Source organism: Folsomia candida, unplaced genomic scaffold (assembly GCF_002217175.1).
Source record: "Folsomia candida strain VU population unplaced genomic scaffold, ASM221717v1 Fcan01_Sc005, whole genome shotgun sequence".
In the NCBI taxonomy this organism is placed as follows: Eukaryota; Metazoa; Arthropoda; class Collembola; order Entomobryomorpha; family Isotomidae; genus Folsomia; species Folsomia candida.
The window spans coordinates 6981126-7124047 of record NW_019091197.1 but is presented as its reverse complement, the minus strand read 5'-3'; the positions used below and the strand labels follow the sequence as shown (position 1 = coordinate 7124047).

Below are 142922 nucleotides of genomic sequence, written 5' to 3'. Positions count from 1 at the left end.
CAGCGTCTTGTCGATCCCTAAGTGACCACTGGTGGGGGCGTCGTGGAGCTCCTTCAGCACCAGCGGAACAAGAGATTGCGGAATGACGGGAACCACGGCGTCCTCTTTCACCTTGTAAAGGATATTGTTGATGGTGGTGAAAGTGGGCCCCGTGCAAATTTTGTCCATCTCCTCCTTGGAGCGCGTTTGGTGGTCCAGGATGGTCTGGCGGTCCAATTGACAGGCCAGTTATAGATGGAGAGCCTGATGAGGTGGGAACATGTATTCCTCGTCCTCGTCTAAAAATGTGTCATCAGGAGTGGGATTTCTAGAAAGAAAATCTGCAACAACATTGTTACGACCCATAATATGCTGTATAAAGGGCGACCACTCTTGGATCTTCCATGCCCATCGCATAAGGCGTGAATTGGTGTTTTTCATGGTTTGTAGGTAAGTTAGAGAGCCTTGGTCCGTTTGCAATATAAATTCTGAACTTTTCCAGCGCAAAAACGATAGCATAACACTCCTGTTCGGGAGTGGAGTAATTTTGCTGGGCGTGAGAAAGTGATTTGCTCGCGAAACAAATGACTTTCTCCTCACCGTCATCATTAATTTGCGAAAGAGTCGCACCAACGCCAACTTTTGCAGCGTCAGTTCTGACAATAAATGGCTTGTCAAAGATGGGATGAGCGAGAACTAAGTCCTCGATCATCGCATCTTTCATGTTTTGAAAGGCTTTGGCGGCTTTGGGGGACCAAGAAAAGCGTCGTTTTGGGGACGTGAGCGCATAAAGCGGCTCTGCAAGGTCCGCAAAACGGCGAACAAAATTATGATACCAACCTACCATGCCCAAAAATGCTCTGAGCTCTTTGCGAGTTTTGGGTTCTGCAAAATCACGAATGGCTTGCACCTTTTCCGGATCCATAGAAATACCCGTCTCAGAAACAATGTGACCCAAAAATTTGACGGTTTTCCTCCCAAATTGACATTTTGAGCCTTTGAGAGTCAAATTAACACGTCGATAACGCTCCAGAACCTGGCGCAAATGTGACATATGGTCACGAAAGGTCTGTGAAAAAAATCAGGACATCATCCTGGTAAATAAGGGTGAAAGTTTCCAACCCCTTCAAAACGTCCTGCATCATGCGCTGGTATGTCGCAGCAGCATTCCGGAGGCCAAAACACATCACGTTATATTCGAACAGCCCCCTGTCCGTACAAAATGCCGTGTATTTTCGGGATTTGTCGTCGAGAGGAATTTGCCAATAGCCCTTCTCCGCCTCCATGGTACTAATAAATTTAGCATTTGCCAATTTTCGGAGGAGATCTTGGACTTTTGGTATCGGAAAACTGTCCGGAGTGGTGATGGAATTAATGTGGCGCATGTCAACAATGAAGCGCCAAGATTTGTCCGTTTTCTCACGAATGATACACGGACTAGCATACTCAGAGTCAGAAGGAGAAGCGAGTTTCTTCTCAAGGAGAAAATCAACCGCTTTGTTGATCTCTTCTTTAATAATTCAATAATTCAATAATTCAACGTTCTTCAATAATTTTTATTGTATGCTGGTAACCCTTAATCTTACCCAAAGGAGCATCAATCACGTCCGGAAACTCTTTCAATAATTTGCATACTTCGTCAGATTCGAAATCTTGCAGTAATTGCAAATTATTGCAGGAAGCATTGAAAGGAACTGAATTTGTGAGAGGAAAAACACATTTTGGCCAAAGGTCAGTGAATCCCCACAATAAATCTTTCATGTCAATCATGAGTCCGGCACCGTGGAGAAAGTCCATACCCAGAAGTAAAGATTGATGTAGAGGAACCACCGCAAATTCATGGTGGAAATCACGACCCCCGATGGTAACTTTTAAAGTTAATGAACCAAGAGGAGAAGTTTCAGAACCGTCCAGCATCACAATAGGACCATAAACCCATGGATTTGGAGTCACATGGGGCAAAATGAGATTTGAAGAAATGATGGAAATTGTGGACCCCGTATCCACAAGTGAAAGGTAAGTACCTGAAGAAAGAGTAACGGGGATTTGGGGAATGAGTCGGTCAGGATTGGAGATGAGTGGATGAGTGACGACTAATCCTCGGATCGTCACTTCTCCGAGTTTCCCGACTTTGGAGGCACGACTTGAGCAACTTTTCCTTGTTGCTTTGGTGGAGGATGCAATTTGTAGCAGTGTGCATCGTCATGGTTGGACTTGCCGGGACATTGTGAACAAATGCGAACAACTTTCTTCCCTTCAGCAGCTTTGCCCTTATTTTCACTCGAGGGTGGAGAAGGATGCTTGCTGTAGTTGGGTTTGGAGGTGGAGGCAGGTGGAGAAGAAGAATGAGAAGTCGTTGCATGGTTGGATGAATACGACTTGACTTTCTCCGATTCAAAAAGTTTCCCAAAATTGACCATTTCTACCAAATTTGCAGAACGGCAGGAAAGAAGATGTGATTTCAGATGAGGAAGGGCCCGTTCAGCAATAAACTGAAGAATCGGAAGAACATCCGCATCAGGAGAAAGTTCAAAAATTTTCCGATAGGCCATGTTCATTTCAAATGCAAAAGTGGAGAACGACTCACCAACCCGTTGTCTACGATTGAGAAGACGCTCCAATGATTGATGCTTAGTCATGGTGGAACCATACATAAGCATGAATGCATTCCGAAAATCAGACCAATTTGAGACTGATAATTTAGTGGACTGCCACCACAAGTTTTGATCCTTATCCTGATTGAAGATGGACGGAAGCATCAAAACCCAATCATCCGACATGACCCGTTTCCGTTTCATGTAGAGTTCCAACTCTCGCATGAAATTCTCAGGGGAATCAAGAGCAGCGACGAATTTAGGAACCGGCAAATTACCACCAGAATGGAAGACGACTGTGTTCCCATGTGTAGAAGTTTCTGGCTGGTATGGATGAGAGGAGTCAGACGAGAAAGTTTCATCCAAAACCTTCGGTGGTTCGGGATGAATGATGAGAGGAGGCATCACAGTGGTGGACAGTTGAGAAGAAACCAAAATTTTAGGAATGGATGCACTTTGAACCGTGACTGCAGAAGAAGATGCATGATTTGCAGGAGGAACAAGAGAAGAAGGGGCAGATTGAGAAATTTTGATTTTCTCTAATTCTGCTTTTAATTCCCTAATTTGTGATTGCAGAGAAGTTTCCATACGATCAAAAGATGTAGACCAATATTCCACTGCCGTGTCTAATTCCGTTTTGGGTGCAAAATGTTCGAGTTGACCGCGTACATAATTTGGAAGTTCATGCAATGATGAGTTTATGTAATCGCGTGCATAAGTACAAAGACCATACTGAATTTCATCCCTATTAAAACTCTCTATTTCTTGAAGCCGAGTGGATAATCCCTCAATCTCACGATGCCCCCTAACTAAATTGTCATGGACCTCATGTTCTAAATCAGAAAGTTTAGGTGCGAGATGCAGAATTTGTGCAAAATTAGTTCCAACACAATCGTGATTTTTATCTACTTTGGCATGCAATTCCAGCAAAAGTCTAGCAGTGTCAGATGAAATGTACTCTACCTCAAAATTTAAACTTTCCAAGTTCTCATCGACATGCTGATTAAAGTCTGTCAAAATTGTTGCAATTTCACCCAGTCGGCTAATCTTTCTTAAAATTTTGGAAATGACTGGGTGAGTATGAAGACGACTAAAAATGAATGAAACAAAAATGTGGATACAGTACCCGATTACACTCATGATGAGGGAGAAGACCAGAATCCACAAGAATGCAGATAAGGCGCTGTGCCACATGACGGCCTCTTCGGTGGGAGTGGTCGTCGTGGTGTTGAGCACGTTGGAACCCTTCATGGCGGCGGTGGGAGGCGGTGTGGCGAAGAAGTCCACGAAATAGTTGGTAAAGACACCAACTCGATTCATCCTCTCGTTCCACTGCAGCAGGAAATTGTGGGTTGAGGAAGACGCCCACTTCTCGCGGCCTTCGGGGTAATGTGCACTTTTTCACAAATGCAAAGTTTTTCCCAAATTGTGGAAGAAATTGTCACTTTTTGCAGATTTGGCGAGTGGTGGTGGGCACTGGTGAGGTTGAAGGTTCGCCCCCACAGAAATAATGTCACTGGGGTGATGTGAGAAGTGCTCTCTCACAACCCCACACAAGTTTTCCACAAAAAAAAATTGCACGAATTCTCACCGTTTGGCAAGGAATCGTCGTCTTGTTTAAAGTTGGGTTGTGAGTTGACATGAAGGTAGCGGTGGAAATACTGGATGATTTCCAGGGATGAGAAGAGAAGAAGAGTTGCACTAGATCACTCCTCCCCCAAAAATTTCTGTCTTTTTCGCTGTCTTTTGCACTGTCTTTTTCACTCAAAAATAGCACTTTTGTCCTATAACTTGGTTTCGGCACCACTTGTGACCTGATGGTTCTACTCAAATTGTGGGTGTGCCGGAAATATGCTCATTTAGTTGTGGGAGAGCGGACATGAGGACTGAAACTCATAAATTTTTACAAAAATATTTATTGTATAGGTAAGTGCGAAGTGAATTTTGTACAGTGAATTGGAAGTAGAGACAGAAAAAGAATGCGACTTGAAGAGTCGGCTGGGAAAAATCAACTGAAGGTTGAAATGTATGAGTTGGAGGAGATCAACTCCTCCAGCCTAATTGATTAAATTAAAGTCTGGCTCCTGCACATCCTGTGCAGGATTACCTTATCTCTAAGTTTACCAAACTCCGTCCTATACCAATCCCATGTTGGACGGATTTTCTGGTGGCCACCAGAAGATCCGTCCAATTAAATATTCATAAATTAATATTTTTCCAAGGACACACCGTCACGGGGTCAAATGATCAGTTTGACTCCGTGGTGGTGTGTTACAATGCAAAGCTGAATAATCCAGCGGATGCAATAGTACCCAATTTAAAAAGGGAACTAGGAACCACTGAACTCAAGAGCGTAGCCTCATGATACTTGCAATACCTTGGAATGAAGATTTCGGTGCCAGAATCATCCCTTTCAAGTCGTCCGCAACTTGAAGAGCTGCAAATCATCCACTCATACTTATTATCAGTGACTTTCCTGTATATTTTCTTTTTCATTACAAAAGCTCCTTGCAGTGAGGCACCCTCCTCCAAGTCTTTAATTATACTATCTTTTTGTTTGGAAATGTCTGCCTGGGCTATCAAAATCTTTCCTGTAGTCTCAGCCAACGGAGTACCTAAAGTTAAACAAACCTTCCTAGTGTGATTCAAACTATACGTTTTTGTCGTGTCGTGTGGAGTAAGCAGCCTAAAGTTGGAGAACAAGCGATTAATTTCGGGGTACGTCTCCTCCCAACCTACAGTAGCCGCGGATGTACTTAGGCGCTCCTTTAAAAAGGCAACGCCAGCCGTTTTTTGTGCTAAAAATTTTACAGCCACGTTATCCACGCAGTACACCGTGCTCTCATTCAATGGGATATCCACTTCTTCTAGGTCGCGGGCCAGCATTGTTTTTAGAGACTCAATGGATACGGCCGGATCGAAGTCTGACGCTACCCCATGCGTGACGACAAACGCGATATTATTTATTGCATCCTGATGAAGATGAGAAAGTAACTGCATGATGCAGCTTTTAAAGAAAGGGGTGATTCTATTTTGATCGGATTTTAATAAGATGCAGATGCCATGGATGTAATTATAATGCTTGATGTGCTCCAGGATTCTAGCAAAATTAATTTTATCCTGTTCCACGCCTCTAGTGTCGCCATTTCCTAGAGTATCAAGGACACGAATTACGTTCGAATTCCAACCAAGAATATAGGTCCGAGGTTTCTGAGTAGCCGAGGTTCCTGGCTTATTGTCCTCGTTGGAGTCAGCTCCTAATTTGACGGTATTATTGGCAACTTTAAAGTTTACCGGGATTATTGGTTCGAATGGATTTTTCAGAGCTTCAGTTAGCGAGGGGTACGTGAAGTAAGTGGCGAGTCCGTTGATGAAGGTAGATTTGCCCACGCCGGTCTCTCCAAGGAGCAAGATATTCATGGCCGCTATTTTTGTCGATAATGGTCCGGCTGCACGGAAAGCAAAACAGTTTGCTATTTTAATTTTTGTATTTAGAATTTGTGGTTCTTTCGTAATTTTTAAAAGATGAAAATTTAATCATTACATATGTTTTTCTAAATATGTATAAAGGATTGTAGTCCTTAATTTATTTTTACTTTATCCAGCTAAAACGAACAAATAATGAATAAACGATTTTTCAAACGTTTAGATTAAATGAATTTTGAGTGAATACAATTTTTTCACAGGTATTCAATTGTTTACTTATAATCAGCCTTGAGTAATTTATAAATTTCATTCAGCACTAGATATACGCGGATACATTATAGCTTACTTTTCCTAAAATAAGGTATGTAGAATATACACTCGGTTAGTATTGCGGATTGGGATCTCAATTTACGAGCTGATGGGCTTTAAGTTCCCCTGTTTGCCTGGAATGGATAAAATACTGCGATTAACGGAGGTTGGACTTCAACTGGAGAAAATAACTGTGGACCAACTCTTTTTATGTATATTGTGTGGAAAACCCAGGAGTTTGGAGGTGAGATAAGAAACGTTGAATTTTATTAACTGAGTTAATCTATTCTTGCGAAATAATATGTGGAGTTTTCCGCCTATTCTCATATGATGTACATACAAGTTTGTTTTATAACACACATAGCTTAAGCTATATTGAGCATAATTAAACAGCAACCAACGCACATAAAGAAGTAGCTTCGGTGAGTTACTTCTATTTCCCAATAAACATTTAATTTCACTAAAAATCTCATTTCACCCCAAACATCGATTTTATTTGTTTCATTTTAATCCGCCACATCCACGATAAAGTCTAATCACTTTATTTCTTTATATAGTTTCAGTCTGTAGTTTTAGTTTCAATGACAATCCCATCTCACCCCAGCTATCGATTATTTTGTATAATTTTACCCCGACCACACGGTGTGGTCCACACCCATGACAGAGCAAGAACAATGAATTTCTATTTGTTGCTTCTGTATCTTCAATTTCAGTAAAAATCTCATTTTGCCCCGGCCACAACCGCTACCTCCGGAGGGGTGGCCCCATCTTCGAACTCATTCGTCCCTCAAAAATTAGATCCCGATAACAGATATCGAAAATATTAACCCATTCTAAAGTTATCCTGCTGACAGACAGATGGACAGAAAAAGCCTTCGCATAAAGTAGTTGAAGCTACTTAATTATTGCTGATGATTTGTGCCGAAAATCAGCTATCACGGCCAGTGGCCGTGGAAGCGTGAGGACAGAGGAACAATGGTCCCAGGGGTTTTCAATATTCCAATCATCTACCCATCTGTATGTTGAAATCGGCTCCTTTCCTTTCCTACAATGTTAATGTCCCCGAGTGTCCCATGACCTCCGCGGGAACTTGTCACAGTAAAGCGTTTGTTTATCAGTAAAACTCAAGTACTCGCGTGATTTTTATCCATCAGAAGGAGAAACTATGCACCGTGCAGTCCTAGATATTGGTGCCATCTCGATGAATCACTGCGGGCGAATGTACTGAACTCCTAAAGGGGTTTTCTTCCGTGCCCCCATTTACATCAGCCACACCCCTCAAACAGCCCATGAAACATAGAATATCATTCTGATATCTTCCACATGTCATTTTAAGACGTCGACTGATATCTAGTTAAGGATATCACATTGATGTCCATAGGATATCTATAGCAGACATGTGTGACGTCATGATATCCTAAATGTGTCACTTAACTGACTTGCTGATGATATCATTAAAAAGACAAACTAATGATATCAGAATCACATCTTCAGCTGATATCAGATTTATGACGTGTTTCTGACATCAAAACAACCCAACTTTGTAATCGGGTGCGGGGTATTGCACCATTCCAATTAATTTTTCTGTAGTAGATAATATTCTATATTTCCAGTCTCATTAATAATGCGAAAAACCGTTGTAGGAAAGAGACGTATATTACAACGTGCTAAACAAGAATTTAAAAAAGTATCCATTAATACATTTCGCCAACCGCCACCCCCCACTTTAATACAACCCGCCATAGTTTTAGAATATCATGGAGGTCAGGAAACATATAATATTTCTGGTTCAAGTGCTTCTGAAAGTTTCGACGACATTACTCCTGAATTTAGTAGTGATGATAGTGATCAAGCGGAAGTAATTCAACCACCCCCAGATGCGAGTGCTACATCAATTTTGGAGAATTTGAAATCGTGGGCATTCGAACACTCTGTGAATCACACTCAACTAACAGCGCTTTTGAAAATTTTAAAGGTTCACGATTGTTTTTCTATATTCCCAGCTGATAGCAGAACACTTATTAAACAATTAGATATTTGTGTACCTACCGAAATAGTTCCACCGGGTGAATATGTGCATTTTGGGTTAACTCCTTATGTCAGACAAATACTTCAACTTCGCCCAAATTTAACCAGTTTACAACTACAAGTAAATATTGATGGACTCCAAATTTATAAAAGTTGCCAATTAGCATTTTGGCCAATTCTAGGATATTTTTGTGGATTAGAATGTAAGCCATCTGTAATCGGAGCGTACTGTGGTAGCAAGAAACCTGAAAGTGTTGACAATTACCTTCAAAAGTTTATTCGTGAGCTAATTGAACTGATTCATACAAGTTGTAAATTAGAAGTACAGTGTTTTGTGTGCGATGCTGATTTTGTCTGACGAAGGAAAACATTCTCTTTCGAGTAGTAAATATATTACAAATAGTTAGCAGTGAAGTGATTATTTTAATTGGCTACAAATATCAAAACCTTCGATCGCTTTTTACTGAACCGTGCTCGTCAAAACTTATTCAGATTTTTGTTGCTGGTGAACCAGACTACGAACTCAGCAAAATTTCCACAACGGATATTTTGTACAAGTGCCAGGTGTTTCCCACTTCCGGTGGATCGGCCGTTTTCCCATTGATTCATCAATTTTGAAGGGTAGATATGTACATGTTTGAATGTACATATGTACACATGTTTGAATGTTTTAATTTACTTAATTATTTTTATTCTGTCTCGTCTTTAGTTACCCAGAATGTTCTATATTGTGGAGATGACGGATGCCGGAACTGCCTGGGTGGCGATTGTACCAAGGTCTTACTTCCATGAAGGGAAGTCGGCTTGGCCAAAAGGAAAAGATGCAGCCACAATTGTCAAGTCACGGAAGCCTCCTAAACAAACTTATCCAAGATATGATGCAAGAATCCTGCATGCTTATGGTTGGTTTCATTTACTAAAGACTGATTGGATAGGCTGATTTATTTTTATTTATTTATTTAATTGGATTTCAATTTAGAAACTTATGATGAGGCTCGTAAAAAAATAGTTGCTGCTGAACAAACGTCGGATTTATCAGGCGCTGAAAATAATGACCTACCAAATAAGAGAGCGAGAATCCGACAACCACCAATGCCAGCTGGAAGTGACGGAGATAGTGACGATTCTCAGAACGAGAGAGTTGTTAAAAAAGGTGACATTAAATATAATTATATTTTTATTTACAATAGTCAACTTTTATAACCATTTATATTGCTGTAGCTAAAGTTGTTCGGCCAATTGGATCCTCAAATGTAAATTCAGCCGACATGTCCACTCTCCCTCCGATGCCATTACTAAATCTACCAGGTAATTAATAATTATTAATGGTTATTTAACTAATAAGCTTGGTCCCGTGATAACTTTTTATTTAGAAGCTGAACATATCGGTCCTGACGCCGATCTACCGGCAGGAGGACAAACGAGTTCTTTTGGAGATGGGGGTGGCACCTCGTCACTTTTAAATGAAGGTGCGAATATTTACAACTTTGTATTCAGAGGTATTTATGAGTTAATAAACAATTGTTTATTGCAGATACGCCACCAGCCATCAATACAGTTGTTCCTGCACCTTTGCGAGTGGACGTAGAATATAATCAAGTTTCCCATAATGCAATTGGAGGACTGGAGTGGACGATTTCTGACACGTCAACACCCATTTTCGTTACAAATATTCAGGCTGGTAATATTTAGGAATTTCTAAAATGTTCTAGTATTAATATTTTACCGATTTATTAATTATGCATTGATATTCACTACAGAACAATGGAATAAGTTGCTTCAAGATGTCTCCAACATCAAAATCACGTTAAATAACATCGATAAGAAGCTGGACAATATCCTAACCAAAGATTCTGCTCCAAAGGGCCCACCAATAATTAAGAATCCTTTTGAGAAATTGGATGAGTTTACTACCTTTGACGAGTCCTTACTTAATAATGATGAGTTGCAGTTAAAATTGGTAAGTTCATTTATATTTGTAAAATTAAATATATACATTTAATCTGAGTGTTTCTATTCCTTTGCAGAAATGCCATTTAGTACGTGGAGTAGGGGGTAAGGTTCCTGAAGTCGTCAGTGGAATGCTGAAAAAGTTATTTACCGATAAACTGGCCCTTGACATTAGTCTCAAAGGATACAAGGGAAATTACAATTTCTCAGCCACGGTTAGCTTCAAAGTGATGTCGGGTAAGTTGTTGAAGAATTAATCTATCTATCTAATCAAAATAAGTCATTCTACTCACTAATCGATTACACTTATTAATTTGTTAATAGATTCAGCGATGGATAAAATTCCTGACGTGACCGAGAAGGAAATTTCTAAAGCTATGATTTCGTGGTTCCAGCACGCCAGTGATCGACTCAAAACAAAAAAGAATAGTTCAGCGTAAATTTGTTTACTAATGTTGTTGATTTTGTTTATTGTAATTATTAATTAGTTAATAATTAATTGATATTTAAAAGCTGAATAAAAGGTATGTGATAAAAGCTATTACATAATTAGATATCATTACGACATCAATATGACATCATTAACTGATATCAATGAGATATATCAAGGATATCCAATGGAGCTCGAATCCGTGTCATTAAATGACATCGCTACGATGTCTACAAGAGCATCCAGGCGATATCAAAAGTCGCGAAATAGCGATCCGCAGAGGACATACACTGACATGTTACGGACATGAATTGATATCCTCAGGATATACAGAGGTCATCATTTTTTTATCATTATGATATCAGCAAGATATAAAATTGTTCCATGGGAGGCGCCCAAAGCTGGACTTGTGTGACTATTTAGATTTTAAAAGCGTCACCAAAAATCTAATATTGTTCGGATTTTGGTATTGTTTGTACATTTATGATTTGCATGTCTGGCACCAATCTCCACTTGTCGGAAATTTTCGATATTTTCTAACATTCCCTGTGCAAAGTTTGACTTGAAAAAAATCCTAAGTTAATGTCGGATATGATAAAGCCGGATATTTCTGTACAGAGTGTGCAAAAAGGCGCCTTTTTCAGAAAAAATTCACGCCTTCTTGCCTTTTTGCCGTTTTCAATGCCTAATAGCCTGTTATACCCAGTTCAATATAAACTTTAGTTTATATGCATATTTTGCGACGTAGTCACAAGAAAATTGCAGTACAATTGTAATTAATGGTTCTAATTCAGTTTTTTGCAAGTTTTAAATGTATCATATTATTTTTCACTGGTCATAGTAATGGATTAAAAATCCAGTAATTAGTTTGAATCTTTGTTAAATATTTATATTCATGACAAGATGTTTACATGGACGCCCTGATTATTATGAACTTACTGGCTGCGGTTTAGTCGTATATTTGTGCACAACATAAGGCTCAATTATGCATGATTTTGTTACACACAAGTGGGTCTTCCTTATACGCATAGGCCATGAATTTATAGATTTAAAATTTGACTGATAATAATCGGAAACTGATTTACTTGTGGACAGAAATAAATTTAGTGAATTGTGCAGCCGTAAATACAACTTTTAACTATAACGTGAATGTATTTATCGTATTGCCCCGAAAAAGGCAAAACGGCAAAAAAGGCAATCGGGCATGCCTAAAATTCACGTGCCTAATAGGCAAAAAGGCAAAACGGCACGGGCATACCTTTTTGCCTTGGCACACTCTGTTTCTGTACTGTTTAAACCAACTTTATTAGATAACATCTCAGATTTACCCGTTTGTTTTTTTTAACAAACAGAAGTACCACATATGTACGTACCAAAAAGGGCAACATAATCTGGGTTTGGATGGTGCATAGTCTCTCCATGGGTTTTTATGTTTATTTGACCAGTACAATTAGTCATTTTGTTAACATGCAGCAAACCAATGTTCAGCCTCAATGGAATTAATGTTACTTGATAGTTGACGGTCGGTCGGCAACATGAAATCCATTGAAGCTTAACCTTCTGAGCGTGTTTTTTCACCCCGTTCCAAGCCTGTTTTTGATGAAATTCGTACACATTTTATTTCATAGCCAAATGAATTTAAAATGCGTTGAATCGTATACATCTAAACGTGTGCTTTGGTAGCACGATTGGGTTATTTTTTAAATGTGCATAAAATAAGAGCAATATTTTCCTCCTATGCGTTATCCAATTATGACAATATGTTTGAATTTTGTAAACCACGGGAGTGCGCATGCGTATGTTAAAAATTTGTACTTCGTAATTCACTTATTTGCGTCCATGTGGACAGTAAAAGTGAGATTTCTTTAATTAATACACTCTAAATAAAATCGTGATAAAATTTTCACCATTTTTATTACCGTCGCATAGTTAACGAACAAAAATTAGTTGTTTGTAAATATATCTGTTTAACAAAGTAAAAGTCACAAATTTTGCTTCAGGGCCGTATTGAGACATCTGCATTACAAAATTTTAGACCCGAGGCAAAAGTAAGATCAGGCGAATTAAGACACTTTTACAGGATGATTTACGATAATGCTAGGGTCCATTAAGTTCACCCTATGAAAGTGCTATTTACAGTTTTATCTTCTGATTTTTATAAAATTTCAAGATGTCATAGAAACTAGGCAAATTTAAGATCATCAATATTTTAATTTCCAAAACTGAATAAAAGTTTGCGAAAATGTAGGAATTGAGAGTCGATACAAAATTCTGGATAAAATTGCAATCGTTAATACATAGGTAATACGAATCAGAGGGATTTTGTGAGTTAGGTTAGGAAATTATAACCCATCGAAATGTTCATTACCTTTTTAAGAGGTAGTTTGCCAGTCAAATCTAGCGGAAAAGAAGGCTTAGAGGGGACTTCGTAATCACTAAGAGGGTAAACTTTAAGTATTGGTTTACGATGTATGGCTTACATAATTATTAAGCAAAAATTTCAAATCTATTGAGTAGCCCAGAGTCACCCGGATTTATTGAGTGTTGAATAATTTGCTACTTTCAGAATGTGGCATACAACCGTTCAAAGTGACTACATGTCTAACAAGGGACACTATTGACGTGGGTGGAGCGTCCAGGGTACCCACTATGTTCTTTAGTGTCTACTAGGACCCGAGCTGAAGCATCCATTCGTATTTCCGTGTGAAACTCATACTTGGCGCCGTGGCGTGGCGCCAAACTTAAAAATTTGCATTTTCGACCAATTTCAAACCTCAATAACTTTTGAAATTTCCATGGGATTTTCAAAATTTTGGGCTTAAAATGATCACAAAGGTAAAAATTTTAAGAAAAATTAAAAAATTAACAATTTTTATTTTTCGAGATATTTAGAAGATTTTGTCGACGAATCACATGCCTCAAAATTTTTGAAAAAATGAAACAATTAATTTTTTGAAAAATTTCATAGCATTCGAAAGTCCGACTAATTGTCATGATCTTGGCCAAAAATTTTGAAGATCCCTTCAGGATTTCAAAAGTTATGGCGGTTTTAAAATTAAAAACATTCAAATTTGGCGAATGTGTCGCCACGCCACGGCGCCAAATATGAGTTTTACATGGAAATACGAATGGATCCTTCATCTTGGGTCCTAGTAGATTCTAAAAAACATAGTGGGTACTGGACGCTCCACCCATGTTAATAGTGTCCCTCGTAAGGTGTTTATGTACTCGGTGCTAATTAACTACTTGCGAAAGCATTTCAACAATAGAGCGAGATTCCCATGAAGAAGATGGACAGACCGAATGCCAAGCTGTACTTCTCCTTTCCCATGTATTGATAAACAACGACGGAGCGGAGGGAGGCCAGCACGCCTGCGCAGTTTAAATAAATAGTAATAATTTTGGAGAACATTTATTTTAGAACAATATCTTCGGACTAATTCTAAAACAAACTAAGTGCACAATATAAAAAAGCTCTAGTTTATGGTGCACTTACGTCGTTTTCGAATTAAAGAATCGACCGCACTTAGGTTGATTTCGAAATAAGAATCGAATCATCATTCATCGCAACTAAACGCATAGTGGTAGCGTGTGCAGAGTTCCAGCCAGCCTGGAAATTTCTGTGGTCCATACTTTTCTACGGTATTAAATAATAGATTTGATGTCCAAATGCTAATTGTGCTGGACGCCGGACGACTTTTGAATACATTTAGGACAAAATCGTCAATTCTTAAAGAGTTTTCTATTTCATGATAAACCTTGGTAAATATGACCATGGCGGGTGAGTGGGAATCGGAAAGGAAGGTAAAGTATTCTGAGGACATGACATCTCTCAAAATTTGAATATCTCAATTGCCAACACCTTTAAGAAAATTTTTTGGGACATAAATGTCATAATTGCTATTGATTTTTGCACAAGTGGGCATCCTTTGGGAAAAAATAGTTAAAACTGACACGACGGAATGAATCCCCGACATACTAATTTGACTCAAATAATATAATATTTTCGTAATAAATAATCGTGTGGGTCAGATTTCGATCTAAGCAGAAACCTAACATATTGGCATGCATTTAATAGTTACGAAATTAAATACATGGACAAATGTACTCTTTGCTGTTTCCATTCCATTATTTATTTATCCCTTGCGTGTTCGTGTTCAAGGCAATGCTTAACTTCCCCGCTGAATATGCAAGTAGATGCAGTGTCGTAGCCAACGAATTGCACCCGGCCGGAGTAATTTTTACAGATGGCCCTACAATGCGACGAGATTTGAGTTTCTTGAAATCCATTGTAGTGATTACGGAAGCCGATCCAAATTTGAATTATGAATTATACAACGGAAATGAATAATTTATGTCAATTTTGTAAACGCTGACGTGAAAAGTAGAAGAGTACTGTAGTCTTGAATGGAATGATCGGATGTCATTTTTAAATAAATTGTTTTTTATTTCCCAAGGTTTAAGAATCTAACTGGTTCGTTCTTAACGGGATAATATCCATGTGCATGTTTATGTTAAACATTCTACAACTGTGAAATTTATTTTACGTATTTGAGTTGGATTCTTTTTGAGGTGTTGTAATAGTTATCATTTTCTGTTGTTAATAAATAGTAAATAATCTTATAGAAGTTGCAGTCATATAATATGACTCATATTACTGATAATCCATAATGCATTTGCAATAAATTGTTTAGAAAAATAATTGCCAATAAAAACGATATCGAATTTATCTTGATAACAAGAGAAATTTATTGAGCCCGTAAGTAATTCGTAATTTTTTTCGTGAAACCCGAGTTTTTTTAGAACCCTAGAAAATTGAGTAAACCTCACTCAAAACAAAAAATCATACCCAAATCAATTCCGGGCGGTGTCACTATGGTGTCACAATAATCCACCGATGTAATTATGTAACTTTGTTGACAATATTATTTCCATCCTCGTTATGATCATTATCACTGGAGGACGGTTATGATTTTTTTAGGTTTTTAAACCGCTTTGCTAAAAGTGTAGACACGCACAGTGGTTACTACACCATTTATGTCAAGGCCACTACGCAACCCGATTATATACTTCCTAAATACCAAGCATGCAAAATTGTGTCTGCGTTAAAAACAAGGAAGCAGATACATAAGCCATGACATGCTTTATTCATGTATTTGCATAGCAATTAGCTGCGTTGCTGTTTAGCATTTAGGTTTTTGCAAATAAGTATGTACGATCAGGTCTCATCCTATTTTTTTGGGGTCAAGTCCGTCTATGAGAATCATGTAAACTTGTGAAACGCTAACTTAATGCGCACATGATATAACTGTATATTTACCAATAACGTGGATAATTCGACCTCTATTTAATATGCAAATTTAGTATCCGGCAACATTTTTTGTTTTATTCAAAACAATTCTTTGAGTACTTCAATTGAAGGATAAATTTATGCACTCACAGCAAACCCATTATACGGCATCAAGCTTTATCAGCGTTATTGTGGAATTTTATCTACAACGAGGTCCCGGTTTAACGTATTTAGCACAATTAATCCTTTACAACTACTGCGCATATAGAAGTGATTCCACGCCGGGGAGATTGGAGTCATCAGAAGGTTAATCATATGTATGAGTCATACAGTATGACTGGGCTGGTGGTGAAATGCCGATGCGATGGATTAGTGGCATTGACCGTCAGACGGTTTTATTTTGATGTACCAAGTTTATTACAGGGTGAAACCTTATTATGGAAATGCCTTGTCCGTCTGTGTGTCTGTCCAATCGTGCTCTAACTATCGAATGGATTCGAATTTAGACATGCGGTTTTCATCATTTTGTTTTTAGTCTTAAAGTACGGACAAGTTCGAAGTTGGGCTTTATAGGTCGTAAGGTCATGGCCCCACGGCGATGACGTCAACGGTCACAGATGTCGATTTTTTATTTCGACCGTTTTAGACGTATTTTGGGATTTCGAAAATTGACATGGTTTTGACGTACCATGATCGTGTGACCGTGTAGACGACGCCACATGTTGAGAGTGTTGAAATTTGTCGTTTCTATCGTTTTAGACGTATCGTACGATGACCGTGTGACCGTGTAGACGATGCCACATGTCGACAAATTGAATTATGTGATGTGGGGTGTGAAACGTATCATTACGTTCAAAGTACGCGGGAATTATGTCAAAACGGGGCGAAATCAGACGTGGGGTAATGTGAGACAATTTGGGAAAATGACAGCAAATTATTGGAAGCCGATGTGGGTTTGTCGCAAGGACATTTACGTGCGTTTTCACCCTTTTGCTACATTTCATTTGCAACGGTTTATTAGGGTATGGAATTACACAGGAAGTATGTCGAGAATAGATTTGGTTTGGTATTAAAGGGTTAAGAACTTTTTACTGTGTTGAACCTGCCCGCACTCTTCCAAGTTTGTCTGGAATTTATAATGGAAACGCACAAGGTGTACGGATGTCGGAATTTTTAAGGGGCTTTGGGGAAGGTAACCCGATATGCCATCACTTTCGATACGAATTCGGTACGAGGTCAGCATAGTCAGATTTGATTCGTGCGAATTCGCCGACAATATAACGAGCCCAGAACGAGTTCTGTTTTACACGGTCAATCGGAAACGGAAACTCAACATCGTCCCGAAGTCCGACTTAAGTCTGTAAAACCGCTTTCGTAAAAACGACTCAAACCCGTAGTCAGAGTCAAGTCGTATTACCACATTCTGATCGAATTAGGATACTCGCATCATTTCTGATTCCGATTTAATGCAGGTTCCCATAATTCGCACTGAATTCGTGATGAGAAATTGTAACGAAGGTGTAAATCAGAACTCGCATCCCTGATTTTAATACACCTTCACTCCGACTTCCCCAACACAGCTTGACTAAATACGGGTGGGTGTTTTGAGTCAGACTCAAACATCGACATGTGCAAGTGCCAGCTCCCTTCATCCTTACAAAAATGAGAAATAAAAACGTGAAAACAAAAAAGTAAGCAATCGCTAATTTCCATCGAGAAAAGAAAATTCCAATTGTTTGCTGTTGGTGGTTGACTGATGCAAAGACGTTGTGTTCTTCCCCTACTGGTCCCACTTCTGACGAATTTTTAGGAAAAAACACCTCTCCAAAATATAATTGGCCAACATATCCGTGCACCGTTGCACAGGAATTTAGTGAGTCTTAATTTATACTCCCCACTATACGTCATAAATTTACAGTCTTTCGGTTTAATTTCTAAAATTGATATTTCATAATTCTTTTGGCTCCTTAGAATCTGCAGATATAGGATGTTCAGGCAAAATAAATGGACCAGGTCCTTCTTCTGGACGGAATCTGATCAGATTCCGTCCAGAACTAATTCCGAGTAGGAATTAGTTCGGGAAGCGAATCGGAACAGAATCCGATCGTGGCAGGAATCCGAATTCTGATTGGGTTCGAATTCCGAAGCAGATGCGAATGCGTTTGGAGAATTCGTTACGAACACAACTGGTGCGACAAATCCGTAGTTCGATCAGAACGTGTTATACGAAGTCATTCAGAACTCGTTCCGGAGGCGGGTGGCATGTCGGGAAGACAGTACTTTATAAGATTTTATTACTTACAGCATCGTTTCCCCTTCCCCCAAACCGCTTACAAATTAAAACGTCTGCGACATATGCCTTGTGCGGTTCCCTTATAATATCCAGACAAACTTGGAAGAGTGCGGGCAGATCCAGCAATAACTGTATAATAATTTGGTCAAGAAATATAATTCGTCGTTCACTCTCCCTTCTTAATTTTGAGTGATGTGTCCATTATACACGAAATGTTGTTGACCTCAGTCCTTACAGTAACTTGTAAAGAATTTCTGAACAGCTTACATTGATTCCTTCCCCGGCCTTGCTATATCACGATTAAAGCTACTCTTGAAAATATAAGCATTATAACAGTACAGCAAATCTTAATTATCCTATTACATTCAGAGAAAATTTATAAAAATGTGTACTAATTACTATATTAATCATTCACTACACCCCACGTATGCAGAATTATGCAGCAGTAGACACATTGGTATGTATTAAATATTAATATCAAACAATTAATATCAAACAATAACTAAATCCTGTCCGTACTTATTTGATATGTGCCCGTGTGGAAAATACGCTTCCAAACAACCTTACATATCTCCAGGGGTAAACCAGATAACACACTAATCCTATTAAAATAAATCTTACCACGACAAACCAAATTTGACATTCAATCCGTCTTTGATGTGACGTCAATGCTTATCAATCTCGGCTCTTTTAGTGTCAATTTCATTCTTGTATGGCACCAGATACCGCACTTATCATAAAATGATTGTTATTGTGTTATGTTCCTGCCTGAATTGTTCGCCGGCTCCAGGTTTAGGTTGGAATGTTTGTGAGCTAATCTTCAACAGCCCTGGAAGATAAATATTTATATTAATTTATTAAAATATTTATATTAATTTATTAAAGATTTTTTTGTCAGTGCAAAATCGTTCCGCTTGCCGACAAGCCATTCTTTTGGCAAGATTTTAGCCTTACTCATTTCCAATGTCTCGACTAGATTTACTCTTCGTCGTAGAATTATTATTAATTATCTCTTCGTGTACTTGCCAACTTGTGTGTGTTGAAGTGAAGGCCCACCTCCCAACTGCAAGAGGTCACACCGCCGCGGAATGGGATGGTTCTGACGCTATTTATATTATGGGTGGATTAGACGTATCAGATAGACCTCAGATCAGATTCCCCGACATTTTAAAGTACACGATTTCCACGGACAGAATTGAGCTGGTTCAAAACTTTACGAGCGTCATTTCCGGGGCAACGACATCCTTGGGCAGTAATGGGGATATCTATATTTACGGAGGGACCTCTGATAATGACAACCTGTTGGATCAAGTTTACCGCTACAATCCCACAACTAATGACGTTAGCATAGTGTCCAACCTGGAATACCCGGACATCTACATGAGTGCAGTTAAGCGTAATCACACATCTGATGATGTCTTCCTTTTCGGCGGTTTTAATAATTTTGTGAGAGCGAGTACTGTCACCCAATTCGACATGGCAAACCTAACCTCCAAAGTGGTGGCAACTTTCAACGGTTCGTTTCATTCCCACACTGTAACGGTGGTAGATGGTGAAGGGTATGCTTTCATTTTTGGAAACTCTACGGAAACTGGTCCTCCTAAAAATCAGGGATTTCATTCCGTGTCAAAGGTCAACTTAAATAATTTCCAAGTTAGTATACTTGGTGAAGAAAATTTTCCAAATTTTTATAAACAACCGGCAGCCATCTGGAATGGAGAGTACGTTTACATAATTGGAGGCTATCAAGCAAATTCGAGGTTTTCAACGGATTCAGTTATTAAATTCGACCCGAGGACAATGAACTATGAGGTTATGAACGTGACGGGATTTCCATTCATACGAGGCGATATTTTATCAGGAATTAGTGCTGTTTTTGTGGCTTCACGCAATAGAATCTACATTTTTGGAGGATGGTCTTCGCATCCTAATGATGATCATCAAATCGACCTAACTGGAATTTGGTACATTGATGTGTCCGAGAAGAGTGAAATTCAAAGTGTTATTCTTGCCGTAGCAGGAGGGGCCAGTGGGCTTCTTGTTCTGGTAGGATTGGTTTTCTTCATAAAACGAAAATATTTTCCCACGCTTATGAATTGCTTAAGAATTGAAGGGGCAATTCAAAACTCTGAAAGCGGATTAGCCCACAGTGAAGAAGTGCAATACAATACATTAACTAGTGTACTTCAAGGATCTTCTACATCATACAACAAATTGTTGGAAATTGACCGGGAGGATTTAGTTTTCGGTAAGCGACACGAATTTAAATCTATAAAATACGTAGGTATTGCTATGCAAAAATATTTTGCTTTGTAGACGAGACAAATGTTCCAATTTTGGGTGAAGGAATGTTCGGCATTGTGTTTCAATGCTCATTGAAAACTGTAAACCCTGACGGATCTCTGACATTCGAAAAGGTCGCGGTTAAGACCCTTAAACCTGGCAGGGAGTCGAACCATATTAAATCTATATTCAACGAAATTAAAATGCTTTCTTGTCTGGGAAATCACCCCAATATTGTCCAACTGATCGGAGCATGTACCAAATTAGAAGACGGTATTACAATATATTTCGAAATATAGGAATCAAAATAAAATTTATCAAGATTTTCTATTCCATACTTATAAGATCAAGTCCTCATGGTGCTCGAATTCTGCGAAAATGGGAGCTTAGACAAGTTGCTAAGAAAATTTAACGGAATTTTGTCCCTTTCCGGAACCCGTTTCAGGCCGGCTTCCAACTTAGCCGGATATTTGGAAATCGATTCCGAGGCAAGTACAAGGTAAGCGTGTGACAAGGAAATATTAAGAAGATAATAACTCATTATTCTGTACTACGCTAAAGTTATTGTTCACAGACCTCTCAATTTGCGTCATGCATTATTAAATCAGATGTATAAATGGGGCCAAGATATTGCAGCCGGGATGGTTTTTCTTGAAGAAAAAAAGGTACGTTCAAGACAAATACTTTGGAACTTGAATCCGTTCAAACTTGAGAACACGACAATTCAGAACTCTCCGAAAACCACTTCTTGATTTTCAGGTCTTACATATAGACCTTGCCGCTCGGAACATTTTGTTGACTGATACCCTTGTAGCGAAAATATCTGACTTTGGCCTCTCAAGGAAAATATACTTGGAAAAAGATTACATTAAACATTCCAGTGTACGGAAGCTCACAGAGAAAGAGTTTGATTAAAACATAGACAAACACTATTACAGGATAGGGGTGTATGTATCAACATATAGGACTGCAGATTGCCTGGGGCATTAAAATACATGGTCGAAATTTTTGCCGTTTGCCGAGGGCATTAATGCCCAAAGCATCTAATATAATAGATATTAGGGTTATGGCGACATTAATTTAAATGCGGGAATAACTGGGCAAATAGGGCATGCATAAATGCCTGAATTCACAGGGCGCGGGAAACCCTATGAACACCCTATCACGCAATGCTTTGGCGCTATGTTGAGAAAAAACTCTTTCGTTGTCAATACATCGGGCTCCTCAAAAATTTTTAATTAAACTAATACACGGATTTATAACATACTCAGATACCAATTCCAGTATCCACCACAGCCCCAGAAAGTTGGTGTAGCAAAATATACTCGGTAAAATCCGATATTTGGGGGTATGGGGTGCTGCTATGGGAAATTTTCAGTCTTGGAGAAATCCCTTACCAGGATATCCATCTGGATGGCATTCCAAATTTTATCAATAGCGGAGAAAGATTGGACCGTCCAATTCATGCGAGTCAAGAAATGTATGTATGTCATACTTATATTTTTGTAAATTTAATTTATTTTAATATTTAATCAACTCATTTATTGTAATAGTTACGAAGACGTTATCCTCAAGTGCTGGGCGGTAAAGGCGAATGATAGGCCTTCCTTTTCAGAGTTGAATTTATATTTTAAAGAGTATACTTGTAATTTTCATTCCGAGAGGGTACAACGTTTTGGAGAAACCGATCTAATCTCCGCGCTTCGTGAAATAATAAAAAATGCTTAAATCACTGGATGAGTTTAACCATATCTCAGACAAGCATTTCGAAGTAAATAGAAGCATAATGTAATTCATGTACGAGGTAATATTAGTGGACAGTTAAAAATTTGTTAGTGTAATTCAACCGAGTCGAGGATGTTGGGGAATAAAGGAATTTCCTACTGACGGTGTCCATTCCAAATAGGAAAGCTTTGGCAGCTGAATTTTTGATGTTTGAATTTCTATGAAAAATAGGACATAGGGCATGAAATTGGTGTAATGGAAGAAAAATTTGGAAAAAAAGTTGCCTCAGTTGGATCACCACTCAGGGGTGATCCAAGACCCCACAAAGTATATATATTCTTAATCCTCTCATCAAGACCTTCTCAACGATACCCCACGTATGGGGTTATGTGAGACTTTATCTTCCGATTTATCCCGCTGACCTCTGAAACAAGGTCACGCAGGTCGATTTCGACCTACCGGTAATTTAACTATATTCGCTTACTAAGAGTCAATAACATACCAAAATTTGAAGCAAATTGAACCAGCGGTCATTAAGAAAGTTAGCATTAAGGGCACTTTGTCGCAATTTCGACCCAAGTCGGTCTTCCTACAAAGTACCCTTCGTTTTTGAGCTAGGAGGTCCGGACCACCGGCATTGGACGCAGAATATATGGTTTCTGTACGGTTTTGAAGTGGAATAGATAACATTTCATAAACACGAAAAATATATTGAAAAAACGAAAAAAAATGACCGAAATTTTCAGGTCAAGGGCATTATAGATTTTGACCTAGGGGGTTCATACTTCATGTCAGTAAGAACGACCTCAAATGAGAGGCCCATGCCAAGCTTGGTGAGGTTATCTGCTTTGGGGGCCGAGAAAAAGCTGACCCAGCGCTGGGGTCGTCTGGGGGCGAGTGGGTGGGGCAATTTGACTAAAAATTATTTTCACGCTTAGTTTTGGCGGGATGTGAGTCCATTTCGGGTACTTATTTTTAAATTAAAAAATAGAGTTGCAGTCAATGTATACCATTAGCGAGAGTCCGTCAGCTGCTCGCCAAAACTTTAATTTTCCGAATAAAATTAAAAGTTGAATTTGTTTGTAGCAATATTCATTCATAACGCTACTTGGATTCAATTAATACATAATATTATTAAACAGTATTTTATCTCTTCAAAAGTATTTCGTATTATGAGAACGATTATGTTGTCGATAATTATTAGGCAGATAGTGCAACCATGGACATATACTTTATATCTTAAAATTATGACGTATGAATTAAGGCCATAATGAATCCAAAAATTGTTAAAAAAGTTAATTCTAGAATTACACGTACAAACTTTTACAGCAAATTCTACAATTTTCATTTTAACCGTTTCCCGTTTCGTTTCCGTTTCGTTTCCGTTTCTAATCCGAAACGGTCCGAGCACTAATGTATAGAGCAGAGCTCAGAGCATCCGATGTTACGCCGGCGTGCCGCTGGCGCCTATAAATATCTTTTCTATAAGCCTATAAACAAATTGACGCCGAGAAAAATTGTCGGCCAGATTTTTTAGGCGCTGACAAAAATTTCATGATTTTTTTATAAATATTTTCAACAAATTTGTTTTTTACAAATTCCATCTTTTTCAATTCAGTCAATTTTTTTCAAAAACAATAATTAAAATTATAAAATCTTTCAGTTGTCGATCATTTTTCTACAAATACTGTCGGATTAGATTTCTTGAAAAAAATTATGAATTTAAGAAAATTTGTAGAAAATATAAAAAAAATAAGATTAAAAAACATCTTCTCATACAACAGAGAAGGCATTCAAATGTCCAATATGTGTATGAGTTTAGCATGTCAGTATTTCCGGAAAATACATCAGGCAACTAATCGAATACATTCATCGGCAATTACTTAAATAAGCCGATCCGATTTATTTTATTGTTTCAGGACACGTACCATAAGAATCGAGAAATCTCTCCGTCTCAATTTTGTCCTATGACTTTCTTCAGCAATCAATCTCCATTCCGTGGCGAAAAGTAATCGTTTGCGTGCAGATTTTAAGGATGTGGGAAGGCGTATAAAAGTAAGTTAAATAAATTTTGGTAATCTAAAATAAATCAAATTACTTGTCTAGTTGGTCCATAAGGAGAAGTCTTACCAGGTATACTATTAGCATGGGTGGAGAGTCCAGGGAACCCACTATGTTTTATAGAATCTACTAGGACCCTAGATGAAGGATCCATTCTTATTTCCGTGTAAAACTCATATTTGACGCCATGGCGTGGCGCCAAACTTCAAAATCTGCGTTTTCGACCAATTTCAAACCTCCATAACTTTTGCAATTTCCGTGGGATTTTCAAAATGTTGGGCTTAAAATGATCACAAAGGTCAAAATTTGAAGAAAAAATGAAACATTAAAAAATTTTATTTTTCGAGTTATTTTGACGATCTTGTCGACGAATCCAATCCCTAAAAAAATCTCAAAATTTTCGAAAAAATTGAAACAATTAATCTTTTCAAAAATTTCATAGAATTCGAAAGTTCGACTCATGGCCATGATTTTGTCCAAAAATTTTGAAAATCCCTCCAGGATTTCAAAATTTAAGGCGGTTTTAAAATTAAAAACATTCAAATTTGGCGAATGTGGCGCCACGCCACGGCGTCAAATATGAGTTTTACACGGAAATATGAATGGATCCTTCATCTAGGGTCCTAGTAGATTCTAAAAAACATTGTGGGTTCCCTGGACTCTCCACCCATGCTAATAGTGTCCCATGTTAGCTAAATCGGTTTACCTGTCCTTTACTGCCTGCAAACTTTAAATACCGGAAATTCCAGATACTGCCAGCATATTGTCAAATCAAACAAATTTTGCACACGGCAAGCAAACTAGATGAAACATATCCGACGGCATGACATTTACGGAATGGAACACGATTGTTATTTCTGTGGGAAAAGCATCCTGTATCACTCTGATTTAAATAGTTCGTCATTGCGGGAATATTCACAACTTTAAAAAGTAAAAACTCATTCTTTCGTAATCTATGTAAAATCTAGAATTAACATTACCCATTGCTAAATTTCATAATCTTGTTAGATTCTAATTTCCATGTTCCAAGCGTATAACCATTATGTAGCGATGAGGGCTGAGGCCATATCGTAACAACCTGTGCGGCAAAACCGCGAAAAACTCTATTTTTTAACATCAAATATCATTATACACATGATTATGTGCATCAATACTCGAATTTGAGATATACCGCCATAACTAAAAAAGCAGGTAAATTTCAAAAAAGTAATACACGGATGAAATTTAAGTTAGACATTCACGAATAAAAGTCAGCCTTGATTTAGTCAAAAAATATAATGGTTTGGCTGTAGCTGCGGTTAGAAGTTAGGAGATCAAATTCCAATCTTTTCAAAGATTCGATTTTGCCGCCTCAAGGAAGCCTTATTTCAAAAACATGGTTCTGAAGAGGGCACTCCGCACAACCCTCAGGATTATGATTCAAATGAGATTATCTCAAAAAAATGAATTTCTGAATATAATTGTTCAGTGCAGGTTGGGCGACCCGAAAATCAACTAACCTAACTTATTTTGAAGTTTCCCGCGTTAAGATAGTCTTAATTCGAAAAATTGACTATTTAGATTGTAGATAAATCAATTGTGAACATAATTGCAATTTAACTTAATACTCTAAAATACCACCAATTCGTTCACGGTCACATTTAGTGTTTTTGTCCTAAAAACACGTTTTCGTTGATATTCCAAAAACGTTATGAAATTTCTGAAAACGGTATACGTAACCCTATCCTAGACTTTGAAGACAATTCGAACGCTTTTTTCGACATCTTCATAGCTATTAAGGGTTTCCCACACGAGAAAAAAAATTAACGTTGAATCTGAGTGACAACATACTATCTGTTCCACATATAGCACAAAATGCCTCACGTTGCCCAGACATTTGTGCTTTAAGTAGAAAAAATAGAATGAATAAACGATTGATTTAGATTCTAATTTCTAGAGAAACGTATGTAAATTATTTAGACATTCATGCATTCACAAAACTGGTCATGAATTAGTAATTCGGAATTACAGTATATATCCATATAGATTGCATTTCAGAAAATAGCATGCAAATATTTTAGGTCACAGCAGAATTATTATGGTGAATGGAGTTCCCCAAATCCAAATCTATAGTTTGTTCAATTTTATTCGATATTATACTCGACGCCTCATTTTCTCGTAATCAAACCAGCCCATTAAGTGACCAGAAACACCATTTAAATATTAAATGCATTCGCATATTATAGCAAGTTGGCAAAACAATGGTATCATAAATGCTGTCCATAATTGATTAAGAAGATGTTAATATGATAATTGGTGAAAGTTCGAATAATTAATGTGCAACTATTTAATAACTGTATAAATGCTCACCAGACTTTGATCTGGTTCTCTCCCCATTGCAACTCGGTTGATTTAGAAATAAAAACTAATTCATCTTTACCTTTTCCATAGTGAAACTGAAACCTCTAGTTTAAAGGACTGGGGTAGCTGTACATAGTTTATTTCATTTAGTAAACAATTTTCTAATCAACCCAATTAATTCACAGATTTTATCACGATGAAGTTAACTTCTTTCTCGTTCCTGTTGATCCTGAATTTTCATCATTCTGTCGTCGCAGAAACTGTGCTGACCCTAACAACCGGAGAAAAGCAACACTGCCTCTTCTTGCCCCCAAGTCCAAATGCCCATCCGTTGATTAGAATTAACACATGCGGGACTGGGCCAAGGAGAGAAGTATGGTCATTACAAAAAGTAGATAAGCAGTACATCAGAATCCAAGCCTACCATAGCGAACGGCAATTATGCATTCAAACCACAGAAGATCCAGATACACCTGTCGTAATGGATGATTGTTCCTCTGAGGTCGGGCAACAGTGGAGACTAAAATGTGACAAGAGTAAAAACAACTGTCAAATTATGAGCCACGGGGAGAAATGTTTACAAAAATTGGCAGATGGGTTTGGAAGTTGGTTAAAGGTTGACCAATGTTCGGAGAGGAGTATGTGGACCCTGAAGGAGGTTACCGTTTGAAATTGAGTTAAAAATTTAAATCGCCGCTGAGTTGCAAAGCTTACAATTACAAATTAGAAATATCTATAATCTTAAAATTTAATAAATTCTTGCATTAATAAAATTACTCATAATGCTTAGCAAATCATCAAATACGGAACGACCTTATCAAAAGTGAAGCAAGCTTTTTCAGATGTACGAAAAAATAAAGTGCGGCAAAGCACGATGCATAAGTAGCGCAATAATGCTGAGAATGCTGAGAATTAATTTGCGTTATAAAGCTCGAATTAATTTAATTAATTTGCGCTATAAAGCTCAAATTAATTTAATTAATTAATTAAATTAATTCATCAATTAAATTTAATTGACCACATGCTCTATACTGCGACATGTCGACAACACAGAAAAACATGTTTTGCCTAAATTTCATGCATATTGACCGCAAAATGCCGAGATTAGGGCATGCCGACAAAATTTGTCGTCGAAACCTTAATCGCCATATTACGACATGTCGCCAACACCAAAAAACATGTTTTCCCAAATTTAATGCAAATCGCCCAAAAAATGGCCAAATTAGGCCATGGCGACAAAGCATGTCGAAAAAGTTTCGAAACCTTAATCGCCATATTGCGACATGTCGACAACACCAAAAAACATGTTTTGCCCAAATTTCATGCAAATCGCCCAAAAAATGGCTAAATTAGGCCATGGCGACAAAGCATGTCAAAAAAGTTTCGAAACCTTAATCGCCATGTTGCGACATGTCGACAACACCAAAAAACATGTTTTGCCCAAGTTTCATGCAAATCGACCGAAAAATGGCTAAATTAGGCCATGGCGACGTTTTTCGACATGATGTCGACAAAGTGGCCACACCCCCTTAATAGGGTGTCACTCCACCCCCGTTAAAAACATGTGTTAAAAATTTCAGGTCGCTGCGACTAACCGTTCTCGAGTTTTAGTGTTGACGGACAGACGGACAGACTAACTAACCGATCGCATAAAGTAGCTTGCGCTACTTAATAAAAATATATAAAGTCTAAGCTAATCGAAACGAAGCCAAAGTTAAAATCCAAATGTATTTTACTCTGGTGAGGCAAGGTACCATAGGTAATTAATTCTACTAAATAAATCATCATGGTTTTGGAGATGGCAAAATATGTATTTTCTTGTACCCCCTCCGGAAAGTAATTCAATATCAAAATCAAGCAGCTCGGTTTTGATATTATGATACAAAATATCGTACATAATCCCACTGAAGCAGTCTTTAGTTGTAACAAATTTCACCACCAAGAGTCCCAGACTAATGCATCTCACCCACATATTGCTTATTCCAGTCATTGTAGATACGTACCAAACGAATAAAAACTTGTCTACCTTATTCCAATCGAGACATGCATTATGTTAATCCTCATGAGATCATCACCACCACCGCAATAAGTAGAAATCTGTGATTCCAAGCAGGATTATGATGTAATTCTCAAGACAGATTTACGAAGTCAATTCTAATCCTGCATTGCATAAAATATACGGATGTTTATTAGGTGCGTATGTATGTGGTCGTATAACCTTCAACTCTTTACTGAACTTGGCTGGTGCATTTTGTGGAGTAAAAACAAACACCTGTTCTCCACTCCACTAAATCTCTGTTTACAAAGCAAATATTTTGTATCGATTCAGGCATAAATTGGAAATAATAATCTCAAGATGACAGTGTCTTATACTGTCGATAGTAAATTTGGGGCCGCCATCCGACCCCTCCTCCTGCGATGGAAGGGTTCAATTTTTAAGCTAGTTTGGCCAGATTTACTCGTATTTCTAACTCTTTACTACGGAATAAGTGGGATTTACCGGTTTCTACTGAATTCTGAACAAAAGAGGACTTTTGAGAAAGTTTCGACATACTGTGAAAAATACGGGACCCTGATTCCGGTTAGTTTTGTGTTGGGATTCTACGTTTCGCTCGTGATTGGGAGGTGGTGGGCACAGTACAAGTTGATCCCGTGGATTGACACCGTCGCTATGTGGGTGAATACCTCGATTAAAGGGATAGAGGAGGAGGAGCGGTTGCTTAGGAGGACAATAGTGAGATATGTTTGTCTCTCGATTACACAGTGTTTTACGTTGATAAGCAGACAGGCGAAGAGAAGGTAAGTCCTTTATTTGGTGCATGCTATAAATTGGACGTGGTTAGTAATGCCTTATCTTTGAAAAAATTAAAGATAATTTTATTTTCACCGTTGTTTTGGTCGAATGTTCTTTTCTTCATATTTACGGAACCCTACTTAAAATTCATAAGTTATGAATATTAAAATTGCAAAATTAACTTATTCCGGTATGTGATATCAGTTTTGAAGTGACTGAATTCTAACACACTGTCTCAACAATTAGTAATAATTTTGAGCATGACTGTGTATTGCAATCTGGTTTACGGACCCTAAATTAGGGTTGCCAATAAATTGAGATGAGATAGGCAGAGTCCCATTATTTGCCACGGTTTAAATATAATGTACTAATTAAGTAGCGCAAGCTACTTTATGCGATCGGTTAGTTAGTCTGTCTGTCTGTCTGTCTGTCCGTCCGTCAACACTAAAACTCGAGAACGGTTTGCCGTAGCGACCTGAAATTTTGAACACATGTTCATCACGGGGGTGGGGTGACACCCTATCAAGGGGGTGTGGTTACCTTGTAGACATCATGTCGAAAAACGTCTCCATGGCCTAATTTAGCCATTTTTCGGTCGATTTGCATGAAATTTGGGCAAAACATGTTTTTTGGTGTTGTCGACATGTCGCAATATGGCGACTAGGGTTTCGACGACAAATTTTGTCGCCATGCCCTAATTTCGGCATTCTGCGGTCGATATGCATGAAATTTGGGGAAAACATGTTTTTCGGTGTTGTCGTCATGTCGCAATATGGAGACTAAGGTTTCGACGACAAATTTTGTCGCCATGCCCTAATTTCGGCATTCTACGGTCAATATGCATGAAATTTAGGCAAAACATGTTTTTCTGTGTTGTCGACATGTCGCAGTATAGAGCATGTGGTCAATTAATTAATTAATCAATCATTACTCAATTAATTAATCAATCAGTCAATTAATTAATTAATTAATTAATCATTAATCAATTAATTAATCAATCAGTCAATCAATTAATTAATTACTTTAATTGATTAATTAAATTAATTTGAGCTTTATAGCGCAAATTAATTCTCAGTATTCTCAGCATTTTCAGCATTATTGCGCTACTTATGTATCGTGCTTTGCCGCACTTTATTAAGATAGGATCTCATCTCGGCTTTCCCATACATTTTATGAGTTATTAATCTCATCTTACATTATCCCATTCGACTTACCGTCTCAAATATTTAAAATCTCATATCAAGTTATGAAAAGTCATTCGCATCTCGGGCCATTACATCATCTGATGATCTAATCTCATGTGCAACGTTTATATTGAAGTTAATGGATCATGACTGTTTAGCAGGCTGGTGGTAATGAACACACGTAATTTTTTCACAGATTTCCGACCTTAGACCACCTCGTTGCCGCCGGTCTCCTCCTTGAGGCTGAGAAGCACGATCTGGAGGACATTATTGCCGGAATTCCTAAATATCAAACGCACTGGATCCCCCTCGTGTGGGCGACAAGTTTAGTCGCGCAGGCACGTGCGGACGGAAAGATTGTTAGCGACACCTTCGTGAAAAGTCTGACTGACGAGATACACAAGATAAAGGACAACTGCAATCTCCTACTTTCGTTCGATAGAATAAGGGTGCCCCTAGTTTATGCCCAAGTGGTCACACTGGCAGTCTACTCGTACTTTTTGTCTTGCCTGATGGGAAGACAGTGGATGCAGGTGAAGCCGGGGAGTGATTCGGATGGGAGGACAGGTCAGTGTGTATTGTAGCATAAATTATTGAAAAGGAACAAAGTGCACTCCTAGGGTTTAGAAGTTGTGGATTGACTCGTATGTATTTTAGTTCCCAAAACTGCTGGGAAATACGGAGTGGAAGAATTGGACTTGATCCTACCAATCTTTACAATTCTGCAATTTCTATTTTACATCGGATGGTTGAAAGTGGCTGAGAGTTTGGTCAACCCCTTTGGAGATGGGGATTATGATTTCGAACTGAACTGGATGGTCGATCGTCATTTGCAGGTAAGAACGGATACAAAAAATGTATACCTAAGATATTTAGGAATTTTTTAGAATGCGCCAAATTCAATACACTTGTGAAAATTTAAATCCACATTCCAGGTTGCGTACACAATTGTGGATAAGATTCACTATAAATCTCCCATTTTACGGAAGGATCCCTACTGGGAGGAGATAATTCCGCCAGAAATGCCGCACACGGTCGCCTCCATGAAGTCCCACACGGATCCACCGGCGACATCCACAGCGGAGATTAAAGTCTCGCCGAAAGGGAAGGAAATCGTGGTGGCGCCATCTCTAATTAATATTGCGACGATTGCAAAAACTAACATCAAATTTAAACGGGGCGGTGCCAAAGCGGCCGAGAAAAGCTTGTTGGCGGACAAATCTGACGCAATGAAGGAATATGATGAGGCCACGGCAGGTTTGGAAGATAGCGAGGATGAGGTAAAGATTGTGAATGAAAAGGCTTAATTTTCTTATTGTATTAACTGTTAAATAAATATGGGAGATGACGGTCTTTGAATACATGATAATGACTTTAATAAATAATATGTAACCGGTGCATTCATTTTGGATAAAAAAGTTTTTGTAGATTTTTATAAAATATCGTAAGTTTTTACCAGTGTAAATTTTTCTTGTATCTGTTAATTTAATTTTGGGCAAACTACTTATGTATCAGCCTAATCTAGTGGGGTAGTGCTCGGACCGTTTCGGATTAGAAACGGAAACGAAACGCGTTTCCGTTTCGTTTCCGGTAGTGGTTCTCACGGGTCGGGTTCTTGCAAATCCGAAACCCGAACCCAAACCCGGTACTTCTGATCCGAAACCCAAAGCCAACCCGAACCCGGAGAACCCGAAACCCGTTTGCACGGACCCGAACCCGAACCCCTTCTGGCAGATCAAATCCGAAACCCGAACCCGAAAAACCCGAAATTATTTTGATTTTAAGTGCTGTGCTACTTTTTTTGGCTACAAATTATAGTTACTGTAAATGATCTACAAGTTAAATATGCAAAATTAAGAGATAAGTTTGATGCTGAGCAAATTATATATTTAAAAATATACTATTCTTCCCAGAAATATTATAAAGCCAATATTTTTATTTAAAGCTTTAAATTCTCAATGAAATATATGTCGGTTTAGTCACTCCCGCCCCCCATTTTTCCTTTAATAGCAACAGATGCGTATTCCTTAAATTTATTGTTTCGGCTACGCATCCATCCCTTTATGCACATTGTTTTGCGGATTGTTTCCGCATTCAGTCTTTGCCGTTTTGGAGTCACCAAATCTGTCCCGCCTGAAAAGAATCGTTCCACTGGTACTCCCGTTCCTGAAGCACTCAAGAAGTCCTTCGCCATTTTGCTTAAATTTGGGTACACGTTTTCGTGTGCTTTCCGCCAGCCAAGCGGACCGCTTTTCATGGACGGTGACCCGGGACTAATAACGCTTGCTGATAAATATATTTGCAGCTCATCTCGGGCGTCAAACCTTGCCCGTTTCATTTGAGAGGTAAAAAGATCATCTTCAGAAGTTTGGTCAGCTTCGTTTTGCTCCGGAGTGGAATTAGCTGGTTTATATCGGTCGTTCCAATATTTTGTGATGACACTAAAGAAATAAGTAGATATATTTATATACAAGTAAGTATATGACACTCTTAAAAAATATTGGAAACAGTAGTAATATTACAACCACTATTTAGTACGTGGTTTACCCTCTGTATTCTTTGACAAGTTCAATTGAAAAATATGTCGGATTGCAGGAGTACCACGTGAGTTTACTTCTTGGATCCAATACTTAGTATGAGTAAACACAAAAATAAATTATTCCAAATTTGTAATTTTTTTTTCTAAAGTCGGATTATTTCTTTACTAAATTTTCTTACTTAAACCAACGACATATACCAGTCCATCAGACGTTGGGTAGTACTTGTTAAGCTTATCACACGCATTTATGGCCGCTTTCACAACAATTTCAGAATGACCTTTCTCAATCTAAATATGTAAATCAAAATTATAGTATTTAGGCAATTTAGGATATATGAATTGAATTGTAAAGGACGTTATACAAATTTTAAATTACCGAATAGCTTTCCAGATGAGTGTACAATTCCATGTATACCATTGCGGAGAGTGACATAAAGAACGTCCGGGAATGAATGGGAATGCGCGCTCTAGCGAGTATATTGACAAATCAATAAACCCGCGAACTATAATAATTTAAATTTCTGAAAGCCCACTTCATTAGGGTCAATTTGGTATATCACTCTTAAATTTCAAAAATGGATAAGGGTAGAAGAAGCTTGTTTGAAAGGGAGCTGTTAGCAAAACGAGTGATGGAGTTCTACAACACGACAGCCAACCGAGACTCCAAGGTGACCTGGAACTTTTTTAAGCAGGAAGGAATTCCAAGTTCAAATGTGTATTCCTACATAAAAAAGTTCAAGGATTCCGAAAATGTGCAATTCAAGAAGCCAGCTGGTCGTCCGGCGAAGCTAGCGATCACTCGAGTGAAAAATAGAATTGAAAAAATTTTCAAAACCAAGCCATCAACGTCAGTAGCTGTAGCTGCCAGGAAAGTCAAAATTTCCAAAAGCTACTTGGGGGAAATTAAGGTCCATAAATTAGGAATCAAAGCAAGGACCAAAAAACCTGCACCAAATTACAAGCCCGTACAAGAAAGTCGGATCAAGGATTGCTGTCAAAAATTGTTGAAGAAAATGCGTGGAAAAGTAGTGATCCTGGATGACGAAACGTATGTTCCGGTTGACCCTTCAAATCTTCCAGGGCGTCATTTTTTTCATAGCTCGGATCCCTCTGAAGTGGCTTATGAAGAAAAAGTACGAAAAAAAGACAAATTTCCAAAGAAATATTGCATTTGGCAATGCATCTCCAGTCACGGACATGTATCAGACCCGGTAGTTCTCGAAGGGAATATCAATCAAGATATTTATCTGAAAAATTGCGTCAAGGCTGGATTGGAAGCATTTATTAATAGGTTTCACAAAAATGATAAAGTTTTGTTTTGGCCTGACCTCGCCACTTGTCACTATGCAAAGAAAGTGACCGAGTACCTCAGAAAGAAAAATATTGATTTCGTACCAAAAGATATCAACCCACCTAATGTACCCCAACTCCGCCCAATCGAAAAATTCTGGGCACGTTCTAAGTCAGTATACTCCCGGCTTCAAGATGTGCCTGACACCTTTCGAAAATTCAAAGGACGATGGAAGAAAATCACCTCGGAAGTGGCAAAAACTTCGGGAAAAAATTTAATGAAAAATCTTCGCAAGAAAATCGAACTAGTCGCCAACGGGGGTGTGGCGGCCTTAGCTATTAATTAAATTATGTAGGTACGTATTTGGTATTATACATATGCAAAAAGTTTAAAATTCCGATAACTCATTGTGATTTTATGACCACATTTTCAGACCATTCCCATTCATTCCCGGACGTTCTTTACTTGGTAAACTCCCACGAGAGATAGACACTGTCATTTTCTGGAACGGCTAAATTTTAACAGTGTATAAAATTTTACAATTTAAACAAGATTTGGCATAAATAAAGTTACCTTCAAGAATTCCACAACCTCTTCAACATGCATCCACTCGGCATCAGTTAGTATGAACTGTTTAAGTTTCCCCTCATTCCTAAGTGTGTTCTCCAAAGGCTATTAAACAAATAAATATTCTAATTGCTTATTACATAGCTGGGGAATTTTGACAAACAGGGTGGAGATTAAGATTGACATTAACTAATTATAATCTTTAACCCCAGCAATTTGATCTTATTAATCTAATTTTACTCCTAATCTCGGCGTCAACTCCATTTACTCGAATTTGTAATTCCTAAGCTTCAAATATTCCACTGATTTTCAATTAGAATTAATATTATTCTCAAAATGGCCCTGATTTTTATTTTTGTCCTCATAGTTTGGATTTTGAAGCACTTTTCCCTGCCAGCAATGTATTCATATTCCATAAAAACCCTTCGAACAAATTAAAAACAAACTTAGTTTAAAATTCTTGAGGATTTGTCCATTATTTTGAAAGTCGTGTTATTTAAAAAAACTAACATATCCAACTAGTTGCAAATGACCGGACTACCCACCAATTGAGATGGCAAGGTCAGAATTGAGAATTATGGAGGCAGTTTTTTTAACGCACTTTTCTAATGCGGCGTAGATCACAGTTTGTGTTCCCAATTTTATTATAAATGCCGAGTATTTAAAAGAAATTATCGGCAAAACATGAAAATTTATTTCTACCCGGAATGATCAAAATACATGCATTTTAAGTACAATCGTATTTTGAGAACACCAAATGCTTATTTTTTATTTTGTATTGAATTACAAACTAATTGAGTCTGACGCTTGTATTTTTTATTTTATAACAATGTATTTCACTTAAATACTTTCCAAACACAAGGTACTCACGCTCTAGATTTTTATCTTGCCAATTTTCATAACATTCAATTTGTATGTTTAAAATTAGAACACTTTTTGAATGTGATAAAAAGACGTCCGAAATTATAACACCACTGAAGGCTAAAAGTGATTTTCGCTTGACGTGATTTAGATTAGTATATTCCGAAACCAACTTATTAATTCAAAATTACAAATTGTGGTTTGTAATTCAATTATAGAATACATTGTACATTGATCCCCAAAATGCGATTTGTAATTATAATTTGTTGCAAAGCTGTCAAAGCAATTGAGGAGTCGTCAAATTATCAAGATAAATTGCAATTACAAGATTTGTCATTGACATACATGCACTTACAAAAAACGTACTACAACTACATATATGTAATTGTAGTAAGGTTTTTTGAGTAATTTGCCCAGATCTGGTAAATCCATATTAGTATTTCTAAAATACAACGGAGTGTATTTGTATTTTTTATCTTCAAAAATGTATCTGAATTTCCATCTGAATTTTACAAATTCACCGACCTACAATGGCGAGCTAAAAATGTAAAAAAGGGATGCAAACATTTGACAATTTTTTTCCAAATTGTAAAAATCTACAACTTTATAAAAATTATAAACAAATTTAAAGTGAAAAAATAAAAATGTTTCTATTGCAAAAAAAATTGTGACATTTTTGAAACAATGAAATTTGTAATGAAATTTTCATGAAAACAGATCAAATTGAGAAATTTTTCATAACTGTTTGATACATTGCAGATTTTTTCCAACAACATGAATTTCTAGTTTTACGAAACGTTTCTACAGTGCATAAAAGTGTTAAACTTTATAAGTTCGTCGGACTTTGCCAAATTTTATTCTAAATCTTTCCAAATTTCAATTTGGAAAATTTTGCAGATTTTTTAAATTGGCAAAAAACTGGCAAATGTTTGCATCCCTTTTTTGCATGACATATTCAAATCGGTGATTTATTGAAGATTTTCTTATCGTATGTGAGATATTTAGAGAAACAACAAAAGTGTGACGAGTTTTGCAAATGTTGTTTCTAAAGAGTCCGTCTCACAAATTTGAGGTGGTCAAAAAATAATCTGGGTTGAACATGCTTTGCTAAATTTTAAAAACGAGTTGATTTTTAGTACACCTAACTAATATTTACTCCCGTTATTTTAAAGCCTAAATCTATGTGGTAAAATTTTCGATTTTCAAAATTTTTACCAACACTTTTGAGCAGCTTAAACATCGTACCCACATTCATGATCTTACATATTGAAATCTACGATCTAATATCAAAATGATCTATAAAAAAACGGAAATCTATTAAACCAATGCAATTTAATAATAATAATATTGGCTACTTGATCCTATTATTTAATTTACGTCCATAATTTCCAAATAAAATTAGGTCAAACTCACTAATTTCATGATCAGGGCTCGTTTCAACATATAATATGTTGAATTCCACCTGGTGGGAACATCTCTTACAAGTTCGTTGAATGGTATTTCACTAAATTCGCATTTCCTATTGAACAATTCTCGTCGCTGTGAGGAAGCCCGAATTTTCATAATTCCTTTGCGTAACTGTGGGGTAAAGATTGCCTTTAATTTTGATTCCATGCAATTATTAATAATTCTGAATTACCTTTTCACATATTCCTCCATTCGGCCCACTCATTTCTTCGCTATCCATCTCCTCACGGTCCATGTCGTCGAACTCTACGACGTCATTTGAATCATCGCCAACTAATTTTAAAGCGGTCAAGGCATCCTGACACGCCAGATTCACAATATGAGCAAGACATCGCACGCGCTGATCCTGGGGGCGAAATTCAATGGCCTAAGTGCAGGTGTTTTTAGTAAATTTTGTTGCTTAAAATCAGTTACACATGAAGAATATATTTTACCTGTGAACACAGTGAAGAAGTCAGCTCTTTAAAAAATGTGTCACAATTTGATGCATTATCTGTGGTAATTGCCATAATTTTATCGGCCAAGTTAAATTCATTAACGCATTTAAGAAATGACTGAGCAAGATTCTTTCCAGTATGCTTTCCCTTGAGAATATCGAGATCAATGACACGTTCTTGAAACTCCCAGTCTTCATCAATCCAGTGGGCGATCACTCCTTGAAATGCAATTTGATTCTGTGACGTCCAGCAGTCAATAATAAAGGATATCTTTCCTTTAACCCCCTGTTTGACAACATATGTATAGTTATTTTCATATCGTTGAATCAATAAAAATAAACGTTTTAAAACTTTATAACCTGGAGTGTCGATTTTAGGATTTCCTTTTCCTGATCATACGTCGAAAATATCCGCCTCTTTACCGTACTGTCGCTCATCATTTTAGGCCGTTCGGAAAATAATTCGAAAATATTTCCAAACGACTCCTCTTCAGCTGTGGTAAAGGGTTGATTCTTTAATACAATGAATGACATGACGCGCTTCTCGAACTCTTCCTGAGTGAATTGCTGTGAAATTTTAAAAAGGCTGAAATTTCTTGCCGCTTAATAAGAATTAATAAACATTAAGTAATAAGTTCATACCACTTTTAAAGACTTTGAAGAACTGAATTCAATTTTGGCCTGTCCAGGAAGAACCGAATGCTTCTTGAAATGCTTGTGCAAATTACCCGTCGATCCCGTTTTGACGTCCACCGAGATTTTTGTGCTTTCGGATAATTGGAGACAAATTTAATTCAGAAACGTCATTGTAATTCGTTAAGTTAAGTCCAATACAATAATTTAACTACCTGCAGATATTGCACATGTACTTATTTTCTTTTTGAATTAAAGTAAAATGTTCACGAATACTTGATCTGGCCGACTTTGAATTACTTTCCGGATCGCTGTCATCGATTACAATAGCGGGTGGCTCCTGTGAATCGTTTTGGGTTGACGAAGCCATCGTAATTTAACGAATTACAGCAAGAAGAAATTACAATTATTTATTTCAGTATAGCAACACAACTTTGGAGAAACATGTGGTTGAAGTTTTTCTCACATTTGCGCTCGTTGTGTCACATTTGCGCTCCTTGCCCCAGCAAATTCTGGCTGATTCGGGTTTCGGGTTCCTCACTGGAACCCGAACCCGACCCGACCCCGAAATTTTCAGACTACATATTTCTCACCCGAACTCGAACCCGAAAGTTTCGGGTTCCCAATTTTTGTATCCGAAGCAGAACCCGAACCCGACCCGAACCCGAAACCCGAAGTAAAAACCCGAACCCGTGAGAAACACTAGTTTCCGGTTTCGTTTCCTAAATTTTGGAAACGCCATTTACCGTTTCGGTTCCGCTTCGTTTCGGATCAAACATGGAAACGAAACGGAAACGAAACGGAAACGAAACGGGAAACGGTTAAAATGGAAATTTTTGAATTTAATGTAAAATATGTCTGCGTAATGTTGGAAATATTTGTTTAACAAATGTTTTGTCGCACTATGGTCTTATCAGTCATGATAGTGGAACATATTCCCAGAATAATTTCATGCAAATTTGAAAGACACAGCTCCTAGAGGCTTGAAACTTTACACCGGGGAGGCAAATTACATATTAATTGTAAATCTATATGGAAGGGTAGCTCTTCCGAATTATTTCAGAACTATTTCAATGATTTGCAATTACTATGCGATGACGCCAGCGGTCTAGCTCCGATTTTGGTGAATGACAATAATTATGTAGCCTTAGGTAAGTAATTTAACACGTGTTACGAGATTTTTCATAATGCTCAGTTTCAACAAAGTTATAATGGTATTTGTGGTTAAAAATTTACATTTTTCTCCCTCAAATAACCTAGAAAGAAAAACCTATCAGTACAGCTTTGCTTAGCCCGAACCAGGATTAGTAAACCCATATTTGTCAGGAGTTCCCCAAAAAATTGTGTACTACTATTTTTGCATTTAGCATCAATTCTTAGTCTTCAATACTTGACACCAAGTTCTAAAAATCAACGCTTATAAATCGGTAGAGGTCACCCCCACCGGACCCTCCAAATGATTTAAAAAAAATTGTATTCATATTCTTCCATATTCTTCCATAACAACCTCTGTACCAATTTTCAGCTTGATTAAATGATTCAGAAAAATTGCTGGAAGAAGTACACTCTTAGCAAAATGGGGAGAAAGGGGGAGCCCACATGACTTAACCAAATTGTGATAATATTTTACCCCACTAAATAAATCCTCACTATCTAGTGTTAAGTTTACACATTGTGGGGAAGATTTATTACACTGTGGGGTAAAATATTATCACAATTTGGTTAAGTCATGTGGGCTCCCCGTTTCACCCCATCTTGTTAAGAGTGTATAATTCAGCCAAAACAAGCGAAAGACATGTTTTGATGAAATCCTTGCATAAATAGCTCTTAGAAATCTACTTTAAATTAAATTCGACAAAAAAAATTTATGGAATTTAAACCGTTTCTCGTTTCGTTTCCGTTTCGTTTCCGTTTCGTTTCGGATCGTTTCCGTTTCCAAAATTACTCTTCCGTTTCGTTTCCGTTTCCAAAATTCGGGTTTCCGTTTCGTTTCCGTTTCCTTCGAAATCCGAAACGAAACGAAACGGTCCGAGCACTATAGTGGGGTGTAAATTATTTATAAGGGTAATAAATAATTGTGATGGAATTATTTGCAAATATTGTTTTTTAATACTATATTTTTGAATTCTTCGACGAGAATTTGAAACAGGGGTGAGATTATTGGAACTGGCTATAATTCCCTATGTCTGAATTATACAAATGTAACGGATTTAAATTCTAATTATTTCTTTAGCATATTCCCTAGACATTTCTAACTACTAAATCCACATTGTTTCCTATCTACTGCCTGATATAGCAGTACTATGTCAAATAAAATATGTATCATCGAGTAAATCATAGTTAGTGTTGCCTTTCATGAAATTCGTAGAAAACCAATGTTTGATTACGTGAAGTCTGTGATTTTGAACTTACTTTGAAACGAAAGGTTTACTATTATGTGAACCCATACGGCAGGCAGATGGACGTGCATTGATATAATTATTAACCATAATAGGATATGTTTTCGTCAGAAGAAGTTAAATGTTAATTATTATCATTTTCCGAGAACTATTGCGCCATCATATAATAAGTCTGAAATAACAATTCGCAATTATTTAGAAACACCTGCAAGAATAACTCGACCTCATTAAATAGAGTACTAAATGAAAAGCAAATTACAAAATTCAGGTACTCAGCAGTCGGACCCAATCCAGTATAGAATTTAGTTTGATTAACAATCCATTTAGAAAAAGATAGTATAGGTAACGTATAGTAATCTCATAATTAAATAATAATTTCACAATTTTTTAGAATTAATCAAAATAATTGTCATTATTGTTTTCTGCCAAATTCAAATTTGTTACGCGATGGTATATATTTTCACAAGATGGGATAAGAAATTTGAATTTGACAGAAATTATAATTACGATTAATTAAGCAATTTTTAAGTATCACGGTAAAATCGCACAGCAGTTCGTACCGATTTGTTAAGAAATACTTAAATGTACATAACTCAAGTAAAATATTTTTACACGACTATATCTTAACAGGAACACAACTACCTTAATTTGGGGCAAAATGAATTTAAGCATTTTGTTGGCAATAAGTATAATTTTGGGCACTGGGATAGTTCTGGGAAATCCCGCTGAAGAAAATGTAAATATACATGAAGAGGCCCTCGCACTACCCGATTGGATGACACCCGGATTCCCGGATGGCATCACTGCCCCTGATAGAACTCATTGCTACTTGACAGGGTGTTCCAACCCGTGGCCGAAATGTCCAGGCGATTACTACGAGACTAACATTTACAGGTGCGGATTTCCTAACAAGAAACGGCGCCGATGCTGTAGACACTTTCCAGATTTTCTTGCGCAATAAAGCAGTATTCTGGTTCAATTATGTATAACCTTGAAATAAAGAACGTTGTAGTATCAATAACAATTTTTTCTGCTTCCAAGCGAAGATAAATAATGGAAGCATATTACCATTTAACAGCATATTTTAATGCAATCGTTGAATTTCAACGGTTGAAACAACATAATTTTTGCTTGCCACGATCACACTAATGTAGGCCGACCCTATTTATGATTTCATACATAAGGGCATTTTTGGTTGGATAGTTTCAAATCTGGGTATTACTTAATTCAGTGAGATGATAAATATTTTCATAAGTAATATAATCATAATAAACCGTTGTAACCGGTAGAAGTAGCTCACCCTGTAATAATGATTTTAGCATAATTTTGCACCAATGGAGCAGAATTGGCAGATAAAATAGACACTCAATTTTGGCATAATTTTGCATTAATGGTACAGAATGGGCGGACAAAAGATACACATAATTGTGATATAATTTTCCATCAATGGTGGAAAATAAACGCGGAAAATGCATCCATAATTTTGAGATAAAATCGTGACAAATTCGAAGTAAAAATTCTAGTTATTTTTTTCGGTTCTTATGCACGTTTGGTGTGTTTTGTATCTATGTTTTCAATTGTTTGGCACCATGTTGTGTTACCGACTGTTCGAGACCAATGGTGCTACCAATTTGCTAAAATTTGCACATGGGGCAAATTAATTAGCATCAATTGATGCAAAACCCTCGTGAACAGACAGACAGACGGACAGACAGACGGACAAGAGGAATTCAATAGCCCACGTGCTACGCAGGGTGAGCTAATAAGGTTCAAATATCACATGACTTTGAAAAATAGAAACTTGCACAAGAGAATTTTAAAGTCGATATTTATGTAAAAATAGTGAATCTTTTATGTAAGTTAAAATATTTACTAAATAAGTAAGTATGTATTCAAGTAAAATCCTACACGAATTATAATTCGTGTAGGATTTTATGAACTTCAGAGTTACTACAAAATCACCTGACTAATTTTTAACGAGATTCAAGTATGTGACAATCATTAAATATTCATTTGTGAAATTCGTAGTAAACCAATTTTTCATAATCTAAAATCCTCGTGAATGTCGTGAATTTACATTTAAACGAAAAGTTTATCATTTTATGAGCCAATACGGCAAACAAATTGACGCATATTGAATTAAGTATTCATCGTAGGTTATGGTTTAGTTGAATATTAATGATTTTCGACTGATCATTTCGAGAAATGCTATTCTAAGTAATATAATATGTCGTGAATAATAATTCGCATATAAAATATCTGGCAGTTTTTTGTTGGAAACACCTTTTGGAACAATACGACCTCATTAAATACAATTATAACTTGAAAACGAATTGCAAAGGTTATGCAGTCCGCAGTCATTTATAATCTAGCATACATCAGAATTTCTCGCGTCTTTCATCAAGGAAAAGGTAATTATTTTTCACAGATAATTATTTAGATTACTGGCATTATTCTATAAAAGAACTTTTTGTTGTCTAAAATTTCAAACAATCTGAGCCTTAATTTGGTTAAAAACCTGAACGTCAGCTTCAAGTTGACATGACCCAATATTCTGTAGCTGACATTGTCAACTATTAGCAAACTTTAAACTTATGTTTGTTTAATCCCATCAACTTGTCTTTCAGACCAAGATAATCAAAAAATACTATCACCGCCGTCCTCTCTGAAAATTTAATTTCAAAATGAAGTCAAGTTATGTTCCCATCAACATTCTAATCCTTATCCTTGTCACGACAATTTCATTAAAGGTAATGGATTCGCAAATATTTGGCAGTAATCCATCAATTTTGTTATCTGTAAATTAAAATTTTACTTAGGTGGACGCATTACCATTGAGTTGTCAAGTCGCAGGAGATTTTGGATGCTCCGGGTCATGTTTTTTACATGGCAGCACCGGTGGAGCCTGTTACCAGGGAACATGCTATTGTATGTCTCACGTTCTGCGTCCTTCGAACTCGATGGAATAATATAAATACATTATGTATGACCAATGTAGCTGTTAGTGCTTAAATAAAAATGGAAATCGTTCAGTTTTACTTACATTCAACATAAAAAACCACATTTGAGAAAAGCGGTGAAAATAATGTGGTAAAATGAGTAGCTTTAGCGGAAACAATTATTTGTATTTAATGAAAACTTTAACTACATGAGGTGTAGCTTATGCATAGTATTATGTGGCATCAAACTCGAATATGTGTGATGACAAATTTACAGAATCCACACTCATGCATACATTTATATAAATATCTGCCAGTGTTTGAAAGAATCACGTTCTTAGAATAAATTTCAATTTAATTTCACTCGAGACCTTGTATCCGAGAACGTCCTTGATCATTTTTTCCGGTACTGGCGTAGAATCCGTTGGTTTGATCGTAAAATTATGGATTTGTGCAATAGCCACCTTAGTTTCTACTAGTTCAAATCGCATACCTGTGGAAATCAAATAGAACCAATTAAATTAAAGCTAAAATTATCTAGCTTTTAGCTGACCGATTCAATTTCTGGATCCTATTCCGAACGGCATGTACGCATATGGGTTCCTTTTTGCTCTATTTTCCTGAGTGAAGTGAGTTGAATCAAATTTAAGAGGATCCGGATAGTACTTTTCATTTCGATGGATCGCGTCAACAGAGATAGTGACACTTGTCCCCTTCTTGATTATTTTTGGGGAGGATGATACACGCCCAATTTCTGAGGCTGGTAAGACATAGTCCTTTGTGCAAGTTCGCCCTAACCTGGTTACTGCGGGGTAGAGTCGGAGCACCTCTGTAATATTTAAGTAACAGACTGTTACTAACAGTTAAAATTTGTTGAACTATTTTTTGTTGGATATTCAGTCATTTAGGAAAATTTAAATTATCTATTCATAATTGCTTAATTTTTTGAATGATTTACTCATTCCTTAGCGGTCCGAGGTTTTCATATTAGGCAAAAATTAACAAATAAGAAATCCACTAAGTGGATTTCTTATTTGTTAATTTTAATTAATTAATTAATTAAATTAATTCTATTTCATTTAATGAATTCTTACTTATTCATTATTAATTCTGTTAAATTGAATGTACCCTGAACCTAACTGACAGAAACATATCGAGATATTCCATTTGGTTAATATTCTCATAGGATATTGTGAACACTTCTGATTCTTGTGTGAAGTATTTCTATGAATTTTTATTAGAAAAGTGTGCTCAAAAGATTCTTAGTGATGAAAAATAACTATGTGTAGGCGAGTTGAGATTCTCTCTTTACATCATTTATTCCCGAAGACCCCATTTAGTGTGCCCAAAAGTCCTGTCCTTCTCTCTTTACATTCAACACCCGAATAATCTCCAGAAACCTTTTTTCATCCATCCATGCTTTACACATTCACATACCTAAGAACAAAATACATACATAAATACTTATTTTATAAATGCTGTTACGGTATGCTACCGTAACCATAGCCAGCATCATCGCAACCCTGTTAATAAAGCTAAGTTGTTATTGGCATCGCAACAGCTGCAGTTGTGTCTCTCATTCCATCCACCACAGCGCTATTACCACCACCACCGCCGCTAACACCAGTGCATAATACATATTACACTACACAACAGACGGATCTCCGATCCTAACAGTGCAACGTTGTTGCTGTTGCTCTCCATCCGGTGTGGGAAAGGTCACCGGGCCAGGGTCGTAAAGACAAAAGAAGGAGCTCCAGAACTTGACTCCTTTTGGGTTGAGCACGGAGTGAATGCATCGTTGACAGAGCCGTACCGTTAAGTTCCCGGGCCTGGTACGCGTTTAGTTACCGGGCCTTTTCACAAGGTCAATATATTCGATGAAAAAATATCAAAAAATGGACACTACGTTTACAGAAAACCTACTCATACAAACAAATATCTAAGTTATCAATCGTTCCATCCAAACGCCCACAAGATAAGTGTATGTGATACATTACTCAGACGAGCCCTGACTTTATGCGATGATGACCACGTAAATCAAGAGATTGATTTTGTAACGAATACATTGAAGACAAATGGATATCCAGGAGAACTAATCAAAAAGAGATTAAAAATAGTTCAAGAAAAAATTCACAACCCTTTACAACCCAACGAAATTAAGAAACGCGTAATTTTACCATGGGCAGGCAAACCAACTACGAAAATTGCTCAATTCCTGCGCAGAAAATTATCTTGGGAAATTGGATATTATCCAGGACAAAAAGTATCAACATTGGTATGTAATATGAAACAAAAACAAAAACCATTAAACACAGGAGTGTATGAATTTACTTGCGCGAATTGTCCTACAAAATATATTGGAGAAAGTGGGCGATGCATAGAAAAGCGTTTTACAGAACATCAAAACGACGTGAGAAGAATGAACATAAAGTCACCCATTTTCCTACATACAGTTGAAAACCAACACCAGATCGACACACACTCCTTGAAAATGGTCATGAAAGAACCAAGGAAATTTCACAGGAAGTTTAAGGAAGCTCTACTAATTAGAAGCTCAACTAACATCATGAACTCATCTAAGGGAATGAATCTCAACCCCATATGGTGCACAACACGTGTGAATTTTTTAAAATTTGGTCCGGTTACTTAGTTGCTAATATGTACATATTATCACAAAAATCTCGTAAATCAATGTACAAGTTGTCATTTAATTTATTGAATTTGTAAAGACCTGATGAAGGAATAAGCATTCCGAAAGCTAGTCATTTTTACAATAAATTACCATGTCCTCAGAATCCATGCATTCTTCTTTAAATCAAAAAATGACTTACTTTTTTAACACAAACGGTGTGAAGTAGAAGATTAAATTACTAATATAGTGTGTCCACTCTGTAATGGGACTCGGGCTAATTACCTGCGAATTTCGATCTGGTTAGAAGACAAATCTTTCGAAAATTGCACTGCAAAAAATCTGGTGTAAATTTTACACCGCGCGGGGTGCATACGTGCGGCTACACCGGCATGGTGTTACTATTTGTCACCGTGTGGTGATAAAACTGTCACCAGACGGTGACAATTTTTCACCATGCGGTTGCAATTTTGCACTAGACGGTGAGAATTTATCACCAAATGGTGTAGCCACATATCCACACAGCTGTTTTGCTAATATTTTTTGCAGTGTGTAGGTACGGGCCCTGCAGTTCTGGTAGTGTTCTGGAGGATTTGTCTTACTACATTCTTGGCCACAAATCCGACCTTCTGCTGCAACCCTCCGATTTGCGATTTTCCACTCACTTGCGAAACGTCCTTCATGATTTTTCGCCACTAGCGTTCGAATCCTTCCAATCCTTTGGCATGGGAATGAAGGTTAGAGTACCTCCGTTTGCACAAAGCTCAAAACTTGAATGCTTCAATAAGGGACATTTGGGGCTTTGTCTCACTTGTTCAATGTTAACCGCCCCTTGAAATACCGTTTGGAAATTGGGAATTTTTCATGAAATTTAATTTTCAGGTTAAATTCCGTTGACAATCTACATCCGCAGTGTAGAGTGGTTGAAAAAATGTGTGTTATGAAGTCCTTGCGAGATCCTTGTCGACGCAGGTTTCGCTTGTCGACGCAGGTTTCGATAATTTTCCATGATATTTATCGACGTTTTTTGCAATATTTTTGGTTTCTTATTTTTTTTGTCTTTAACCTACTCTGAGAAACGTTGTTTGAGTTTTTCTGCAATCTCCCATTTATGAGCTTTAATGTTGCGCAACGAACTTCTTGAAATTCTAGGTTTTCGAGCACTGCCACGAATTTACGTGAGGAGTTGTTGGTGAACATTTCATAGGTGGTTTTCACTTTCTCGTTGTTGGCAATTTATGACTAGAGGCGACCCAATTTGTTTTTTGAATTGCACTTTTGAATTGTCCCGAGGCAATAGAACGACTTATGAACTCGTAAGGAGACTCGGTTCAAATAAAAACGTGCAATATTAAGTATAAACTCTGAAACGTATTAATTCAGGTATTGGGATCAAAATCTGGACATGCGTCCTTCAATGCACCGAATTAATGAAATTACTAGGAGGATTTGTGAATTTCTACCAGGCTCTGATATTCCGTTGGAGTACGCAAAGGCCGGAATAATGAAAAATTATCAAGGTAATATTTTATGATTTGTATTTTGCTTATAATAACCAAAATCAACTTTCAGGCTCGTTGGACAAATTAGATGCTTCGTGTGAGAAGAATTATGTGTTGTGCTAAATTTTTTTTTATACATACATAGTTTCTTTAATATTTTGTCTATTTTGTCCAGACTGTGTCGAAAATACTGAACACAGGGTCAGTAGTACTTGAGGTACATGGTCTTCAGGAAGTTCTAAAAGCTCTTTACCTAACACTGTTTCCTCCTCTGGTCCAGTAACTGAAGATGCAGATGAGAAATTGAGGGTAATTTCTTGATAGTGTTTACTTGTTTGACTTTGCATTTCTAAATATGTGGTATGTAATTGTAGAATTTAAAATCTGCAACGGATTATAGGAAATTTGAACAAAGTGACGACTTAATCGAATTCGAAACACGATCTCAAGAAAACCCAAATACCCCGTCTTCTAACACGAAGGACCAGTCTCAACTTAGGCTGTTTGCCGGCTAAGCGAGTTTCGAGTTCTAACCTGTCTAGTTTTATAGGTCAGGGTAGTAGAAGAAAAAGTCATAATGGGCGCGTTGCCAGAAAATGCCTCCGTCACCTGCTGCAGGCCAAAAACGGAAGATTTCGCCATGTCAATTTTTGACACCTTTAGGGGCCATTATATCTAAAACGGCTAAAGATTTCTTAATACTACCAATTCGAGAAATGATGGTACTTACATAAGGTTACTAAAAAACCGCATACCGAGTTATCATCATTTAAACCCGCTCCACTAAAAAATCCGATGTCACAAAAATCAATATTTTTTCTACGTTTTTTCAAATATTTCGCTTAATATGCTTAAATCTCACCGTAGGTTTTGGCTCAAGTAATTTTTATTTGGAAGAGCAACTATACCCATACAACATATTAAAAATTTGGAGATGGGTATCTCTTAGTTTTCGAGATAAAAAATCAAATATGTCAAAATTTAACACCGAAAACTTGATAGTTTTGCATGCTTTGACTAAAGGGTATGCATGAATGACGTATTTTGGGTTTTCATATGTTTAGATGGAAGAAATACTCTAGCCTAATAATTGATGAAATATCTGGGTCCCGGTTTTCTAAAATTTTCCGTTTTAAATAATAACCAGTAAACTGTAAAATTTAAGATGTAAGTATTTCTAGGTGTTGGAGACTAAATCAGATTATATTATTACTTTATATTATTATTATTACTTCGTCGACACTAGTTCTGGTCATTGCCCACCTATGGTTGGTAGTTTGACGTCACTACTCAACCCCGGTAAAGAGAAAGTCCATCCAATACACATGTTCATAATTGATAAGTGATACAAATACAAATAATTTTCAACCCCTCCTCCTTGAACTTAAATTGCACCGGACATATAATTAATTGATAAACATGGTAAGCAGTTAATTTACTTTATTTTATATCTGGTAATAGTTCTGTATTTTGTATGTATGTTAGAGGTGAGCTGGATCGACTTTTTTTGAGATCCAATCCATCCAAATCCGCTTGGCCCAAACATTTTCAGATCCGATCCATCCAAATCCAATTGCTCCAAAAAAATCAGATCCGATCCATCCAAATCCAGTTGGATCGGATCGGGCCATGGATTATCCAAAAAAATTATCCAGTTCGCCTATATGGTTTGAAATTCAACCTTTGAATTTTAAAACGAGCTTTTATACATGCAAAGCTTATGGCAGGCAAGCCTTTCGTTTAAAAAAGTCAAACCATGGGTTAGGGATAAATGTGATTGGGAGTCTCAATTTATTTGTGTGTACCACACCAAAAATAACAATGACCCATTTAGTGTTTTGAACAGCATCGGATTCTTGATAAATATATTCATAATATATTTTTCAAGAATCCATGATGTGACGTGGTGACGAAATTTTATCCAACCCATCCAAATCCGACCCACCCAAAAATTTTCAGATCCGATTCATCCAAATCCGTTTGGCCCAAAAATTTTCAGATCCGATCCATCCAAATCCAGTTGGATCGGATCGGGCCATGGATAATCCAAAAAAATGGATATCCAGCTCACCTCTAATGTATGTATATGTCTGCTTTACGTGTACATATTTGACTGCATAAAAATAGAATAGTAGAGATTTAAGTGTCTTGTTGTTGAGAAAGAAGCTGAGATTAAGATATGTTCATATTTTTATGAAAAATGCGGTTCTCAGTGGACTCCGGCAGCCAGCATGGCATAATTTTGCAAATTTAGCAATTTGCATCCAACCCTGTCAATCATTTTATTTCATTCACCGCACATAAGAGTAGGAGATACAAATCAGAGTGCATCATACATAGCACCGCTTAGCGTAGTGGCAGGAGAGCTGCCTGGCTGGTGGAGGTGATGGAATCGAATCCAGCCGGTATCGAGTTTATTTTTTGCACATTTTTAATACATTTTGCTGCATCGTCATTAAAGCATAATATATCCTTATACTATTTAAATACATAATTACATCTTTATGCATGTTCTTTGTTCGTAAACATATATATTTTTGTTCTATGCTTCGTATTGCGAAATTATTCTAAACTTTTCTTTATTTCACTACCTTCTGCAGGCGGAGTTCTGTGCAAACTGCAATACCAAAGTAGGCCAAAAGAAGCTGAAAAGGATGGCGACAGGAGACATTGTAGAGTTCTTGCGAAAAGAAGGAAAAATAGGCGAATCAGAAATAACTGCACCATTGTGCGAGGATTGTCGTTTTAAGATACTCTCACAATTGACACGTGATCAGAAGCAAATAATACCGGCTAACTCAGAGTCACTTACATTGACAAGAAGCCTTCAAACGGTGAAGCATCTTATTCCGAGAGTAATCATGCAAAGGGATATATCGGGCAGATTTTCGATTCCGTCGAAGTCCACATCAACGCAGCTGCATTTTAATCATTTGATGGAAGTTGCAGAGGCAGAAGAGGTACATGACATAGCTCGCCCCTCTACATCCACGGCTCCAATATCTCCTTCCGATTCATCCAAGACCCCATTCGTTGTTAAGATCCCGTGGTCAAGTCCTTCAGCATATCACGCCTTAAATGCAAAACCCTCACCGCCTCCCACCTATTTTCCCAGTTCAAAACCTGGGTTCAAAAGTTTGGAGGATAGATTAAGGGAACTAAGTTTGCAAGCCGAAATACCAGCTAGGAATATGCCCGAAACAACTTTCCTGCCCCCAGTAGCAGAAGAAGTATTTCAAGCTTTGCTTCCACCATCTCAAAGATCTTTACTTTCTGTGACAGCAAATCTGCAAATAGCAAAAGAGCATCCAAAACAGTCGGCCACTTCATCTCAAAGAAATAATCAATCATCACAGCCGGATAGACTTTCCGAGCATGCAGGACTTGGGATAGCAGGGAAAGATTCAATTGAGTCAGAAGAAGATGAGTTGCATAGTAATGGATCATCTCGGCCAAGCACCCCATCAATTGATTCAGATGAGCGCCCTGACCTCGATGACCGACATATCCCGGTTCAAGGAATTAAACGTACACAAGCGCGATGCTGTGTTTGCGGCGGAAGGGGAAGAAAGTACTCTCTGATTCCATAAGGGTCCATCTTTGGATCACCGCTAGGGTATTTCTGCCATCTGGAAATCGATGCTGTGCAAATCATTTGACTGACGAAGCTCTGGATTTAGAATCTTTTGAAACTCTTGTCTCATTGGCAGCAGGCATACTAGTTTCCGATGCGGAAATACTGCAAATCCTCTCGTTAGTTTCTGACCATGCGCGAAACCTGGAGCGGCGACCAACATCAAACTTTTTTGAGACTGAGGAAGATTGTAAGACTTTAGCTGTCTCTTGAGAACTTCAACAATCTTAGCGTTATCACAGGGAGGCATTTAAATGACTCAAAACGTCGAAGTAAGCGGGTTGCACTTGGAGTTTTCCTGGTTAAACTTCGGCACAATATATCTTTTAAGGTTCTTGCTATGTGGTTCCGTCGTGGATCTGCCTGGAGTGCATCACGCACGTTTCAAAAGGTCTGTGACATCCTTTATGAACACTTTGTTCCATACCATCTTGGTTATCAAGAGAGCCACACAACACACGACGCATTTAGTGCTGCTCACAACACGATGTTGGCAAACGCTTTATTCGAAGGCCCCGAAAACCGAGCTATAATTATCATAGACGCAACATACATCCCAATCGAAAAATCTGCTAATTATGCTGCAGCCAGAAAATCGTGGTCCCAGCACAAATACTATCGCCTGCTAAAAATGATGATTATCTGCGGTGCAGATGGATATGTTCTTGCTGTTCACGGTCCGTACTATGCTGATGGCCGAAACAATGATGAAGCGATTTTTAAAGCGATAACTGATATTGATGGCGAGGGATGTCGTTGGTTCTTCAAGGACGGCGACCTGATAATTTGGGATAGAGGATTTAGATACGTTATAGCCCGTGCGGAAGCTATGGGATTTATAGTAAAAATGCCTCATTTCATGAAACCAAATCAGAAACAGCACAGCACAGGATTTTTTAGTGGAGCGGGTTTAAATGATGATAACTCGGTATGCGGTTTTTTAGTAACCTTATGTAAGTACCATCATTTCTCGAATTGGTAGTATTAAGAAATCTTTAGCCGTTTTAGATATAATGGCCCCTAAAGGTGTCAAAAATTGACATGGCGAAATCTTCCGTTTTTGGCCTGCAGCAGGTGACGGAGGCATTTTCTGGAAACGCGCCCATTATGACTTTTTCTTCTACTACCCTGACCTATAAAACTAGACAGGTTAGAACTCGAAACTCGCTTAGCCGGCAAACAGCCTAAGTTGAGACTAGTCCTTCCATTAGTTTTGATACCCAGATGAAACCCGTTGTGATTGAAGCTACTAATTTCGCTGCAGGTGTTGAAACATAAGGACATATTCTACCACCAAAGCCTTCTTGTAGGATTAGTGAGCCACCAACAACCTGGAGGTTACGACCCGGATCCTTAACCAATAAGAGTACGATCCAAGCTCCTCAACCAGGTATGACTTGTTGTTGGAGCTTACATATGTATGCTCAAAATTGATCATGTAATTTTAAGTGAATGATTTTCAACCCTTGAGGTATCCGTAATTAAAATGCTATCTCTAATAATAATAATTTACACTTTATAGAAAGTCAAAATGAGTCATTATATGACAATGCATACCTGTTCCTGGAACCTCAATGGCGACCAGTTCCTCCAGCAACTGACAGTCCAGAATCAATGAAGATTTTCGAAGAACACAAAAAAGTAAACATTTAAAAAATCGTTTGTCTTAGGATTAGTTTCCTAGGCTGGTACCACTGAAGAAATCGTTTTTTTTAATTTCTCTTTCCAATAGTTTGCTAAACAGTACCTTCAAACCCGCATTGAAATAGAATGTCTACTACAAGCAAAGGAAAATTTGCAACGACTGCTACGCGAGCAGGAAAAATACGGTCCTTTCGGTGGCGAACGGGACTCGCGCATAATTCTTAAGGATTGGAGAGAATTGAAGAGCGAAAATGTGTGTAGATGTATCATAAAGCTATAAATCTAAATACATCAAAATATAATCATGTAGTTATTTAACTTTTGATTGTACACAGGAAATACTGGCCCAACATCATAGCGACTTAAAGAATCAGCTAGAAATGTTGAAATTTCCGAAATAATCTAATGGAGTAACAATAATTTGAAACGGAATTTGTTAAGACAAAAAAAATTTGATCTGGATCAGGTTTTCAGTGTTTGTAGAGCTGATTTTTCTGAGACCGACGGTGGCAGTCTCGTGTCTCAACTCTGCCCCCACTCCGGGTGGGAGGAGCTCAAATTTGGAAAAAATCGCTCCGTCTGCAATTTTTAGCTCAAAGAAGGGTCAATATTTGTGAATGCGGTTTTCACCAAATTTTTTTTAATTTCGTTCCCTACAACCCTTTTCGAGCGTTTTTCGAAATTCTCAAATAGAATTTTCCAATGTGGGACTAAATGTAGATAAAGGTCAAGTCTCACATAACCCCACAAGTGGAAACCGTTGAAATACCGTTGGAAAGGTGTCGGCGCGAGGATTCAAAAAATATATACTTTGTCTTGCACTCTCGGATCTTCCAGAGACAGATGAATGTTTTGAGTTCTTTCTCATTTATTACCTTGTTGGCCCCCAATGTAATGCTGTGTTAAATTCTGAAAATGAAAAACTCGCAAAAACGTGAAAGTCGTTTCAAGAACTTCAAAAAACGCTCGAAAAGGGTTGTAGGGAATAAAATTAGGAAACTTTTGGCGAAAACCGTATTCAGAAATATTGACCCCTCTTTGAACTGAAAATCGCAGACGGAGCGATTTTTTCCAACTTTGAGCTCCTCCCACCCGAAGAGGGGGCAGAGTTCAGACGCGAGACTGCCACCGTTGGTCTCAGAAAAATCAGCTCTACAAATACTGCGAATCTGATCCAGATCAAATTTTTTTGTCTTCACAAATTCCGGTTGAAATTATTGTTACTCAATGATTCGACAACTCGTAAATACATAAATCTACATATTTACCAAGTGAACTACACTTGCTGTTTGGCTAAACACTACAGTAAAAATAATTTTAATACGAAAACCTGCCTGATGAATAGAAATAAATTGCGAGTATTGGGTTTTTTACTATTTGGTTGGAATTGCTTTTCCACCTTGTTTCAAAGTAAGCGACGATGCTGGTCTGGTGAGCCGGGTATTTATTTCTTGGTATCAAGATTATGCCGTAACATTTGCTGTCGAGTTGGTTATCTTGTGCTACATGCGACAACAAATGAATGACGAATAATTAATTACTGAGGAGTAGAAGGTCGCAGGTTGTCAACGCCACATTTTGATGCCTTTCTGATATGTTGTAGTACTATATGAATGTGCGAAAAGTGAAGAAGGGTTTTACTCCATGGCCCCATTTGCGCCCGCCACACCCCCTCAAAGGCGCGCCAAATGCTAAACTAGCCGCACTTAAACCTTCGCCAAAAATCCAATTTTGCTCGGATTTCCAAAAAAATTACATATTCCTGATCCCAGATAGTTCCTTTATCATATTCAATAGCAATCTCAACTTTTCGAAAATAAGAACAGTTTAATTTTGTTTTATACTCGCTCGAGGTTCATTAAACATGATATTTCATTGTGAACTTTGGGGTCGCGAGTTTTGAATATGTGCCACCAATGATAATATTTATCAACACGTGAATGGGTACATGCACTCGTCCTCAATTTTCACTTATTTTGTATAGACATGAAATTAAGAAAATGTAGAAATTTTTGATTAAAATAAAATTCATAATTGTTTTTTTTTGGAACGCATTTCCATCACAGGATATTATAAAGGATATAAAATTACAGTAGATATCTGTCCAGTTTATTGTCTTCAATAAAAAGAGAAGAATTAATTCGCAGTTGGTGGCCTATTTGCCCTGCCATAGCTGAAAGCAGCTGCGACATCAATTATACCGTAACCTGAAATATTCAGAAATATTAATATTATACTGATATCGTATTTTTGAAAAAGTTTTGAAACGTTTGCTACTAATTCATTACCATAAGCATTGTTAGGAAAGTCGGCGCCAGTTGGGAGTCCACAATTCTTGTCGCCAGATGCAAGGCGTGGCTGGTATACATAGGTAGTTAGTGCGCGATACACGTCACCAAATCCTAACAACGGATTGGCAGAGAGGAGGAGAGCAATTGCACCGGCGACGTGTGGGGCTGCCTGTAAACGTAGATTAATTAGTAAAAGGACCATTTGGTTTACATCAAGGGTGCTAAATTTACCATTGACGTTCCCGACATACTGACAAAGTTATACGTCCCCGTCCCGCACGAAACAATGTTATTACCCGGCGCAGACAGTTCTGGTTTCAGATTATATTGATAACTCGGCCCGCGAGATGAAAACCAAGATACTTCATCAGTTTCGTCTGTCGAGCCGACAGCAATCACATGACGGTTATCACCTGGAGATCCGACAGTCTGACAAGCTGGGCCATCGTTACCGCTCGCAAAAGACTGGGATAATTCCGGCATGACGCCACGCGCTAATTTGTGAGTCGAACCACGGAATCCCGCCAGCAATACCCCACGAATTTGAGACAATATTCGGTCTCGGGTTTGACGTCAGCATGAACTCGGCGCACTGTGTAAAAGTCGATTCATTAGCCTGGCCATAATCTGAAATACCTCGACAGGCCATCCATCTAGCGTTAGGCGCTACTCCAACTCCATGGCGGCCGAGAATGATTCCTGCAACGTGGGTACCATGCCCAAGTACATCAGTAGGCTTTTCCGTTGAATAGTGTGGGTCAAGCCATTGTCCGGTGAATGACTCGGTGAGAGAAATGTGACCCAAATTGACCCCACTATCGATAATTCCAACCACAATGCCTTCACCTTTGGTATACTTCCAAATTTCGGGTGCTCTAATTCTTTCCACTCCCCATTGCACTGTGTTAGTAATGTTTGCTACAGGTTCTTGACTCATAGGGGGGAGTGACAACTTATGTTGCGGTCGGATTATGAAGTCCCCTTCGATGGAAGCCAAGTCGATCAGTTTTTCTGGTGTTAGACCCTTCACCTGTACAATGTTTGCTATCCAGAATTGCTGTGTAGTCAGGTTCAGAGAATCGGCCGCAGTGACGACCGGCGCTTGCGTTGTGGAGGTGAGTGCTTTCAACGATGCGACCAGGTGGTTCATCTTGGCGTCACCGGACATGGACTCAAGGCCAGAAATCTGATTTTGGATATTGGGAAATTCGACGATTGCTTCGGTTTCTACATTGTTGTCGACAGCTTCCTTCAGTAATGGGTCAATTTTCCCGGCGGAAATTGCGGTAAAAATGAGGACGACATGATAGAATATAAGTAAGTTCATGGTTGCTTGTTCTGAGCTATTGGTATTGTGAAGTTGTGCTTGGAATAAATGTGATATGATAAAATTGGAGAATTGAACCGCATTTTTATACTCAGTGCTACGTGACCAAAGATTGTGGGTCTTTTCCGATGGACTCAAAATCTTATGTTACGCAAATATTGTTGTTGCTGTCGTTCGAAATTTTAATAATATCTAGTAGCAATTTTAGCGTGCAGCTATTAGTTACAAATAAAATGACGTTTCAAGCGGTCATTGCATATGCAATCAAATAATTTGCACAACAAAAGGGCAGCACTGAACAAAATCCGACACCAGAAGGTGCATTGTCCAACTATGTCATAGATACGTGTAAATAGTGCACGTACCCGCATATGCGATAGAAAAATAGCAAAACACATCGTCTTGTTTGCAATAAATAAGTATCTACATATTTTATACCATTTTGTTGCCTGGATTTTGTAACAGTTGGACGCGTTCTAGATCACGAACGTGTAAATCATAAGTTATTTATAATTCATGACTAGTTATCTATTTAAAATAGCATAGCTATATGCTATTTGAGCTTTACTTTTTACTTTAATAAATAATTTTAAGAAGTTTCTTTCAACTCGCCCCGAAATCTACACAAACCCACAAAAATCCCAAAGATTGTTTTTTTCAAGAAGAGTCCCACGGTTTTCAGAACCCTAACAAAACTAAAAAAACCATTAATGGACCTAAATAAGCGACATGAACGTATGCAATGCTTTTTTCTCTCGAAAGAAATACAATAAATAATCCCCCTCTAATTTTGAACGTTTCAAATTCAACACTTGCCTGTGATAAATTTCAATCAATATGGACGACGAAATTTTATTTTGCAGGTCTGCATTTTGTAAATAACACATTCTAACAATCGGACTATTTTTCAAGCTACACCGGGATTTTTTAGAGTTTTCTACAAAGCCTTAGTATTCCACCATGTACAAAATAAACCATGAACCTTTGCAAAATCGGATAATGAAAAAACACTTAAATAATATGTGGAACCCAATAAATCGAATTTGTCGCATACCTTTGAGCTGTTAGTTGGTTTAGTTTGTCCATCTTTAAATTCTAATTTGGATTCGGCTGAGCATATTTCCGGCATCTGGTTCAACATGCTAAGCTAATCATCCAGATTTACAGTAGTCCACAAGTTTTGAGATGAACACACGAAAGATATTTCTTCACTGGAAGCCACGCAGAAGAGTAGACTACATAATAAAATGCAACTTCCACAAGTGTAAAATACTGTTGTAATTTTGGAATTGGCGTCAAGTTGTGAAACGGAATCGAATTTAGGACGAGTCCAGTTTTTATAGTGATGAAATAACTTTGGAGGTTTCTATAAATTGTGTAAAGTCTTCCAGTGAAACAAAATCCCAGATGTAACCATCACTTTGAGTCTTTTTAAGCCGTAATTGCCGAGCACTGGGAACATCTACCAGCCGCGATAGGCTCCAAATAATGTATCGTCGTCGCCCTTGATATATTTTACTTTATTCACGTTGTCATTAAGAAATACCGTGATGGCAGCTATATTCTCTTTTGTATCCATTAACGCAACCTTTGAACACGTCGACAAAGTTTTCAGTAACAGATTTGTCTGTTGGTATGATATGGGTTGTATTCTACAATCCTTGAGTTCGTCTCTACTATAAGAACCTCCACCCGTTCGCAAATGTCTGTAATAAGTCCCGTTTCCATAGAATCTCATGTCTTCGCCGATCCCAAAAAATTTGCGTACGCAATTTAGAACATTTTGTGTAATCTTCATATAACCTTCGAATCGTTTGTGGCCAATTGATGATTCTGTCAATGTCACCAATGCAGGTAAAAGTTCCCGAAAGAAATGTGCATGTTGAAGTAGCTCTGGCATTTTTGTTTGATCACGCTCTCTTTCATCAAGTGGATTGATTGGGGTTAGTATGTTCACTCCGTCAACTTGTAACACGCTCTCCCACGAGGACGTATACGTGATTGGCAAAATCATTTCCATCGTGAAAAAAGTTTTGTAACAGTTTGGCAATATAATTCCACCCATTATGATCCAAATCGTGATTAGGATGCGTACGCTGTTGACATAGCGAGATAAAAGTTCTGGTCCCGAATTTTCGAGAAGAATTCCAATCACAAACGCGGCGGCGTTAGAAATGCTCGAATGGAAGATGACAATGAAGATGAATGGAGTAAAACTGAGCAGGATGAAGGTCCAGGTTATGCCATCGAACGGGATCGCTAGGGCAGAAATGTGTCCTGAATTTACTGGGTGCACGTCATAACACGAAACATAGCTGAATTTCTGCTTTCCATACACTCTTAGAAAAAACCCACGGGGTAAATGCACTTTTTACACCATACGAAGTAATGTTTACTAAATTCAGGGTAAGTATGACGCTAGATTTAGTAAGCATTACTTCGTATGGTGTAAAAAGTGCATTTATCCCGTGGGTTTTTTCTAAGAGTGTACGCGACAAATGCAATGTGACGTGTCGTGCGGCGAGGGTAAGGAGACCTTTGGATTGGCGGGAATTTGTATGGCCAGGTTATGTTGGGACCGGTATGATGAATAACATCTTGTAAAATCCAGTAACGGATGAAAGCATTGAAAGTTAAGAAATTTGCTATGCTACGATACCCGGTGGGAAGTTTTTTTGAGTCAATCGTTCTGAGCAGTAGATTTAGTTGTCTCGTTTCCCAGAAATGTTTATTTTTCTGGGACACATTTCGGCTGACAGATTGAATTTGAGTGAAACAGTCGTTAGGCAGGCAATCGACTATGTACCATTGTTGCGAGGGTTCTTTGGAAACGAATAGTGCATCCATGTGGTATGGGTTGTAGTAGAGTAGTCGAATTTTGTTGGATGGAATCAGATCGTTTTTAAGGTTGATAATCATAAATTCCCTGACACCAGTGCGATACCTTGCGTCGTGTTGCAACCTTTTCATGCGTTGTTGGATTTTTCTGTGCACTGTTGTAACCCAAATGAAATACTGGTTTTGCCAGTATTCATTTATGAACTCTGGGCCGAATCCGGGATCCAAATTTTCCTGATCCAAGTCGAAATCGGCCCGGGTTACGGGAAGTATGGAAAACAATGCCCAACAATGTGGAGAAGGGTTACGTCTTGCTGTCAAAGAAAATGTATCTTCTATGTCGTATCCTTGATTTAGGACGTAATCATACAACACGATTGGGGCGTATTGGGACATAACAATACCAATACTAACGTTTTCTGGGATTATGACAACTGTAGTGCAGTTTTTGAAATGTTTGAGATATTCGGAAACTTTAATTTCTTGAATGCGCTTATTTATTGTAAAACTTGCGGCACTGGTGACATTATTTTTAATTGTTACAGAATCTTCCATTGTCAGAAGTAATAGTGATAAAATAAAAGATTTACTTTGATGAATACCCGCCATCTCTGGAGTAGGGCGATATTTCGATTAAATAGATTTCGTATGTAAATATGCTTCCACTAATCTACTAACTATCCTGGAAATGATAACCTTAGAAATTAGTTGAATAGTATTTAAATATACGAATCCATGGTGATGTAGACTTTATTTAAATATTTATCTCCAGAAGTGACAGGTTTGTTTTGACAAGCAAACGTTGCTATTTAAAATATTTTATGCCAGTAACATTGTGAATTTGAGATAAAGCTATTGTAACACTGCTAGTATAGCGGATGTGCGGTTAAATTGCCCAATTTGAAGTTTCGAGAACTCTGGCGTTTAATGACTAAATTACTTAAAAGGAACAATTGTACAGGTTGCTTACTTATTGATTAAGTACTAAAGTTGCTAAAACATTTTTCCCTCAGAAAATTAACCAAATATTATTGTGTAGTGCTCAGAATGAATTTTTCATGCGTGGGTTCCTTGTTTTGTATTAAATTACTCCTCGACAGGAATTACTTAAATTTTACTACAAGGTGTACGAAACAATAGAATTTCTTCAAACTAGTTGGGATTCTGATTTCACCATGTCTGGAATGTGACACTGTCTGCACTTTTGCTCATCGTGCTGTTACGACGAATTACTCAAGACCGAACTGCTCTCGTTATTGTAATAAGCATTGTCTGTATTTAGCCTGTATTGGGATGCCGAGTGCTACTTGTGGATGATGCCCACAACTGGATACTTACTTTACTTGATTATATATTTTTTGCAAACGTGATTGTACTGACATTATGAGCAACTGCACACCACCACAAAACTTCGCTGAATTGCACTTTTGATATTTTAAAGCACACGTCTCCGGTTACGATGTTAGATATTACGTTGTAATGTTATAACATTTTAAGATCTTGTAACTGTATGAAACTTTGTTATGTAAACCGAAATGATAATAACCTTGTTATGTAACTTGTACTGATATTTATTCATGCAATGTAACTTTATAGGCGTTTGCCTGAAAAAGTTGTTAATAAATTAAAATACATACTAAGTTAAACTGCACTGAAACTCCTCTGCAGTTCTACTAATTTACGAATGATATCTCAGTACATCAAAAAATCTGCCATCTCCCTCCCATACTTTGAACTTTAATAATAGCCATGCTGTTCCTCCAGCTCACTTTCAGTTCACGATTTGTGTCACGTATTTTATGAACTTTCCCGTGATTTCCTCTTTTCCCTTTTTGGGACGCCTTTTTTGGTTTCAAATGAAAATGAGATTTCTTGGGTGTTGTGACTGCCGTAGAAAATTTTATTAGAACGTCCTACTTTTTGTGAAGCGGAAGTGAAAGAGATGAGTTTTTAAGCGTGTCGAATATTAAACAATCACAAACTTAATGATTTATTTTATTACTTTATCGAATAAGAGATATATGCAAATGTCTACTACAAAATGTGTAGTACGAATGTAGGAAAATGTTTGATATTTTCCTAGACGAGAAGTTACTCAGATGTAGGAATCATGCATTCTTGGGCAATTTTTCAGTATATAAGAAACTCATTTTATTTAATAGGATAAAGTGGAATGTGGAGCGGACTTATTTTAGCACTTTTGAACAGTCCAAATTAAACCTTCTTTTTCAAATTTGTCTAATAGAATATCTAAATAATTAAATTGTTACGGAAAATAAATTTTACACGGCACGGAACTCGTGAAGGACTAAAAAATGCCCATAAATTCAAAACTCGTCCCTCATCATGAATTCCAACCTCTTCAAATATTTACCCCCGGATTTCCCACCATTCAATGCTTGGTAATCAGCGATCAAGCAGTTTTTAAGGTCTTCTTCAAACTTAAGACTTTTCAATTGTAGTATTCCCAACATACTCCGGAACTCTGCATCCAGACGTGAGATTCGCACCTTCCAGCCCCTAATTAATACTTCGACATCATTCAGCTGCAAAAATAAATTAAAAAAGGTTGGTTATAAAAATTTGTAAAATTCGTGTGAGGAGGTCTCCCACCCCTGAAATCCTACTCATTATCGCCTACCCATCATCTCCTACCCGTGATTATTTCCTACCCATGATTATCTGCTACTCGTGATATTTTTTAGCTAACAAAAAATAAATGTTTGATGAAATTGTGTCTGAATAATTTGCATTTTGGTAGGTTAGGTTATGTGGGGGATAACAACGGGTAGGCGATGATGGGTAGGAGTTCATGGGTAGGAAAGATCCGCAAATCCCCTCTTTTTTGCGCCAGGTTGAGTAAATTTGTATTTAGAGTGTATAAAATATAATAAAATTTGTAAACAGCGCAAACATACCTCTTTCACCATATGCTCGCAATATTTCTCAATTTGCCTCGTCCTCCCAATCATCGCAGGTATAGTTTTTCCTAAGATTTCTGTATTATCTTGGGAAAGAAAGTCGAGCAAATATTTTTTGGAATTCTGAAAAAAAACATGCAATGAATGACTAGAAAAACAAATAAATTTCTACGCTCTTAAAAATAATGGTAAACTTTTGAACAGTAAATGCATTCATAAATCTAAATTAATAAAACTATACTACATCCAGAGTAAACTTTATTCTGCATCACTCCAAATTTAGTACAGTTTAGAATTCTGACCGCATTTACTTCTCAAAAGGGTGCGATTATTTTTAAGTGTGAATTTTCATACCTTATGCAGGGTTGCAAGTGGTATATATCACTTCGCGAGATTTAGTGAGATTTAATGATTTATATCAATCATCTCAGTTGGGGCTGAGTGAGAAATATGAGAATTAATGAGCTAAACTTGTAGTTCATGACCCCGTCCGCTAGGTGGCGCTAGTGCATGGCTCACAAATCTCACTATATCTCATATTTCTCATGTCTCACTATTTCTCATTATATCTCAGTGAGATGAGATTTGTGAAGGCGAGATGAGATTTCTGCAACCCTGACCTTATGTCCAAGACTGGTCTGATTTTTCAAGGTTTCAAATACACGCATAATTTCGAAAAATTTCGGCTCCATCAAATCTTCTTTACTCGCTGTGAAATTCTTGTCACGCAGGCTGACTGCGATCTGTCCTTTCCATAACCAGGGTTTCGATTGGTAAAAACCAAATTGACCAGGGCAGTGGGAAAAAGTGGGAAAAAGGCATTTTTACCATCCACCCAAAATAGGTGGGAAATGGGAAAAACGGAAGAAATGGGAAATACTGTGCTTTGGGGCGATGCGAAACAACTTCTTGAAAACTTAATATTTTCAAAATCTGAGTTCATATTCGTATTCTCCATGAAATTCTGAGCAAATAAGTGGGTAACTCGGTTAAAATCGAGCAATCTTTAAAATTAGCATGTATTCATATGGAAAAATGGGGAAAGAGTTCAAAACTGTTCAAAACTGTTCAAAAGTGGCCGTATTATATACCAAAATTTTCAGAATTTGATGGAGATGACGAATATGAAGTCGAATTCCGAAAATATTGAGTATTAAAGAAGTTGGCTTTCCCCATTACTAAACACATGGACCGCCATTTTTCCCGTTCTGGACGGTAAATACCATTTTTCCCGGTTTGTCCCACTTTTTCCCACCTGCCGTGGGAAAAAATAGTTTTGGACGGGAAAATCGAAACCCTGTCCATAACTTTATGTCCCCAATATTCTCAACTTTCTCAAGTCGCCCCGATAAAGATTTGGCAGCGTGAATCCAGTCTTTTAAAATTGACCGGTCGCGTCCAATGCTTTCCAACACGGTGGAAAATTCTTGGGAAAAATTATCCGTCTTTTTTGAATGAGATCATATGTCGTGGCCAAATTCGGAAGTAATTCTTGGGAATTTTTGGAAACACAGATAATCTCTTTGCGATTGTAGATGGAAACTGCGAGTTCGATTTGGTCAATAGCGTGGCCCAACTCGACGAAATATTTCAACGTGTTGGACTGGAATTTGGGGACGGGGTCCTTATTCAAAGTGAGGTTTGGGTCGATGGTGCTGTTTTTCTGGAATTGGTTAATTAAATACATTATTATAAATTAAGTAAACCATTGTAAATCTGGAGTATACTTTACTCTTTATAGAGTCAACGTTATTCTGGATTTATGATAGTCAATTAAATTTTGAGTGCATCTACTATCTAAATTTTTGAGACTACGTCACTTTGGTGGAGTATTACATGAATAAAATTTGGTATTTTTTTAGTACTGGATTTTTAAGAATGTTGAAAAAGTTAAGGATTTAGATACAGAAACAATTAATTTTACTAACCACGGAATTCCGCAATTTGTTCAGATCTCGCCACAAATTGGAGATTTGTTTGAGTTGTTGGTTGCATTTAATGCTGGCCTTATCCTGGATGCGGATAAATGACGATTCGTTGTTCGTGTGAGCATAGGTTTGGCTTCGTAATGAGGAAATAATTACGAATAGAAACGCGACATGGAGGAGAAATTTCATTTCTTGATTAAAACCGGTTTTAGAATTTTTCAAACTGAAATTAATCCGGGTTCGGTTAAATGAGTAATTAAGTAAAATTTAACTGTAATTGAAGTTTTTCGAAATTAGAATTTAATTTTTTGAACAACTCGAAATATGTAAGTTCGATTCTAGCGCGAGGTGAAGACTGGTACACGTAAATTGGAAAGTTGAGGTATTATACGTAAAGGCATCACCTTTGGGGAGGGTGAGTTATTTTTAAAGTGTACCGAAAATGGTGCGTTCTCCAGAGAAGCTGGATTAGAAATATAACTATTTTTATATAGTAGATAGTCCGTTTGGTTTATTTTATTCTAATCTCATTTTTCCAAGAAAGGTAAAAACAGGGCGATTTCTGGAAAAGGATAGATGTACCAATAATCGCATTGGCAGGCAGGATCATTAATCCAGAAGCATTGATAGTACACAGAGCTGGGTAAAAATAATTAATCGATGGTTATTTATTTAATGAATGTACTTATTAAAATGACATTACTTGTCGTTAGGATCCACAAACGGGGGGTAGAATAGGGGGATCCCCATTCCCCACGCAAGACGAGTTATCCACCAGAATACCGACTGATCTCGACTCGCCCCAAAACATTGTATCATCAATTTGAGCAACACCCTTTGTTACAGTGTCACCAACTAAAATTGTGGCCACCAGGAATGCCTAAATTTACGCAAAGCAGAATAAATTCCATTAATAATTTTATTCAATTGAATACAATGTGAAAACTTACGCAAAATGCAACCTTGCAAATTATTATTTGCAACCCCATTTTTGGTTTCTTCTGGACTTCCAACAATTTTATGAGAACCAGGGTCGCAACTTTTTACAGCGTGAGGATACTTATTAAGACCATTTAAGAATAGCCATAGAAAAAGATTCGATAAGGCGAATGCCGCGAAATTTGCATATGTCGTTGGGTAGACATTCTACCACTTAGCATAATTTTTTGAAAAAGTTTTACTCAAAAATGCCAAATTGGCACCCACCAGAGTTGGTCGTGTTGTAAAAACGCCTTCCAAGGAGAAGTACTCACAAAGAGACATTGCTAACAAGTTAAAAACCACGGATTCGAAATAATTAAGATATGATTGTATAATGTGATTCATGGTGATGGAATTCAGCGTGATGCAATAAACCGAGGTGTACAGAACCACCCCCAAATGACCCCAAAGTGAAAAGGACGAAAACGCTCATTTCTCGCGTCCAGAGGGAATCGAGAAAGAAAACCCCCAAAGACAAAGAGCGATTGCAAGGGTTGCGGAAATAAGCACACCGACAATCAGGTAAGTCATTTATCAAGATTTGAATAAAGAAGTTCGACGGAAAACGAAGGTAGACGTCTAGAAGCCATCTCACATTGCAAATCGGAGGACCAATCAAAAAAGCTTTACACAAACCACCTGGCGAAGAATAGAAGTGAGTTTGTTGCCACAATAGATGAGGCTTGAGTCTATCTTGATTACAGCCAGGCAGAAAGAAAAATTTGTACGTCGACAAGGGTGAAAAAATTCAAGATAGTTGAGCGTTGCACGGGCGCGGAAGCTACGGAGAGAAGATCATGGTGGTCGGCCTTCTGACTGGCTGTGGACCAGTTTATCTTATCAAAGTGCCCCCAGAAGTAAAGATTAATGAACAAGTATACATTGTCAGTGTTTTAAAACCATTAGTAGAAGTTATTCTTCCGGAACTCTATCATGGCGAGGTTAACAAGATCCTCATTCATCACGATAAAGCTTCTTCACACACCGCCAAGAAAGTCGTTGACTACGCCAAGACCATTCATGAAAAATTTGGGATTATAATAATTTCGAATAAATAAATGCACGTGAAGTCCCCCGATACGTCACCGATACGTCACCGTCACCAAGGACTATTCCAATAGTATTGGACAGTTACGAAAAAATACCTGTAAATCAAAGAATACTTTTTGGAATTTCAAACATTTTGCATATGTTGAGTACTAAGTTGTTACCATTATAATTTAATTAATCGATAAGGCGGCCACACCCCCTTGAGCCACCAATTCGATTTTCTTTCTAAGATTTCGCATCAAATTTTTTCCCGACTTTCTTCCAACTTCAAGGCTTATTTTCTTCCATCGCCCTTTGAATTTTCTTTATGTGTCGGGTTTTTCTTTTAGCCTTGAGTATTCAGATTCTGAAAGTGCCCAGAATTTCCCGATTGGTCGAAGTTGCGGTACATTGGGAGGGTTCTCATCTTTTCGAACGAAATCAATATTTGATGACATGAGGTATTCGGTCACTTTCTTTGCATAATCACTAGTTGCTAAGTCAGGCCAAAACTGGATTGTGTCATTTTTATGAACCTTTTATATGAATGGTTCCAACCCTTGTTTGATACACTTTTTAAGATACACGTACTAGTTTATATTACAGTCCAAAGTGACAGGGTCTGAAACGTGACCATCACCCGACATGCACTGCCAAATGTAAAATTTCGTCGGAAATTTGTCATTTTTTCTTATTTTTTCTTCATACACAACTTCAGAAGGGTTACTACTGTGGTACAAATGTCTCCCTGGAACATTTGAAGGGTCCACCGGAACGTAAGTCTCGTCGTCCATGATGACCACTTTTCCACACATTTTCTTCAAAAACTTCTTACGACATTCTACAATTCTGGATTTTTGCGTATTCTTGTAATTTGGTGCCGGTTTTTTGGTTCTGGTTTTGATGCCTAGTTTGTGTATTTTAATTTTCACTAAGTAGCTTTGAGAAATATTAATTTTTCTGGCGGCTACAGTCGTTGGCGTGGAGGGTTGGGTTTTGAAAATTTTTCTGATGCGATTTTTCACTTTGGTGGTTCCCAGCTTCACAGGACGACCACTTGGCTTTTTGAATTCGACAGATTCGGATTCCTTGACCTTTTTTATATAAGAGTACATATTTGCCCTTGGGATTCCTTCTGGTTTAAAAAAATGCCAGGTCATTTTCAAGCCACTGTTTGCCTTGTTTTTATAGAACTCGGTCACTCTTTTTTCCAACTCCTTGCTTTCAATCCAACTTCTTCTACCTTTAACCATTTTGAAATAACATGTGTGATACACCGTTGGAAAGCTCTTTAATTGGACTATAAGAAATCAAAATAATTTTTGGCAAATTGTCAACCCTTTTTTTCAAATTCCCACCGCAGCGGGTTGTCCAATACTATTGGAATAGTCCTTTAGATTTTTTCGGCTTCGGTTATCTAAAACAAAAGCTTTTCTCACGGCGCGCGACAACTTTGGATGGACTCTTGAAAGTTGCTCGAGCGGAGTGGAAGACAATTACCCTAGCCATGATTTCAAAAGTTTTTTCAAACTGGAAATTTCGATGCAGAGCTGTGCACAAGAAAAAGGGCTATCAGATTGACAACACAAATCACTCGAAAAAAATTCTTCTGTAAGGTAGTTCAAATTCGAAAAGTGGTCTTAATAAGTGTCCCCACTCTCTGTATACTGTGAATATGTAAAACATCTCTGTTTATATACTTGGCAGAAAAATAAATATGATACTCTCGTCAAATGGAAGTAGATATGAAAGAGTTCCGATTTATTAGGGTTTTATTACAGTAGATAAAATTTACGTTTTTAACAATATTTGTCAAACCTTCAAAATTTATTTAGTATTGCTAATTTCGCCGACATTCAATGAAATGTAATTTCTTGGATTTGATATTTGCGTCATAGTTACTCGAAAGTATTAATTATTCAATTTGAGTTTAAATTTATCAGCCGCATTTATTTATTAGCATGATAAGATAAATATGTAGGATGCCGCAAAGTAATAAAATGAATTACTACGTAGGCAAAGCTCGGAGAGTAAAACTTTACTAAGGACGAATGAACAATAAACCGTTACAACGCATGTAACCAAGGGGTGAAAATTTTAACCGTGAAACTTGTGACCTGTGGCGGTCAAATCTTAATCAGGTATTTCCCTTAACGTAGCGAAATTTTAACTCTTTAGATCATTGCGTTCAAATATTTATCAGACCAACAACAGACGCCTAGACACACGAACGGACATAGCGATTTTATAAAGGGATTTCGCCCCTTAACAATTGAAAACTAGACTCCCATAATTGCGCAGATTAATAAACTTCAAAATTTTGGTGGCATAAACGTTTCGTGGAAGCATTTCACCTAATTTATCAACCGCTCTTGAAGCTATTTTTCTTGTCGAAATAGTACGTAAATCTTAAATGATTGTTTATTCATGGAATATTGACTTCTGAATCTGAAAATAAATGTATTAATAAAGAAAAGTTATCGTAATCAACATGTCCCTGCAACGCATAGGCTCTGGACTTGAGCAAAATATGACCCAGCTGGACAAGTGTTTCCATACTGGCGCATAACTCCTTGGAAAATAATGCAGCGATTGTACTTCCTGCAGTCGGAAAAGTCAGGAAAGTAACCTTCGCTGATTCCTCATACGAATGCTGTGTTTAAAATTTGAAAATATTGGCATCTCATGTGCATTAAGATCTAAAGAATTTGAAAATTACGTGGCAACGGGAAGCAATCACCGTTAGCAGCATCGTAGTAACCTCCCCGACTGCATTGAAAATGCAAGATTACGTAGTAGTCATCAAACCAATAGCATTGATAATACGAAGTTCTGCATACAATTATAAAGTGTATGTGCAAATTTTTATATACATATTTATTAGAGTACAAAAAACGTATCAAAATTACATGTCGTCCGGATCCGGAAAAGGATTTTCGTCAACGCAAGTCTCGTTGGTAAGACTATTCAGAATACCTGCGTTCAAAATGAGGGAATCGTCATTTTGAGCAAAACTCTTTGTCAAAGTGTCCTCCACCATGATTGTGGCCACCACAAATATCTAAATTTATGTGCGTGGACATGAGAATAAATAAATTTCGTTTAATATACAGACCGGAAAATAAGGCAGGAAAACTTACGACAAGTGCAGTCTTGGAAATTATTGGGAATCTCATTTTTGAATCGTGTTGTAATGTACCTTGTTAATTAAACTTCCAGCAAACTAATGACAAGAAGAATGGGAGCGATTCGTACTATTTGTTAGAAAGAACTGGACAGGAATTTATTGGTAGAGGTTATATGGTACACTCATCAGATTGAGGTGTGAAAGAGTTCCGACTTAATTGGTAGGCTATTACCCTGGTTAATAATCGTTCTTAAAAAGATTTGGCCCACTTATCGGCTTTATTGCATCACCCCCAGCTTACGTAATCATTGGATTGTGTCAATCATAGCGTTATCTCACTAGGTACACTACTAGAGTGTCCCACTACATGATCACCTAATTTGTAGGTGATCTATACCTCTGCTAAATGTGCACATGTCCGTATAAAACTTAACCAGTGTGTTATTTGCTTAATACTATTCGCTCTAGTATCCAGATCCGCGAAACATGTTAAATAAGAATTTTATAAATATGGTGGAAAAACAATCTGCATAAACTGGTTAGTACGTTGCTCAGTGCAGAGTACTTAACCAATTCGATATAAAATCATTACACTTTTTTTAAATTTCCTTCCCAGTGTTTGAATTTGATCTAGAATAGTACGCGTTAGCTTTACTAGGAGCCAAATGCTCAAACTTTGCTCGAAACTATGTCAATGGGGGCATTTTCATGTAAATCATTATTATTGCAATTCGTGCCTAATTATTTGCGAATACTCGTGTGCGCGATTATCCGACTTACTTAAAAAACTTACCATTCCCTATATTTATATAGTTACGATTGGCTACTACGTGTAACACATTTTCTAACACATCTAAAGCATACCTAGTGAGTGTGGTAATCAAAGGAATATATACGTCAGTAAGCTTATTTTTTAAGTCTTTATCCATAAATTGAATCGGTAAAGTTATATTGCCAACTGGCGGTTCACATATGTATGTAATTAGTTAGTAAATATGGTTGTAATTACGTAATGCAATATAATTTCTCGGATTTTATATTTACGTCAAAGAGACTTGATCATGCCGATTAATTATTTAATTTGATTTTAAATTTATTGCAGCCGCATTTTTATTAGCTCGTGTCGTATGTATGTAGGATGCCGCAATGTAATACAAAATAATTAAGCGTGATATAATTTATGCCCACCAAAAAACACGTGCCCATTTGATTAACATTGCGAGTAAATTCAAATTAAACCCATCACTCTTAAATATTTTCCAATCATAAGCAATTTAGTCCAATTCCACTATCATATGTAGTTTGGAATGCGAATATTCTGCCTTCCTGTCTTTATCAAAATTAGCGGATCCACTTCTTAGTTATGAGGGGAAAATAATTTTAGTAAAACTTTCTTTGCTACAGTACGCAGAAATTTAAATCGTACCCTTTTCTGTGATGGCATAAACGAATGTGTTTCTGTTTGGAAATCAATTTTTATTATGCATTACATGAATTTTATAGGAAATTTAACGTAGATTCCGAAAATGATGCGCGTTTTGGATTTTTCGTTACCCATAATGAAAAAGTGGAGGAAAGTCTAAAATTAACGCAAAAAAAATAAACTGTACCCTCGCGGATGTTGAATAATAATTTTATCTACTAACTAATTAGTACTTCGTGGAGCATCAATTTGCTTCAATTGTACTCCGTGGCATGGATTCCACTAAATTTTTGGTCACTTCCGGTATTCCCATGCGTCACTTGTGATGGGGTTCAAGTCATTTTTCGACTTCGGAAATTCGCTGGAAAGCCGTCTCTTCAATTCTGACCATAATAAATATTCTATGGGATTGAGGCCAGGAGATTAGGATATGCATAGAATATGGCATTATGTTTTTATTGGAACTGGGTAATTACAACATGTGTGGCAGATCTCGGCGTCAAATTGTTTGAGTTTGAATTAGACATTCTTGACACAATTACATACTTATGAGAATTTATTTGCAAGTTCTTGTGATCTGCGATGCAAAGTTCTGAAAATCTGCAAGTCATTGCTTGGTTAAATAGTCTGCCTCGTGCTCGACATCCAAATAAGTAAGTACGTACATATATAAAATATCTAGTACGGCTGCAAGTATCCTAAGATTCTATGCCATATCTTAGGATTATTATGTATGTAGGTTTCTGAGAGGTATGTAAATACGTAAATATATAAATAAATAGGTACTTGTTAAGAAAAGGAGTATAAATGGATAAATTGAAAACGGGACAATGGACCGAAAATTTATTATAAAGTTGCTGCCAAGGAGAAAAAATGCCAGCTAAATCAACAAATATGTATGAGTATACTCTTAAAAGTGGACTCACCAAGTACTACAGCATATCCAAAGGGCATCGAAATCAGCGATTCTGTCGGTGATGGGTTGTCTTCCTTAGTGAGGGATTGCAATCACAACTTGAATTAAAATTAGACTGCATAATTTTTGCATCACCGCTCACAATTTAGACCTCGGCCTCACATCGGGAATCTTAGGTTAGGTTAGGCCTCAGCGACGTCGGCCTCGGCCTCTCCAGTTTTCGAAAAATATGCCTAAGACCTCACTGACCTCGGCCGAAGAGGCCCAAAAAGAGGTCGTTTCCTCGGCCTCTACAATTAAAAAATAATCCGGTGCCTATGACATCAGATGGCCTCCGTCTGGCGAGATAGTTCAAAGCATTAGGGCTCAGGTTGAGAACCGGAGCCCACTCGTTTATGTTTATGGGCCCCTTTTACCCATAAACATTGTTCCATGTTCGCTGGGAAGTTCAGAATGTTTTTCCTCAACTAAATGCGGGAAATTGAGACAAGTTGATCATGAAAGTATGCAAGCAAAAGAGTAACAAAGTTATTCTGTAAGTTTGCTCGCATTTTAGTTTTTCGTTTGTTTTAGAAATTCTTTTATTTGTTATTGAAATGTTGAATAATATATACACAACAAACCTGGAGCATCGGGGGCCGGTCCCAGCCCGGGGCCGGTACGTGGGACGTACCCCTATTTCCGCCACTGCCAGGGTTGTTAAAGATACCGTAATTTGATCAAATTACGGTATGTTTAACAACCCTGAATTTTACCAATCGTAAACTAAACAATTTTACGTCACGAACTTAGCGTCCATTAGCAAACGGATGAACGAATAAATTATTCAAACTGTTTGAGTCCACAGCAATGAAATAAGTATCTGTTTGTTTATGCCATTTGGCTAAGAACCACGTATCCAAATTTTCAATAAAAAACACTAGAATATTGCAAGAAAGCAAACCATAATTCTGAACTCTTCAACTTCTTAAGAAAACAAATTTCTCGATTTTTTTAACTGGATTGCAAAAACTGGACAAAATCCAAGAAATGAAGCCTTCCTGCAATTCGTACTATAAGGCCTTGCTAAATATTTTATTTCTTACTTGTGTGATACCCTACCGACCGGATTACGGGACTAGTAACAATAAATATGTCCTTAAGTACTGTCCTGTGCAGATGGTGAGTAATCTACGTTGTAAAAAAAGTTGAGTAGAATTGCCACCAGGACAACAATGAGTAAAAGTAAAAGTTACCCCGCCAAAGTTAAAATTTACTCAAGGCTGAAAAAAAATCTTTCAAAGTTGGATAAATTTTAACTTTTATTGGATAACTTTTACTCATTATTTGTCCTAGTGGCAATTTCACTCAAACTTGAGTAAATGTTACTCAATTTTTTTAGTATGTATTAAGATTTGTTATTTGTTTTTACTAAACCCAATATTAATTTGTTTCTTAATCCTTAATTTTTCCCTATATGTAGGTCGTTTGTGTCATACTTTCCAGCGTCTCGCTACTCTTCTCAATTTTCCATTTTGGCCTTATTATGACTCACGCCAATATTGGGGCCAACCCCACGGAAATATTTTACCACGCGTCTCTCCTTAGTGATATTTCGCTTGGAACTGTATGCATGGGAACGATCTGGCTGAAGCAGGAATCCATCAGGGAAATCCTTTGTATTGGGGCGGCTCAAAAGCATCATGTTTTAATGGTTAGTGAGCTCAATACTCAGGGTTTTCCTGGGTCTCTGGACAGCCTATGGTTCACAATAAATGCCAAAGCCACTTTTGAAATTTGCCTCGTGGGGATTTTTTTCCTATGGACAACTGAACAATAAAACATTTTTGTTCTTTTATATTTTTCGAAAAAGTGACCGTGTGACCGGTTAAAAAACATTGAAGTTTTGCTACTTTACGTATACTTGCATGCAAAATACATTCTTAAGACAATCAGTAAACTCGGTTTAATATATGACCCTACCGCCTTGGTAATGATTTGGTAGTAAATTTTAAAAATTAATACCAAATGGTACAAAAGTTAATACTACCTAGTAATAAAATGATTACCACATGGTATTATTTCATTACCGAATCTGTACCAGGGTGGTACAACCGTTTAATACCAAAGCGGTAGAGTTACACATCAATACCGCTCATTTTTTTAATACCCAGTTTCTAAGAGTGTACATAGCAAAATGTCAATGTTTTTAACAGGTCACACGGTCACTTTTTCGAAAAATATGAAATTACAAAAATTTCTTATTGTTAAATTTTCTATAAGAAAAAAATCATTACCAGGATAATTTCAAAAGTGGCTTTAGAATGAACTGTGAAGCATAGGCTGTCCAGAGACCCTGAAAGTACCCCAGCTTTGTATTTAAATAATTGATTGAATTGAATTTGACAGAGGGCGCTAATCGCGTTAGGAATAATCACGACTTTTGTGTACTTCTCACTGTTTGAGGGATGTCAATGTGCAACGTCCCCTACATGCGAGTCCCAGCTGTACCAGTGGATCTTGAACACGAAACGGGTCCTTGGCAAGTTTGGATACGCACAATACGCCGTTAATTTAACTGCAAATACGACTTTGTCCGACTTGTCGGCGTCGGAAACAGGCATAACAGCATTTTTTGTAGGGCTGCTCAAGTTTATGGGACTTTTCACTTCGTTCGGTGCGGCTCTGATGCTGACAAGTAGTGTCACGGTACAATCTGAAGTTTCAAAAATTTTGAAGGAATTCGATCTGATGGAAGCGGTATAATTATTTTCGTAAACTGGTGCTTGTTCTACTAACACTACACTCTTAAGAAAATCAGTAAAACCGGTATTGATGAATGACTCTACCTCCTTGGCAATGGTTTAGTAATAAATTGACAAACTTAATACCACATGGTACAAAATTTAATACTACCTAGTAATAAAATGATTACCACATAGTAGATATTATTTCATTACCGAATTTATACCAGGGTAGTACAAACGTTAAATACCAAAGCGGTAGAGTCACATATCAATACCGCTCATTTTTCTTAATACCCAGTTTCTAAGAGTGTAACAATTCGATGATGTGAAGTGTAACTCTCGGTTGAAATTACAAAATTTAGTTGTCCAAGTCAATACAAACTATGTTTCTTGAGGCAGTTTATGCGAAGGTTGGGATTTGTCAAAATATTTGAGGCCAAAGTTAAGAAATGGGGGATTTTGCGAATGGAAATGGAGTACGCTTGATGAATATCCTGATTTTTTCAACTTTGACCTCAAATATTTTGACTAAATCGAACCATCGCACAAAGTGCCTCAAGAATCGTTGCTTGCATTGACGGGACCACTCACTTTTAAAATTTCTACCAAATCGGAGAGTTACACTTCACACCATCGCATTGTAAATATTTTGTAGGGCAACGGTGGGTCTGCCATGCTTGAGAAATACCTGCAAGCAAAGAAAGCAATTGCTAAAATAAATCGTGTCTGTGTGCCCCAATTGTGCTGGCTGTCATGCTCCTTACGGTCATGGATGTTGTCTGCATTCCACAAATATTCACGCAAAACCAGGAGTGTCTCGCGGTCTTCTATTTGAATACGTTGATAAACATATCGTCTTTCTTAGTAGCGGCGGATGGGCATATGATAGTAAGATAATTACTTCTTTGTAATTATGTATTCTAGGGATGCAACAAGTCCTTAATTTATAAACCGAGTTGAGTTCGAACATTTGGGCCAAATTTTGGACTGAGTTCGAGCATTCGGTGAATCTCGATCATCGACGGGTCGAAAACCCGAGTGATTTTGCAATAGTTCATTTTCGCTTACAAATGAAAATACAATAAGCCATACTGAAAACAACAACATATTTTTCTGCATTCTCGCTTTTATAGAAGCGATAGAACTTTAGGGTAGCGTTGTACACTTCCATGGTGTTATTTAACTTGTTTTAACACAAAATAATAATAATGAAACTGGACCGAGTTCCAAAGAAATTTTGGACTGGTGCGAGCCAACCAGAAATACGCCACGTTGACTAACAATGCGATGGTGTGAAGTGCAACTCTCAGATTTGGTTGAAATTTTGCAATTAAGTGGCCCAGGTCAATACAACCAACGTTTCATGAGGCAGGTTTGTGCGATGGTTCGAATTTGTCAAAATATTTCAGGTCAAAGTTTAAAAACGGGCGATTTTTATGAGGCGGAGGAGGCAAACTCAATTTCCATTCGAAAGGGAAAAATCACCCATTTTTCAACTTTGAACTGAAATATTTTGACAAATCTCAACCATCGCACAAACCTGCCTCATGAAACGTTGGTCGTATTGACTGTGACCACTCAATTTTAAAATTTCATCCAAATCGGAGAGTTGCACTTTACACCATCACATTATGCGTAACGAGTGCTCCCCAAATTATTCTACTGTGTGTATAAAATGAATGTGCTTTTGCATAATCACGTTTTAATTTTATTTCAGTGCAAGTCCATTGAGAAGAGGCTCATCAACGCAATTGGACAAAATATGGGATGCTCGTCTTCGTCACCGTTTACTACATATTCCGAGATTACCATGAGAATACGGTCATCTCCGGGAGATAACGGGTTACATGGGTGGCATTGCTTTACAGTCTCGTATCCATTTCTGGGAACGGTAAAAATAAGAGTTTTATATATGCAAAGCTTATGTTGATGTCTAAATTGTATTGCTAATTTAAAAATCCTATTTATTTTCAGGTTGCTAGCGTATGTTTGACGTATACGCTAGTCTTACTGCAATCCCAGTCAGCAATAGGGAATAATATGAATCGATAAGACTTTTGATGGGAAGATAAATGTGTATAAGTATTAGTTATTAATTATATGCTGATTGCACCCAGGGTTGCAGAAATCTCATCTCACTGAGATATAATGAGCAATAGTGAGACATGAGAAATATGAAATACAGTGAGATTTGTGAGCCATGCACTAGCGCCACCTATCGGACGGAGTCATGGACTACAAGTTTAGCTCATTAATTCTCCTATTTCTCACTCAGCCCCAACTGAGATGATTGATATCACTACTATTAAGATCGACGCCTACGACCTTTCAATAGATAACAAGGGAGGGTATGCCTATCCATGTTGTAGCTTATGGGAACTCTCATCCTTTCTCTCTCTCGCTCTCTCACTGCATGGCTCACTCCACAACGCTCATTGCCATGCATGCATATGTGTAGCATGTATGTATGTATATTTGTATGTACATGTCAACAGTAAAGTATCCGGTTATTAATTTTCCTAAAAACCCCGAAATATTTTTTTATACTTTCGAAAAAATCGCTGAAATATTTCTTTTTCTGAAATTGATTTAAAAAAAGAATTTGCAAAGTCATTTCCACAAAATAAACGCTAAGATACCCCAAGTTTGTATTTTAAAATGAAATTAATGGCATTCTTGACATCAGAAATCATTTAATTTCAGAAAATTTCAATTTTTAGATTACCTGCTATTTTTACAAATAAATATTCGTTTTCGGCCAAATTTTTTTTAAATTGCGAACTAAGAATTTTGGTTTATTTGTTCTAAAAAATTTGTAATTTTTGGTGACCATTTTTGCCTGATTTTGAACAAAAAAATGAAAATTATATATTTAAAAAAAACGAAATATTTTTGAGAAATTGGTGAGAGGAGAGGAGAGGTAGAAATTTTAGAAATTGGTGAGAGGAGAGGCAGAGGTAGAAATTTGAAAAATTGGTGAGAGGAGTGAAGTGGGAAAGGTAGAAATTTGAGAAATTGGTGAGAAGGGAGGAGAGGGAGAGGTAGAAATTTGAGAAATTGGTGAGAGGAGAGGGAGGGGTAGAAATTGGTGAGAGGAGAGGGAGAGGTAGAAATTTGAGAAATTGGTGAGAGGAGAGGGAGGAATTTAAGAAATTGGTGAGAGGAGAGGTAGGAATTTAAGAAATTGGTGAGAGGCGAGGGAGAGTTAGAAATTTGAGAAATTGGTGAGAGGAGTGGAGAGGGAGAGGTAGAAATTTGAGAAATTGGTGAGAAGGGAGGAGAGGGAGAGGTAGAAATTTGAGAAATTGGTGAGAGGGGAGGTGGAAATTTGAGAAATTGGTTGGAGGAGTGGACCGGTACAGGTAGATATTTGAGAAATTGGTGAGAGGGGAGGGGAGGGAGATATTTGAGAAATTGGTGAGACGGAAGGAGAGGGAGAGGTAGAAATTTGAGAAATTGGTGAGAGGAGTGGACAGGGAGAGGTTCATATAGTAATCAATATATAAATATTGCATACATATAAAATGAAATACCAGAGTGTAGTTTTTGTTATTTCTCGGCGCAAGGCTCCGGGGGAAAGCTAGTAAATCATTAAATCTCACTAAATCTCACCAGGTGATATATACCACTTGCAACCCAGATTCCAAGTGCAATTTGCACCTTTTGTAATTAAGGTAGCTAAATACATAGATCGATTGACATACTTAATAACAAGTTATTGAAATAATTGCATTTGAGTTATAAATTTCCCTTAAACACTATCACATTTACAAGTGAACCTTACGAACTGTCCACTCTCGATTTCCTTCTGGATAGTCTTAATTGATAGATAATTTAGTGCAAATGAAACTTTGTCATGGAACATGCGGTGCAAAATCACGTTTTCGCGAAATATTTAGCGAGGGACGCACCAAAACCTGCAATTCTTCCAATGATATTTACATAGCCCACAGCCGATGAAATGAGTTTTCTAGAATATGGATAAATTATAGATATGTCAATGGGTCTGTAATTTCATACTAAGGAGGGGAGCTTCAGCATTTGCCACTCACAGAATCCGATGCCCTTTGGATATGTTGTAGTACCCCATGAATGTACTAAAACCCTGAAACGGTTTGACTCCATGGCCACATTTGCCCCCGCCACACCCACTCAAAGGTGCGAAAAACACGAAAAATACCCTGTTTTTATTCATTAAAAAATCAGCCAAAAATCCAATTTTGATTGGATTTTCAAAAAAATTACATGTTCTCCATCTCAGATACTTGCTTTATGATGTCCAACACCAAACTCAACTTTTTTGAAATTTTGATTTTTTCGAAGACATACCAGAAAACATCAGAATCTTCACAGATACAGAATTCTGAAGACGTCAAAATACTACGAAATTATGCTCCAAGATGTGGAAAAATATGAGCATTAGCTTCGCTTGCAAGGAAAGTTCCATTTTTTCTTCCCCTATGATAAGCACGATAAGTATATGTATACTAGCCCAGAAGCCCGTCTTAAAGACGGGCCGATTTTAAAATTGACAACCACTATCTGAACATTATGAAATTATTACAGTATAGGAGCTCAATATATCCTTCCTAACTTTGCTCTACAATCATATATTGCTAACGATTTTTTTAACATTGCTAAGGAATTTTTTTAACGTTGCTAAGGAATTTTTTTAGCGTTGCTATGGAATTTTTTTAGCGTTGCTAAGGATTTTCTTAACGTTGCTATGGAATTTTTTTAGCGCTGCTAAGGATTTTTTTAACGTTGCTAAGGAATTTTTTTAACGTTGCTAAGGATTTTTTTTAACGTTGCTCATAATCATAACCATAACCATAACCATAATCATAATCATAACCATAACCATAACTATAATCATAACCATAATCATAACCATAATCATAACCATAACCATAACCATAACCATAACCATAATCATAACCATAATCATAACCATAATCATAACCATAATCATAACCATAACCATAACCATAACCATAACCATAACCATAATCATAACCATAATCATAACCATGATCATAACCATAATCATAACCATAATCATAACCATAACCATAACCATAACCATAACCATAATCATAACCATAACCATAACTATAATCATAACCATAATCATAACCATAATCATAACCATAACCATAACCATAACCATAACCATAATCATAACCATAACCATAACCATAATCATAACCATAACCATAACTATAACCATAACCATAACCATAACCATAACCATAACTATAATCATAACCATAACCATAACCATAATCATAACCATAACCATAACCATAACCATAACCATAATCATAACCATAATCATAACCATAACCATAACCATAACCATAACCATAACCATAATCGTAACCATAACCATAACTATAATCATAACCATAATCATAACCATAATCATAACCATAACCATAACTATAATCATAACCATAACCATAACCATAACCATAACTATAACCATAACCATAACCATAACCATAACCATAACTATAATCATAACCATAACCATAACTATAATCATAACCATAACCATAACCATAATCATAACCATAACCATAACCATAACTATAACCATAACCATAACCATAACCATAACTATAACCATAACCATAACTATAACCATAACCATAACCATAACCATAACTATAATCATAACCATAACCATAACTATAATCATAACCATAATCATAACCATAACCATAATCATAACCATTATCGGAAATTGCACTCGTGCTCTGATTGGCGGATACAGAAACCCAGCAGCCAATCAGAATGCTGGAATGTCACGGAAAATTTCACGGGACGGACTTTTCGAAATTATAATATAGATATTTTGCACTCTGGAAAGGATTAAAAAAATAAACCGTTGTAACGGTGGAAGTAGCTCACCCTGTGAGACTTATTTTGACATGATTGTCCACCAATGGTGCAGAGTAGACGAATAAAATTGATATGCAATTTTGGTATAAGTTTGCATTAATGGTGCAGAACAAGCGGAAAAAATATATACATAATTGGGACATAATTTTGCGCCGATGGTGGAAAATAAATGAAGGAAAACAAACAGTAATTTTGACATGAAATATTGGCAAATTCGAAGTAAAAATTATAGTCATTTCTTCCGGTTCTTCGGCACGTTTGCTGCGTTTTGCATCTGTTCCCTCAATTGTTTGGCACCATTTTGAGTCGCCGATTGTTCGATATCAGTGGTGCTAATAACTCGGTCAAGAATGCCAATAACTGGCTCTAATTAGCATGAATTGATGCAAAAGAGTCGTTAACGGACAGACAGACGGACAGACAGACGGACGGACGGACGGACAGACGGACGGACGGACGGACAAGAGGAATTCAATAGCTCCTCTGCTACGCAGGGTGAGCTAATAACCTTTCTGTAAATTGGCCTCGAAATCCAAGCAAGTATTGATCATTTGTATTTGACCCTTGTCCAAATCGTTCCAGCTTAGGGTGGAATTGGAATGGGTAATATTTAAATATTTTGCGGCAACGGCGGTAATGTGTCACGACCAAGGGGAGGAATTTCGAGCACATTTCGGTGCTCAAATTTTTTGGACTGTAAGTAATTTCAGTTTTATTTTGGAGATGTTCATGTATTGATACAAGATTTTGTGGAATGGTATGTGTATGGCAGAATGAACAGAGATGTATAGGACCTAAAGGATTTAAGGTGTTGGTTTACCTTACAGCAAATTAAAAATTCCTGGTTAGTGAGTTACACGTGTCAGAAGTTTAGTAAGAAGTTTAACACGTCAGGTTTGTCTCTGCTGCAGTAAATAGCTCTCCATTAAAAACATAATGCAGTCTGTAAAATGGGTCAATAAATTTGTCAGCAATTTATCTAGTTTAATTTTAAAATTGAAAATATGTTCGGACCGGATTTTCTAAGACTTCTCAACAAGCAGGGATTTTCCAGCACCTGGGAAAAGAGTTAAACACATCTAATGCTAAATCTAATGGATGCTTTAGCCACAAATTTTTGGTTAGGATCGATAGTAGCGTTCTTATCTGATTAGGTGAAAGTTATCTATGAGCTAAATACATAATTTGGAGAAAACAACAGGAAATACTTGAATAAGCCAATAGCCGAATAAAATATGGATATTTCTCAAAGTTCGATTATTATCTTAAGCAGGTTTAGAGAAAGTAAATATCTATGCAATTAAATAAATAGTTGAACAAGGTAGCACTGACATACTGAAATAGTTAAATAATTAAAGACTTATGACAGTTGATTTGTCAGGAAAACTATTATTTATTAAAAGGTAAGTATTACATACCTACTAAAATAAAGTGCGGCAAAGCACGATACATAAGTAGCGCAAAACTGCTGAGAATGCTGGATCGTGACTTTAGTCGCGACATGTCGACAACACCAAAAAACATATTTTGCCCAAATTTCATGAAAATTGCCTAAAAAATACTGAAATTAGGCCATGGCTACAAAATTTGGCGAAAACTGTCGAAACCTTAATCGCCATATTGCGACATGTCGACAACACCGAAAGACATGTTTTGCCCAAATTACGACACCGCGACCACACCCCCTGGCGCCGAGGGGGTGTGGCACCACTTAGATACACGTAATTTAACTGGATTTCATCCATAGATTAATTTGCGCTATAAATCTCATTTTGCCCCGATCACACCGCGACCACACCCGCTGGCGCCGAGGGGGTATGGTCCAAAAGTTTACGGGATCCTCCCCCTGGGGTCATATGTATGATGCCGCAAACCGATTTCGATTATCTTGATGCGTTCTCGAGTTATAGTGTTGACGGACGGACGGACGGACAGACGGACAGACTAACTAACCGATCACATAATGTGGCTTGCGCTACTTAATAAGCGGGTCGGTACGGGAAGTTAGCATATTTAAATATTGATTAGGTTGGATGAGTCTACCAAATAACTGTTTGTCACTCCGTTAAAGGAACTTGTGAATTATCTTCACTTCCTGTTACCCAATATATATTTTAGCAACAGTAAACTTCTAACAGTTTGGAATTGTTTATTTCCTCACTATTAATTCTAAATAAGTTATTTAGAGTGCATATAAAAAAATATTAGCAGAGTACAGAAATGGGTTAATACGGAGATTGCAACTTGAACTACGCATCCTTAATCTTCATGCAAACGCTAAATTTATCGCTAACGTAAATCTTAACGGTATGCAAAATTTACGTGCGAATTATAGAGTTTGCGTAAAAATTCCCTTCAAATTTGCCTTCTGTCTCACTTCACACTTAAAACCTAAAGATTTATTAGCGTTTACGTAAAAAACCAAATGATCCGCTAAAATAAGCTTTTTGCCCTTAAAATAACAAAAAACCTAACATGTTTAATTAACGTTACAGCGATCAATTCGTTAACGATAAATTCGAGGACCATAGCAACGCCTTACTATCGATTAAAGCCAGAATTATGCTACATTACAAATTATGCAATTATGTACATACAATTAATTTTGTTAATTTTACTTACTTATTTTCAATATTTGTTCTGCAGTGCTTTATCTAAATACAATACGTTGCATATGTTTGCATTTTCCAGAAACTTAATAAATAATTAAATTATGAATTTCTTACAACACCGGCACTGTTTACAGAGTACCTAGCAATTCCGTCTTATCGGAATACATGGGAATTGTGATGGTCAACTTTAAGCAGACACAGTGACGCGATTTGGTTCATACAAAATGTTTGGATTGATAGCGGCGTTCCCCCATCTACAAAATTCGAGCCGAATTTCACGCTCATAAAGGTGAAGGATTTCAGTTCTTTCGAAGCCGCCCAGGATTTAGCCTTCCTCGTCATGGCTGCCTTTTTCTGCAAGGACTGCAATACGTCCAAGGACGACGTGTATACGAATGAAGCCATCGTGAAGATGAGCACGTTACAAATAATTCCTTCAATCCCAACGAGCGGAAATATAATTAATCCAGGATGGGTTGGGATGTTCTTGTGATGCGTGATGTAAACGTACAATCTAAGAATTTGGATTCCCGAGCACAACATGATAAATGGCGGGGTGACCCAGTGCATTAGAAATGAGTTGAAGGATTTTTCCAAGAGTTGAATCGATCGGTAGAGATGGATGCAGTCACCAAGGTTGCGAGAATATTGAATTCCCTCGATTTTTCTGGAAACAAATTAATTAGGAACTTATTTTAGACTTTAATAATTTTTTATAGAGTAGTTTACATTTTTAAGCACATTTCTGTTTTTTAACTATATTCTTAAGAGAATCCAAAAACGCGGTAGTTGGGTATGATTCTACCTCCCTTGGTAATGATTTGGTTATAAATAAGTACTAAAATGCATATTTTATTCTTCCGTGACATGCTGCATTCTGATTGAATGTTGCCAAAAAATTCCTGCAAACGCTTGAATAATACCTTACAAATGTTAAAAAATTGCATAGCAACCTTAACAAATTCCTTAGCAACCGTAAAGAATCCCTAGCAAGGTCAGAATCAATTCGTATTTAGAAACGTTAAGATAATTTCTATGCAACTTTAAGGAAGCGGCCCGACTTTACGAAGGGCTTCAAGGCTAGTCTGGTATAAAATTTAATACCGACTAGTAATACAATTTTTAGTACAAAGCATTATTTCATTACCGTTTGTATACCTAGTATAGCCGCATAATAAAAACGCGATAGAGTGAATAGCGGTCATTTTTTAAATAACACTTTCTAAGAGTTTAGGTTTGTATCAGTTGGAACAGTTGTTAGCCTATCTGGCAAGTCGTCAAAGGCTTGTTTCCATAAAAAAACAGTGGAAATCATGACACAAACCTTTTTAAAGTGTTGAAGTACGTCAGAAATGACACGATCCCGGCACAGAGAACAAACAGGACAGGAATTGCTGCCGAAAATACGTTATGAGACAAGATCCATACGTCCACCAGATGCAGGACAAATCTGGTATTACAGCGACGAAGGTTCACAGCTGATGATATACATCTGGGAAACATTGACATCAGGAAAGGTGGCGTGCAAGGAATGAAAATCAGAAGCAACATTTGAAGAATCGAAATCACGGGGAGTGAAAATTGAACTACAAGGATAAAAAATTTCATGGGTTTCATGGTGCGCGAGATTACAAAAGTGCGTCCAGAATCTAAAAAAAATATTTTCAATAATTATGAATAAAATTTAATGAATATTTTCTGTAAAAATTAGACAGCAGCAAATCGAAATATGTGCAAAACTCGGGTAGAAATCGCTAACCTTCGGAGTTACACTGATACCTACCGCGGTGAGTGCGTAATTTGTTTCTAAATGGTCGCAAAAATTAAAATTTGTTACTCGACTGTCAATTTTCTCATTTCTCATACGGTAAAAAACGAATTTTGCCGAAATTCCTGGTGGACATATTTAAATATATTGATAAGGAAATTTAGGCTAAATATTCAACAACCTGCCACGAGATGTTTTTATATTTAACACTGAAATTTTTAGATTCGACGAACAAGGATTACAGTGAATTTAGGAGATTCGCTATACTATGAAAGACTTGAATTTCTCGGAAATTAATGTCACCATTTAATGAAAACTTGCATCTAACGGAGTATTTCATCATATGTAGTTACTCTGCCAGGTAGCAATTTGTTACGTGGAATGTGTATAGTACAGATTATACTCAAATTTACCAATAATAGCGGTCTTCTCGAATTCCAGAAATGTATTGATGACCTGGATCGTATCATTGTCGACAATATTTGTCCATCGTGTAATACTCGCGAGGAGACTGAGCATAAAGAAAACAGCGCCCTGAAACTTTTCCGTCCTCGTAAGCCGACCAAACAGGAGGTAGGCAAACATGGCGAAGCTGTACAAAATTGAAATACAGCACTGGAACTGAGCGTTTCGAAGCGAACGTTTAGATTTTGTTAAACGTTCAGACTTTTGGTCAAATACGAATGGGATGCAGTTGTGAATACGACATGCGATCAGGTGAGATTTTAGGATTGGAAGAAAAACAGTGCTGTACATTTGAGACTTGGATGAAGGGAAAATTTTAACTTTTTTGTAAATTTAAGTGTTTCAAAATTCTTAGTGCATGATGGTCTTTTTCGGCATGTTTTAAAATTTATTGTAAGGCAAAAGAGTGGAAATTTGCATTGTGGGCTATGCAGGTTCGAAAATGAAGTTCTTCTGCATTATCTCCGTATTATTGTTCGGTTCAAGAATGTTTGCTTAGTTGATATTTGACATTAGTTCATTATTCAAAAGCGTTTCTGCCCGTGATGAACATAGATACGATCATACAATATTATGGGTTTCTTGTATGTCAATAAAATTATCCATAGTCTAATCGAGTCACATGTTTGCGTTGATTTCGTCCGAATGGTCTATGTCGAGAAAACTCAGAGGTAAGACTACGAAGAAATTAAATAATTATTTGCTTTTGTGTAGTTTCCTCAAATGTAGTTTCCTCGTATTTACATACCGCACAAGTCCAACTAGCTCTGTTTACTGCGGATAAAGGGTGTAATTTATGAATTTAATTTACGTTGATGAATTAAATTCTGAAGTTGAAAAATTGTATGATATTTAACAAGCAATTATTTGTACATTATTTGCTTTTACTCATTTCGAAATATATATGAGGCTTTATTGATTCTGATAACAAAGTAATTTAGCCCCAAAAGAGCAACATTATACGTAACCTTCTAACTATACTATATGCATAAAATTGTTGTGGGCGTACTTTTATAAAAACGATAGGAAATCGTTTTCTTACGAAACCTGACTTTAGGGGTATGAGGTAAAAAAATTGATAGCTTGGGATAACATTCACCTCAAAGTTGTTTTTTCGAAGGGGCCATTTAACAGAAGTAGCCGTGTGATTTCGAGTTTTTGGCTGATTTTCTTGTATACTTAGGTAACTCATTACACAATTCTAATTTAGCTTGAATTATCCATTATCATTTTCAACGAAGCACAAAAAATGTAGATTTTGCATAGCAGCTTCTCAGCTATAAAACATAAATTACGACAGTTAATAAGCCTTTTCGTCAAAATTAATAAATTTCAGACCTCGCCTAGCTTTGTTTTTGTATATCTTACTTTTAATTTAATTCCTAGTTTCGTCGAAGGTACAACGTGACAAACCGTTCGTCTACACTTCCATCCTACATATCTCAACATTTCATAGGTAACCAGTTCCCGAATGAAGGCTACCACTGCGACACCTAATACACTCTTAGAAAAATCAATACCAGATCAATACCACGCGGTATTCATATGTGACTCTACCGTTTTGGTATTGATTTAATACCAGGCGGTATTATTTTAGATTTATACCGTGACGGTATTAAAATGTCACTTACGGTATTGATTTTTTTTTCGTGGTGGTATTGTTTATTAATACCGAAGGGTATAAACCTAGGATGCAGCGGTATTAAACGACTAAATAAGGTATTAATGAGTGATACCATGCAGTAAGAAAAATAACGGTTTAGTACTGCTTGGTATTGATTTTAACATTATTTATTTGATACAATTACAAGTCATAAAATTATAAATGACATAAATATTTACAAAAAATGGAAATCCGGATGTAATACATATAATGGAATGACTTAATTATAAAGCTGGCTTACGCACTATAATGTGGAAAAGTTGAGCTGACTGGATCTAAAAGCGCAAGTAATTAAAGAAATAACTTGTTTAAACAAACTTTTAGGCAGTTATTTATATATATTTTTCAATTTAAAGTTATCTTACCTCCTAATTCGACAGGAAATATCCGACTGAAATAAGTGATAAGCAAGTTGTCAATTAGTTGAAATATCTATACACGTCTAATTTAATTTAAATTGTCATTCTAACTTCGTATACATATGTATTCACCAACCTAAAATTATCCGGAATCCTATATTCACGACCGGAACTAGGAATTGGCGAAGTTGATGATGTCGCTAAACATAAAAAAATAAGTTAATTAATATAAAGCAGAAAACAACGAAATTGGTGGTTTAAAATTCCTCCCTATTAATTTAATACGTGGCAAAAGATAAAACGAAAAGAATAAATTTAAGCTTACCCTTTAATAAGAACGTGTCAAAGTTTCCACTAGCGGAAGTAGTCAATTTCTTCTCCACAAATAATTTACCAGCCGAACTATTTAAGAAGAACTTATTTTTAAAACGAGAACGATTTGCAACTGCAAGTGAGTAGTTTGCAAATCTCGCGCACAAGTCTATACCGGACAGATTTGAGACTTGGTAAACGTGGTATAAAATCCATACCCCACAGTATTATTTTCATACCTTAATAGTATTACTATTTAATACTCTCTAAGTTCAATAGTCCGGTATTGATTTTCCGTAAAATTTTGATACCACATTGTCACCTCTTGATGATACCGGTGAGACGGTATTAAAATTTTTCATGGATCAATACCCAGTTTCTAAGAGTGTATACTTGTACACAACCAGAATACTTTTTCAATTCTGGCAGCGAGACTTGTTTCCCGTGTTCGAACGCAATTTCTTTCTTTTCCGCAAGAAATCTTGTAACAACAACTTTTCTATATAACTCCATAGAAGTTTTACCTTTGATCTCTACAAAAATCTTTCTTGCCGAATCTAAATTTAACCAAAATTTGAACAGACCTGATTGAGCCAACTGACCAAAACTTTGGGACATGAGAGAATTCATAAAGCCCCGAGTAATGTAGACTGGTTGGTTTAGAAAAAGTTTGGGTGACTCTGTATGTCTCACAACGTATGGGACTATTTTAACTCCGACCCCAGCTAACAGCTCATCTAACTCATAGTCCATATTTCTAACAGCAAATGTATCCATAACCCGTTTATAAACATCATCCTCAAGTTTGACATCCCATTCTTCAGAAATATTCACACCAACAACAAAATCGGATTTGGTGCGGACCAAAGTTGTCCTTGCTTGAAGGAGTTCTAATGTTTGAAATAACTTTGTGGAATTCCTAGTGGCATTAATTGCATCTGTGAGTATTAAATCTTTCACCATGCTCCGAAGGATCTTGGATCCTCGAAGGATCCTCCTAAGTAAATTCTGCTGGTAGTAATAATTTTAATTTTTGATTCAACAACGGATTCCAAGGTTGACGGGAGACTTGGCGGAGTAATGTTTATAAGTGAGGATATCATGGATCCCTGATAAAATACTGTTCCCAGGAGAAAGAAGGAGAAGACATAAATGATAATAAATACTGGGAAATGGGGTATGAGTCGCAGAAAATCAGGAGTCCCATGGTACTGCCCGGATAAACAGGACAGAATCCACTTCCATATCTGGATGAAGTGGGTCGTTGCTTCTTTGCTAATAGATTGTCTTTCAACACAGTTCGAGTCAGAAGGATTGCCATGAGCGTGAAAGATATGCCCGACGTGGCCCTCGTATACTGGTCAAGTGGCATGACGAGGCCCTTCAACCCTTCCAACTTAGGTTTCCGATAAGATACAGTTGCCATTATAAATTGATATCTTTCTCTTCAATGTGGCAGCCAGATTTTTAAGTTTGGCGCCACGCCACGGCACAAAATATTAGTTTGACACGAAAATGTGAATGGATTCTTCATCTAGTGTCCTAGTAGATCCTAAAAAACATAGTGGGTACCCTGGACACGCCACCCACTTCAATAGTGCCCCTTGCCAGTAGAACCGTGCCCGACATGTAAATAATCGAGAGACGGATCGAGAGTCAGATTTGGATGAGGCTATATTTTTCGCTTGTTCGCCTATTCACATTTCCCACAGTACAAGAAATGCGCTTCGAATCGAGGTCAGAAATTAAAAGCCCACTGTGTATGAATAAACTAAAGCAAATTAAAAACAAAGTCATACACGAAGAAGTATACAAGAATTTATTTTCTAAATTTGAATAAGTGATTCAATATCCGAATACGTATATTGACAAAAATTTAAATTTAATCTTAGTTAGAACTTAGATTATATATACGTAAACATTACATTATGCTGTTCATGATCAAACTTACAGCATTCTAATTTATGACAAATTAGGGTAGTAATCTGGTCCAGTAAAACTTATTTTACATTGAACTAAGGGTCAAAAAATTAGGCCCTACTCTGCTTCGGCATTTCCGTTTCTGTTTGACGAATAAGCTTTGTAATCTGTTCATCAACCTCATCCCTTTCTCGAAGTAAACTCTCAAGTACTTGGAGCAAATGATATTTAACATCAATATCACCGGCAATATCATGGTCGGAATTCTGTACAATATTTTTCAAAACTTCGCAAAGAAAATAATCATCACCGTTTACAACCGCACGTAAAGTTTTCAGACGTTCATCCTTATTTTGATCTCCGAGAGATTTTAGAATGTAAATAATCGATTTTATAATAGATTCATGTCGTTCATGGAAGACCTCTCTATTAACCATCATAAGCCTAATGGCCTCTCTAAATAAATCAAGACACGCTTCGGGTCGACCTTGTTGGAATTTGCATTCACCAAGGAAGCCCAAAGTTCGTAGATATGCTGGTTGATGTTTGCCGAAATTTTCCCTGATCTTTAGTACCTCTTCCAACTTTTTTTCAGCAGCATTAAAATTTCTTTCTTTCAAAAGGCATATCGCAAATCCATGTTCCGCCTTAACCGTGAGCACGTGGTCGGAACCAAAATATTCTTCACAATTTTTACGTACTTCTTCGTACATTGCTTTAGAACCGGCTATATCTCCTTTTTTCCTGACAATTGAGGCTAGTTCAAGTAGGGTTCTAAGATACAAGTCATGACCACACTCTCCGAAGTGTGGTAATGATGTTTTAATGACCATCATTACTGTCGGGTTGGTAATTGTGAATTATACCAAAAACGGTAATTATTTGTTTACCGAATTTTATTATTAATAAAGTTTTTGGTTCACTACGGGTTGATAAATTCGCTAAGATTAAAATCGGTAAGCTAAAAATACCAAGCGGTATGTATTCATTACGAAAAAAGAAAACTGTATAGTACTGCCCCATAATGAACACTTTATTTTCCGGGTAATGTATGAATCTTTATGCGGTATTGCCATTCTACCGCACTGGTATTTATTTTTCACAATTCAAGTAATGAAAGAAGTTGCGCACTCTCACACGACAAACACCACGAGGAGGACAAAATGGGCGACAAAAAAGATAAATTAATTCGTGTTTCGAATTCTTTACATCAAAAGAAAGCAATAGTGAGCTCCAATAACTACGAGGAATTTCTAACAAAAGGTAAGTCAGCATGATTAATTAGATAAATATAATTCGCAAGTGAAAAAATTGATAAGATTTTGTTGATTTAATTAATTCAATGCAGATTATCTCAATTAAGTTATTAATTTAGCAACTTTATTTTACAGTTAGAATAAAGTTTGAGCTTGCTGACGACATCCAGATACTTATCGAAGACGACCAAGGTGCCGAGATTGATGCGGATGTGTTTCCAATTTTATGGGAGGAAGAAAAACCGAATATTACATTTCGAATTCAAGGCGAGGACTTTACAGTAAGCGCAATTCAGGACGCCGGTTCCAGTCCTCAAATTTATTATTGTAAGTACTACATAGATAAGTAATACCTCCAGGAATTAATATATGACCTGATAATTAATAATAATTAATAATTTTGTAGTGCCAAGTCCATTGTGTTCACCGGCGCCATCACCAGTTTCGCCATCATTAGGACTTGGTGACGTTGATGTATTTAAGCAGGTAAACAGTTCATCAGCTCAATATATTCTAACAAGTACATAGTAACTACAATTTTTGATTTTTTTCGATATTAGATATTAGAGGAATATGTCGAGAAGACGCCGCGTTTGGCGAATCTAATCTTGGAGTGCAGAGAGAAGTCCCTCGTCGATAACTCAGCGGCGGCAATAATTGTTAACGAGTTTGTGTCGAAATTGGTAGACTTAAAAGGGTAATTATTTTTAAATAAGTTCCTTGCTGTTTGTAAATAATATTTTCTGTTATGTAGTAACTCACCATGCACTCGAGACCAGATATCTTTTGCAAAGGCGATTGTTGAAATTCTGCCTTTCTGGAAATATCCGGGAACGCCAGACGGAATTGTAAATTACTATTGCAAATAAATTTTCGTAACAATAATTACTAAAAAAATTATTCTAAAAGTGTCTTGTGTAAATTGCAGGATATTCTTTATGATGAAATTAACCGGTCTGGCCTAATTCAACAACGACTCAAGTGGATTCACAGAAACATTAGGAAACCGGAAGTTGATACGAGGCGTCGGAAAAAAGAAGAAAGTCAAGGTGGCCCAAAGCCAAAAATAGCGAAAGGCGCAGAGGAGGTTTTCCCCAACTTGGAATTAACGGCGGCCCTAAATTCAAGCACTAAAAAAGGTGAAATTGTATCACTCATGAAGGAAACTTTTGAACACAGAAACCAGATAAGACGGTCAAACGATCAATCAGTGCTACGTGTGTACTCAAAATTTGCGGAATGTTCCTACTTGGTTTGAATTATTAACTTAATTTTAATAATTACGCATGTCATAAATATACAATTAATACTTCTGTTCAGGTTAATTTTGAGTTTTCGCTAATGTTTCCTGACCTTGAACAAAACTTTCTAAACACGTGGCCGGAATTTGCTGACCGATTGATTGCGCACTGCAAAACTTTAAGTAATTCGCCAGCCCTATTGAAATTCGCAAACAATAATTATGGTAAGTGTTTCCGTAAATCTAATAATCATAAATTTCGTAAATAAATTGCTAACCACTGTTTTGTTGTCACAGATAATTGGGACAAATCAATAGCAGCTCTATTTGTTCTGTTACACCTTATTCCTCCAAGCGCTCAAGGGAGAGGGAAAGGGGGACGCTGTAAAATTGACGACGCAAAGTTAAAGTTGGTTACTTTTTACCGGGTAAGCGCGGGAATAATTTAAGAGGGTCAGCTAAACGATATGGGACAGTTTTAATAAATATGTGTTTAAATAGGCTGAAACGCCCTTGAAATCAATTGTGGACACTTGGAATTTTGAGACTTCCCAACCAGCGCTCATTGTACTAGGCGAGGACCACTCCAATTTGACGTCCTTCTACATAATTTGTGATCGAATCCTCCTCCCAATCAACGCAAGAACTTCAACCGAGGCAATCGATTCCCTATTTAAGGCTCATTACGTAATTGGAACAGAATACGACAAAAATTTGACCGGAATTTGGAAGTTTATTCAAGTACACATTTTTCAACTTGAAACAACTACTCAGCTATCAAGAAAAGTGAAACAAGTGTTCCAGCAAATTTCTACTTATCTTCAAACGTCAAATTCCTCGACAAATTAAAATGTATACTTGTGGTCCATGTGGAAAAGTATTTTGTAAATTTATAGAGATTATAGTACATTTTAGGTGCATTCATAATTACGGTGAGGCAAATTTTCCAGCTACAATATGTCCTAAACAGTCTTGTAGCACACAAATATGTACATGGAGTGGATTGTTGAGGCATTTTAAGTCCCACGAAATTGTTTTAGATTCTGAAAATTATGATAAGAATTTTGAGGAAAATTTAACTCCCTCACTTAATTTAGTAGATCCAGTCTTAGATGACGTAGGTAATGATCCCAATTTAACTGAATTTAATGAACAAGCAGATATTACTACCAATTTAGGAATTAACGTAATGAAAGATATTTTAATTTCATTCTGCTCGTCATTGTTAGCCTCAGGTGTTACCAATTCAACTGTGGACTTTGTTGTTAAAGAGTTTGAAAATTCGTTTCTTCAAATTTCAAAATTAATTTTAAGGATAAGCAACAAATTTTGCAAAGAAATTTTGAGGACTTTAGTTGCCAGTCGCTATCTTTAATAGAAGCGTTCAGTCACGTAAATTCTATTTACAAACGACAGAAAGCGTTAGAAAAATATAGCCAAATAATTATGCCAAAAGAATATTCGTTAGGAAGTAGGCTGGAGCAAAGGGTGAGAGATAACAAACGTCAAGAAGTTATTGTATCAGATACATTTATGTATGTACCAATTCTCAAGAGTTTAGAAAAACTTGTTTCATCTCCAGATATTTATCAGTGTTTTTCAAAAGTTGTACCTTCAAATTCCAATTCAATCGAGTCATTTAAAGATACAGTTGCATTTAAAACTAATTGTCTTTTTTCAAGGAACCCGAATTCTATTCAAATTCAACTTTTCTATGATGATTTTGAAACAGTCAATCCCCTTGGCTCAAAACGAGGAATTCACAAATTGGGAGCGTTTTACTTTACTATTAAAAATCTTCCAGATTATATTAATTCCCAACTTAGCTCAATACATTTATTAGCCTTGTTTTATTCGGAGGATGCCAAAAAGTATGGTATTAATTCAATTCTGAAATTAATAATTCCAGATTTCCTGTATCTTGAGAAAGTGGGCATATCGGTAAATGGATCTGATAGAATTTTTGGTACTTTGTGTTCTCTTGCGTTTGACAACTTAGGTGGAAATAGTTTGCTAGGATTTAATGAGTCGTTTAATTCCCATTATTTTTGTCGAATATGCTGTACATCTAAAAGTGAAGCACAAGAAATATTTGAGCATAGCAAAATGATAGTCAGGGACAAAAGTAATTATGCCAATCATTTAAGTGACAAATCTTTTGGTGTTCAAACTGAATGTATTTTAAATCAACTTAATTATTTTAATTTTTTAGATAGTCCGTCTGTTGACATTATGCACGATTTACTGGAAGGTGTCGTTCCGTACGAAATCAAACTAGTTTTACAAAAATTAATATCTTTAAAGTGCTTTGATTTAGATTTAATTAATCAAAGAATTCAGGCCCATAATTTTGGCTATTTAGAATCAAAGAATCGCCCAAGTCCAATACGACTAGAAGGATCGGGAAACAAAATTGGACAAAAAGCTTCTCAAGCCTGGTGTCTGATTCGGTATTTACCAGTGATTATTGGGGATTTAGTTATTAGTAATGAGCAAAAAAAATATTGGGAAATTTTATTGCAACTTTTGGAGATTTTGAGCTATGTATTTTGTCGGAAATTTTCAGAATCTACTTTGTTATTATTAGATGCAAAAATAGTTAGCCATCATAATCTATTTCGTAAGTTGTTCCCAGATCAAAAACTTATCCCCAAGCACCATTTAATGTGTCACTATTCTTTTGTCATTAGGCAAAGTGGGCCATTAGTATCAATGTGGGCCATGCGGTATGAGGGGAAACATAATTATTTTTCTCAATTAGCAGGACAAATAAGAAATTTTCGTAATATTTGTTCATCGTTGGCTAAAAGGCATCAACAGTATAGTTCTCATTTGTTAAAAACTATTGAAATTAATGAGGGGGTTAGGGCAGATAATATAGTAGTATCTAATTTGTATGAATTTGCTGAGTCTTTTGATTTAATCGAGAAATTAAGACAGTTTGACATATTTAAAGAATGTGACGGAAATACAAAAGTTTATACAGCAAATAAGGTCTGGTATCGTAATTATAAATACAAAATTGATTATGTTGTTTGCTATGGAATGGGAAATATTTTTCCAAATTTTGGTGTAATTCAGGACCTAATATTAATTGATGAAACCAGATGCCTGTTATTTTTGAAAAAGCTAAATGTAGACTTCTTTGACAGACACTATTTTTCCTATATTGTTACACGTACAAATGATTTGTTTGAAGTTGTGGATATATCTAATTTAATTGTTCATGAATGTTTTGAGTTTCAAAAAAATTGTAATACCGATGCTTTTCATTTAGTTTTAAGGCATTACTTGTAAAAATATATGTATTTGTAATTTAGGCTATATATAACTTGATTGGTTTTTGTATTTAATTAAGTTGTGTAGTTTAATTATTGCGAATTATTACAATAAATAATCAAAATAATTACCGAAATAGTGAAACATTTATTACCATAATAATAAATATCGATAAGCAAACGATAATAATATGATTATGGTGCGGTGTTGATTATTTACCACCCAGTAATAAGCATCTTTATACATTTATCATAATATCATTACTGGCTAATATTACTTCATTACTGCGTGCAGTTGCAGGTTCATATTGCATGATATTTATGATATTATTGTGGAGTAATACGTTAATGCCGGGATGGTAATCTTTCTGTTAAATACCGCGCGGTAACTAACCCATTACCACAGCAGTAGAGTCATATATAGACTACACGGGGTAATGATTCCGGTAAACATTTTTCGGAGAGTGCACTACCTAGACATTTTTCGATATTCTTGAGGAGGTTTGATAAATTGTTGTAACTGTTAACTAAATCACCTTGGAATGATAGCGATCTCGAATAATTGTACCTAATGTTAAACATTTCTTTTCCGTTGTTAAAGTTTTTTTCTAAAACCCTGATATTTTCTAAACAAAATTGCGCAGTTAAAGAGAAGAAAGAAAGTTCCAATAGTTGCCCTGAAATAAAGCTAGGGACTGAAATATATTTTTTCAAAATAGCTTCATCCCCAATGTCTAAAATATGCTTCCAAATTTGCACAATAGTAAATTTATCTTTGGCTGCAAAATTAGCCATGTGATTGACCAAGTGGTCAATAAGTATTTCAAGGGTTGCAGGAATTTTCAGACCTTCGGGGATTTCAAACGTTTCAAAAAGACGTAGGACCTTCTGTGTCATTCTGTGTACAGTTATTATTTCGTTGTCCGACTTAATAAGACTGTAGCGCAAAAGAAGCTTACAAGCATTATTTATGTCCTGGGTAGAAGTTCCTGCAAAGGCTGTCTGATATATTTTTCGCAATGAATCTAAAGATATGCCGTCCCCATCAACGTATGCCAGGACCTTTAATAACCTAACAGCGACTGAACCATCGACCTGATCTCTGTCTAAGCGTTCAATGCACAACCCCAAAGTCTTTCCCAGAGTAGCCTCATTAGAATTGCTTGACAATAAAATAGCTACGGGGGACTTAGCCAGTTCTAGGCAATATTGTCTAGCATTGTATGATTTTCCGTAGAATTCTGCTCTTTTTTGATGTCTAATAAATGCAACGGCTTTAACTAAAGCCAGCGGCCAGTCACCCAGCTCGACACATAGCTTCACAACATCTTTCTGATTTTCTCCGCTTAAGCGATAATTTACAAATTCAATTGCAGTTTCTCTGCTAAATTCTTCCAAATCTATGCTCGGATAACTAGCGTCTGATCCGGAATCGACACAATTGATGTTTCTAGTTGTCACTAGAACAAAGCATCCCTCTTTTTTTAATCTGGAAATTACCTCAGTATAGCCGACATACTGGTCATCTACATTGTCTACTACAACAATAGTCTTACCACTAAGATTTGATAAGCAATTTATTTGATCTATGTGAAAAGACGGAGCAGGGACTTTTTCTTTCCTTACTTCTTTCCACAATTTTGTAATGCTTGAAAATAATTTCTCTTCAGATTCTCCCTGCAGCACAATAATGTTAGCGTTCCTATCCATGGTATCGCGGGATTCTAAAATGTTTCGACAAAAGCAAAATGCCAGTTCCGTTTTACCAAAGCCTGGTGGACCATGGATGTAAACAGGGGAGCGATTAGAAGAGTAGAATTTCCTAATTTCTTGTAGTTCATTTTTTCTTCCATGAAATCGAATTGCTTCCCCAAGTGAGTGCTGAATGCGTTCGCCATCTATCGGATTTTTACGTACTTCAATCTTTTCTGAAAAAAGTTAACGAAAGTTTTGCTTAAAGCCAAGTTTCTGTAAAATATATATTCATATTTCTAACTAACCAGCGACATATTTGAAATTTTCGTTTTTCAAAACACAACAAAAATTTTCGACTGACGGATTCTGATTTAAAGAATGCCACTCCTCAACCATACGTCTGATCAAACGCCCTGAATTATTGGTTTGACTATATTCCTGCCTTAAGTTTTCAATGGCGGAAGAAGATAATTCGAGCGAGTGTGCTAATTTTCCCCAATTAGCCAAAACAATGGGATCCTTTTGAAGTTCAGCAGCGATTATATCAACTATTTTTTTACTAGAATCTATAGGTTCTAGTACCGATTGTTTGGCGGTAGGCAGTAAATTCCCCATACTTATATGGGAATAAAGAAATTTCACGTAGCTTTTTCAGTGGGTTTACACAGGAGTTGATAGCTACTGCGGATTGACTTGGGTTTGACGTCAAGATAACCACTTTATCACATTGTGTCACACGATTTGTGTGACACAATATCAACTTATAAAGGTTGATAAAGCAATACACAATAGGTTGCCTTTGCATACACTTTAAATAACTCGGTAGTAAAATTCCATCACCCCTTATAACCGTGAATGCAGCAATGCGTAATGTAAACTACACTCAAAACAAAATTTTAATGAATCATTACTGCGCGGAGTGACTCTACCGCGATAGTAATGATTTGGTATTAAAACAATACTATATGGTAAAAAAATTAACCCACGTTAGTGTTAAAATTATTACCAAAAAGTGTTATTTTATTACTAAATCTATACCAACATGGTGTAAATTTTTAGTTCCGTCACGGTAGAGTCACATATCTACTCCGCTCGTTTTTTTATTAAAGAGTGTACTATCCGGTGTAGTACCTTCACGGCTATTTTTGTTACATATTTAGCTTGTGAGTTAGCCAAATAGTAATAAATATAGTAATAACGTACTACTCAATCTTCTCCGATGTTGTACAATTTTTACATCGTTGCTAAAATTTATTTACTTTTTTAATTACAGTATTTTGATCATTATATATTTTATTACTATTAGAGGCATTGTATTATTAAAGTTATATTTTTGTTATCGTGACATGGTTTTCAAACCAGTTTTGTAAACTTATATCCATTAACCCGTAAATAAAGGTTGACTTGACTTGGTGTGAAATTAAAGGCGTTGTAATTTATCTAATAAATAAGGCTATAAATTATACTGGGTTTTATAGGTTCTAATGGTTTTTGTTATATGATAGCAGTAAACTCATTAAGCCAGTCTTTCAAATTTGCAAAACACAAAATAAATTTTGTTCAAAAATTATTATTTTTTGTATGAACCTAAAATTGTGCTGATTAGGAGGGCATGAATTATCGGTCTATTTCGAATTTTCTAGTATTGTAATATTAATGCTATAATCCTCCTGACTGCGATGAATTAGCTTTGTCTTACGTATGGAATAAGCTAGAAACTCTTTGAGTTAACATTTAGAATGTAATTTTAATGTCTAACTAAATTGTAATCCATGAAACCCAGTATAAAACCCAATAAGGTTTTGTTTTGGTTTTATTTCCCGTATAAAAATTTTAACGGATTTTATGCACAAATTTGGCTGGATTTTATGCACAAATTTGGCTGAATTTTGTGCACAAAAATTTATGCAGGGTGATTTGTGCATAAACTGTGTAGGCTTATGCATAATTATGCTATGTTTTTTTCTATTAAAAAGAGAGATTGCTAGCCACAAGCTTTGTATGAAGAAAAGTATCTTCATAAAAATATCAGTTTTTAAACTTTTATGCAGAATATACTCTCCAGAAATTTATGCACAATTATGCACAATTTTTTATGCATAAATCATTATGCCGACTAAGTGTGCGGTATTATGCAGAAGTCGCCACACGATTTTTATACGGGTTGTATGATATTCAATAACACCAATTAAAACCTAACAACCCAAACCCAATCAAACCTGCGTAGAACTACCTTGTATGTACACACGTTGTAAATAGTGATAAGCTATAGATATGTTTTATTAGCTCAATTGAGTTAGGTAAGGTTAGACTTATGGCTATGATTTTCGTTAATTTTTAAGAGTGTACTTAAATATGTTCTGCCAATAGTGATATATTACATGATGACATAATTTACTGAAATAGAGAAAACAATTTGTCCATATCGTCACTCGAGTGATGTTCCATTTTATACGCATAACAACTGTCGATCGATATTGATACATATGTGATGTATGATAATCATTGATACGAAATATGATGTGGTGGAACATTCTGGAATGCAGAGTTATAAATTAACTCTGCTCATGATAACGTAATCTTGCAAAACATTTAATTTACGTACATTACCATAAAGACCCATGTTCAGTGTTTAAACTGGTATTTACCACTGGTAAAACCAGGTATTTACCGGTATTTACCACCAAGCTAAAAACTGGTAGAGTGGTATAAAGTGGTAAAAACCTGTTTGGGGTATTGCGAGACGAATTTTACCATATTAACTTCACATTAATTTATAAAAAATAATTTGTTTAATGATGAGGAATATTACGCTAAACCATTCAGTAGTTACGTACTATTAAAAATATCGTTTAGTTTGACTTTCCAGGCTGTAAATTGACCTCAAATGAGTTTCTACCACTTGATAACAGTTTATACCGCTTTTTACTATTTTACCACTTTTTACCACTGTGATGGTAAAAATCAACCGAAGTGGTAAAATTTAAAAAACTGCCCATGTCTAACCTGTATTTATTCAAATTTGTAGCGATTATTACTCATGCAAAATCTACTCTCTGGATAACCAAAAACTAATCAATGGTTCAGACGATGTATATTTGTCAATTTCAAATTGCAAATTACATAAATAATTGCATGAGATAAAAAATTGGTAACGTTAATTAAAACGAATACGCGTTTAATACGTTAAAATTTTAGCATTAAACTTATTACAACAAGGGATTATTTTATTACGGGTGCGAGTATAACCGTCCAACGAAAAATATTTTTCTTCCAACGAAAAGAAATAATTTTTAATACTTTTATCATGGAAATATGGGCTAAAATTAAAAACTGAGATTCGCCTAGCAAACATATAATTGACACGGAGATGACTACAAGACAAATATAAAATAGACTTATTATCCCTTCACCCATATCCATTCCTTTTTCCACCTTGTTATGTTCCTTGACTGCAGAAATTCTATATCTTACTTTCCTAGCTATCATTTCCTCCTCGAGCTTCGCATAAACGCCAGCCCCGAGTAGGAATTTGTAATAACGTGGGACTTTCGAAGATCCGTTTAGTGAGGCATTAATTAGCTCATTGAACTGTCAAATTCGAGTCGACGTATTCAAGTAAATGACTCAAAATCTTTATATATAGAATAATCATGATTATTTCAACCATAAATAATTATAATTTGGAAAAAAACCTGTGATTTTATTGATCCATGGATACGTAGCAAAACTGAACAAAATCCATCAGTTTTATTGTAATCAAACTCAAACCCCTACAACTTATGTAGTTTTCGGACGAAAAATAATTACGACACAGCATTTCCGTTGTGTGCATTCCATCCTTTTTAGATATCTAACTAGGTCATGACACAATCTATTCAGCTTAACAAGAAGTGAAACACATGTAAGGTACGCATTAACAATCAATCCCCACACATAAATGTAACCCTCAATCAATATAGCGCCAAATGCCAAACAATGCAATACTCCACAGGGTATAAAAATTGTTATTAGGCGTCCATCAATTTTAATAGGTGATACCACTTCTAACGTGTCATTTACCACCGGCTGCCTTTCCAGAAATGTGTTTTCCGCCATTTCTTTCTTTAGCTTTCCATATATCCCGGAAGACATCAACACCTGAAAATTTCTATGTACTCTTGACACCTGGCTGGATGTAGTGACCCCGCCAACATCAGTAAAGGACCATCCAACTCGTGCTGTCTCCAAGGCGGTACGTCCAAGGTACAATTTTTTAGACGGATACTTCTTATCAAGGAAATCCTTTTCAGCAAGAACGTTTTCGGACACTGATATGAAGGCAGTTTTTCTTTGACAATTGATCACATCCCGCTCGACCAAGGTTTGTAGTTCTCGTGTAGAATAATTGTTTCTGCTAGTATTCAAACCTATGGGAAGGGTAGTTTGTACTGGGTTCATAAGGAGAAGATATAACGCGTCATGTCTGGTTATCCCTAGCTTCTCTTGATTATTCAAAATTTGCCTCCCATATCTAAAATATCTACTTGCTATTTCGTTATACCACAAATACGATACGAAACCATCCCAGAAAGCGATCGGGGTAGAAAGTAAACTGAAGCAAGAACCCAAAACAAAATCATTTTTAAAACTTGGTGTGTTGTATAGAAATTATGTGTATCGCAACTTCCCCCAATATGCGGCATATTTGACGTCGAATTGTACACTTTTTCCCAACATTAGTAAATCTTTGGAAATATAGCTACTCAGAATGTGTCGATTTTGACATATCAGATCCTCAAGTACTTGAGGTCGTTGTGCTTGAAATGGTGCGTTTAGTTCAGAAACAATTAGTCCGCTGTAACAGTTTGTAACCAAGACGGCTACAGGTCCCCACGCAATGAATATGACGCGGTAAAACAACTTGTTTTCAATTGATCCTGGCACCGCGGTAAAGTCGTCAAACAATAGGGAAACAAAAGACAATGATACTGAAAACGAGTCTTGCCCATTCTTCAGAAATGTGTAAGCCGAGAAGAGTGCACAAGTTATAAATAGACATCAAACCCAACCATAACTTTGGTTTGAATGGCGCCATACAAAAATCAAAACTTAGATAAGTTTCTGCATAGCAAGTTAAAAATTGATAGCTAGTGGAATACGTGAATTCCGTAGAAATTCCGGGCCCTGGTAAACCAGCGTCCAGGATGACGATTGGATACGCGCCAGAAAAATAATTCAAGAAAATCGATGCATTTGTTCACGTCATCACTACGATGACTGCCATATAGGGAGGGATAGATATTGGGGTATCTCTATCAAATGGATTTGCCCGTGGCGGTGGCAATGCTTCATTTCTCTCCATCTGTTTATTGTAATCTAGAAACATAACTACCCAGATTCTCGCAGGAGCTGCATATTTTCCATCATCTGTAGATTTACACGTATAGTCTGCTTTAACTACCGCAGTTCTTGCTATTCTTCGCATGCACAGCTGGACACCACTCCGGGATAGCAGGGCAACGAAGAAGTTTCCGTAACCAATATCTAGGAAGCGCATACTTTTGATTACTTCGTCCATTCCCAAAATTGTAGGAACAAGCGTGTACATATTAACAACTGGTTGTATGAAATCCCATCGGACACCTGAATATTTGCGGTAGTCGCATTCGGCACACAGAAATCCATAATGGTATTTGGCAGATACATCGTACCACAAATCAAGATAGTCAAGGCTTCGCGTTTGATGTTCTTGTGAGAACAGCGCTCTTGAAATCCAAATACTTATTTTGTATGAACCAGGACGACATTTCAGAACGTCTATAGTTAAGAACTGACTAGTGTTTTTATTGTAAAAAAAATGGTTTAGGTATTTGTACTTTGGCATATAGAATGTTGTCAGAGGAAGAATGTTGTTCTTACGTAAGGAAAAGTAATGTGAAGAAATTACTTCATGTACTTAGAATCTGGACATCACAATTTTTAACCCGTTCTAGAAAATCATGTGGGATTTGAAATTCGTAGTCGGAAATTAGGTCTTGAAGGAAAACTACACTTTGGCAGAAAAATACGAACGAAATTAGTACGCAAATGAAAGACATTATGTTTAAAAAAAGTTGATATAAGAACTTTACAGTTGTGATGTATAATTTGGTCTGATCTATGAAGTATTTAAATGTTTGAGGCAACGTAAAAATTGGTTTAAGATTTGAGATGTGTGGTCAATCACAAACTAGAAAAATTGCAAAACCTTAACCAAGATTATGATTTTGGAAAAGGACACTGAGGCCCGGGCACTTTAGGTTACACGTACAGCAACAGCTGGTGCAGGTAGTATTTTTTACCTGACGGACAATTTAGATATAGTTTGATATAAGAGTTCAAACTTACGACCTCGCAAAACGCATTCGCCAAACCCACAAAACGTCTGCTCACTTTGATGCTAATTTGAGCTAGTAGAAAATTCCTTTGGGAAGAAGTCCAAAAATGGCTCTTCATAATTATATTTCGCAGTATAAGGATTATAAAAATATTTGGTTGGAAAATCTATCTGCACCCAACAGAACCACCATAACCTTAAACTTTGGACAAAATGAATCCTTCCACCACGTGAGCTGCTGCAGCCAAGTAATTGAAAATTTCGCAGGCATGACAGAATTTCATTAAAGTTAATAAACTGGGCAGCAAGCCTAGGGTAAAGAAAACTGAACCAAAATCCGTCTGCCAGGGCAGGAAACTTCTTCAGAATTTGACGTACGCCGAAGACAGTTGCGAAAACTGCAGTTCGGTATATAAGACAGAACCTTGAAGGAATTCGAGACGTGTTATCTACACCTCTTATTCAGTCCCGTCTGCAATATCTTAGTCAATAGCTTGACGTCACGACAATTGTCTTCTTCTGTACCATGACCAAAATTTTTCTGGACGACTTTGGTCGTCCTCCCGACCTACACCATTTCTTACAAAAAAACAATTGTCTTTGCTACGCATTAAAGGGTTATGTAAGAGTTTATTTGGTGAAAGCATATATGTAATTCAAAAGCTAACCTTACAATGAAATTTATATCTATGCAAATTGAACATTTGCATGGTAATTAATAATTACTATTTACAATTTATTTGGCTCTAATCGTTTCCATATTTGTACACACAAAGGCCGTATTTATCTTGAAGACATTAGAAACCCGATAAAAACGTTACAGCACCAATACACGTAGTTTTAAATACCTATTTAAATAATAAAAGTAAATTTCATTTTCAGATTAGCAAATATAGCAATACATTTGTACAGCAAGTACGTAAATTTGTACTTTTAGCGATCACACACTCCAACAAAATAAAGATAATTGCCACAACTAATAACGCTGCACATAAAGCGAATGCATACTTTATCGCCTTGAACGAGACTGAATTCGCCTCCCCAGAATGTATCTCTCGAACTGGGTTGGACATCTTTTTTGCAGAGAAGGACCTGAAGTCCTTTCGTGTCAAGACAGATTGAGCAGAGACGCGTTGCATGGCCACATTTTTATATTTTCGCCACCGGAAGTAAATTCCGGATTGAACTAGACGCCCTAACTCTTGGGAGAACATCGGGTATAAAAAGTTTCTCTTCCCATGCCAAGGAACTAAACTGACGAACGGCGTTACGACATGATTTCTTAGGACGATCGGGTCAGAAAACATGGTCAAGGATTCGATCAGGGTATTCAATTCGTATTCTCGATCAAGAATAATGAGCGGAAGTTTGATACTGAATGAAGTTCCGCTTCTGGAGGTTACCCTATAATTTCGACTGACGTTCAAGCCAATTTGAAATATATTTCCGGTTAAGAATTTTGTACGTTCGTCTAACGTTTGGAGAAACTTTGTTACACTTGGCGAGTTTAAAGCTCGTTTTAAATCTGGGATCATTGCCGCAATCAGGATTGATGCGATATCTATGACTTTATCTGTGTAAACGTGGGACATTGTCACGACTAGGGCATGTAACACCGATATTTCGAGATCTCGAAATATCGATATTTCGATATTATAATATCGAAAATTCAATATCGAAATATCGATATTTCGATATTTCATTATCGAAATTTCGCAATTGTAAGATCTTTCAATTTTGTTGCAACATTATGGATTTTTAAAATCTGTTCACCGTGGAATTTGAGTTAATCTGATCACCCCCTCTCAGCGGGTGACAGGGGGTGTGGTCAAAAACATTTTTTTGCATATTTTAAACAATTTTCACACCAACTGTACCCCATGATCCCCTGTATCAGAAAAGTGACATTTCAGCTTCCTGTCACACCCCCTACCCTCAGGGGGTGTGGTTTTCTTGAGAATACAAAAACCAGCATAACTTTTAAATGGGTGAAGATTTTTCAATTCTGTTTTCGACATTTGGTACACTAAATTAACTCCGAGGATACGACCACACCCCCTCGTACTTAGGTGGCGTGGTCTGGGGCAAAATGAGATTGTTACCGAAATGTAATCTGAAGACGAAATACAGCAAAATTAGGTTTCCCGCGCTGTCGTGTGCGTGCCTGGGGTGAAGCGAGACTGCTTTTTCGGTATGTGCGCTTGCTATGGATTAAGTTATTGACTAACCTTACCTACTCTAACCTTTTACTTTCTGTCTTATATTTTTCTTTTGACAAACTCCTTGTGACAAGGATTATACCCCTTGGCGGCCTGTATCATAAAATTATTTGACCTACTAACCACACCCCCTGACCTAACGGGGTAAGAACATAGCATGCAATCATCACGGTGTTTTATTACTACAACTTTAACACCTCCCTCAAGTAGTTTTTCTCAATCTCGTCTAAACGTAAACCACGTAAAATTATGCAATTAAATTCAAAATTTAAGATTTAAGTTAATGACATAATTTTAATCAGTTTGTCCGTTAATCAGTTTGTTGATCCGCAACGACAGAAAGATTAGAGCATTTGCACGTAACTAACTTGCGCGATGGTCATGCATCGATTTTCTGCCCAGCTTGGCAGCCACACTGCAGGGAAATTTGAGGGAGTTAAAACAAAAAAATAAAACATAAATAAAATTTAAAAACTTTAAAAAATATATTTTTTTTATTTCAAAAATAAAATATAATTATTATTTTTTATTTGCATTTTTGTTTAAGAGCATAAATTTCCCTTTTATGCTCTTACAGGGGAAATCTGCATATTTCTCATGATGGGGAAATTTCCCTTCTCACGTTAATGATGTTTCTCGTATACAAATTTCTCACTTGAAAGGACATTTTCCCTTTTAATATAAACTAGCTTTCCCCCGGCGCCTTGCGCCGAGAAATAACAAAAACTACACTCTGGTATTTCATTTTATATGTATGCAATATTTATATATTGATTACTAAATGAACCTCTCCCTGTCCACTCCTCTCACCAATTTCTCAAATTTCTCCTCCCGTCTCACCAATTTCTCAAATATCTCCCTCCCCTCCCCTCTCACCAATTTCTCAAATATCTACCTCTCCCTCTCCTCCCTTCTCACCAATTTCTCAAATTTCTACCTCTCCCTCTCCTCCCTTCTCACCAATTTCTCAAATTTCTATCTCTCCCTCTCCTCCCTTCTCACCAATTTTTCAAATTTCTACCTCTCCCTCTCCACTCCTCTCACCAATTTCTCAAATTTCTAACTCTCCCTCGCCTCTCACCAATTTCTTAAATTCCTACCTCTCCTCTCACCAATTTCTCAAATTTCTACCTCTCCCTCTCCTCTCACCAATTTCTCAAATTTCTACCTCTCCCTCTCCTCTCACCAATTTCTACCCCTCACTCTCCTCTCACCAATTTCTCAAATTTCTACCTCTCCCTCGCCTCTCACCAATTTCTTAAATTCCTCACTCTCCTCTCACCAATTTCTCAAATTTCTACCTCTCCCTCGCCTCTCACCAATTTCTTAAATTCCTCACTCTCCTCTCACCAATTTCTCAAATTTCTACCTCTCCGTCTCCACTCCTCTCACCAGTTTCTCAAATTTCTAACTCTCCCTCTCCTCTCACCAATTTCTCAAATTTCTACCTCTCCTCTCCTCTCACCAATTTCTCAAAAATATTTCGTTTTTTTTAATATATAATTTTCATTTTTTTGTTCAAAAGCAGGCAAAAATGGTCACCAAAAATTACAAATTTTTTAGAACAAATAAACCAAAATTCTTAATTCGCAATTAAAAAAAAATTTGGCCTAAAACGAATATTTATTTGTAAAAATAGCAGGTAATCTAAAAATTGAAATTTTCTGAAATTAAATGATTTCTGATGTCAAGAATGCCTTTAATTTCATTTTAAAATACAAACTTGGGGTATCTTAGCGTTTATTTTGTGGAAATGACTTTGCAAATTCTTTTTTTAAATCAATTTCACAAAAAAAATATTTCAGCAATTTTTTCGAAAGTATAAAAAAATATTTCGGGGTTTTTAGGAAAATTAATAACCGGATACTTTACTGTTGACATGTACATACAAATATACATACATACATGCTACACATATGCATGCATGGCAATGAGCGTTGTGGAGTGAGCCATGCAGTGAGAGAGCGAGAGAGAGAAAGGATGAGAGTTCCCATAAGCTACAACGTGGATTGCATACCCTCCCTTGTTATCTATTGAAAGGTCGTAGGCGCCGATCTTAATAGTAGTTATATTTCGGGGTTTTTAAGAAAATAAATAAACCGTTGCAAACAAAATGTAGTAATAGGGTGAAACCAAGTCGGAGACCCCTCTTTATGGTCACGGGGTCATGGTACGTCAAAACCATGTGTATTTTCGAAATCCCCGTCCCAAAATACGTCTAGAACGATCTAAACGACAAAAATTCGACATGTGGCGTCGTCTATACGGTCAGACGGTCATCGCACGTCAAAACCATGTCGATTTTCGAAATCCCCGTCTCAAAATTCGTCTAAAACGGTCGAAACAACAAAAATGCGACATGTGGCGTCGTCTATACGGTCAGACGGTCATCGCACGTCAAAACCATGTCGATTTTCGAAATCCCCGTCCCAAAATTCGTCTAAAATGGTCGAAACAAAAAATTCGACATCTTTGAACGTTGGCGTCGTCGCCATGGCGCCGTCACCTTAAGGTAAGGTAATCGGGGTCTGATAAGCAGGCATACTTTTACTGTTGGCATTTACATACAAATGAGTACATATGTACATGTTGCACTGCACATATGCATGGCAATGCAGGGTTGTGGAGTGAGCGATGCAGTGAGAGAGCGAGAGAGAGAAAGGATGAGAGTTCCCATAAGCTACAACATGGATTGCATACCCTCCCTTGTTATCTATTGAGAGGTCGTAGGCGTCTGTTTTAATAGTAGTAGATTAATTATGTCACAAATATATTTCTTAATTTAACTGAAAATTTCCCGTCCAACATAAATTGTCTCACGCAAATTTCTCAACTTAAGGGAAAATTTCCCTTCTTTCACAAATTTCTCAATTTAAGGGAAAATTTCCCTTCTTTCACAAATTAATTGTTGCATGCGCAAGTTTATCAATTTAAGGGAAAATTTCCCTTCTTTCATATGTTAATTGTCGCATGCGCAAATTTCTCAATTTAAGGTAAAATTTCCCCTGAAACAGAAATTAACTGTTGCATACGCAAATTTCTCAATTTAAGGGAAGATTTGCTTTCTAGCAAATTAATTCTGTTACATTAATTTCTTAATTAATTCCAAATTTAAGCAAACATTTCCGTACATAAAATAAATTCATTTTCTCATACACAAATTTCCAAATTGAAGGGAAAACCTAAATACATCAAATATATACATTCTCTGATACATTGATTTCTCAATTTAAGGGAACATTTCCATGTATAAAATAAATGCATTCCCTCATACGCAGATTTCGAAATTTAAGAGAAAATTTCCATGCATAAATTAAAATTCATGATTCGGGTTGATTTGATGAATATGAATATGATCACTACATAAACAATTAGCATACGTGACAAAACGAACTTGGTTAAAACGAACGAGGAGACAAATGTTTGAATGCATAACCCTGCATGGGTTCACTACTTTGCGTAGTCAAATCAGGATACAGAATTGCTGCAGACAACCTTGGAAAATGAAATTTGATCAGATTTCTTACTCAGCAATCTTTTGGATGACTCAGTATATATCTCATCCGATGAACTTTGCTTAGTCAGATTTTGTCACCCTTTGCTATACAATTGATTTATACAATGGCAGAATTCACCTTGGTTCGAGGGGGTCGGTCATTTAGGACCCACGACTACAGTGGGATCTGGTCAAATTGGTATGTCAAATTTGGTCTGGACAATTTGGTCTCACGTATTAAATAATGAAATTGATTGAATTAATGAAAGTTAAGCTTTAATATGTATGCATTTTAAAAGGAATTTGACGAAGAATTTTCTGCTTGTATTCATTTCAAGGGGCCGTAGGAACCCTGGCGTCTTTCCAACGCCCAGCAGCATTTACGTATTTCAATTTTACTTCAAAATGTAGGGTAACTAATTGTCAGTCAGACTGGCCTGTGCCATTCAAATTGAGCTCATTTAACAATTAGGTTTGCATGCGCTCAGTAATTTTTGCCCAGACTTATCAAATAATAATTCACTCACAATTAACAATTTTCAAGTACCTAATTTAAAATCAGATTGGATGTTGGATAATTAATTACAAATTCATTGGAAATTCATTTTTACATTCCCCGCTTAGAATTAAAAATTAGTAAAAAAAACCTCGCTGAGGTTTTCTGGTTGAGAGTGCAATCATTTCAACAAGATCAAACGACCGATTAACCAAAAGCTTCGCGATTTTCAACGAAAAGTTTTATTATTGTAATTAGTAATTTAATTATGTACGAATTAATTTAGTAATTTGGTCAACTATGCCATAAGCAGAAGATGCGTCAAACCAAAATGCATAGACCAAACTAACCAGACCAAATTGGCTTGACCAAATCGGCTAGACCAAATTGGCGAGACCGAATTTGTTTAAGACCAAACTGACCCGACCAAATTGACCGGACCAAATTGACCGGTCACCGAAAGTTTCAATATATAAAATTGAATCCTTAACAGCAATTCAAAATCAAGTCTGCATCAAAATAGATTATAAGGTAGGTAAATATCTATCACTTCTAGGATTTTACTGCTCTTGGAAGTTAGTTTTAATTTAGTTTAGGCATAGTTGAAGTTATTTTGCAAAGGTTTAAGAAACTCGATTTAAAAACTATTCAATAAATGAGTTCTACTCAATGGTTTTAAATTATCGTCCCCCGTATTTTGGAATCTAATACTGGTAACTTGCCTAATTTCGAGTATAGCATCCCCCTCGTATGGAAACGACTGCTAAGTTTACCAACTTGTTTCCATTACTGTTGGAAATGCCCTTTGGGATGGGACAAGACCAGTCATACCTTCATCTCCACCAAGTCTCCAGGTTTGCTAATTGAATGGATAATTGTGGTATTTGTCATCACTCCTGCCATCCTTGTCTCCTCTACTGTCATAATTCTTCTCAACATCTATGGGCTCATTTCACCACCTCTGACAGTTTTGTTGTTGTGTAGCATTTTCGAGATAACATCGTTTCTTCTCGTAACGGTTGAATTGAGTATTTATCTACACGTCGAGCAGATTAAAAAACCTGCAATTATTTTGTACAGCGGAAAGAGAAAATATGTATGATTTTAAATTTAAATGATACTTAAAATAGGATGTAACCAAAATTATTATTTTTTCAGGATCCTCGCGCAAAAATATTGCTCCGCTTGCACTTATCTTGAACATAAATGTCGTGCTTTTTTCCATATATCCTTATTTCTTGTTCACCCTTCTACTCTACTTTGAGTTGGATGTGGGCTACCTCTTTTTGAAATATGTGCTGCACTTGGAAATAAATAGTTTATTCGGGCACCTTGCTACACTTCCACTACGCCTTTTACAGTTTCTCCCTGCCCTTCAATACTTTCGTCTGCTGGCTTTCTTTCTTTGCATGTTACCGCTATCAGCACTACTTGTCCTCGATGGGATTCGTAAATTGGACTTGTGGGCAATTTCAGTCCGAATTTCGAGACATACTGCTAGAAAACAAGTCTTGAAGTATTTCGAATTAACTATAATTCTGCAGCTGATTAATGATATTTTATCCCGGGGTGCAGCCATAGCATGGCTGCCATACTGATGGAATTTGCACTACTTTTAAGTGTGCTGTTTAATTTCGTGTCCATCAGGCTGCACAAAGTAACACCGATGCCAACCTCTACTTCCCGGCAATAGCGGTCCTGATTCCAGCGATTATCGATGCTTTGCTACCATTGGGGATTAGCGTGAATGAGAAGACGGTAGAATTGAAGAGGAAATGGGAACGACATTTAGAACGATGTCACGATCGAGGATACCTAAGGAGAGTATTCATGGCTTTTAAACCGTTATGTGTTTTCTGTGGCGTGGGAGGATTCACTGTTTTGAAATTCATGAAAGGATTGAAAATCTGGTTTTATTCGCGTATACTGAACTACACGGTTCCTGCGTTGTTGTCAAACCGGGGCGAAATGACAACTTGAGATAATCTAGGAACATCAAACTGTATTAAGTATGATAGGATTTTCTCCTGATTATATTTATTAAAGATGGTTAGTTGAAGGCAAATTGTACTAAAAGTTGTTATTTTTCTGAAAAAGTTGTTTAAGACAGGATTGCAGAAATCTCACTTTTACAAATCTCACTTGGTAATATATCTACATGTATGATTTGCATGTAGATTTAATAAATAATTTTGTAAATAATTTTGTAAATAATAAATGTTAACTCTCAATATGAATGTTAGCTCTCAACCTGCTATTGTGTTAACGTCTGCATACAAGAAAAACCAAAACTCAATAATATTCTCTGGTCTTTACATCAACAGGGGGTGGTCTCAGACCCAACAAAGTATATATGAGAGAGGATGACGGATACGTTCCATCGCTTTTCGCATCGATTTCACTGAATCAAATAAAATTAATTGTAAATGCAATTGTGGGTACAAGGACAAATGTACCACAACATTTTTTGAATTCTGTGCAACCACACCCCCTATAAAAATAAAGGAAGAAAGTTCGGAAAAATGAGAAAGTCAATGTACATCGTGTAGAACAAGAGTTAGACCTATACTTGCATTTGCAATTTGACTTCCCCTTGGAATATGAACATTTTAATGCATCAAGAGTTTCAAAATTCGAAAATTGGCGGTTTTTTTACATACACAGAAATCCTTAAAAACCGAATGGTACCAGCCATTTACTTCGGACAACCCGATGCCAGATTTTTCTCCTTGGGAACAGCTACATTTTCAGCTTTTGTTGCCCGAAGGGAAACGCTGGTACCATGAGAAATTTGGGGTCAAAGTTTCTGAGGGAGGGACTTATACGGCAAGTGCCGTAACTAACGAGGGCTAGTGATATATCAACACATCATTTTTTTGTATTTTGATAAGCCTACATTTAAGTAACCCAGTATAGTTAATTAAATGAGACGCATGATTGAGTGAGGTTGACAAAGTGCGACGGATACGGCACTGACGCACGAATCCGCGCGATGGTGGTGGATACCCACCAGAACCCAAGTTTAACACTTTGTCTTGCGAAATATGGAAAATGCTTTTGTGGAACACTTCCTCTGGTTTAACTCATATATTCTGAATCCTCTCATCAATACCTTTCCAACGATACGACACTTCACAACACTCCTTTATGGGGTGTTGTGAGACTTGAAATTTTCATCCAAAATTTTTCAAAGTTATTTTTTTGGAAATCTCGTTTTTAGAATTTCAAAAAAAGCTAGGAAAAAAAAACATTAGGAAACTTTTGGCGAAAGTAGCATCTCGATATCGTTTTCCGTTATCGAGAAATCCGCTGCACAGTTTTCGGATTTTGCGACTTTAAGCCACTCCCCTAGGGGCAAGGGGCGGAGTAGAACCAAAGTAGTGATACATGTGTACTCACAAAAATCAGGTATACAAAGTGTGCAAATCTTTTCAAAATCATTTTTTTTCTGTCTTTCGAAATTCCGGTTTTGATTATTGTAAGTCCATAACTTTTGAAGTTTGCGTGGGATTTTCAAAATTTTGCACTTAAAATGATCACAAAAGTCGAAATTTTAAGAAAAAAGTAAAAACTCGAAATCTTTAATTTTTCAAATATTTTTCGGATTTTTTCGACTAACCTCATCCCTAAAAAATCCAATTTTTTTAATTATTTTTTTTTAAATTCATGATATATGAAAGTCCTTGTCATGATTCTGTTCAAAAATTTTGAAAATTCGCCCATGATTTCAAAATTATTGGCGGTTTTAAGAATAAAAACATTCCAATTTGACGAATATTGCGCCACGCCACGGCGCTAAATATTTGTTTTACACGGAAATAAGAATAAATCCTTTATCTAGGGTTCTAGTAGATTCTGAAAAACATAGTGGACCGACACCTCAAAGGGTTCCTTGTTACCTACACGGATATGGATAGAGACGTACTTTCCTCGTATATGTGCGTGTCGCCTCATTTGCATAAATCTAACTATGCCAATTTTCGGCGATACAGGGCTTTCCAGGTTGAATAAACTGTCTCTCGCAAATGCGTAAAAATATTCAAATGAGGTGACCGGCTATAAAAATTCGAGCACACACAATGGGGCAGACATTTAATGATATTATCATTAAGTGGAACTGTCGCCGTGTCATTAAATGACACGGCGATAGACCCATTCACAAATTACGTAACCTAAATTTGGCTAGGTTTGGTCTAGAAAGTTAGAAGTTATGCATAATAATCATAATTCACTTGTTATGATGCATGATGCATCACAACACGTGCCAGTTAATCAATTAATTAGACCAAATAATTTAAGATGCAGAAATTGGCGGCTCCGTATCTGATTGGGTAGAGCGACTAATAAATTTCTTTCCGCTCATTGATGTGTCTGTAAACAATTAGTTTATACACTCATCCTCACATAGAATCGTTGCGCTATATTACGTGTGACTAACCGGTAAGATCGCTCATTGGTTTAATTTGCAGTATCTTAGGGGTTGCAGTAGGAAGGAGTTTTCTTGTGATTTTCATATCTTCAGCCAAGAAATGTTTACTGCAGATGACTTTTCCTTTATAAGAGGCCCCTGCGTCAAGATTTAATGTTGTACACCAAACTAGCGTCCTTTGGCCAGAGGTAACAGCAATGAAAAATTAATGCCTAAGGTACTATAAGTCAGATACATATGTAGGTTGGTACTAAAACGCTACCTGTGATCTTCCGGGAAAGCAAAAAATGTAAGTCCAGAACTTGATGCATTTTCCCGCAAATTCCTGCATCCCATCACTACGCAACGATGCATTTTGGTCTAAAAATACACGGAGAGATTATGATTTAGTTATTTTGTAATATTTTATAATTTCATGGTTTCTGATTTGAAATTTTATGATATTAAATTATGATTCTAAATTGAATTGAACCTGAATTGAGAAGTCAAGAACTTTCCATTTTCTCCTGATACCGAGTTTTATGTGAATTTTAGAATTTCAATTTTGTGGATGGGGTTACCCATACCGATTTTAACCGAAAAATAGAAACATGGGGTGCGTGTAACCTAATTATTTTATACAAGGTAAATATTGAAAATTTTGTGAAACTGGAGACTCGAAATTTGGTATAAATTTAGAAAATGATAACATAATGGTAGATTCATTAAGTATTATCGCATTATCGCATGAATGTATTAATAAACTATTAATGCATCACACAAACTGGTGCTGGTTATATGAGGCTGCACTGGAGGTTTGTTTAAATTTAAATTTGCGCAAATAAATAAAAAATACAAAAATGGCAATAAGTTTTAGATTTTTTTTTAGAAATAAAAATAATTTACAAGATTCACTCACCAAACAACCGAATCAGCACCGCAGAAAATACGAACCCGGTCAATATATCAAATTAAAGTACTTAGTTAATTATGAGTGAAGTCTATTAATTAGTTGGAACACTTGTTATAATTTATAATTAACTCTCTAATATAATTATTCGACACAATTATTAAAAATAGAGAGAACAACACAACGAGTGTGAGCCTGGATGAGTGATAGAAAGTTCCTTTCCCACTTACAAAAAGCATCATCGCGAAGCACACATCAGAGGTGAGCACCCAACGAAAATGTCGGGTCAGCTCAACCCAAACGGGCTGAGCTGGGTTAGGCTGGAATCTTGGTCCCCGGATTTGGGTTGGGTTCATACCTGTTCACACTCACTCAATAAAGTGAAATTGAATAATGAATGAGTGTGAATTATTCAAAATCAAATGAATTTTGAACGAATAAATAACCTTCATTCATTTACTCATTGAATATTGAATGAATGAATACAATTTTGAAAACGGGATGAGTGAATGTACTAAACGAGTTTTGAATAAATTTGTCACTCATTTATCCCAATCTGAAATTAATGAGTATCTGCGGTCTGACATTTCCCAATCCTCCATTATGATTGTGGTAGAACTTTTTAAGTATTAAGTATGTGCCTCATTGGTAATGAGTCATTACATTTCGGGAACCCTTTTAGCCGATTTCTTTATTACCCTTTAAATTTATGTAGACTTTTCAGTTCTAGTTGGCCCGCATATGAATAAATATTATATATTTTACGCCACTGAATCACCAAATTATTTAAGAACATATTGTGTGTGGTAAACGACAATTTCGCAATTTTCGAATAAATGAATAAATATTTGAATGAATGAAGGTTTGAAGGAATGAATATTTGAATGAATGTTGTCCATACTACAGTACATGTGAATGAATGAATAATTGAATGAATAACTTCTCGTTGAACACGTATGGTTGGGCTGGGTTTTCAAAAAAGGGACCCAGCTCACCTCTGGCGCACATATTATGGTAGGTACACAAAACGGTTCCCGGCGCAACGGCTACATCAGCTGGAATCAGTACATAACATTTATTTAAAAAATATTTAGAATTTTTGTACCTGTTATTTTTAGGCCTCATTGAAATTAAAATCTAAGTCGTAAATATTAGGTGATACTCGCTGATGTGGATATCTGTTACAAGGAACGCGTGGAAATTGCCTACGTCAATTTAATTTATTTTGCGACACAATCGTTAATTGTATACGATTCAGGGAAAATCTGGATAGCTATTGGTAACAAGTGAACGCATTATTAACAACCTTTCGTATTATAAATGACTCTTTGAATTGTTAACAAAATTTCCTTTTGTTTACAAAATTCCAAATCAAATAGTATAGTTAATGTTCTAACAACGTGTATTAGATACACGTGTATTAGTTATTAGAAACACACCTTACACCTAACGTGTGCGTAACGTGTCTATTTTCATAATATGTCAATAGCGATACCTAAGTTCCATGTTTCGTTCGTGGAAAAATTAATAGCGAAAATGCAATTATTTTTCAAAATTATATCGATTAGAAAATTGGGGTCCGTAATCGAGGCAGTGACCAAATTCTGGTCCAAAATAATTTTCTACATTATTTCCAGCCATATTTGACTCAATTTTGACGATTTTGTGACAAAAGTCAAATTTATCAAAATTCGCAAAAAAAACTCGGGTATACTTTAGAATAGGGGCGGGTCGCTATCGGGTCGAGTGATACGTCAAATTGTTCAGTTCGACGAGCTGAACAAGAATATCGAAACCGGAAAGCGCGGAAATGCCCCGTTCGAAAGTAATGGCGGGCCAAAGTTTTTATTTTTTATTGCATTTTTGGACGTTTCAGAGAATTCTAAGACTTTGTCTCACTTTCCCCCATGGCGGGAAATTTTTTGGGGTATTTTGAGATTTTGGCGGGAAATGAGATTTTTGGTACAATATTGAAATTCCATCACTATTTTGCAAAGCGGGAAGATTTTTGGGGTTTTGTGAGACTTTTGGGTATGTTGAGATTTTGGCGGGAAATGAGATTTTGGTTTTTATGGTAGAATATTGAAATTCAAGCACTATTTTGCAAAGCGGGAGGGTTTTCGGGGTTTTGTGAGACTTTTGGGGTATTTTGAGATTTTGGCGGGAAATGAGATTTTTGGTTTTTATGGTAGAATATTGAAATTCAAGCACTATTTTGCAAAGCGGGAAGATTTTTGGGGTTTTGTGAGACGTTTGGGGTATTTTGAGATTTTGGCGGGAAATGAGATTTTGGTTTTTATGGTAGAATATTGAAATTCAAGCACTATTTTGCAAAGCGGGAGGGTTTTCGGGGTTTTGTGAGACTTTTGGGGTATTTTGAGATTTTGGCGGGAAATGAGATTTTTGGTTTTTATGGTAGAATATTGAAATTCAAGCACTATTTTGCACCGCCGACCGTTAGCTCGCGTGGGCCCCGCCCACCGTTAGCTCGCGTGTGCCCCGCCCACCGTTAGCTCGCGTGTGCCCCGCCCACCGTTAGCTCGCGTGTGCCCCGCCCACCGTTAGCTCGCGTGTGCCCCGCCCACCGTTAGCTCGCGTGGGCATCCGGTTAGGTTAGGTTAGGTTATGTATTCGAAATGGAGGAAGGTGGATTGGTTTTTATCGTAATTATGCCCCATGGTGGGGTATTGTTCGTATTTGGCGAGCGAAGCGAGCAGGTTAGTTTAGTTTGCTAGAGTACGTGGAAAGCGTGGAACTGCACGGTTAGCCCGTAACTTACGGGCCGTAAGGGCTCCGCACGGTTCGGCACCTAATATTTTTTCCATAAAAACCAAAAATCTCAACATACCCAAAAGTCTCACAAAACCCCAAAAATCTTCCCGCTTTGCAAAATAGTGATGGAATTTCAATATTCTACCAAAAATCTCATTTCCCGCCAAAATCTCAAAATACCCCAAAAAATTTCCCGCTATGGGGGAAAGTGAGACAAAGTCTTAGAATTCTCTGAAACGTCCAAAAATGCAATAAAAAATAAAAACTTTGGCCCGCCATTACTTTCGAACGGGGCATTTCCGCGCTTTCCGGTTTCGATATTCTTGTTCAGCTCGTCGAACTGAACAATTTGACGTATCACTCGACCCTATAGCGGCCCGCCCCTATTCTAAAATTTTTCCAAAAACTCGCACATTTTGGCTTGTAGCGCAAAATCCATCAATGGGCCCCCCAAATATTATTACAGATTCTTCATGTGCACAAAATTACGCAAATTTTAAGCCATCCAACTTCAAAATCGTTAGAGCGCGAAAAAATCACAACTAGATGGTATATATAGGTACTAATATACAGAGTTTGAGTTTTTATATCTTTAAATTTACGACTTGTTTGAACATTTCAGAATTTAATTAATTTTGTTTTTACTGTAGATTAAACCATAAAATTATTTAGACGCCAGATGGATCCTGTGGCCGAATTTCTTGCGGAGGTCGACTCCCTGAAATAATATGTGGCCAGAAGTGGGGACAGAATTCGCCAGATTTTAAAATTGCATGGGACTCGTGACGAGCAAAATAAGAAATTTGTTCGTTTCGGAAACTTTGACATTTACGCGGACAAATTTTGTGGTTTAAAGTAGTTTTATAATTATGTTTACAGAGTTCAGCTCGACCCTGGTAAATAGATTGCTTAAGTTTCTGGATGAAATATTGGTGTTGACTTTCTCCACGAGAATTGCAAGTGCTACTTTCTCCACTGCGGACAAATTAGGTTTTCAGTTTTACAGTTTCTAAATCGATTTAAAGCGCTGGAAATTAAAGTTATGATATTTCAACATATTTAGCAATATATTTTCAATTAAACGTCTTGTGGATCTTGCCCAGAACTCATTTAAAATTCATTTACGGCTCATTTACGGCTCATTTACAGTTTGGTTTCAAAATAACAAGGTTAAGATTTTCGTGTTTACTTGAAATTTGCACTGTTGCACCACAAATTTATCTGCTAGTCCAAATCGAAAACGTTTAAAATTTAAATTTAGCACCAGTTGGTGACAAATTGTAGGGAATTTTAGGCCAACTCATTTAGAGCTCATCGGCAACCCTAATTGCAAATAATTAATCATGCAATTTTCATGTAAAATTACATAGTTTCTCATTCCAGCGGCGGCCGCCGCCGATTGAGGTATCGGTGTCGGTATCGGAATTCTATTGAGACCGTGAATTACATAAAACGCGAACTGCCCAAGGGCAGTCCGGGGCAGTGGCAAAATATCTGCATAAAAGTCTACGCATCATCAATAAAACCTTGAATTGTTAACCAAGTTTCGTATTCACTACAAAATTGAGAATTAGATACAATACATTAATAATCTTTAGGAAGTGGTCAAATTCTCTTCCAAAATATTTTTATAAGTTATTTTCAGTCATATTTGACCAAATTTGGTCGAGTTTTGGTCAAAAACTAAATTTATCAAAATTAGCAAAAATTCGCATATTGGCTTATATCTCGAAAAATGGGTTTCTCTGCCCCCAATATTATTACAAAATTTACAAAAGAATTTAATTCTTTATGTACACAAAATTACGCAACTCTTAAGCTATCATACATCAAAATCGTTGAAAAAAACATCATTTCATTGTATACATATGTACTAAACATAGAAGAGCTAAAGCAATAAGTGGAAATAGAATATTTATTGGTAAAAATGTTTTCCTATTGGTTGGGATGTGTGGATGGCAATGTCTCAATAATAGATGAACTTGAAATCAAGCCTATAAATGGAAGCAATTTTCCAAAAAATATAATTAGATATGTGACCAGATTTTTTTTAATCTCTAAGAATGAATCACAAAACAAAGAATAGAAGAAAACGTCCTCTAGAGCCGAAAAAATTTACGACTTTCAAATTTACTAGGTCACCCTACGTAAGCTCACAGGAGCTATTGAATTCCCCTTGTCTGTCTCTCTGCTTACGATTGTTTTGCATCAATTGATGCCAATTAATAAGCAACATTGTCAAAGTTTTGCAAGTTAGTAGCACCATTGGTGAAAAATAGTTCAACGTCAAAATTAGGGGTCTATACGGTCGGATTTTCTCTGAACCATTGCTGAAAAGTTAAGGTCGAAGTTATGCCAAAATTATGTATCCATTTGATCCACGGGTGCAAATTTATAGATTTATGTTATGTCAGAATTACGTTTCCATTTTACTTTTTGCCGCTTATTCTGCACCAATGGTGAAAAATTTTATCACATTTTTGTGTACTGTTGTTACAGGGTGAGCTACGTGTAACGTTACAACGGTTTATTTGAGATCGTGTCGTACCAACTACATTTGTGGTGTATTGAGGTCAATTTGACGTCAAATTGACTTCTTCAATTTTTAAAAATCACGGGCTGACTTGTATAGGCTTAAAAAATTAATAAAAATACAAGAAATTTTAACATAGGGACTGGTCGGAAAGTAAAGAAAAGTTTTGAAAATACATTTATTTACAGGGGGAAAAATAGTCATTGAGTTGGAACGAGGTAGCTTTGTAGTCCATACGATTGGCAACCAACATCAGAAAACAAAAATCCGATATCTCAAACCGTTCAAACATGAGAAGACAAAATTCAGAGCAACTCGTAAAAAAGATTTGCCACTATTACGAATATGTGTGCGGGCGCGTGCGGAAAAAGATTTATGACAACTTCAAAAGTGAAAAAATTTATCCGGGGACAATTTTCCGAGTTGTAGATATTTATGAGGAAAGGGGGAGTGCTGAAAACAAAATGGCCGCCCTGTTCGTGTAATGACCCCAAAGTGATACGTAGAGTTCACAAGGAATTCAAAAAATACCCTGGAGTATCTGAACGAAATTTGAGTAACAAATTGAAAATTTCTAAATCAACTTTGCATGATATCAAAGTTATGAAGTTGGGAATCAATTCTTATAAGACGATATCTGCACCAAAATACAACCAAGGTCAAGAAAAAAGGGCCAAGACGAATTGTCGGAAGATTGCTGAAAAAGAGTCGCGCAAAACACGCCCATCATTCTGGTCATGGATGACGAAACCTACTGTTCCATTGATCCAAATGAAGTACCTAGAATAAAGTACTACTCATGTACTAATAAGAAAACAGGTCAAGATTCATTTAAATACAAACCCATTTCCAATATTCCACTCGGCGATAAACGATGTAACATGCAATTGAGATAGAACAAGTGAACAATCCCCCGACATTCCACCCACATTGGACCGGTTAACAGATTTTGGGGTTTATGCAAGAAAGAATATAATAGTCCAACAAAACCAGCCAAAAATTTGAGAGGATTCCGACAGATTTTGAGACATATCTCAAATAAGGTAGCGGAAAAGAGTGGCAAAGCAATTATGGGGACCGCACGACACAAAATTCCCCAGATTGGGAGGATGGGGGTCTATGGGACCTACGAAGCAAAAAATAAATAGCTTAATCCTTAGCTTATAATTTGTGAAAATTATTTAGAATTAATTAAAGTATTGCTGGTTTTGCAGGCATTTTCAAAAGTTTTCTTTACTTTCCGACCACCCTCTAAATTTATTCAACTAAATTTTACAGGTCAACCTGTTTCCGGTGCCAACGTGAAAGGGAGTCATCAATCCGTCCGTGCTACCTGTCCCCACTGTCAAGCTGACGTCAACTCTACAATTCGACACGATAATGGGATGATAACTCACCTCGTCGCACTTGTGCTCTGCTGTTGTCGGTAAGCCAGAAAAGAGCTGACTAATGAGCAAAGGGTTAATTAGTATGAAATTTGTAAATTTAACTGTACGCCAATGGGCAAGTTTAGCGGAGATATTTGCATGAGAAGATAAGAAATTTGTAATGCAAAATTCCAAAAGTGTAAAATTGGTCGCCTTCGGGGCCCATTTTTGCCTGTTTTTATGCAAATATCTCCGCCAAACCTGCGCATTGACAGATGGTTGCATTTGAAAATTTCATACCAACGAAATTTGTGATCGATTGACACTAGTTTCGTCCAAGTCAGTGAACATACGTTGGGAGGCCTCGATTGTTAGTAAACTGTTGTGAGTTAATTTATAAAGGGTATCTCTAAGGGAGGGGAGGTCCTCTACATGTCCCTCTCATAGTTTGATGCCCATTGCATTTGTGGTTCCCTCAGGTGTGTGTTGGATAACCCCGAAGTGGTTTTATTCTAATGCCACATTTGCGGACGCCAAACCCCCTCAAGTTATGAAACCGAGTAACATTGCTAACTTCAAATATCCAATTTTGCTCAGAATTTTATAATACTTACAGTTCTGTCATCATATCCAGTACATTGATATCTCAACTTTTTTGACATTTTCGAAACTGTCTACTGTTCAGAAATTATTCGACAAATTTCAAAAGTTCAAATTAGGAGCAAAATTGAATGTTTTATGACAGATGAAGCACATTCTTTCGTGTTTTTCGCGTCTTTGCGGGGGTGTGGCGGGCGCAAATGTGGCCATGGAGTAAAACCAGTTCAGGGTTATCCATCCCTCGCCTAGGGGACCCACATATGCAAAGGGCATCAAGATCTGAGAGGGGCATGTGGACGTCTCTCCTCCTAAGCGTACTTACTAAGTATGCTCTCTAGCAAGGGACATTTACGACCTGTCGTTCGTGTCCAGGGTACACACAATGTTATTTTGGAATCAATTGAGGACCCTAAATGAAGTATCCATTCATATTTCTGTGCAAAACTCATATTAGCACCGTGGCGTGGCGCCAAACTTAGAAATCTCTATAACTTTAACCGCTTCTGTGAGATTTTCAAAATTTTGGGCTTAAGGGTAGGCTCTGAAACCATTAGGAATCAAAAAATTTGCATCGACATGTATTTGAAAATGCTCTGTATTTTTAAAACCGATGCACCAAATTTCACAAACGATACCAATAATTAAAGCTGAATACTTCCTCGAGTAAGAAAAATAATAATTTCTGCAGTATCATGTTTCAGATTCAAACGGGAGTGAGTTATATGATTTCAATGACTTGATTTACGGGAAGAACCCCCCAGGGTCCAGTGATGAAAATTTTTGAATGCAACCTTCTTCAAAAAATCCCTGATTAGTTTGCGGGGCACGAGTACCCCCATCTTCTCCAACGAATATGTCTCCTTCATATTTTAAAGTGCATCTGAACCTGAAATTTCTTAAAATTTCTCGAAATTCCATTTTAAATTTAAAAAAAATTAAATTTTTTTTCTGGGTCACGAACCTAAACAACATCTGCCTGATCACTTCTCAGTTTCAATCCAGAGAAAACTATACTCTTTATCGAGTTGTCGTTACCCTGAAGTTCCTACAAATTACTTATTTAATTCAGAATTTAGAGTGCGTATAGTTTTCGAGCGGGACGCCTATTTATTTTTAAAAGTGTGTGCTATGGTGTGAAGTTAGTCACAATTCGGCTCTTACGTAATCGATACTTTTTCATAACTAAATAGGTGAAGATGAGTTCTTCGCCGATAGCCAACATATCGAGGAAGGTCTATGAGACAGCCGTCACTGAAAGAAGTAGGAAAGCCAGAGTATTAAAAATGGTGGAGTCCATGACACTACATGAGCAGTGCGAGGTAAATTATGCTTTTTTAAAAAATATTTATGATATTACAAAACTGAAAATGCGCTCAATATAATTATTGACCAAATACATATAAATTGCAGGAAATGTCGATAAACACATTCACCGAAAATGTTGAATTTGACCACCAGTTTATAACCGATTTAGACATCATAGTACGTACAATTAATTACTAGTTTATCAAAACTGGCAACAATATAACCAAATATGTCGTAATTTTCAGATTATCGAACTTTTGCACTGGGGAGGTGTAGCATTCAGAGACCTCGGCTTCTTTAACGGCATGGGTGACGATGGATACCGTCAAGTCAATGGAACACTGATGCCAAACGGGTATGCAAAAATTAAATCCTCACTGCACATTTTATTTGTTTATCAAACACTATGTAATTTTAGATCTAACATAAGTCAAATCAAAATTGGCTACCTTTTCGACCCGGAGGATGATCCAGTCTCATATTTGTTGATTTACTTGGCTTCCGCCACATTAGTAATTTTTACGTTCGCTTGTTTAACCCACTTTTACTGCGTCGTCTCCCAGTTCAGTGCAAAGAAACGTACGGACATTCTTCGAGTGCAAAAGGTACGTCGAGATATTTGGGGTATTCACGTCAACTACGGTCAACTTCGTCTAGCAATACAATATTGCCGAGATACGGGAAACGATCGTGACCCTTTAATTCAATATTAAATTAAAGGGCTAAATTTAGTCCACCCCCTATTTGGCTAAAAGATGCCACTTAGGATTAATTAATTTCTAAACCGAATAAAATTCTTCTAACCTGAGCTTTTAAACTGTTAAATTAAGCCCACATATCTGGATCGTGGCTGTTAGAAGTTTAGGCTGATTTTAGTTCCTTCGTACATATTTGACGACGTTAAATAAAACTATACAATACAGGAATTAATTAGTTTGGAGTAATTTACATTTGCAAAAAATACATAATTCTTCAAAGAATTATACTAATTTATTTGCAAAATTTGAGAAGCAAATAAGTCATTTATTTATTTTCGTCGTAGACCATTTTTACAAGCTCGTCTTTAATTGGACGTAATTTCTCATTTCAGATTTTTTTGGTTTAATTTGTCACAAACTATATGACGTATTTCTCAAAGACCGTAAATTTCCGAGAATGTCTTGCGACGGGACGTTTATAAGTGACGTGAGTACCCACATTGCAATTTTACATAGATGTCGCAATAATTAGCATATCTTTGACAAGGACAAGCAAATGAATATGTGTATATATTATTTTTTCAGTTAATTGCATCTAATCTACTTATTGCTCCCCTTATGTTAAGTATTTCTATCTGGATGTTTTATAAATCTACGAATTATGTAAGTTAAGCACTTATTTAGCAATACTGATTTTGACTCTGATTCTGATAAATTTACATTAATAGATATTTCATAGAATGCGTACATTTCACGAATGTCCGTTAAATACAAAGGTGCCACGATTTTGAAAACACACTTGAACCCGTATTTACAAATAAGTATTTCTACACTCATCCATAACTATCACACCGACTGTAAAATATGGGTGTACTTAGAAATTTGCAAATTACCAAAGCATTTTTCAGTTTTTATCAACACTGTAAACAAAGTTGCGTAAAATTGCTACTAACACAACTATTGGGTAAAATTTACCCTGACAAAGGCTACATTTACTCAAGATTTAGCAAACATTTTTCAAAGCTGGATAAATTGCAACTTTTATTGGCTAACTTTTACACGATATTTGTGTTAGTGGCAATTTTACTCAAAATCGAGTAACCTTTAATCAAATTTATAGAAAGTGCAGAATTTGAGTAAAAATGAATATTACTAAAGTTATCTATCTGCATACATATTTATAATTTACAATATTTAAAACAATACTATGCTCATATTTATTCCAGGCAAATCCTGCAGCCGTTTGTAGCATTATATTTGCCCCGCTGCTCGGAATCGCAATCGGAATGCGACGATTTAGCAAAAGATTTGCTAATTACTTACTTTTCCTTACGTTCTTCCGACTATTCACAATTTTTAGTATTAGTCAAATTTATAAATTTTTCTGTGAACTTTATCAATTCGCAGTTTATTTAGACGATTTATCCAGGTTGTAATATTTTACATGGTAGGAGTTTTACACCTGTATTTTAATACGGATGCAGAATAAATTATTTATTGTAATAAAAGTTTCTCACCAAAGTCGTTTGCAGTTTTAGGAATGCATTATGACTGAATTTTAAATGAAATTACGATATATCACATTTAACTCATTTATTTTATTAAATTTTTGTCCCCAAATTATCACAAAAGTCAAAATTACTTATGATTTCAACTTTTGAAATTCACGGTAAATGTCGTTGTCGACTCCTATGAAAAAGTTCTTACTCACATATTTAACACGCTCATAACTTAATCTTGGATCAATTATTACTACCCGGTAATATAAATTATTATCGTGCCGGTGGAGTCATATTTATATGCACTTCGGCTAGTAATAATTTGCTACCAGTTTTCCAACGTGTGGGATTACCCATATTTTTCTAGATAGATAGATAGATTAACGACCATATTCTTATTCAGGGTGAATCTGCCCTTGCTCATCTTTTCGTTTGATAAGATTTGCCACCCTTCTTTCACTTTTCCGTTGCATATCCCACATAAATCTCCCCTCTTTCCTATCCGAGTTTTACATGCAAGTATAGAATATACACAAATTTACTGTATATACTTTCACTTTCCCTGACTGCTCCACAAAGCTAAACATGAGTAAATGCAACATCTGATTTGGAACCAAAGGGCCCAAATCTCACCAAATCCTGCCTATAAACTTTCATAAATACATCCAGACATCGCACTCTAACAAAAACATTTGCCCTGCATACGAACCCACTTACTTTAAACGTTAAAATGTTTAACTTACTATTGAAGATTGGTTCCGTCAACGGATTGACACTTAAAGTTATTAAGGACCGATTACAAAAGATCGAAATGGAGGTAAGTAAATATGTATTTCAAGCTAAAACCTGCTTACATTTTTAAATGCTTGTGTAAATTAAGGATTTCATTTCAATTCAACCTCCATTCGAGCTAAATGGATATCAGTTTAACAAAAGCTGGTTTACAAACCATGACACGGATTAACTTAATCAATTACATTTTTGGAAGTAATGATATTTCATCCGTGTTTCGTGGGCAAAGAACCACTTGTAAAAAATTAACTGCAAAAAAGTAGTTTCTTGCAACTAGATGGCGTCAATTTCCTGCACTTTTGCTACCAGTTTCTGGAATTTCTTGCGCTTAATTACATAAAATGAAATTCCGCACATATTTTCAGCAGTTTTTTTCTAAATCATCCTCTCGAATTTGTTTAACCAGGATGACGCATTTTACAAAAAATGCCGAAAATTTCAAGAAAAGTTGGAGTTGGAAGTATCCAAAAAATTGGACCTGGACTTGATCCCACTGCAGGAATACGTGGCTGTTCACCACCTCCACAAATTACTCATGGACAAAACAAAGAGAAGGATTTACTCACGGAAATGAAACTAAGTTTGGAGTTTGAACAACCCCTGTGTACTTATTGTCTGGCTTTTTTTATCAGTTTCCTTACCTTTATAAGTAAGTATTTTTACATAAATTACACTAATATTTACACTCTTAAAAATAATGCGGCCCTTTTGACGAGTAAATGCAATCTGAATTTTTAATTGAGTAAACTCTACGAACGTTAACGAGTAAAGTTTATCGTGGATTTAGTATAGTTTACTTAATTTGGAATTCAGATTGCATTTACTCATCAAAAAGGTGATATTATTTTTAAGAGTGTAAATCTGTTCAATAACTTTCAATTGTCAACCTTTTGCATATTTAGGTCTACTTGCCAATAATGCCACGTACTGTGACCAATTCTACGACCAGATTTTTAACACCCCGGCTCAATTCGTGCTTCTCTTTTGGACAAGAAGCGAAATAGTGAGGGTCCTTCGGGTCTTTTTCGTCTCCTTTATTGTTCTATTTGTGGTACTACTTATTATTCACGCACTCTAAATAATTTGTAGCCAAATGTTTCATAACACTCTGAGACACACTCTTAAAAATAATGTTGCCCCTTTTGAAGAGTAAATGAGTGCAGTCCAAATTTTACATTAAGTAAACTGTACTAAATCCAGGGTGAACTTTGCTCCTTATCGTTACTCTGGATTACAGTTTACTTTTAAATAAATGTGCTGTAAAAAAATGCTATATTATTTTTAACAGTTTTCTATTTCTTGGAAATGAATAAGCAGACGTGTGTACACCAATGGAAAATAAGGCAGAAACTCGTGTACCACACGAAGTCGTTATTAAATAACTTGGACATTTTTAATGTTACTTGAATATGATATAATTTCCCATGTCTTTAATATTTAACCTAAAAATGGAGTTTTTTGAGTAGGGGGACCATTTGTCTCCAAATTATTAAGAGTGTGCGCACAATATTCCAATCTGTATTCACACAACCGCATTAATGAAATTGACTTTGGTACACATTTATGTAGCTGTCAGCCAACTTGTTGCCCGCTGCGAGGTGGTGGCGACTGAGCAAAAAACGCAAATCTCGTTTATCTGCAAACAAAAATTGTGCCCAGGAAATTGGCGGATTGTGCCAGCCTGCAACCAAAAATATGTCAATGATACCGAAGAATACGGAGATGGTAGAAGTTGGCTTTATTTTTTGCAGCACACCCTTAAAAATAATGTTGGCCTGCACTGTGAATTCTAAACTGAGCCAACATTATTTTTAAGAGTGTATTTACATACCGTAAAAACTCAAATAATAGCCGCTGCTTAAATAGTAGCCTTGTTCAAATACTAAAAAATACAAAAATGATCTAGTTACATCCAGTTATGCACCCTCTGTGTTTTATCTCTAATCAAAAATTTCAAATATACACATTCACAATTTACATCAAATTTTTTTTATGGGTTTTGGAAATGAACAGTGGTTCAAAGAATATCTGCTGTCGGCCTTAAAATTTTAGCTTTTTTAGAAATTAGAACTTCACTCCTCATCAGAAATGGGTGAGGAAAACGAAGAGAACCCTTAAAATGTTCAGCGACGCTTATTTCACCCTAAAAATTAAGGTTATCGACACTGTTTATACAAAGGCCCAACTCACAGTAGTAGCCTTACGCAAATGTATGTAGTAGCCGGGTCCCAGCCACAAATTTTATAAATAGTAGCCCCAGCTACGATTTGAGTTTTTACGGTATGATGAGTTGTGATGTGAAATTACCCAGTTTTCAATTCATACGTTTGCATGCATAACAAACAGGTGAGGGTCAATTCTTCGCCGATAGCGAACCTATCGAGGGAGGTCAATGAGGCAGCCGTTACTGAAAGAAGTAGGAAAGCCGAGGTATTGAAAATGGTGGAGGCAATGACGATACACGAGCAGTGCAAGGTAAACTTGTGCAATTTGGTAAATATTGGGGGTACTCACGACAACATCCTTATTTTACATGCATAGCTATTCATTTTGCAAATCGGCCAATAGCAGCAAATTTATGCCGTGAATGGCTAAGAAAATTTTGAAAAATGCAAATTCCTCATGAATTTCTTGAATCTCTCTCTCGTTGATATTGGGAAATAATTTTGCGAAATAAATGCATCGAAACTTGTCGGTTGTGCTACACTCAATTTACATAAGAGCATATGAAAAATATTCGCATGTTGACATGAGTACGCTTATCAGAAAAAGGGCAACCCTTGCAATGTACCGATGTAATACAAATGTTAAAACTTGTTTAAATTTCAGGAAATGTCGATAAACACATGCACCGAAAACATTGAATTCGAGCACCCATTTACATCTTTTGAAGAGGGCATCGTACGTAAAATAGTATTAATAAATTATCAAACCTGGCAACAATCCTGTTAGAAAATATATCGTCATTTTCAGTCTACGGAACTAGCCCTCTTGCCAATGTTAGCGTTGAGAGACCTTGGCCTGTTCACCGGCTTGAGTATGGGTGATGATGACGATGGATTCGATCTCGTCAATGGAACACTTATCTCGACCCCGTATGTAAAAATTAATTCTCCAATTTCAGGTTTATTAATCTATCAAAGCCTATCTAATTTTAGATCAAACATAAGTCGAATCAATATTGGCTACCTCTTCGACCCGGAGGATGATCCAGTCTCATATTTCGTAATTTACCTAGTTTTCGTCACCTTAGTCGTTTTTGTGTTCGCTGGTTTAACCCACTTCTACCGCGTCGTCTTCCACTTCAACGAAAAGAAACACACGGACATTCTTCGAGTGCGAAAGGTACGTCCATAAATTGGGGGAATTCACGTCAACTTCGCCTCGCAACACAACTTTCCGATGTCTGCGAAGAGATGTGCGATGCGAGAAAGGATCCGAACCATTAAAGTAAACCCTTAAATTTAAAGGTTAAATTTAATGCACCACCAATATGGATTGAAATTGCCACTTATTTAATTTAAATCGCCACCCGAATGAAAACTATTCAGATCCTGGACCAGTATTCCTGGTTAGCCCAAATTAAGACGAATTACAACTAAACTATTTATTTCATCAAGTTGACCGCTACAGAACTCAACAATTATTTAAAATAACCTCTAAAGAATTATGCAACTTTTGAAAGAATTTTTTTAGAAAATTTTGGACAAGGAAAATTATCTCTTTACCATCATTACAAACTACTTTTCGTACTCTTACATTCAATCTAATCGTCATTTCTCCTATCATTTTCATCTTGTTTATTTTCATTTCAAATTAATCCTTTGCGACATCGCAGATTCCGCAAAATCTTGCGACTATCTCTTGCGAAGTAAAAAGTGGCGTGAATACCCATACTGTAGTTTTATAAATTTCGAAATTAATGGAATATTTGCTGCTAATTTTCAGTGCATTTTATCCCACTTATTTATGCCTGCTCTTATGTTAAGAATGCTCATCGCGATCTTCTACAAATCTACGAATTACGTAAGTTAAACATTGAACACGTTTTTCGATTTAAACTCAGAATCATGGTAATAATGACAATTGCTAACGGTTTCTACTAATTTATATGTTGATTATGTACGAAATTTAAAACAGTATTTATTACATATGTACGTATTTATTCCAGGCAAATCCTGCAGCCGCTAGTTGCATAATATTTACTCCACTGCTCGGAATAGCAATTGGAATGCAACGATTTAGCAGAAGATTTATCAATTATTTACTTTTTCTTATTTTCTTCCGTCTATCCACAATTTTTACTATTTGTCAAACTTATAAATTTTTATGTGTCCTTCATTTATGAGTAATGTATATAGTTTATCCAGTCAGTTATATTTGACTCAAATAATTTGAGTATGTAGGTGTTTTGCATACGTATTTTGTAACTTACCTGGCTAGGTGAATTAAATTATCCTGGTTGACTTAGAAATAATTGTACCTACCTGGACGTACAATTTGACCCATTAATTTTTGTCTTATAAGTACGTTTCGTGACGTTTCTCATATTTCCTCAGTAGAAATATAATTATGTAATAATCACATTGTAATTATGGATTTGGACAAAGTATTAAAGGATCTAAAATTGTGTATCAATTATAGTGCAATTGGGTGAATTTTACTTATGCAGAAGTGTTATTATGTATACATTATATGCACATGTAACAGCAATTGATTACAAATTGAAATATTATCCCGACACCTAATACGATAATTATTACTCATCTACACTAAAAAAGTTAAAATTACTTCTGTCATACTTTTCACCCAGCCGAACATCCTTTCAACCAACTATTTCCATATTCAGATGTAAAACAAAACCCTCCCAACCAAATCAACGCCCCCATAATTACGAACAAAGTTACTAAACTGCTCTTCAACTTTTGCGGATTAAATTTCCTCTCCTCCTGTCCAAACTTTGCAGGATCCTTCGCTATTATATTTTTCGTCTTATTCATCACCAATTCAAGTTCAGCTTTAATCGAATTATTGAACAGAACCTGAAGCAATCCTGACTCCATCATTGTTTCAAAAAGTCTGGGAACTTTTGAATATAATGAGGAATACAACGGTAAATAAAGGGCTTCCTTTAATAAAGGTTCTTTCCCCGTATAAAATTTAATTTTTGGGTAAGACTTCTCAAAATTTAGTCTCTGCAGCTCAATTCTTTCCGAATCAGCAAAAAACACAGATTTCCCACACGCCACGACTTCCTCCTCAATCCACTCGTTAATCCGAGTAGCTGGTAATGATTGCAAGTTGTGAGTGCGGTAATATTTCAGGTACGATTCATAACTCGAAATGAATTTAGACGCAAATGGACCTGGTTTCATAGTCCAAAGTATTTTCGGTTACCATCTCATTGGATTTGTGTAAAATTGATGGGCAAGCTGAGACTCGACGTCAATCGTCTTCACTTTAAGAATCCCATGTAACTCGTAATACCAAGGGTGGTACACAAAAGTTTCAAACAATCCATTGGTCAGAATGCTAAAGCAAGTTGAACTTTTATGCCAGTTTTGGAAGAAGGTGACATTATTTAAATTAAACGTTTCCATTAGCCAGTTTCCTGTGTGGCGTTAGGATGAAAAACGTGATCACCTCCGCATCTTTTGTTACACGTATTTTTCGAACTTTTTAAATCGTTTGCCGTTAAATTTTCTTTTTTAGCTGTGCAATAGAGGGATTCAACCGTGTCAAACATTTTTGGGGGAAATGGCGCATTAAGATTTGTCAGTTCCAATTCTTCGCAATTAAGATAAGTCGCATTAAGATATTGGGAAGGAGATGTACCCATTGGTAAAAACTATGGAGGCGAGAAGCCACCAGATGGAGGCAAGACGAAAGTGCGGGTTATGCCCAACCTCAGAATTTGGCGGGTTTGAAGGTTCGTCAATGATTGATCCAAGAAAGAAAAGGAACGAGCTGGGAGCTAACTTAAGGCAACCATCGATGAGTCATTCCCGTGTGTCTCACTCCGCCCCATGTGTCAGGTTGCCTCATGGAGAACTTAAAATTGATATTTCGCAGCTAATATTCAGTGAAATTTAAATGTTATTACTTTAAATAATCCCATATTTTGAACTTGAAAAATTCATCTCAACAGATTTTTGGAAAAAAATTCTTTCCTCAATAATTTGTTGTCCTTCTTTGGAAGAAATCTGCTGAGTGAATTTCTCAAGTTCAAAATATATTTATAATTATTTAAAGTAATAACATTTAAATTTCATTGAATATTAACGGCGAAATATCAATTTTAAGTTCTCCATAGGGAAACATGACACATGGGGCGGAATAAAACACACGGGAATGACTCATCGATGGCTACCTTAATATTCAAGTGGAATCTCACAAACAAATCGACCAAAATAGATATTCCGAAGAGATAACTGAACAAAAGGACCCGCGACGACAGATCCATCGTTTCTACGTACATCGAATAAACCATGGTCTCTTCCTTGTAGCAGGAGATGTAGTTGAACGATTTGTACGCATAGTGAATTATTTTTAGTAGAACGTTATACTGTTCATAATTTAAATATATTGATTGTAAATCTCCCACTAGCAAGAAAGGTTTGTTATCGTATTTATCTTTTTTACAGGACACGTGGAATATTGACGTTAAATTCTCCCTCATATTGAGAATTTTCCAAAATACTCCTTTCATAATTGCAGTATTTTTGTTGTTTGTATCATCAAAATTCCAACATGGTTCAAAGCTTGATATTAGTTTAGAGTTGGGTTTAAACAGAATTTCCTGCCTAACTTTAACCCGTAACTTTAACCTAGCGAGAGAGCTTGGCACAGTTGAGAGCTGGGCTTCCCTTGATTGGGCGTCCCAGGTTCGATTCTTGCCGGTGCTTAATCGCGAGTATCCACGTTGCACTTCCGTGTGGATGCGGTATATTGTGGCTCTGTGTAGTGTTGTTGGTATGGATGGGCCGTGGCTCTGGGGGTTGCTCCTCACTACCCGTCCAAACCCAGCCAACTTCCAGTACGGCAATGTATTTAGGATAAAATCCTACCGTGAACTCACCGCTATAGTTATGGTGAGAAATGGGGGCGTCATGGGATGCAAACCAGCCTTGCGAAAGACTGATTCCCTTTAACGTTAAAAGCTGATTTTCCGTTGACAAATAAAATTTATTTTACTTAAAACCGAAAAGAGTTTTGAATGGGCACAAATCGTCACATTAGTCTTTTTCAGCAGCAGTATTTTGAAATTTGGAAAAACTGTCGGCATTGGTCCAGGATGTGTAGGTTCCCAAGATTTCCATAGTTCCACTTCACTCACTACGTTCATAATTACGAGGATGGAAAAATAGTCGTAAACTGCTAACGAAAGTTTGAAAGTTTCAGCGTTCTCTACGTATTTGTAGCCAACGTTTATATTTTGCAATAACTTGTAAATCCGATTGGAGTTCCCCGCCCAATAATAATTATGCTGATTCGTGTCGTTATAATTGCAATAAATGATGACATTGACGCAAGTCCATCTCCGGTCTTTAAATATTTTGGACATTGTTCGATTTTCATTATTTCCATCGAGGAGGCCTACTTCGATTGGGATACCTTTAGTGTGAGGCAAGTTTTCGGAGTGTATTCCATTGGAGAAAATTTTCTGTCGGCAGAGGGTTCTTGGAGAAAGAAAATTGTGAAGGTTTAGTGAAAGTGGAGTTCCAAAATCTACAATTTTTGACCCCGTGACATCAAGCTTTGAAAACAGAGTAAAAATCAAGAGAAAGTAGAACATGCTGCTCAGGTAAATATATTTTTGAAATGGTGCTTGTTAATTTTTCGCCACAAAAATCTGGAGCAATAAAATGTTTAAATATTGTCTTACAATGGAGGTCTCCCAACGTATGCTCACGGATTTGGACATTATTACTTGTTTTTCGCTTACCTCCTGATAACCGAGGTCTGGGCGTATGGAACAGATTTTAAACTTAGAAATGTGGTTAAGCTCGCTTAACTCCAGGCAGAACAAAATTTTGTAATTTTCATCATTTCTGCTATCGGCAAGCAAAAAACTAAGCGAAATTTGAAGCCACGATTTTTTTGTGTATCTGAGAGGCCCCACTATATATCCGTATGATAATAGATACATGGGGCAACCATGTACATATAACTTGTAACTTAAAATTATTACCTGTGACTTAATTTATAAGTTATAAGTCATGGAAACGCCATCTGTCGACGTATATTTACAATTATAAGATAAGTTATTAGTCATAATTTTAATTATATTTAATTTTGGTTATATGTCCATGGCTGCCCCATGTATCTAATACCCTGTACTAAATTATCCATTCGTGAGTGATTACTAGATCTTTACGTACCTTTTTTGTAAATATTTTAAGGGTGAAAGAAATCACAAATTTGCGAGTAGTGGATGCCAGTGTACTGCCACTACCAACTAATGCTAACATTGGGGCTGCGGTAATGGTCCTGGCTGAGAAAGCAGTTCAAGAAATCTTTACTCAATACCTGGGACCCGGAAGGACGAATTAGCGACTAATTATTAGTCTGATAGATTTTCCTAACTATGGCTTGTTTTGCAATGTGAAAAGTATTAAAAACTAAATAACATTAGAGTTATATGATAAAAATACATACAACATTATTTGTCCGGATGGAAGGAAATCATTTAATAATTAATTAATTTGATATGCTTGTACATAAAAATGCGCAATATAACGAAATCTACGATGTGAGTCTGGTTGTCATCAGTGTTTAAAATCTTGCAAGAAATAACTTCATTTACATTACATACAATAATTGTTATAAGAAGTCGTTTAAGTTAAGTACAATAAACTTTAACATGCTAAATACTCAATAAAGAATCCAAAAATGCAGACGTAGATAAGAAATATTAAAAATTGAAAAAAATAGTTGAACTAAATAAATTAGTAGTTCAGTATTTCCTTTGTAGAGACCATTGCACACAAATCTTCATGGGGACCTTCTCCCATTTTGTTGTTCTGATAACTTGCAGCCGGAATTGGCACGCTTAAATAAACTCCATCGACTCTTATCGTCGTACTGTTTCCGATCTGTAAAAAATCGACAGTTTTTAATCACATTCAAGGAATTTCTGTTCATATTTCAAAAATATTTATGTGCTATTATTTATTTTACATATATGTAATTTTGCATATTTTGTATGTGACATACAAAATATTCTTTTGATGCAAAAATTATAATGACTGATTACTGCGCGGGGTACATACATATATTTATATTTATGACTCTACTGTGGATGGTAATACTTGATTACTGCACAGAATTGAACTGTTACAGCTTAGAATAAACTCTTTATAACTGCGGTAATTAGTATGTTGATCAGGTATAAAGAGTTTATTCTAAGCTGTAACAATTCAATTCTGTGCAGTAATCAAATATTACCATCCACGATGGAGTTATATATATTTATGCCCTCCGAGCAGTAATCAGTCATTATAATTTTGCAAGGTATTCACTTACTTGACGTTGGAGCATCACCAGGACACGATTAGCAAGCTTATCACCACTATAGTACAAATCACTCTCGACATCTGCCTCATAAACGGGTCGTCAGCAGTAGTGGGGCTCATGTCCTCCTGGAAATCATTCGAAATCGAGATCGGCGGGTGCAGAATGGGCTCCGTTTTTAAAAATGTAACGATGCTGGGACGTTGAGTTGATGACACGACTTGATTTGGCGATGATACGATCGGTATTCTTTCCCCGGACGCTATTTTGGGCGCCGGCGTCGTCATTTGAAGATAAATGTGTTCTAGTGGACGCGGAGGAGTTACCGTAATTTGTTCTCTTGCTGTATCAAACTGATTTTGCGCAGTACACCAAAAAGTCCAAGGGCCCTTGTAAGCCGAACTGTTTGGTAAAATTTCAAGCGTGCTTTTCCAATGGTAAGGGTAAGGTTTCCCCGTTGCCATATTAATAAATGTTGGTTTTGCATGTTGGCTAAAAAATATAAGAAATGGTCATGATCTGGCAGATTTAGGTGCAGCAATTCATATTAGGTATGTAATGAGTACATCAATTTCATAAATTAATTTAACTATAGGGATGCCCCAAGTACCGGGTAGCCACCCGGTATCCGGCCTTTTTGTAATTCCCGGTGCCCGGCTGGGTAGTCTAAGCTGCCCGGTTTACCCGGCCGAGTAATTTTTCTTACTTCAAATTCCAAACCTTACAAAAAATGTTGCAAATCTATAAAACTCTTGTTTTTAACTTGGTATACAAGCAAATATTTGTAAAGATTGGGTCCAAATTTGGCCACATTTTGTGGGGAAATTAACTTGCAAATTTTAAAATTACCGCATATGATTTTCGTCTTTGTAATATCAACTTTTGCCACTTACAATTTATTTAAACGTATCACATTTTTAGCATATTTTAGAACAAAATTTAAAAAATTCACATTATTATGATCTTACAAATACCCGACTGGGTTACCCATTCGGGGTATAAAATTTACCACAACGCGGGGCACCCCTACTTACCTCTGCAGTAAATTCCCCACGTCCACTGTACCCTGATGCCATTGGACCACAGGTTGTGGCCTGCCCTGTATCCAACAATTGACCATAATCCTGTCCTCAATCTTAACTCTTGCCATTTCCGTAATTTGTAGCGGACAAGGCAATTCATCCATTATTTCATCTGTAATCGAGTCCAGCCCGAGTCCCTTCAATTTTCGGGGTGAATCACAAACCACGTCGTCCACAATATTAATGTGGTACACATTTCGGAGATGTTGCCTCAAAAAGTTCATGTGGCAGTCGCACCTCCAAGGATTATCTTTTAATGAGATATGTCGCATGCCAGTCGCCCGCACTTCTGACCAGGGAAGCGTAGTTAACTTATTCGAATCTAGGTTTATCCTTTTTAAAGACGAGGATAGGAATGGGCGATTTGATGGAATTCTATCCAGCGAACAATTACTCAAGTCAATCTCATTCAGGTGGTGTTTATTAAATTCCAAATTTTTTATCGGATTCCCCCGCAAGTTTAAGGTCTTCACGGCGGTAGTATTCAAATAGATGGAGGACAAGGAATTATAGCTGAGGTCAAGGTGGTCAATAATTTGTAACCCGAGAAAGGCGTCCTGATCGATATCCGGGATTCGACAGTTGGACAAATTGATCTTCTTGAGGGAGACGAATCCTTTCTTTGAGAACGTGTTTGAGGTGAGGTGAACGAGCGGATTGCCGCCGAGGTCGAGCTGAGTGATGGACGAGGCGTTGGGGTAGGTCGGGATTTCTGAGCAGTTTGAACATTTTAAGGATAAGTCAACATGGGGGGTTGGAAATCCATCTTGAGACAATGAACAAGTGCAGGCTGACGTAAAGTTGGGCGGTGTGGTGAACAAGAAAATGCAGAGGGGTAAAATTGCCAACATTTTATTAACCATGGTGAATTGTGTACTTCTTGAGGTGAAAATATGGACTGGAGCAGAAATGGGAGCGAATAACAAGCAATGCTTACTATCCGCTATTAATAATAATAACCCGCTGAGTGCATGTTGCCAGGCTAAAAATAAATATAACCTCGGTGTTGATATTTATCAATATTTTTTAAGTATCCATATTAATTTTTGAGCTGGTTGTGGCAACCGAGGAAGGGCCTGTTCCATACCATACCCTTAGATGTTTAAGGAAAGGACCCTTCCATTTTTAGCTACGCACAAAGAGAGTTGACTTTTACGAGTGGACCTTCCTCTATAAACATATTAGTGTACGTTAAAATTATAAATGCTTCATTTTACCCGGAGGACCCCATAGCTCGCAATGGATCATGGTCCTCGGATGTATTCTGGTTCTTTACGGACCACATGGTCCTTGGTCCAGACGGACCAGTTTTGAGGTGATCCGTCGAACCACCAGGCTACATGGACCAATTAATTGCGAGCTATGGTGCACTCTTGTAAAAGGACGAAACCTTTTTTTCTACCTGGACTTGAAATGCGACCTTATTCTTCATGAGTTTATTCGCATACAATAAAATAATCTTTACCTATATCCAATTTTAAACGGGTCATTCACCCCATGTGAAAAATGCACATGTCTTGATGTTGTCATTATAGATGTTAGGGAAGAATCGGAGCTTCATAGGAACAAACCCCACCGACAAAAATTTTGATATAACAATTATCTATACTGTAACGGTTCAAGTACGTTAATGGCACATTATCATTTTCAAATTTTCAAATTTCGCTGCCTTTAAAATATTTATTTAATCATGGATATACATAAACTACGTCTGTTAAAACACATTTATTAATGGTATATATTAGGGTAGATGTAAATCGTTTCTCTGTTTTGGACAATTTATCCTTTGTTGGAGGTCAAGACAAGGCCGGGCTGGATTAGATTGTCTTTATGCACTCTAAATATAAATACTAAAATTTACCCTGGGTTGAGTAAAAAAAGATGAGCAAACAGCAATAGAGAAATATTAGCCAACAGTTGTGTAAAATTTATATCAGGAAATATCATAATCCAAAAATTGTACTTACCGTAAATGCTCTATTTATAGGCGGGGCTAAAATGCAAAATTGCGGGTAGCAAACCTGGTGATTGCCTATAATTAACGACCGGCCATGTTTCGAGACCCGTCTAAAATTTGCTTCAGCCAAAATTTTAAACATACAAGATCAGCTATAATTCGTGTTAGCACAATTTGAGTTTCTTTAAATTTAACAAAATACACAATCCACTGTAAGGCTCAATACATATCATTGTTTTTAGTTATTTAGATTTGATAGTTTTTTGAATTTTTTGTCACAATTCTATGCAATTTTATTAAACAGGGAACTTATAAATTTTACGAATTTTAGCATGATTCGTTGTGAGTCATTTCTTCTAGGCGCTGGAAACATAGACGGTTGTTAGGACAAGCCATTGTTAAAGACCGGGTTATATAATTAGAGTCCCGGCTAGAAGTAGAGATCTTGAGAATGGCGAATTTGAGATAAAATGACCAGGACACACATTTTTCAGCGACGTTCAGCCTTACAATTTTGTGGCCTTACATCAACTGAGGTTTCCCCTGATTTTCGTGTGTATCAGGTCCGGAAAATTTTGCAAAACATGCTGAACAGTTCGTAAATGTCCAGTGACTCCTGCAGCAGTCGAATATCCCTGGCTGATATCATAGAATTACTGGCACATCTAATAATGTGCATCTGGCCCCGTTTGCTGAATACTTTTGGGCGCCCAGTTCGGTAATTGTGCCCATAATTTTTTTGATTCTTCAAAAAATTGTCAAGAACAGTTGAACTACGTCCTATTTCTTTTGATTGGAGAGACCTTGTTAATTGTACGTAAGTATTTTCCAAATTTCCATATCAGTAAGACTGGGTTTCTTCCCCATATCTACTTGTGGTCATTTTAAAATATTTTGCATTTAATTCTAATTTTATCAGATGACAAAATAACTGAATTAACTGTGGATTCGACCTTACCTGATTTTTATGTAAAAAAATAGCCGGAAATTCAATAAATTCTCAGCTGCCTTTAAGCTTTTGACGCGCAACAATTTCTCGATTTGTGCACTTTGTCTCAGTTTACCCTTGAGCTTAATTTATTTTCAGTTTTTGTGTATTATTTTGCCTTTCATATTTACTAGACACTAAATAAAATATAATTAGTAAATATTCGTTCAGTGTGTATTCTAATCTGATCATATCAAAGGGTGCCTTTAACCTATTGACGCGGAGTGTACGTCCGGTCATTTTTCTGATTATTTTTTTTTTCAATGGTCAATTTTTTTCAACCCAATCTTCCCGCATGTGAATAGTATGCTTCTTAAGTTTTTGGTAGCGTACCGCTTAGGATGTGCATTGTTTTGATCCAGGATATTCTTTATTCGCTTGTTGATGAGCATGTGGCAAGTGCCCCACCACATAGCCCTAGGTCCAAGGTCATCCCTTAGTGCCCTCTTGATGGATGATTTTGGTGCACTCATTTTAGGGCCGCTTTCTTCTAAGCAAACCATGGATTTCGGTATATTCGACTTTCAATGCTTTCACCATCGCTGTGTCCGAACGGATCGAGATCAACTGGATCTCTTCCGGTCATAAGTACTACCAGTATCCTTGTACCCAAACATTATGTCGTAACCTGTCTGTCATTTTGTTACAGAGTTCTGGAAAATTTTCAAAATCTCAAATTTTCTCGTTTAGCTGAGGTGCACATCTAAAATTGCAACCCTCTGTGTTAATTTTCTTGCCATTTGACCAAATATACATATTTTTTCAAAAAATTTTGGGATCCTGTTAAGAACAATATGGGCAGTAAGTAGCAATGAAGCAGACATACCTCTGCAAGATTTCGCGCGAAAAATTAAATCGCAAACCCTTGTGCCGGAATTATTGACCCCACTGTGTACGACGTGGAACAGGTTGAATCGCTATGTATAGGAAGTTAGCCCAGCCCAGAATGCATATCTACCCGACCGCCGCCGCGCCGCTGGCCGCCAGCCGCCCTACTTCCGTCAACCCTTATTACTTAAGGGAATGTTGTGTAAGAGTTTCTGGGGGTGTGCCGGCCACACCCCCAATGGGGTAACGTGAGACAAATATGCCGCCACACCCACCATTGGGGGTAAAATGAGATTTTCGTCTAAATCATCCCCAAAGTGTAAGGCAACATGTTTAAATGTCATGACGGCGCCCCCACTTACGACCACACCGACTCTCTTGGGGTAAAATGAGATTTTTGGTCACATCATCGCCAAAGTGTGATGCTTTAGGTTTATGCACCTGTGGGGTTGCCGGCATGTCCCCCTGTTGGGGTAATATGAGATTTTGGTTAAAATCTCTTCCAAACTATAATGCTTAATGTTTCACGTCGTGTGGGCACTCCCACAAGGCAGAACCCTCCGAGTTTGGGAAAACTTGAGCTTCTCGTTTACATCTTTGCGTCTGGTGAGTCACTATGACGCAGAGACGTGAGGGGTCCCCATTCGCCAAAATTTCAGCACAATTCTGGCTATGGTGTAAATTGTGAGGCTCAAATCTCTTTTGGGCGTTCCATATGGGAAATTTGACCCGAATAAAAATTCGCATTTTGCAAAGATGTGAATTTTCCATTTACTTCTTTGTGGATGGCAACCTTTGCAACATAGGTAAATTATCAATAAGCAGAAACCCATAATAGTTTGGAGAATCAACTAGCATTCTAGTCTGTGCTCAACAAAGCTCGAGTCAGGAGGCGCTGGCGTGATTCCCGCCGAATTATGAGCACCATAGATGGGTGTGTGGGGTGGATTAATATCAGGGGTTTGTAGCTCGTGGAACTCTGGAAATTCAAAATTGATTCCTCGTACCTGAATCTGAGAATGCATTGGGTTTTGAAATTTTGTACAAAATTTGATTCAAGAGGCGCTGGCGTGATTCCCGCCGATTTGTGACCACCATGGATGGGTGTGTCGAGTGGATTAATATCAGGAGTTTCTAGCGCGTGGAACTCTGGAAATTCAAAATTGATTCCTGGAACCTGAATCTGAGAATCCATTGAGTTTTGAAATTTTCTACAAAACTTGATTCCAGAGACGCTGGCGTGATTCCCGCCGATTTGTGACCACCATGGATGTCTGCGAGTGGTGTATTAATGTCGCCAGTTACTAGCGCGTGGAACTCTGGAAATTCAAAATTGATTCCTCGAACCTGAATCCTGAGAATCCATTGAGTTTTGAAATTTTCTACAAAACTTGATTCAAGAGGCGCTGGCGTGATTCCCGCCGATTTGTAACCACCATGGATGTCTGCGACTGTTGTATTAATGTCCGGAGTTTCTAGCGCGTGGAACTCTGGAAATTCAAAATTGATTCCTCGAACCTGAATCCTGAGAATCCATTGAGTTTTGAAATTTTCTACAAAACTTGATTCCAGAGGCGCTGGCGTGATTCCCGCCGATTTGTAACCACCATGGATGTCTGCGACTGTTGTATTAATGTCGCCAGTTTCTAGCGCGTGGAACTCTGGAAATTCAAAATTGATTCCTGGAACCTCCTGAATCTGAGAATCCATTGAGTTTTGAAATTTTCTACAAAACTTGATTCCAGAGGCGCTGGCGTGATTCCCGCCGATTTGTAACCACCATGGATGTCTGCGACTGTTGTATTAATGTCGCCAGTTTCTAGCGCGTGGAACTCTGGAAATTCAAAATTGATTCCTGGAACCTCCTGAATCTGAGAATCCATTGAGTT

The 142922-nt window shown here is 36.8% G+C and overlaps 12 protein-coding genes and 5 long non-coding RNA genes across 28 annotated transcripts; 8 read left to right on the top strand and 9 right to left on the bottom strand.

The window, feature by feature from the left end:
• Positions 1–4844: 4844 nt before the first annotated feature.
• On the bottom strand, positions 4845–5993 carry LOC110850472. Its single transcript, XM_022097907.1, has one exon. The coding sequence runs from the start codon at positions 5991–5993 to the stop codon at positions 4845–4847; it is 1149 nt and encodes a 382-aa protein (XP_021953599.1).
• Positions 5994–9567: 3574 nt separating this feature from the next.
• Positions 9568–10731, top strand: LOC118435731. The gene is made up of 6 exons (XM_035852134.1): positions 9568–9644; positions 9710–9805; positions 9871–10017; positions 10097–10296; positions 10364–10523; positions 10611–10731. The coding sequence occupies exons 1-6, from the start codon at positions 9605–9607 to the stop codon at positions 10724–10726; spliced, it is 759 nt and encodes a 252-aa protein (XP_035708027.1). The 5' UTR covers positions 9568–9604; the 3' UTR covers positions 10727–10731.
• A 15996-nt stretch (positions 10732–26727) lies between these two features.
• On the top strand, positions 26728–27053 carry LOC118435615. Its single transcript, XR_004834921.1, has 2 exons — positions 26728–26830; positions 26894–27053. It is a non-coding gene; the product is annotated as an uncharacterized LOC118435615 (long non-coding RNA).
• A 1854-nt stretch (positions 27054–28907) lies between these two features.
• On the top strand, positions 28908–32084 carry LOC110849906 (bestrophin-1). The gene is made up of 4 exons (XM_022097380.2): positions 28908–29507; positions 30883–31253; positions 31344–31522; positions 31622–32084. Exons 1-4 carry the CDS (start codon positions 29065–29067, stop codon positions 31991–31993), a joined length of 1365 nt encoding a protein of 454 aa, XP_021953072.1. The 5' UTR covers positions 28908–29064; the 3' UTR covers positions 31994–32084.
• A 144-nt stretch (positions 32085–32228) lies between these two features.
• Positions 32229–33740, bottom strand: LOC118435852 (zinc finger BED domain-containing protein DAYSLEEPER-like). Its single transcript, XM_035852323.1, has 4 exons — positions 33602–33740; positions 33405–33513; positions 33234–33315; positions 32229–33127 (listed from the first exon to the last, which is right to left on the bottom strand). The coding sequence occupies exons 1-4, from the start codon at positions 33656–33658 to the stop codon at positions 32662–32664; spliced, it is 714 nt and encodes a 237-aa protein (XP_035708216.1). The 5' UTR covers positions 33659–33740; the 3' UTR covers positions 32229–32661.
• A 7407-nt stretch (positions 33741–41147) lies between these two features.
• Positions 41148–41900, top strand: LOC118435752. Its single transcript, XR_004834989.1, has 2 exons — positions 41148–41221; positions 41510–41900. It is a non-coding gene; the product is annotated as an uncharacterized LOC118435752 (long non-coding RNA).
• Positions 41901–52757: 10857 nt separating this feature from the next.
• Positions 52758–53660, top strand: LOC118435943. Its single transcript, XR_004835058.1, has 4 exons — positions 52758–52976; positions 53109–53227; positions 53319–53483; positions 53566–53660. It is a non-coding gene; the product is annotated as an uncharacterized LOC118435943 (long non-coding RNA).
• A 1579-nt stretch (positions 53661–55239) lies between these two features.
• LOC110850173 (serine protease AprX) lies at positions 55240–56888 on the bottom strand. Its single transcript, XM_022097649.2, has 3 exons — positions 55753–56888; positions 55519–55690; positions 55240–55437 (listed from the first exon to the last, which is right to left on the bottom strand). The coding sequence occupies exons 1-3, from the start codon at positions 56002–56004 to the stop codon at positions 55367–55369; spliced, it is 495 nt and encodes a 164-aa protein (XP_021953341.1). The 5' UTR covers positions 56005–56888; the 3' UTR covers positions 55240–55366.
• On the bottom strand, positions 56016–56848 carry LOC110850471 (bacillopeptidase F-like). Its single transcript, XM_022097906.1, has 2 exons — positions 56158–56848; positions 56016–56113 (listed from the first exon to the last, which is right to left on the bottom strand). The coding sequence occupies exons 1-2, from the start codon at positions 56846–56848 to the stop codon at positions 56016–56018; spliced, it is 789 nt and encodes a 262-aa protein (XP_021953598.1).
• A 4931-nt stretch (positions 56889–61819) lies between the features above and the next one.
• Positions 61820–68211, bottom strand: LOC110850227. Of its 2 annotated transcripts, none has more exons than XR_002547956.2 (7): positions 68140–68211; positions 65486–65574; positions 65239–65415; positions 64536–65174; positions 62962–64270; positions 62605–62730; positions 61820–62232 (listed from the first exon to the last, which is right to left on the bottom strand). It is a non-coding gene; the product is annotated as an uncharacterized LOC110850227 (long non-coding RNA). The 2 variants fall into 2 exon arrangements; XR_004835048.1 differs by having other exon boundaries at positions 65486–66661; positions 66728–68194.
• A 74-nt stretch (positions 68212–68285) lies between these two features.
• On the bottom strand, positions 68286–69836 carry LOC110850002. The gene is made up of 4 exons (XM_022097489.2): positions 69686–69836; positions 69455–69606; positions 69265–69377; positions 68286–69198 (listed from the first exon to the last, which is right to left on the bottom strand). Exons 1-4 carry the CDS (start codon positions 69719–69721, stop codon positions 69188–69190), a joined length of 312 nt encoding a protein of 103 aa, XP_021953181.1. The 5' UTR covers positions 69722–69836; the 3' UTR covers positions 68286–69187.
• A 17428-nt stretch (positions 69837–87264) lies between these two features.
• Positions 87265–115537, bottom strand: LOC110850255. Of its 2 annotated transcripts, XR_004834888.1 has the most exons (7): positions 115109–115537; positions 114473–114570; positions 114220–114386; positions 87837–87913; positions 87648–87711; positions 87518–87543; positions 87265–87427 (listed from the first exon to the last, which is right to left on the bottom strand). It is a non-coding gene; the product is annotated as an uncharacterized LOC110850255 (long non-coding RNA). The 2 variants fall into 2 exon arrangements; XR_002547964.2 differs by lacking the exons at positions 87265–87427; positions 87518–87543; positions 87648–87711; positions 87837–87913 and adding an exon at positions 110001–114152 and having other exon boundaries at positions 115109–115513.
• Positions 90781–93107, top strand: LOC118435568. Its single transcript, XM_035851815.1, has 9 exons — positions 90781–91006; positions 91135–91326; positions 91406–91485; positions 91560–91696; positions 91754–91847; positions 91928–92251; positions 92320–92464; positions 92537–92667; positions 92741–93107. The coding sequence occupies exons 1-9, from the start codon at positions 90805–90807 to the stop codon at positions 93086–93088; spliced, it is 1653 nt and encodes a 550-aa protein (XP_035707708.1). The 5' UTR covers positions 90781–90804; the 3' UTR covers positions 93089–93107.
• LOC118435567 lies at positions 95646–98058 on the bottom strand. The gene is made up of 2 exons (XM_035851814.1): positions 97518–98058; positions 95646–97445 (listed from the first exon to the last, which is right to left on the bottom strand). The coding sequence occupies exons 1-2, from the start codon at positions 97825–97827 to the stop codon at positions 95932–95934; spliced, it is 1824 nt and encodes a 607-aa protein (XP_035707707.1). The 5' UTR covers positions 97828–98058; the 3' UTR covers positions 95646–95931.
• A 560-nt stretch (positions 115538–116097) lies between the features above and the next one.
• LOC118435627 lies at positions 116098–125882 on the top strand. Of its 9 annotated transcripts, none has more exons than XM_035851946.1 (10): positions 116098–116163; positions 116255–116378; positions 118299–118430; positions 118522–121830; positions 123562–123690; positions 123782–123853; positions 123922–124031; positions 124095–124281; positions 124960–125037; positions 125601–125882. In XM_035851946.1, exons 5-10 carry the CDS (start codon positions 123568–123570, stop codon positions 125808–125810), a joined length of 780 nt encoding a protein of 259 aa, XP_035707839.1. In that variant the 5' UTR covers positions 116098–116163; positions 116255–116378; positions 118299–118430; positions 118522–121830; positions 123562–123567; the 3' UTR covers positions 125811–125882. The 9 variants fall into 9 exon arrangements, with proteins under 9 accessions (XP_035707839.1, XP_035707843.1, XP_035707842.1 ...); XM_035851950.1 differs by having other exon boundaries at positions 116116–116378; positions 118522–118676; positions 118751–121830; XM_035851949.1 differs by having other exon boundaries at positions 116116–116378; positions 118522–118861; positions 121683–121830.
• A 544-nt stretch (positions 125883–126426) lies between these two features.
• Positions 126427–131303, top strand: LOC118435957. Of its 2 annotated transcripts, none has more exons than XR_004835078.1 (10): positions 126427–126690; positions 127072–127314; positions 127568–127716; positions 128235–128390; positions 129012–129140; positions 129495–129566; positions 129639–129760; positions 129824–130115; positions 130614–130691; positions 130837–130896. XR_004835078.1 is itself a non-coding variant. In XM_035852516.1 (10 exons), exons 2-10 carry the CDS (start codon positions 127092–127094, stop codon positions 131011–131013), a joined length of 1293 nt encoding a protein of 430 aa, XP_035708409.1. In that variant the 5' UTR covers positions 126429–126690; positions 127072–127091; the 3' UTR covers positions 131014–131303. The 2 variants fall into 2 exon arrangements, 1 of the variants encoding a protein (XP_035708409.1); XM_035852516.1 differs by having other exon boundaries at positions 126429–126690; positions 129824–130010; positions 130837–131303.
• Positions 131304–135341: 4038 nt separating this feature from the next.
• LOC110850470 (SLIT and NTRK-like protein 5) lies at positions 135342–138145 on the bottom strand. The gene is made up of 3 exons (XM_035852036.1): positions 137213–138145; positions 136191–136670; positions 135342–135760 (listed from the first exon to the last, which is right to left on the bottom strand). Exons 1-2 carry the CDS (start codon positions 138121–138123, stop codon positions 136205–136207), a joined length of 1377 nt encoding a protein of 458 aa, XP_035707929.1. The 5' UTR covers positions 138124–138145; the 3' UTR covers positions 135342–135760; positions 136191–136204.
• Between the last annotated feature and the right edge of the window lie 4777 nt (positions 138146–142922).

What these genes read in the sequence shown, in the direction of transcription:
- LOC110850470 (XM_035852036.1), bottom strand. Translation starts at nt 138,123, where the DNA reads ATGGTTAATAAAATGTTGGCAATTTTACCCCTCTGCATTTTCTTGTTC. An exon ending in GTGGGGAATTTACTGCAGAG is followed by an intron (nt 136,671 to 137,212) that starts GTAAGTAGGGGT and finishes TATATTTTTTAG; the next exon opens with CCAACATGCAAAACCAACAT.
- LOC118435957 (XM_035852516.1), top strand. Translation starts at nt 127,092, where the DNA reads ATGCCGAAAATTTCAAGAAAAGTTGGAGTTGGAAGTATCCAAAAAATT. An exon ending in ACATTCTTCGAGTGCGAAAG is followed by an intron (nt 130,011 to 130,613) that starts GTACGTCCATAA and finishes GCTAATTTTCAG; the next exon opens with TGCATTTTATCCCACTTATT. An exon ending in TCTACAAATCTACGAATTAC is followed by an intron (nt 130,692 to 130,836) that starts GTAAGTTAAACA and finishes TATTTATTCCAG; the next exon opens with GCAAATCCTGCAGCCGCTAG.
- LOC118435627 (XM_035851946.1), top strand. Translation starts at nt 123,568, where the DNA reads ATGAGTTCTTCGCCGATAGCCAACATATCGAGGAAGGTCTATGAGACA. An exon ending in CACTACATGAGCAGTGCGAG is followed by an intron (nt 123,691 to 123,781) that starts GTAAATTATGCT and finishes TATAAATTGCAG; the next exon opens with GAAATGTCGATAAACACATT. An exon ending in ACATTCTTCGAGTGCAAAAG is followed by an intron (nt 124,282 to 124,959) that starts GTACGTCGAGAT and finishes TTATTTTTTCAG; the next exon opens with TTAATTGCATCTAATCTACT.
- LOC118435852 (XM_035852323.1), bottom strand. Translation starts at nt 33,658, where the DNA reads ATGTCACTCTCCGCAATGGTATACATGGAATTGTACACTCATCTGGAA. An exon ending in CTCATCTGGAAAGCTATTCG is followed by an intron (nt 33,514 to 33,601) that starts GTAATTTAAAAT and finishes TTACATATTTAG; the next exon opens with ATTGAGAAAGGTCATTCTGA. An exon ending in GGTATATGTCGTTGGTTTAA is followed by an intron (nt 33,316 to 33,404) that starts GTAAGAAAATTT and finishes ACTCATACTAAG; the next exon opens with TATTGGATCCAAGAAGTAAA.
- LOC110850472 (XM_022097907.1), bottom strand. Translation starts at nt 5,993, where the DNA reads ATGAATATCTTGCTCCTTGGAGAGACCGGCGTGGGCAAATCTACCTTC.
- LOC118435567 (XM_035851814.1), bottom strand. Translation starts at nt 97,827, where the DNA reads ATGGGGAATTTACTGCCTACCGCCAAACAATCGGTACTAGAACCTATA. An exon ending in AAATTTCAAATATGTCGCTG is followed by an intron (nt 97,446 to 97,517) that starts GTTAGTTAGAAA and finishes AACTTTTTTCAG; the next exon opens with AAAAGATTGAAGTACGTAAA.
- LOC110850471 (XM_022097906.1), bottom strand. Translation starts at nt 56,848, where the DNA reads ATGAACTTACTTATATTCTATCATGTCGTCCTCATTTTTACCGCAATT. An exon ending in TAGATGGATGGCCTGTCGAG is followed by an intron (nt 56,114 to 56,157) that starts GTATTTCAGATT and finishes ACTTTTACACAG; the next exon opens with TGCGCCGAGTTCATGCTGAC.
- LOC118435568 (XM_035851815.1), top strand. Translation starts at nt 90,805, where the DNA reads ATGCGGTATTGCCATTCTACCGCACTGGTATTTATTTTTCACAATTCA. An exon ending in ACGTTGATGTATTTAAGCAG is followed by an intron (nt 91,486 to 91,559) that starts GTAAACAGTTCA and finishes TTTCGATATTAG; the next exon opens with ATATTAGAGGAATATGTCGA. An exon ending in ATTCGCAAACAATAATTATG is followed by an intron (nt 92,465 to 92,536) that starts GTAAGTGTTTCC and finishes TTGTTGTCACAG; the next exon opens with ATAATTGGGACAAATCAATA.
- LOC110850173 (XM_022097649.2), bottom strand. Translation starts at nt 56,004, where the DNA reads ATGCCGGAATTATCCCAGTCTTTTGCGAGCGGTAACGATGGCCCAGCT. An exon ending in GTATGTCGGGAACGTCAATG is followed by an intron (nt 55,691 to 55,752) that starts GTAAATTTAGCA and finishes CTACGTTTACAG; the next exon opens with GCAGCCCCACACGTCGCCGG. An exon ending in CTTTCCTAACAATGCTTATG is followed by an intron (nt 55,438 to 55,518) that starts GTAATGAATTAG and finishes TGAATATTTCAG; the next exon opens with GTTACGGTATAATTGATGTC.
- LOC110849906 (XM_022097380.2), top strand. Translation starts at nt 29,065, where the DNA reads ATGACAGTGTCTTATACTGTCGATAGTAAATTTGGGGCCGCCATCCGA. An exon ending in AGCAGACAGGCGAAGAGAAG is followed by an intron (nt 29,508 to 30,882) that starts GTAAGTCCTTTA and finishes ATTTTTTCACAG; the next exon opens with ATTTCCGACCTTAGACCACC. An exon ending in TGGTCGATCGTCATTTGCAG is followed by an intron (nt 31,523 to 31,621) that starts GTAAGAACGGAT and finishes TCCACATTCCAG; the next exon opens with GTTGCGTACACAATTGTGGA.
- LOC118435731 (XM_035852134.1), top strand. Translation starts at nt 9,605, where the DNA reads ATGTCCACTCTCCCTCCGATGCCATTACTAAATCTACCAG. An exon ending in GCCATTACTAAATCTACCAG is followed by an intron (nt 9,645 to 9,709) that starts GTAATTAATAAT and finishes CTTTTTATTTAG; the next exon opens with AAGCTGAACATATCGGTCCT. An exon ending in CTCGTCACTTTTAAATGAAG is followed by an intron (nt 9,806 to 9,870) that starts GTGCGAATATTT and finishes TGTTTATTGCAG; the next exon opens with ATACGCCACCAGCCATCAAT.
- LOC110850002 (XM_022097489.2), bottom strand. Translation starts at nt 69,721, where the DNA reads ATGAGATTCCCAATAATTTCCAAGACTGCACTTGTC. An exon ending in TTTCCAAGACTGCACTTGTC is followed by an intron (nt 69,607 to 69,685) that starts GTAAGTTTTCCT and finishes ACATAAATTTAG; the next exon opens with ATATTTGTGGTGGCCACAAT. An exon ending in TTTCCGGATCCGGACGACAT is followed by an intron (nt 69,378 to 69,454) that starts GTAATTTTGATA and finishes AATTGTATGCAG; the next exon opens with AACTTCGTATTATCAATGCT.